Source organism: Osmerus eperlanus, chromosome 9, assembly GCF_963692335.1.
Source record: "Osmerus eperlanus chromosome 9, fOsmEpe2.1, whole genome shotgun sequence".
Lineage (NCBI taxonomy): Eukaryota > Metazoa > Chordata > Actinopteri > Osmeriformes > Osmeridae > Osmerus > Osmerus eperlanus.
Genome location: NC_085026.1, coordinates 2,433,173 through 2,566,015, shown reverse-complemented (window position 1 = coordinate 2,566,015; position 132,843 = coordinate 2,433,173). Strand labels below are relative to the sequence as shown.

General features: G+C 50.0%; 5 protein-coding genes and 1 long non-coding RNA gene across 10 annotated transcripts in view; 2 read left to right on the top strand and 4 right to left on the bottom strand.

Moving 5' to 3' along the window:
• Nucleotides 1-20,045: 20,045 nt before the first annotated feature.
• On the bottom strand, nt 20,046-30,278 carry tmem229b (transmembrane protein 229B). 2 transcript variants are annotated; one of them, XM_062469419.1, is made up of 2 exons: nt 30,036-30,278; nt 20,046-20,922 (listed from the first exon to the last, which is right to left on the bottom strand). In XM_062469419.1, coding segments are annotated over exons 1-2 (684 nt in total). In that variant the 5' UTR covers nt 30,038-30,278; the 3' UTR covers nt 20,046-20,240. The 2 variants fall into 2 exon arrangements, with proteins under 2 accessions (XP_062325403.1, XP_062325404.1); XM_062469420.1 differs by lacking the exon at nt 30,036-30,278 and adding an exon at nt 29,577-29,732.
• Nucleotides 30,279-30,760: 482 nt separating this feature from the next.
• On the bottom strand, nt 30,761-58,707 carry mta1 (metastasis associated 1). The gene is made up of 18 exons (XM_062470389.1): nt 58,410-58,707; nt 53,194-53,261; nt 51,991-52,084; nt 45,946-46,072; nt 45,411-45,474; nt 44,391-44,508; nt 43,561-43,663; nt 43,111-43,210; nt 41,738-41,926; nt 39,950-40,024; nt 39,418-39,476; nt 38,504-38,700; nt 37,509-37,660; nt 36,915-37,104; nt 36,684-36,773; nt 35,994-36,146; nt 31,546-31,692; nt 30,761-31,414 (listed from the first exon to the last, which is right to left on the bottom strand). Exons 1-17 carry the CDS (start codon nt 58,435-58,437, stop codon nt 31,580-31,582), a joined length of 1,920 nt encoding a protein of 639 aa, XP_062326373.1. The 5' UTR covers nt 58,438-58,707; the 3' UTR covers nt 30,761-31,414; nt 31,546-31,579.
• Nucleotides 37,671-38,494, bottom strand: LOC134027185 (uncharacterized). Of its 2 annotated transcripts, none has more exons than XR_009931428.1 (3): nt 38,217-38,494; nt 38,072-38,121; nt 37,671-37,971 (listed from the first exon to the last, which is right to left on the bottom strand). It is a non-coding gene; the product is annotated as an uncharacterized LOC134027185 (long non-coding RNA). The 2 variants fall into 2 exon arrangements; XR_009931427.1 differs by lacking the exon at nt 38,072-38,121 and having other exon boundaries at nt 37,675-38,021; nt 38,217-38,301; nt 38,342-38,494.
• A 10,775-nt stretch (nt 58,708-69,482) lies between the features above and the next one.
• On the top strand, nt 69,483-90,114 carry crip2 (cysteine-rich protein 2). Its single transcript, XM_062469403.1, has 8 exons — nt 69,483-69,665; nt 81,119-81,213; nt 85,365-85,422; nt 85,531-85,665; nt 86,078-86,146; nt 87,749-87,843; nt 88,154-88,211; nt 88,563-90,114. The coding sequence occupies exons 1-8, from the start codon at nt 69,623-69,625 to the stop codon at nt 88,628-88,630; spliced, it is 621 nt and encodes a 206-aa protein (XP_062325387.1). The 5' UTR covers nt 69,483-69,622; the 3' UTR covers nt 88,631-90,114.
• Nucleotides 90,115-110,321: 20,207 nt separating this feature from the next.
• crip1 (cysteine-rich protein 1) lies at nt 110,322-116,347 on the top strand. The gene is made up of 5 exons (XM_062469406.1): nt 110,322-110,482; nt 114,879-114,973; nt 115,345-115,402; nt 115,969-116,020; nt 116,191-116,347. The coding sequence occupies exons 1-4, from the start codon at nt 110,443-110,445 to the stop codon at nt 116,007-116,009; spliced, it is 234 nt and encodes a 77-aa protein (XP_062325390.1). The 5' UTR covers nt 110,322-110,442; the 3' UTR covers nt 116,010-116,020; nt 116,191-116,347.
• Nucleotides 116,348-124,777: 8,430 nt separating this feature from the next.
• The window catches only part of mideasb (mitotic deacetylase associated SANT domain protein b), a 20,811-nt gene continuing 12,745 nt past the window's right edge, over nt 124,778-132,843 (bottom strand). For 2 of the 3 annotated variants that reach the window (XM_062469850.1, XM_062469849.1), the window contains exons 6-13: nt 132,477-132,619; nt 132,096-132,199; nt 131,230-131,305; nt 130,361-130,449; nt 129,742-129,885; nt 129,433-129,558; nt 127,874-128,046; nt 124,778-126,722 (exon numbers count right to left, since the gene is read on the bottom strand). In XM_062469850.1, coding sequence (XP_062325834.1) covers nt 126,494-126,722; nt 127,874-128,046; nt 129,433-129,558; nt 129,742-129,885; nt 130,361-130,449; nt 131,230-131,305; nt 132,096-132,199; nt 132,477-132,619 — 1,084 coding nt within the window. In that variant the 3' untranslated portion in view covers nt 124,778-126,493. Of the gene's footprint in view, nt 126,723-127,873; nt 128,047-129,186; nt 129,559-129,741; nt 129,886-130,360; nt 130,450-131,229; nt 131,306-132,095; nt 132,200-132,476; nt 132,620-132,843 lie in introns of those variants that run through there. The other variant, XM_062469851.1, reaches the window with a different exon arrangement.

Here is a 132,843-nt window from a genome sequence, read left to right as displayed (position 1 = left end):
CATACACCAAGGGCCAGAGGCCAGGAAGAGGCCTATTATAACAGGGTTGCAATAAAATGTCTCATTAAAAGAGAGGAACACAAAAGCATAAACTCTCTCTCTTCCTCCTCACCTCCCCCTCATAGTCACACACTGTCTCTCTCTCCCCCTCTCTTTCTCCTCTGTCTCTCACTTTCTCCTCCTCCTCCTCCTCATTGAAGGACCCGGGGCTTCTACCAGAACACAGTGGTTTTATTATCAGGCAGTTAAACGGACACCCGAGGCAGCCTCGCCTCTGTCACACACTGGGAATTAAGGACCCAGTGCTGGACAATGACTAGCTGTCTCTCTCCGGCTCTGCTCCCAATCTCTCCTGTCGACAGAGACCTTAGGAGGGGAACGAGGAAGAGGAGGGTGGAAAGGGAAGTGCCAGAGGAAGAGGAGGAGAGTGGGCAGGGGGAAGAAGAGGGACACCCGACCACGGCATGGCCCTGAAAGAGGTGCTGTTCGGATCCAAACTCAGACGCAAGGGTCTGGATAAAGGAGGAAGAGGAGGAGAACAATGTGGAGGACTCCCTGTTTACACAGTAGAGGGCATGGAGATGAAGAGGGTATGGACGCTAGCAGATGTTTCAGTTTGGGGTTTTCGGTGGGAAGGCTCGTTTAAGAGCTTCTTTTAAAGATGCTGGCAGACGGCCTGGAGAGCTGCTTCACTGACACAGCTCCTCATTAGCCAGGAGTCTAGGACACACCCCCTGGCTCCACCCACACTGCCTGGTACAGGAAGTGCTCCCTGGAGCAGGAAGTGGAGACCAGAGTCTGATCAGGGACTCAGGAGCAAGGCCACAGCATTCAAGATTGAACTTTGTCTGTCCACATCTGCTTTCCACCAGCATCAGGTGCGTGCATGTCTGGTGTGTGTGCGTCTGGTACGAGTGTCTGTGTGTGTGCAATACAAGTGTGTGCGATACAAGTGTGTGTGTATGTCAGGTATGTCTGTGTGTGACTTTGTGTGTGTCTGGTACAAGTGTGTGTGTGTGTCTGAGTGTGTGTGCAATACAAGTGTGTGCGATACAAGTGTGTGTGTATGTCAGGTATGTCTGTGTGTGACTGTGTGTGTGTGTCTGGTACAAGTGTATGTGTGTGTGGGTGTGTGTGTGTGTGTGCGATACGAGTGTGTGTGGGTGTTTGTGTGCGCGCCAGACTGTGGTGGTAATGATTCAGGTTTTCCATGAAGCTGCAGAGGGGAGCTGGCCGGCCAGGCAACCAGCCACAGGAGGCATGTTCTGGGTTTAGAGGAGCTCGGGAGAGGGCAGAACATCCATAAACTGTGCTGAGAGCCCAATATAAAACATCCTGTAATTTACACGTCTTCTTTTCCCACCTCGTATGCATACGAAGCTTGCTGTGTTTCAAGACTGCCACGTTAATTGCCGGAGAGAGCAGAGCAGGGTCGATTTGAAGCGAGCAACATAGAGCAGAGCAGTAGATTAGAGTAGAGTAGGCCTTATTAGTAGTCTCTTTTATCCTTGAGACACACAGACAGACCAGGCCAGGCCAAAGCAGAGCAGAAGCAGACCATTTGGACTGAACTGAACTGAACCAGGCTGGGGATCCTCCATTCTCACGCCATGTAGGCCTGTCCCCAGGCCTGTCTTAGTGGGCCCTGGCACCAGCAGTTCCTGGCACAGCCCGCTCTATTGAGCTCTCATGAAAGTAGGTCACTGCAAAGCTCAAGCTGGACGTACGCAAGGAAAAGAAAAGAAACAAGGAGATGACCTGAGCTGGAAGCAGAAGATACCAGAGGCCTCCTGCCTGTCTGCCCGCCCGTCTGCCTGCCTGCCTGTCTGCCCGCCTGTCTGCCTGCCTGCCCGTCTGTCTGTCGGCCTTCTTTCTACTTGTCTGTCTGTCTGTCTGTCAGTCTGTCTGCGAGCCCTTGGCGTATGTCTACCAGATGTCTGGAGCGAGGGGGGATGGAGTCAGATGCAGGAGGCAGGAGGCAGCCAGAGGTGTCTTGTATCTGAGGAGTGATTAACCAAATGACATAACATAACTCTCCAGGAGGCTGAACCAGACATGGAGCACTCTCTTCAGGTGACCTCTGGAGCAGGGGATTGAAGAGGGGCGGGGGGAGAGGGGGGTGAAGAGGGGCAGGGGGAGAGGGGGTGAAGAGGGGCGGGGGGAGAGGGGGGTGAAGAGGGGCGGGGGTGGGGAGGGGGGTGAAGAGGGAGGTAGAGAGGGGGGTCAACTCTAGGGTCCTCCTGGGATTTGAGAGAGACAAGAGCACAGCTGTTCTATCTTCTCCAGGTAAACGGCTACTGTATTCTTACGGTTCATCCTCTCATCAAAGAACAATGCACACACACACACACTCACACACATTCACGCACATAGGGACGCATGCAAATATCGACACAAACACTCTCACACGCACATCTTCCTGGGGACCTGGGATGTTTGGGGATTTTCAGATTCTGATTATTTTATCACTTTCACAATCTTAGAAAACAATTTTTATAAAGTGAAAAATACGAGCTAAATAATTGCAGGGATCTGTCTCAAGCTAACTAGTTAGATAATTAGATAGAGTTAGTTGGGTAAAGGGTTGGCAGCACTGGTTAGCTTACCAGGTCCTTCTTCCTATTTTAACCAACAAGAAAATCAGTTCACTTGAAAAATCCCTTTGATTTGCATTCACGAAACACGAATAAAGGTTAGGCTGGTCCACTTCCACTTTTCATCAAAATACTGATCCAGAGGCTTTTTTGGGTAAACAGATACAAATAATGGTACTCTGTACACCCCTACTAGGGACAGACAACTGAAACACACACATCGGTACACACTCACACAAGATGTTGAAACACACTTTCACTTCCTCAGGCTGATGGGGTTGATAAAGAATGTGAAGAAGTTCCCCTTAATGAAAGGTTCTAAGAATATAAAGCCACCTAGAAGCGATGACCTCAGATATGTTATCTGTTGACAAGTGCTGTTGGGTTTTGTGGCAAAACATCTATATGTCACTTTCACTGTGAGTTTTGAGTCAACAGAGGCAACTGAATGTCTAAGAAGAAGACAATGTGTGTGTGAGTGTGTGTTTGTTTGTGTACCAGTGTGGACAAGCATTTTCCCAATCTGCTTTAACAGTGAGAACTTTTTTTATAGACCTTTACTTCATTGATCCAAAAAACATACACCCTCTAAACACATCTAAATTGCCTTTTTCTACATTGTTTAAAATAAATACTATTAACCAATACATTTTCCAGTAGCCTAACTTTTTAACATGGTTTTTGTGTCCAGAAAATGGAGGATAGATAAATGGATTTAGGTTAGTTTTGCAATTGTAGGCTACTATTAACTATTATGTAGCTATGATAATCATACTGGGATAATTTAGATTGAGATGTAGCATCAGCCTAAACATTTGATATCACAAACTACCATATATCCATAAGTTTAACGCAGCTATGTTTGTTACATTCTGAAATCATTGTTCATCATTGTTTAATGCATAATACGTTTTTTGTATACATTTTTAATAAATGTATATTTTGAACTGATAGTGTTAATAGTGTTAACTGATAGTGGCATCACGCCAGAAAGTCAGTGGTGAATCACCGTTTTGCCGTTGGGTCAGTGTTTCAGGAACGTCTGGTTAAGCAACAACACGTGCTAAGCCTGACAGTTAGCCTGCCCCGGACCAGGCTAGTTTCGAAGCATAAGTTGCCATAGTAACTAAATTCGAATTATGTTGAGCTGGCTTCATAGAACCGAATGAACTGGAAATTAGTCTGACTAACTGACATAAGCCTGGCTTATTCGGTAAACTCATTTTATGGAATAGGGCCCTGAACATCAACAGCCTTCCACAACAACAACAGTGTTCCTAACAACAGCCCCAACAGCCCTCCACAACAACAACAGTGTTCCTAACAACGGCCCTCCACATCAACAACAGTGTTCCTAACAACAGCCCTCCACATCAACAACCGTGTTGCCAACAACAGCCCTCCACATCAACAACCGTGTTCCTAACCACATCCCCAACAGCCCTCCACATCAACAACAGTGTTCCTAACAACAGGTCCAACAGCCCTCCACATCAACAACAGTGTTCCTAACAACAGCCCTCCACATCAACAACAGTGTTCCTAACAACAGCCCTCCACATCAACAACAGTGTTCCTAACAACAGCCCTCCACATCAACAAACGTGTTGCCAACAATAGCCCTCCACATCAACAACCGTGTTCCTAACAACAGCCCTCCACATCAACAGCAGTGTTCCTAAAAACAGCCCTCCACATCAACAACCGTGTTCCTAACCACAGCCCCAACAGCCCTCCACATCAACAGCAGTGTTCCTAAAAACAACCCCAAAAGCTCTCCTCATCAACAGGCGTCCAATACAACAGCCCTCAAATCGACAGACCTTGGACTCTGGATCTGCCTCAGAGAAGAAGTGAAAGGAGAAGTTGACTTCACAGCAGGGGAAGTTAAAGGAAGTGATAGTGCCTTTATCTGCTCCAGATCCTCTTCACTGGCAGGACCCAGGGTCAGAGCAAGGACAGTGGGGGATAAAGCCTGGAACCGGTCTCATGTAAGAATACTTCAGTCTGATAACGCAATTCGTTTTGTGCCTCACGTACAGACCAGAGTTGCCCATCCGGGTGGAGCTTGTCTCCCTTAGAGAAGGACTACTTCAAAAATATATATTTTTGTTCTTGAATTGTGTAACTTTTGGTTTTCAAGTAAATGCGTGGCAGGGCTTTAACTCGCTATTCGTTTCGGAATTTGTCAAATGTATGCATCTCAAACCTGCAACTCTCAGTGGTTACCACAACACACACATACACACACACGGGCACATACATATGAGTGCGCACATACACACACACACACAAAAAGACACACACAAACAAATTAATGTTCACAGACACACACAAAGAAACTTTCCAAAACAAAAAAATCATAATCACACACACACACACACATGTACACATACAAACACAAAGAGACATTTAGAAACAAAAACACACACACACACAAGAGAAAGGTAATAAGTGATTATGGCTCCAATCTGATTGGGCGTTGTCATCGCCAGCGCTGGAGAGAATAATAAAGAGTAGTGACACAAACCTATGTTATCTTTTCACTCATGTGAAAGACAAAACCAATGAAAAGGGACAAAGACAGAGAGAAAGAGGGAATAAAAGGAGAGAGAGGGAGAGAAAAGCCGCTTGGGATTCTCTTTAACCCAGAAAAGCATTCACACAGCTTCTCGGGGGCTCCCTCACTCCTGGCAACCAGAAGTCTCTGTGAAAGAATCCAAGAAGCCTTCAGCCACAGGCAAAGCCACTGTGATGGAGGGAGAGAGGGAGGAGGGAGAGAGGGAGGAGGGAGAGAGGGGGGAGGGGGGGACCCCTGTTGCTCCTGGCGACCAGAGCAGATTGGATTCCGTAGGTCTTGGGGCAGGTCTCCAGTGTCCATGTTGCTCTGCCTCCTGCTTTTGCTTCTCCCCTGCCTCTCCCCTGCCTGTCACCTGCCCCTGCCTCTCCCCTGCCCCTGCCTCTCCCCTGCCTGTCACCTGCCCCTGCCTCTCCCCTGCCTGTCACCTGCCCCTGCCTCTCCCCTGCCCCTGCCTGTCCCCTGCCTCTCCCCTGCCTGTCACCTGTGCCTGCCTCTCCCCTGCCCCTGCCTCTCCCCTGCCTGTCACCTGTGCCTGGCCTCTCCCCTACTCCTGCCTCTCCCCTGCCTGTCACCTGTGCCTGCCTCTCCCCTGACCCTGGTTCTCAACCTGCCTCTCAGCTGCCTCTTTATTGAGCCTGCCTCTACATCTCCCTTGCATCTGCTCTTCCTCTCCCATACCTCTTACATTTACATTTAGTCATTTAGCAGACGCTCTTCCCTGCCTCTCTTCTCTCCTGCCTCTCCCCTGCCTCTCTCTGTGTATATGTGTGTGTGTGTGTGTCTGAGAGAGAGATAGAGAAATAGTGCAGAGAGAGAAAGAGAGCTGGAGTAGAGCGAGATGAGAGAGAGGGAGGAAGAGAGAGAGAGGGTGAGGAAGAAAGAGAACGAGAGCTAAATAGAGGAAAGAGAGAGTACAGTAGGGAGACATATAAGAGAGGAAAGAGAAAGGGCGAGGGAGAGAGAGGCAGGGAGATAGAAAGAGGCGGGAAAGAAAGGAGAGAGAGAATGAGCCTATTCAGCCAATCCAATGTTCACAGACACAGATCAAGTTCATTAGCAGTCAGACTGACTCCAAGGTCTGCTGCAGTTCCACACTCTGTTTCACTCACACACACAAACACACACAAAAATGCAAGTCTGTATGTTTTATCTTTTCACACACACACACACACACACACCAATTCCCTTTGCAGTCTTTGTCTCTGTCTCATGCACACGGTCACACACAAGTATACACACACAAAAATATGCAAGTCTGCCTGTTTCTCTCTCTCATTCCTACAGACACCAAAATCCCACACACACACTGTTCCTGAAACCAAACCATGTAGAAATGTTGCTGGTTCCTCTAATGGATGGTGGAGCTTGTGATCTGTCTCTCAGTTCTCTCCCCCCATAGGCCTGGCCGGCCTCTGTGTCTATAAACACCAGAGGTTGGTCCCAAACACTTCTCTTTGGTTTGGCCCCTTCACTCCTCGTCAGGCCTCCTCTCCCTCTCCCCTCCTGCCATCCCTGCCAGAGACAAGTCCTCGCCAAAGAACCCGATAGTCGTGGAACCCTCGAAGATCTCCGCGCTGGAATGCAATTCTGCTGCGCTGCACTTTTCACCATATCCGAGGAATGATGCTCCCCCGTACTCTCCCCCCCCCCCCCCGGCACCCACCCCCTGACCCCAAACCCCTACACGATCACCTTCCCAAGTTGGTTAGACGTGCATACCTACCGCACACAGGCAAAAACTCCCAGAGATCACTACACAGACACGCAAACATGCACACACCGCCAACACACACTTTAACCACAAGTGGACTAAGCACTTTTATTCAGAAATATGACAGCTTTGGCCAGACTCATTTTTACCTCTTAAAACAGATTTTATCTTGTGTTTCTAAAAACACATTTTAACGTTCACTTGATAACCACCATCATCCCACAGACAGGTCACCCCCCACCCCCACCCCCCAAGTCCTAGACAGCATCCCAAAAACAGACCTACTTTCAGAGACATCAGTTGAAGGTTCTGGAAAGGGAGAGGACGGTTCTGGAGGTGGAGGGAGGTTGGAGACAAGGAGGGAGTTCTGCGAGGGGAGGGACATTCCGGGGGGAGAGGAGAACGTTCTGGATGGGGAGAGAGGTGCTTAAGTTGGAGGAAAAGGTTATGGAAGGAGTAAGGAAAAATTGAAAGAAAGAAGGAAGGAAAGAATGAAAGAAAGAAAATGTTGAGAATAATGGAACAGAACTACAGAAGAGATTGGAGATGACAGAGCATGTTTTGGAGTGTGTGTGATGATTTGGTCCAAAGTGAAGCTTTTGGAGTGTGTTTGTTATGGTGACACACAGTGGTGTGAGTGTGTGTGTGTGTGTGTGTGTGTGTGTGTGTGTGTGTCTGTGTGTGTGTGTGTGTCTGAGAGAAAGACAAAGAGAGAGAGACAGTGTAAGAAAAACAGTGTGACAGAGATAGAGACAGAGTGAATGAGCAACAGAGAACAGAGTGAGAAACTGACAGGGTAAAAGGCAGAAAGATGGAGAGAGACAGACAGAGACAGACAGACAGACAGAGAGAGAGAGGCAGACAGAGAGAGAGAGGCAGACAGAGAGAGGCAGGGTACCTTCGCTCACTCTGGGAGCTCCTACATTGCCCCCTGGTGGTGCACTATCCAGCAAGGAAATGAGGAACAAAAACACACTCACACAAACACACTCATGATCGCACCCAAACACCCTCTTCTGTCCGCACTCACACACATATACTGTTCCCACACACCCACACACATACTTTTGCTCTCTTCAACTCTTTCCCCAGGTTGGCTGATAATGCTACTTATTAAGATATTTTAATAAATAATAAACTTTCAAACCCGGTATTAATCAGAATGACAAGATCATTTAAAATAACATCTTAGCTAAACACCCAGAACCCTACAGAGAGAGCTGTTGAATGTGAAGAGGTCCGTGGCATGGCTGGTGTACTGGTGTGGGACACAGCTCGTCGTCTTGGTGTTGGCGGAGTGTGTGTGTGTGTCCCAGAAGACTTTCCTTTAGGCCTATTAGCAGGTTATGGACCCTGACCACAGCAGGAGAACATAATGGCCTCATTCACTCTGCAGCCAGCCAAGCAGCCAACCAACCAACCAGACATCCAACAGACTAGCCAGCTAGCAAACCAACCAGTCATCCAACCTACCAGCCAGCCAACCATCCAACCAACCAACTAGCTAGCCAGCCAGCCAGCCAGCCAGCAAACCAACCAACCAACCTATCAACCAGACATCCAGCCAACAAGCCAGCCTGCCAGAAGTGAGCCGGCTGCTCAAGCATTTAGCTGCATTGTAAAATATTTAAAGGCAGTATTTGTGTGTGTGTGTGTGTGTGTGTGTGTGTGGGAGGGAGGGTGTGTGTGCAGGGGAGGGTTGTGTGTGGGGGAGAGGGTGTGTGTGTGCGTGTTTGTGTGGGAGGGGGGATGGCTGGGGGTTCCAACTCTCCTGTCAGGACACTTTGGTACGGAACAGGGTTTATATCGGGACAGAACTTGTCCCAATACTTGCTACCCACCCCCCCAACCCCCCAGCCTCTCACCCCCAGCCCATCCAGAGAAATTGCGTTTACTGGCGGCCTTAGTGGAAAAATCTCTCACCAGTCCCAGACCCCTGCTCTCTCTCCTGGGCGTCCCAGTGGTGTGCTGGGCTCTGAGGACAGGAGGACTGGCTGACTAGAATACCTGCTGGAGCTGTGTGTGTGAGTGGGGGTTGTGGGTGGGGGGTGCTTGACACGTAACACAGAACACGATTGGAGTCTGCGCCGCAACATGTCTGGATTACAACAACTATACATCTGCTGTCATTCAACACAGTTGCAAGGAACAGAAACTATGATGAATCATACTCCTACCCACTCACACACACACACACAGCCACAACAATGACAGATAAAGAGGTAAAGGAATTTGACTTTCACAGATACTGTCTAGGTGCCCTGGCCAAACTAAAGCTAAAGTATGAGTCAAACACACACACACACACACTATTGTCCAAGATAAATAGTGACTCAGTACCCACAACCCACTGTCTGTGACAGTCATCCAGGTAGTTCTGTGGTAGTCAGACAGAGACAGGGGGAGGGAGAGAGAGAGGTGTTCTCTCTCTTCTCTCCTCCTCGCTTCCTCCTCACCTCTCCTCCTCTTAGAGCTGAGCTCTTATCAGCTGAAGCAGAGCGTTGTCCTTATCTCTGTCTTTACAGCTCCTGTACTCAACATCTGCTCCAGACACGCATAAACAAGCCCTGCTATCACCCTGCCTCCTCCTTCTCCTCCTCCTGCCTGGCTGCCTGGCTGGCTGGCTGGCTTACTGACTGGTTGGCTCCTAACCAACCAACGAGGAAACGTGCTGAACTTCTCCAAACTGAGTTTTTTTGCCCTACATTATTTCTAAAACAGATCCAGGTGAATGTGTGGGTGTGGTGTGTGTGTGTGTGTATGTGTGTGTTTGTGTGTATGTGCCGATAAAGAGATACTCCCTAGATATTATCTAACGTGAATGTACACGAGGACGTGTGCGTATGTGCTAGTGTGTGTGTTCTTGACAGTGCGTACCTTGTACTGGATTCAAGACCAAATGGCCAACATTTACAACCATTTAAACTAATACAGAGATAGTGACAGATAAACAGGGTGAGCTGTAGGAAGGAGAAACAGAGAGAGAGAGACAGAGAGAGAGAGAGAGAGAGAGAGAGAGAGAGAGAGAGAGAGAGAGAGAGAGAGAGAGAGAGAGAGAGAGAGAGAGAGAGAGAGAGAGAGAGAGAGAGAGAGAGAGAGAGAGAGAGAAAGGGAACAAGAGCTATAAAGACAGAGAGCATGAGACAGACAGAGAGAAACAGAATGAGAAAGAGACAGAGGTGTAAAGAGAGAGTTACAAAGAGACAAAGAGAGATACAAACAGTGTCACAGGAAGTCGGTGAGCTCACATTGGATGAAACCCAGACATTCACTGACAGCCATCAGTTGTACAAGGCTGGGCCCCCACACGCTGTGTACGACACACACAGTCGCACAGAGTCACACACACACTCGCACACACACACATACACATGCGCTACGTACCACACGCGCGCAGTCACAGACGTACACACGAACACACGCACTCAGTCAGTCTCACAGCGATCGTTGCAGGGTGTCCCAGTTTAAGAAGGGTCCAGATGGAGGGGGGGGGGACACACATTCCTGAGAGACCTGAGAGCTGGTAGGACGTGGCTGTGTGTTTGGGTGGTCGGCTGGCGCATCGTGTGACGGGCAGGGGGCAGAGGGGGACCAACTGTCGGCCGCGGCGAGGAGCCCACATGTGGAACCCACATGAAAGAGAAGTGGGCGGCATGAGGAAAGGCACCCGGGGTCGCAGGCTGTCCCGTCTGCAGAGGTCACACCCAGGGCCGGACCGACCCAGATCACAGCAGCTCCACCGACTCAGATCCCTCCAAACACACCCACACACGCACACACCGACACCCACACACACCGACACACACCTCCACACACACGCCGACACACAGAGATCTGTGTCAGACTCAGTCAGGCTGTGACATCTAGGCCAGAGCGGCATGGTACATCGACAGCACTGCTGGGGTTTGTGTGTGTGTGTGCGTGTGTGCATGTGTGCGTGTGTGTGCACACGTGTGTGTGTGAGTGTGGGACTGTATGTGCTTGCATGTGTGTGTGGCTGCGTGGGTGCGTGTGTGTGTGTGATCTGTAACTGGGGAAGAACAAGGTCAGGGAGGAACATGACACACCTGCTAACTCACCCTACTTTCTGCAACACCATCCAGAGCTGCAGTGACAAAGCCCTGAAAACCTGAAATACCAGTTTACGCAACCTACTTTTCTGTGTGTGTGTGTGTGTGTGTGTCTGTTTGAAAAGTTAACAGCCAAAGCAAACACAGAGAAGAAAGATATACTGTCCCACAAGGCTTTAATGATAGGGTGTTTGTCACTGTGTGTTTGTTTAACTGTGTGTGTGTGTGTGTGTGTGTGTGTGTGTGTGTGTGTGTGTGTGTGTGTGTGTCTGGTATGATTGTGTGTGTGTGTGTGTGTGTGTGTGTGTGTGTGTGTGTGTGTTTGCAAACTAAAGCCATCCGTCAGGTGAGGTAATGACTAATAGAGGTCAAGCATGGCTCAGCAGAGACAAAGATAGATGCCTTGGGTGGTGTTCCCCCTGTTACATCACACTGTCTGCCAGCCTGCAGATTGGCCTCCGGCCAATCAGAGAGCAGCCAGGACTGTCGCCAGGTAGGGTCAAAGGGAGCTATGGGAGGGGCCTGTAAGGATGATGGACGGGGATTAATAGAATGATTATGGCGGTTACCTGGAACTCCCTGGCACTGATCCTTACATCACTGACAGGGCGGATTACTGTCAAGTCTCTCTGTCACTCTTTCTCTCTCTTTCTCTCTCCACCACCCTGTTTTCACTCTTTCTTCCTCCCTCTTTCTCTATCTTTCTCTCTTACTCCCTTTCTCTCTCCCCCTTTCTCTCTCTCCCCACCACCCTGTTTTCCTTTATCTCTTCCTCTCAATTCAACATGCTTTATTGGCATGAATGCTCAGGTTAAACAATGTTGCCAAAGCAGTCCACAATGAAGGGACAACACATGTAATTATTACACAACTATTTTCTTTGTGTGTGTTTTAAGACAATATGCACAGAGGGTATAGCAGCCAGACCACTTCCACTGCCACAGTCACCTGTGAGTAATCCTTCATCTCTCCCTAACCTACTGACACACACACACACACACACACACAGAGAGACTGTTCTATAGTCTTTTGCTGGCGTGCAGAGCTGCTGCCAGTACTACTTCCTTCATGACAAGGGAGATTTGTAGAGGGGGATGGGGAGAGCAGACATGATGTAAAATAACTTAACTGCTTCATAAAAAGTGGAGGGGGGGGGATGTGGGGGTGAGGGGGGGTGCTCCCCTGGGGGCCAGCCACAAGCTGGGGGCCACTGTCGTACTACACGAACCAAACCCCAGCGAGCAGGCAGGCGAGCGGGGCGGGCGCCGTGCCAAAGTCAACAAGGCCCATGCCGGCAAATGCCGTTTCCCTCCTCTAAATGATGGTCTTCACTGATTCACCATTTGAATGGACAAACACACAGGGCCTACGTCTGGCCCCATGGTCCAGCCTCTCCTAACGCCCCGGCCTCCAATAACCCCTGTTCTCTGAGCCTCCCCCCTCCATAACCCCCACTGAGAGGAGACAAACACCGACCCGTCCAGGGGTACCTCACCCCCCCTACACCCTCCTCTCCCCCCCCCCCCCCCCCTCGAGCCTGGAGGACTGCAGCGATGCTCACGCTGCAGAGGATGAGGATGATGAAGGAGTTTCCTCCCCAAGGAACACGACCGATGACAGACTGGCAGTTCAGCGCTGGCCTCGCTCCAACTCAATAAACTGTCGGCAACTCCATTACTCTTGTTACTCCCCAACCAACAGACAAGGGTGGGGGGTGAGGAGAGAGGAGAGAGACACAGACAGGGAGACGAGGGTAGGGAGCCAGGTAACCAGAAAGTGAGAGACACAGAGGCAAATGGGGAGAGAGAGACACAGAGACAGGGAGACCGGTGGGAGAGAGAGAGAGAGAGAGAGAGAGAGAGAGAGAGAGAGAGAGAGAGAGAGAGAGAGAGAGAGAGAGAGAGAGAGAGAGAGAGAGAGAGAGAGGGGTGGGAGAGAGAGAGAGACAGGGAGAGAGGCGAAGAAAGGGAGAGAGACAGGGAGAGAGGTGTGAGAGACACACAGAGACAGAGAGAGGTGGAGGGAGAGAGACACTCAGATAGACAGAAAATGATAGGTGGAGAGGAGACAGGGAGTGAGGTGGAGAGAGAGAGACACTCCGAGTGTGGTAGAGAGAGAGATGTGTTGACCTTCCAGGTGACTGGTACTGTACACCAGCAGTGTTGAGGGAAGAGGCCACAGTCATGAGCCTCGCACGGCCGCCTGTCAGGCCTCACATCCCAGTTTCTGTAAATAAACTGGGAGGCTTACAGAGCAGGTCTCTGCTGGGAGGAAACCAGTCTGTTTTCCTTCGCTCTCAAATGAGACCTTTTATACAGACCCAAATGGCTGAACAAATAAAGAGGATGAATGTCTTGCATATTTCATGCGCAGACGTCATCTCCATGCACACCTGCATCAACAGAGGCCTGCCTCAGGGACTACAACAACCCCCCACGTCTGACTACAACTACCATCTACCCCTGGGTGTTTCCACTGCTCTCTTCATAGGATGATGGATGGATGGATGGATGGAGGAATGGAGGAAGAGAGGGATGGATGGATTTACGGATGAATGTATGGATGGATGGATGGATGGATGGATGGATGGATGAATGAATGGATGAATGGATGGACGGATGGATGGAAGGGTCTAGAGAACGAAGCAGTGTGAGGCAGAGAGAGAAAGAAATAAAGAATAGAAACAGTTGGAGGTTTAGAAAACCTGGCTGCCAGCCAGGCAGCAGTCAGTCCAAAAGTGGCCGCGGTGTTCTGATGTTCCTCACGCCGCCCCAGCCTCCCAGCTTGGACAGTCTGTGTGGAAAAGACCAACACTTACTTTAGCGGTCAGACCTTCTCACACTGTCGGAAAACATGAGTTCAACCCCCCCCCCCCCCCACCACCACCACCTCCTGAAGCAACCAATGACGACGCTTCCCAGATGCTGCTGGAAGTGGAACGTCCGATAGCTGTGAAGGACTGAGCTTACGTGTATACGTGAGTGTGTGTATGCGAGTGTGTTTGTGTGTATGCGTGAGTGTGTGCGTGCGTGCGTGTATCCAGTGGACTGTGACAAGCGCACAGTTTGGGAAAACAGGCGTGGGGGGGGGGGAGATACAGAGGGGGAAGGAAGAAAGGGGAGAGAGGGGAGAGAAGGAGGGAGAAGCAGAAGGATGATGGGAGGGAGATGCAGAAAGATGATGGGAGGGAGGGAGGGAGATGCAGAAAGATGATGGGAGGGAGGGAGATGCAGAAAGATGATGGGAGGGAGGGAGGGAGATGCAGAAAGATGATGGGAGGGAGGGAGGGAGGGAGGGAGAGGAGTGGCTGGCATGCGGCACATGTGAAGCTGCAGCAGAGAAGAGATGTACCTGAAGAGAAATGACATTCAGCAAGACCACACGCACTGACAAGCACTGACACGCACTGACACGCACTGACAAGCACTGACACGCACTGACACGCACTGACACGCACTGACACGCACTGACACGCACTGACAAGCACTGACACGCACTGACACGCACTGACAAGCACTGACACGCGCTGACACGCACTGACAAGCGCTGACACGCACTGACACGCACTGACACGCGCTGACACGCACTGACAAGCACTGACACGCGCTGACACTCACTGACACAGTCCCACACATGCTGAAACACACACACAAATGTAAAACCTCCCACACAAACCAAAACACACACACACTCGCACAAGTACACATTGACACGCACACACCAACAGAAAAAAACACCTCCTCTGGAATTGGAGAAGGGTCATTGTAGGAAGGACTGCTAGCTGGGCTGGATGCCAAACAACCACCCCCCTCCACACACACACACACACACACACATCCCACAGGAGAAGCAGCAGCCATTCTTTTTAATAACTGCTCTTATTTTCTCTCCTGCCTATAATCCACGCTCTGCCAAGTGCCTGGAGAGCAGAGCTGCAGTTAACAGTCTGGACACCTCCACTCACACACACACACACACACACACACACACACACACACACACATGGAGCACACACACAAGGAGCACACACACACACATGCAGCACACACACACAAAGGAGCACACACACATACAAACAGACACATACACGCAAAGCACACACAGAGCACACACAGAACACACACACACATACATACGCCAACACACACATAGCACACACATAGCACACACATTCACAGAGTACACACATGCACAGGCACACACAGTGTGGGTACACAACGAAAAAGAGAGAGAAAGAGGGGAGGGGAAAAGATCAAGATAAAAAGCAGATTTGCATACATGAACTTGAGGATTCAATTCGTTTTAGAGTGTGTAGTATAGTGTCAAATTAAACATTTACTGTACAAACAACTGTGACAACCAGATTTGAATATGGAAATGCTGAAAAGGAAGGGTGGGCCTTATTATTCAGCCCAGTGATTCATTAACTACAGGCTTAGATCTGTGATTATTTACAGTAACAGGACTGGGTTTACATTAAAAGAGCTGTGTTTGCTCATCCATTGTTTTGTACAGTAAATATGTACAGTACCACCCAAATGTAAATGTGTGAGAGAGCTCAGGTGTTTGTACAATAGACAGTACTGATTCATATTTCACACCCAGCGCACTACTATTACCCAACCTGGCATGAAGCTAGGCTAACGTAGCCTAGCCTATTCTAGCCTGGATACAACATCCACCAAGCATTCACCTGGCAGGAAAGAGACCCTCACCTGGCCTGGCCTGAACCACACTCTCTGGTCTGGATGTAAACCCTCCACAACTGTAGCCTAGCCTCACCTACCCAGGACATACCAGGACTACCCCCAAACCTAGCATACAGCTACTGGCCCTACAGTCTACTGGCCTACCTTGTATACAGCAACTATCCTACAGTCCACTAGCCTACCTAGTGTAGAGCTAGTAGCCCACAATCTTCTAGCCTACCTAGTGTACAGCTAGCAGCCCACAATCTTCTAGCCTACCTAGTGTACAGTTAGTAGCCTACAACTTCTAGCCTACCTCGTGTACAGTTAGTAGCCTACAACTTCTAGCCTACCTAGTGTACAGTTAGTAGCCTACAGTCTACTAGCTTGCAAAAACACAACTGGAACCCAGAGGGGGAAAGCTTTGTTGCGTCTCGTTATGCAAAGCTTGGCAGTGCGCTGAGATAAGCTGAGCCGGCGGTTTACATAACGGCAGACTGCTGCTAGAGGGCTGGGGAGCACTGCAGATGTCGACAGTTCAAACTGTCAACAGTAAACACACACACACAGATGCAGAAATACATACACCCGCACGAGCACACGGACACCTACATGCACACACGCATGCTTTCAAACACACACACACAGAGTCACATACACACACACATACACTGGAGTCAACGCACACGCCTTGTGATGTCAGCTTACAGCAAGAAGGTGCTAGGTTTGATTCCCTCTTGGGGTCCTGCTCTGCGCTTGGCTGCTCTGCGGTCGGCTGCTCTGGGCTCGGCTGCTCTGGGCTCGGCTGCTCTGGGCTCGGATGCTCTGGGCTCGGCTGCTCTGCGCTCGGCTGCTCTGCGCTCGGCTGCTCTGCGCTCATCTGGGATATCTCAAGGCCTCTCTGTGTGGAGGTTGTATGTTCTCCCCGCTCACCTTGATCTGGTCACTGCTCCTGACTGACCCTCAGGAAGGATAACAAGGTGGGAAAATCCTGACCAAAATGTTTAATGGGTGGACACTCAAGCATGTGTGTGTGTGTGTGTGTGTGTGTGTGTGTGTGTGTGTGTGTGTGTGCGTGCGTCTGTGCGTGTGTGTGCGTGTGTGTGTGTGTGCGTGTGGGCACTCACTCCAATGTTTATTCAATTGCATTTGTCATGCAATGGGAGGGGAGGGGAGGGGAGGGGAGGGGAGGGGAGGGGAGGAGAGGAGAGGAGAGGAGAGGAGAGGGGAGAGGAGAGGGGAGGGGAGGGGAGGGGAGGGGAGGGGAGAGGAGAGGAGGGGAGAGGAAAGGAAAGGAAAGGGGAGAGGAGAGGAGAGGAGAGGAGAGGGGAGGGGAGGGGAAGGGAAAGGGATATGACAGGATATGAGAGGACCAGATGAGAGTTTGGCCAGTGTAGTTAGGTATGTGATCAGAAACACCAGGCCAGTGTCGTATAAGCAGTGTACGAGCCCACAGCTCTGGAAGGCCCAGACCCAGAGAGAACAGCCAGTCAGTTCAACACAGCAGACTGGGAAAGAATGAGTCAACCACGTTCCATTTTCCAACAGACCTCTCCAGACGAGGTATCTCTCTCTCTGTCTCTCTCTCTCTCTCTCTCTCTCTCTCTCTCTCTCTCTCTCTCTCTCTCTCTCTCTCTCTCTCTCTCTCTCTCTCTCTCCCTCTCTCTCTCTCTAGGAGGCTGTGGGGGTGTGAATGTGTTCCTGTAAAGCCTCATTCATTCATTTCCACGTCAATTCAACGTTTCCTTTCAATGGATACCCTCTCTCTCTCCTTCTCTTTCTCTCGCCTATTCTCTCTCTTTCTCCTCCTCCTCTCGCCCTCTTTCTTTTTTAACCTGCAGCAGGAATGCAGATGGTACGGTCCTGCCCTCGGTTTGATGGAGCTATTCACGCCGTTACGCTCCCCCCCCCTCCTCCTCCTCCCTCCTCGCTCCATCCCTCCATCTCGCCGCTCCCCTCCCCTCTCCTCTGTCATTTGAATGCACCGTGACGCGTTCCCTCGCTTTCACCTTTCTCACCTCCAACGGAACATTCAAACGTCTGACACGTTTTCGCGAAACGTAATCCTCGCGCACACACACACCCTTCAGGCCGAGAGGAGTACAATTCCACTGCGCTTCCATTCACCTTCACCGTAAAGGTGCTCCGGGTTGTTCCCATGGTGCAGCAATACTTCCTGCTTGACAAACTGGAAACCAGCCATAGAGAACAATGAGGTCACAAATAAGACACGCACAGCACACACACACACACACACATACTTTCATCTCCATCGTTAATAATAACAGCATGAGAATCTCTCCTTATTTGGACTGCAGCGCACTGATTGGAGCACATCTGCTGGAAAGTGTCTGGGAGGCGGGGTCGGAGCAGGTAGTTATGCGTTTGTTAATGGTAAACTCCTGAACGTTTCCCTTATTGTTCCGACCTGACCTCCATGTCTGTTCTGCTAGTATCACGACCTAGGCTTGTAATGACAGGGAGAGAGAGACGTGAGGGATCATGGCTAATTACACAGCCATGAGCAGCTTGGGCAGTTAGAGTGTAATGAGGTGAGGCACTATCCACAATGGTTACTGGTCTAGAAGAGAGGTGCAGTCGTAGTCTTTCATTACAGGGCTACAACAGACATCTTCACATCATGTTGCCAGTATCTATTTGCCTGGTTTGTCGATCTTCTCCTTTTGGATTGGGATTATTTCCGATTTTGGATTTTTTTTTTTATGCAGGATTATATTTCTGTTCCTATCTGAACATCACTATATACTGTCTAAAATAGTCCGGAGTGGAACTCTGTAACCTTCGGATACTTATTCAGAACATGCATGCACAAGAAACTTTGAAGTCAAGTAAATGTATTTATTTCCAAACAATACAAACAATACACTGGACAATCAGGAGATTGAAATCAGGCTGGTCAGAAGGTGAAGCAGAGTTTAGGAGGAGTCCTTACATGCACAGACCTGTCCATTCTTCTACCAGGCGAGACCTCCATTACACATGCACATTCCCACACACACGTGTGTGTGTGTGTGTACGCACACACTCCCAACAGCAGGCCCTCGTACGCACACACAGTATGTAGGCCAACAGTCACGCCAGACATGCACACACACTCACACACACACACACACACAGTTCAACACATATTTCAGAGAACGGACCGTTTTGATTTTGTTCTCATCGTGAATCACACGATCAGAAGGGTAGTCCTTATTGTTGAATCGAGAAGACAGTTTAGCTGCATGCCAAGGTCTAGGTACATAGTTAGCACACTGGCCCTTTAGCACCTGCCGTAGACAGGGCTGCAATCGTCCCGGTCTATTGCTTCTTCTGGAGTCGATCTAGAATGCTCTGAGGAAACAAATGGGGTGACAACACAGCAGCCCTCCCTGTAGGACAACCACAGACGCCACACAGAGATGATGTTGACGATGATGCCAGGATGGCGTCCAGCTAGGGGCAGTCGGCTCATTTGTATGTATTTCGTGTTATGTAGGTGTTACATTTTGGACATTTTGGATTTTTGGTCTATTTTGTACTGTGCCTGGCAAGTACTGAAAACTCCACAGAGGTCGAGTGTCAGGGGTCAGTACAGCATCCGTCCACTAGATGGCAGCGCTGCCTTCTTCAATGAGAGGTGAGGCTTGAATGCTTGTGCTGCCATCTATTGGATCTGACAGGATGTTTCAGGGATAGACTGGATCGACACATGCACACACACACACACACTTGCACAAGCCTAGAGGACTTGGAGAGCGCTTGACTGAGAGGAGTAGCGGACACAAGAAAAGTGACTTCTCTGTCATCATTGTCATCATCATCATCAATATTTCATTTACCACTTTCCTGTTATTTTAGGCTGTGGTCAAAACCATATAAATCTATGTATATGGATCAACGTTGTAGATTACAAGAAAGTAACGGAGAATAACTCAATAGTTTTTTCAGTACATACTTCTTTTGGAAGACAGAGACTTTTACGTGTGTTCGAGCATTGGGCCTATTTAACCACCCGTAAAAAAACATTCTCCATGACATAGACTAGATGTGAGCTGCTTTGCTTTAGAGGGCAGAGCAGGATGCTTTAGTGAGACAAGAGAAGCTACATCACTACAGCACTTTCAATATTGATACCCATAGAATAAATACATTTTTTCCAAATGCAGAGGTTGAATATTGTTAGCTACCTCACGAGAACTTAAAAAGCCAATTGCATAAAGCACCATTTAAGGTTTTTAAATGGCGCTGAGTTGCTTTTTAACAGCAAATCCTCCTTTTTCCCATTAATGACAAACATTTGTGTCCCTTTCGCAGATTCTCTTTCTTAAAAGGACACAAATCATAGCAGCACCAGTCTCTCTGTCTCTCTCTCTCACTCTCTCTCTCTCTCTGTCTTACTTTCTCCCTTTGTGAATGGGCGGCCTGGGACATGTCGTTTTGCCAGCGTTCTGTCTGTCTGTCTGTCTGTCTGTCTGTCAGACAGTCGACTGTCTGTCTGTGGGTAGGTGGAGCAAAGCCTGAGGGTAGTGGGACTGTGTGTGTGTGGGGGGGGTGGGGGGGCGTCCTTCCCGATTCAGCCTTTCTTCTCGCCGGTCAGTCCACCTTCAAATACCCGTTCCCACTTCCACCTGTCCCTCCGTCTCGCTCCCTCTCTCCTCCTCCTCCACATGCTCCTCTCTCCCCACCTCCCCCCGCCCCCGCCTGGCTGCCAGGGGCGTGGTGGTAACGCAGCCGCAGCGTGTTGTGGATGACCAAGCGCTCCACGAGGACGGAGGCGCAGAACCAGGGCAGGGCGTACTCGGCCGTGATCAGGCCCAGGAAGTTGTAGCGGAACTGGGAGTAGTCCCAGGGGCAGGCGTCGAACTGGCGAAGCAGCAGCCCCGTAGCGAGCTCCCACAGGTAGGTCCACAGGGTGTAGATGAGGCAGCGCACCAGCAGGGGGCATCGCCCGCGCAGTCCCAGGTACATGCGCTCCACGATGAGGATGCACGTGCCGTAGATGAACAGCGCCCACACGCTGGTCACGCCCGGAAACTTCCAGTTGCAGTTGACCACGAACTCCCACGCGGCCGTGAACATGACCTCACAGAAGTAGCCGTGGATGGCGTACAGGTACCAGCGGGACAGCACCGTCAGGGGCACCGGGGGGCCGTCGGCGGTCGCCGTGGTGATCATTGTTTGATTTGTCCGGTTGTTCCCCTCTCTCTCTCCCTCTCCTCTCTCTCTCTCTCTCGCTCTCGCTCTTGTGATTTTTTCCTGAAGATGGCAGTCAGACCTGCAGGGAGAGAGGAGGGAAGTGCTTTAAGAGGCTGCCCTGGTGAAAATAAAGTGCATTAAATGTCTGGCTCGCTCGCTCCATCCCTCGCTCACACACTTACTCTCTCTCTCTCTCTCTCTCTCTCTCTCTCTCTCTCTCTCTCTCTCTCTCTCTCTCTCATTCACTCCATCCCTCACTCACACACTTACTCTCTCTCTCTCTCTCTCTCTCTCTCTCTCTCTCTCACTCACTCACTCACTCACTCCATCCCTCGCTCACACACTCTCTCTCTCTCTGTCTCTCTCTCTCTCTCTCACTCACTCACTCACTCATTCACTCCATCCCTCACTCACACACTTACTCTCTCTCACTCACTCACTCATTCACTCCATCCCTCACTCACACACTTACTCTCTCTCTCTCTCACTCACTCATTCACTCCATCCCTCACTCACACATTTACTCTCTCACTCACTCACTCACTCATTCACTCCATCCCTCACTCACACACTTACTCTCTCTCTCTCTCTCTCTCTCTCACTCACTCACTCACTCAGTCATTCACTCCATCCCTCACTCACACACTTACTGTCTCTCGCACTCACTCACGTTTTCCCTCCCTCCCTTCTTCTCTCTCGCCCTCCCTCCCTTCTTCTCTCTCGCCCTCCCTTCCTTCTTCTCTCTCGCCCTCCCTCCCTTCTTCTCTCTCGCCCTCCCTCCCTTCTTCTCTCTCGCCCTCCCTCCCTTCTTCTCTCTCGCCCTCCCTCCCTTCTTCTCTCCCGCCCTCCCTCCCTTCTTCTCTCCCGCCCTCCCTCCCTTCTTCTCTCTCGCCCTCCCTCTCTTCTTCTCTCTCGCCCTCCCTTCCTTCTTCCCTCACAGTAGAATTCGTCCAACCCTGAGGGGATCTGACATGCTGTTTCAGGCTCTACAGTATTGCATGCTGGGTTCCAGTAAGGTACAGTAGAACTGTGACCACAGTCCCCAGGCAGCACAACACAGAAGACAGAAGTCCCACATGTCCTGTTCTGCTTGTTTGTCATCTCCAGGTCAGGTTGCAATGCCACTGACCAGCCAGACACACACTTACATGCACGCACGCCTACACTTGAACATAACACACACACACACAACATATATATATATATATATACATACATATACATACATATACATTACACTTGCACACTACACACACGACAGACACACACAAACATACACACTACATGCATACACTACACATGTACCTTACACATACATATACACACGCACAGACTACACACATAAGCACACACACAGGCCTCGGTATCAGGTGTCTGGGGGCCTAAACAGGGATAGAATGCTGTACCCCTCACACAGCCCCCTCACACAGCCCCCCTCACACAGCCCCCTCACACAGTCCCCCCCACACAGCCCCCTCACACAGCCCCCTCACAAAGCCTCCTCACACAGCCCCCTCACAAAGCCCCCCTCACACAGCCCCCCTCACACAGCCCCCCCCACACAGCCCCCTCACACAGCCCCCCTCACACAGCCCCCCTCACACAGCCCCCTCACACAGCCCCCCTCACACAGCCCCCCTCACACAGTGGTAGCAGTGTATTAGAATAGGGGGTTATAATAAAGAAGGCTTGTCGGAGAAAGCAGACATAATCTTCAGCACAGTGGATTAATACATTTTTACCAAACAAGGAAGAAGGCTTTAAAGCAGAACCTCAAGCATGGACCCACTGACCCTCTTCCACCCCACACCCCCCTCTCTCTCCCTCCTCACCCCTCCATTATCTCTCTCCCTCCTCACCCCCCCTCTCTCCCTCTTACCTTCCACTCTCTGTCTCCTCACCTCTCCACTATCTCTCTCTCCCTCTTTTCCCCTCCATTTTCTTCTCTCCCCAATCGCCCATCTTTATCCCACACCCACTCATATTCTTCCTTCTTCATAACCCTAACCCTCCCTCCCTCCCTGAGCCACAGCAGAATTCAGAGAAGAGGGCCTCCTAATGGGAGAGCTCAGTTCAGACACACAGCATCAACCTTCCTAATGGTGTCACCGTGTAACTCTACACATGACCTGACACCCTGCAGAATGTGTGGTCTGTTCTGACCTGGATTAAGCTGAGGACACAGCTCTCTCACACACACACACATGCATGCACACGCACACACCAACACATGGACAGTAAATCAGGATCTCTAATGACGATGTTGTTGTTGTCATGCCTCACCCTCCTGCAGCCAGCGCTGTATTGATCCAGTCAGCTGAGCCAACCCACTCCACAATAGAACATCTACAGAGCCCTCCCCAGCCCTCTCCTGACCACCCCGAGTCCTCCCTCCCTCCCCAGCCCTCTCCTGACCACCCCGAGTCCTCCCTACCTCCCCAGCCCTCTCCTGACCACCCCCAGTCCTCCCTACCTCCCCAGCCCTCTCCTGACTACCCCGAGTCCTCCCTACCTCCCCAGCCCTCTCCTGACCACCCCAAGTCCTCCCTACCTCCCCAGCCCTCTCCTGACCACCCCAAGTCCTCCCTACCTCCCCAGCCCTCTCCTGACTACCCCGAGTCCTCCCTACCTCCCCAGCCCTCTCCTGACCACCCCCAGTCCTCCCTACCTCCCCAGCCCTCTCCTGACCACCCCCAGTCCTCCCTACCTCCCCAGCCCTCTCCTGACCACCCCCAGTCCTCCCTACCTCCCCAGCCCTCTCCTGACCACCCCCAGTCCTCCCTACCTCCCCAGACCTATCCTGACCACCCCCAGTCCTCCCTACCTCCCCAGACCTCTCCTGACCACCCCCAGTCCTCCCTACCTCCCCAGCCCTCTCCTGACCACCCCGAGTCCTCCCTACCTTCCCAACCTCTTCCTAGTCCTCTCCTGTCCTCCCCAGCCTTCCCCAGTGCCCCCAGTCTGCCCAGCCTTCCCCTGGCCCCCAGCCTTCCCATGACCTTCCCAGCACTCCACTATCTCACACTGGCAGAGATGGTGCACCTAAACTGGGCCAGAGCTGGAGCTCAGTCATCTTGTGGATATGCAGACAAAGAGGGATGGAGGGGTGGAGGGATGGAGAGATGTAGCCTGGATCTGCCCTCCTACGTACTTCCGCTCAATTTTATTTTTGCTTCTGTACATAGGTCTGGCCATGAGGTACGTAAGTCAGATTTTTCAGGTTGATTTTCTACCGGCGAATCAGCGAACAGAGGGAGTGGCTGAGAACGATGACGTTAATGTCGTGCGCTAGTTTGTGTTGTATTTCCGTTATGGCGGTGGAGAAAGATGCGAGCGAAGCCATTCGGTCCGTTGTGGCAACGCTGCCGAATATCCAACAGCTAAAGCCGGAGCAAGAACAAGTTTTGCTGAGTTTTGTTGGTGGCCATGATGTTGTGGCCCTCCTCCCCACGGGGTTCGGGAACAGTTAGATTTTCCAGCTACGGCAGCTAGCTCTGTTACAGTAGTGGTGAAGGAATTGGCTAAGGCGAACGCTAGCGATTGGTTATGGCAGATCAGAGTGGCTCTGGGCAGATCCAATAGTTTTAAACTTCAACAGAGTACCCGCCTACAAGGAAGTCAACGCTTGTCAATGGAGCGAGGCCAGACTCTCTGTACAAATGCAATGTACAAAAGTCTGGTTAGGACCAGGCTAGGAGAGATGGAGGGCGGGAGAGAAAGAGGGATGGAGATATGGAGGGATGGAGAGATGGAGGGATGGAGAGAAAGAGGGATGGAGAGATGGGGGGATGGAGAGGAAGAGGGATGGAGAGATGGGGGGATGGAGAGATGAAGGAATGGAGAGATGGAGAGAAAGAAGGATGGAGAGAAAGAGGGATGGAGAGAAAGAGGGATGGAGAGATGGAGGGATGGAGAGATGGAGAGATGGAGGGCAGGAGAGAAAGAGGAATGGAGAGATGGAGAGGAAGAGGGATGGAGAGATGGAGGGATGGAGAGATGGAGGGATGGAGAGGAAGAGGGATGGAGAGATGGAGGGATGGAGAGATGGAGGGATGGAGAGATGGAGGGCGGGAGAGAAAGAGGGATGGAGATATGGAGGGATGGAGAGATGGAGGGATGGAGAGGAAGAGGGATGGAGAGATGGGGGGATGGAGAGATGGAGAGAAAGAAGGATGGAGAGATGGGGGGATGGAGAGAAAGAGGGATGGAGAGATGGAGGGATGGAGGGATGGAGAGATGGAGAGATGGAGGGCAGGAGAGAAAGAGGGATGGAGATATGGAGAGATGGAGAGATGGAGGGATGGAGAGATGGACGGATGGAGAGATGGAGGGCGGGAGAGAAAGAGGGATGGAGAGATGGAGGGATGGAGAGGAAGAGGGATGGAGAGATGGAGGGATGGAGAGATGGAGGGATGGAGAGATGGAGGGCGGGAGAGAAAGAGGGATGGAGATATGGAGGGATGGAGAGATGGAGGGATGGAGAGATGGAGAGAAAGAAGGATGGAGAGAAAGAGGGATGGAGAGAAAGAGGGATGGAGAGATGGAGAGAAAGAGGGATGGAGAGAAAGAGGGATGGAGAGATGGAGAGAAAGAGGGATGGAGAGAAAAAGGGATGGAGAGAAAGAGGGATGGAGAGATGGAGGGATGGAGGGATGGAAAGATGGAGAGAAAGAGGGATGAGAGAAAGAGGGCTGGAGAGAAAGAGGGATGGAGAGATGGAGAGAAAGAGGGATGGAGAGAAAAAGGGATGAAGAGATGGAGGGATAGAGAAAGAGGGATGGAGAGATGGAGGGATGGAGAGATGTAGGGATAGAGGGATGGAGAGATGGAGGGATGCAGGGATGGAGAGATGGACTAGGACTGAAACAAAGTATGAAAAGAAGGAGTGTTTGACATAGAAGTGAGGTCATTAGTTGCCATGTCTGTGAACACAATCCACCTTTTGATGTGAGGATGTAAACAATACTTTACCTGGAACACAGACTGCAGACCCAGACTGACTATGACATCTCAATTCAAACGGAAAAAAGAAACCCTTTTAAAATAGCACATTAGGAGATACTCAATGGCCATGTTTTATTTAGTATTCAGCCAGACACACTGGTATAAGGCCAGGGCTCTTTCCAGCCTTTGTTCAGGGTTTTCCATGGTCAGAACATAGGCAGATGGCAGGCAGAGAGAGGGGGAAGCAGGGGGACAGATGAGACTCAAGCTCTGCTGGGTTTTCTAAAGGAACCACTCAGCAACTGTCATTGTCCTGACACAAGCTGCCACGGTCTTGATGACCTGGGGACAACACAGGCTCTGTGGCCATCAACACCTCAGCCATCATCATCAGACGTCCCCGCAATATCGAATTTTACAAGCTGTGGACTGTTTGACTGCTGACTGTCCCTGTTTACTGATGAATGTGTTTGTCTCGTTACTCCTTTTCAGAAGCCTGGTGGAGGGTTGGGGTGAGGGGGTCTGGTGGAGGTGAGAGGGTTGGGGTGAGGGGGTCTGGTGGAGGTGAGAGGGTTGGGGTGAGGGGGTCTGGTGGAGGTGAGAGGGTTGGGGTGAGGGGGTCTGGTGGAGGTGAGAGGGTTGGGGTGAGGGGGTCTGGTGGAGGTGAGAGGGTTGGGGTGAGGGGGTCTGGTGGAGGTGAGAGGGTTGGGGTGAGGGGGTCTGGTGGAGGTGAGAGGGTTGGGGTGAGGGGGTCTGGTGGAGGTGAGGGGGTCTGGTGGAGGTGAGAGGGTTGGGGTGAGGGGGTCGGGTGGAGGTGAGAGGGTTGGGGTGAGGGGGTGTGGTGGAGGTGAGGGGGTTGGGGTGAGGGGGTCTGGTGGAGGTGAGAGGGTTGGGGTGAGGGGGTCTGGTGGAGGTGAGAGGGTTGGGGTGAGGGGGTGTGGTGGAGGTGAGAGGGTTGGGGTGAGGGGGTCTGGTGGAGGTGAGAGGGTTGGGGTGAGGGGGTCTGGTGGAGGTGAGGGGGTCTGGTAGAGGTGAGAGGGTTGGGGTGAGGGGGTCTGGTGGAGGTGAGAGGGTTGGGGTGAGGGGGTGTGGTGGAGGTGAGGGGGTTGGGGTGAGGGGGTCTGGTGGAGGTGAGAGGGTTGGGGTGAGGGGGTGTGGTGGAGGTGAGGGGGTTGGGGTGAGGGGGTGTGGTGGAGGTGAGGGGGTCTGGTGGAGGTGAGAGGGTTGGGGTGAGGGGGTGTGGTGGAGGTGAGGGGGTTGGGGTGAGGGGGTGTGGTGGAGGTGAGGGGGTTGGGGTTAGGGGGTCTGGTCGAGGTGAGGGGGTCTGGTGGAGGTGAGAGGGTTGGGGTGAGGGGGTGTGTTGGAGGTGAGGGTTGAGGGGGTGTGGTGGAGGTGAGAGGGTTGGGGTGAGGGGGTGTGTTGGAGGTGAGGGGGTGAGGGGGTGTGGTGGAGGTGAGCGGGTCAGGGTATGGAGGCCTGGCACATGACAACATGTTACAGCAACAGGCATCAGCAACACTACATTACCATGACAACATGTGACAGTATTTAGGTATATGACATGCCTAGTCCACTGGTGTGTGAGAAGAGCAGGGTATTGCACAAGTGGAGGTGGGGGCTGTGGGGAGGCCTTGCACCAAGCTTGTCTGCTGATCTCTCAACGCTTCAGTAGGCATCTTGTTCATGTCCTCAAGGAGAAACCCTCAACACAATACACTGGCTGGCTAAGGCTTTTAATGCACTTCCCTAGTCAGGAGACACACACACACACAAACACACACAGTATTACATTTACATTACATTTAGTCATTTAGCAGACGCTCTTATCCAGAGCGACTTACAGTAAGTACAGGGACATCTCCCTGAGGCAAGTAGGGTGAAGTGCCTTGCCCAAGGACACAACGTCAGTTGGCATGACCGGGAATCGAACTGGCAACCTTCGGATTACTAGCCCGATTCCCTCACCACTCAGCCACCTGACTCCCTTATTACTGTAAGCACCGTTACAAAAGTGCCACGAATGCCAGTTGAAGACAATCAAGCACTTTTAATATTTTCTATTTAGTTAGTTGGTGACTGTCAAGACCAGGGACACGCACACACGCACACACACACACACACGCACACACACACACACAGCTCTGAGCTCTCCGAGTTTAAAGACCCTGAGATGCAGAGATAAGCACTAGCCTCAATAACATGCGGGTAATGTCCAGAGGATTAGGAATCTTGGGGCTCAACAGAGAGGAAGAGATTTGGCCCTGTGTGCCACCCAGAACCTTTTATAGACCTCTCTTAGCAGAAACACACACATGGTTGATCTCTTCTCCTGAAAATATAGTTCTGTTCTTCTCTTACAGTCAGGCCTGTGACCAGTTTTAGAGAAGTCCAACCAAAATAGCTCTGGGACTTTTTAAAATTGTTAGCAGGAATATATTTAAATCAAGAATGATGTTGTTTTTCACCGAGGTCCGAACCTTGAGTCTGAACCTCGAGTCTGAACCTTGGGTATCTCATATGTAGTTAGAGCCCTGCAAGCTTCTGTGCTTCAAACAATCCTGACCGCGCTGCTACTGGCAGAGATCACATGTGTGTTCCTGCAGGGAGCTCTTTTGTCATGTGATTATGGGGCAGGTTAAAGATCAATGTCTTCATCTTCATCTAGACTCAGCAGAGAGCTATTAGTGGCTGTCACTGCAACGTGTAGGTCAACTGACAGACTGTTTTTGGTATATAAATAGGGTGACAATCATATTATGATTTCATCCTAGTGCACCTAAGGTACTTCTGGAACACCATTTCCTTCTGAATAGAATTAAACTAGCCAGGGCCATGAGACAGGGGGAATCCCATTGTAGGAAACCCCTACTGTGCAGCTGCCCTAGATTTCTCCTCCAATAATAAGAACGGCCTCTAAATATAACAGTGAAACACAAACATACACAACACATCGATCGTCAAACCAGACTTTCTGAAAATGATGACTGAACCATTTATGAATTATGGCTCTATCGGGTGCATCATTAGCACAATTCTATTCATTGCTCAAACGATATTAGCCAATCATTTAGCAGCTAGGGCATGAACCAGGCTTGTCTAGTAATGGTCCGCAGGTCCACATGAAAAATGAGGATGGAAACTGCACGGTAGCGAGATGATGCTCGTATCCCGCTATCACAGGGCAACGGAGAAGTGAGCGCGCTCTCCCTAAACCGCAAACGGCATCTTCCTAGAAAATCCTCTAGATTACGCGGGGGCGCAGGGACCTCGCTGACGGTGACATTTCTCTAAAAAGAAATGGCATTGTCGTAAAACCGAATTTTGTTCTATATTCATATCATCCCACGGGGTTGCCTAATTGTTCTCCGCATATGAGCGGGGATTTTATTTGTGATGGACGGAGTAAATGAAAAATTATTTCCATGTTGCAACCAGCAAGGTCCATGGTTACAGCTTTACCCGTAATCGCAAAGGAAATAATTTCATTATAACCGACACATGCTTTTTGTGATTGGTAGCCTAAGAGAAGTGGGGCAGAGTTGAGAGCGAGCCGCATATAACAGGGTCACGCTGGCACAAGTGTATTCATTTTTTTCTGTGGATATTTGTTAATTTAGCAACATCTTCAACTTCAGAGAATGCATTCACCCACACAGAATCGTGATTATTTAACGTAGCAGAAATGCATCCAGGCTGCTGCAAATCCCATCTAAAAATGTAAGTGCTGTAAAGTGGAATAAAAATGATATTACGCTACATTAATCAGAATAACATTCAAACAGACGTTACCGTGGAGGTGTCGTCTGCGGTAGATTCCCAAAATAATGTATTACATTTGGTGCAATATGATAGGATACTCGTCTGGTCTGTTGACCGACTATACCGGGTTCTTCCGCCGTTCTCTGTACTCTCTGATGAAAATTGACACATTTTACTTCACTGCAGCAGCAATAGCACATGCTCAGAGACAGGACCGCCTGGCGCACGCAACACTCGCATCTTTGATTAACCCCTTCGTATCCCCTCACAGCTATAGGCTTCCAAAGAGGTGGACGTCCACGACAACAAAAAATTCATGTGTATGGAGCAGTTCAACTCAGCCAGTAGCATAGCCTAATTTGTACAAATCAAGAGTAATATTTATTAACAGCAAGCAAACTACACCAGACAGCGCCGTGGTTATTCCTTAGTTGGTTAAATCAGCCAGCATGATGCTGTGGGTTAAAGAACCTCTCACACGGTCCTCACATGTGATGAACGATGCTTACTGTGCCGTCACTATGGCTGTAGCGATGACCAGATCCAGCAGTTTAGTTTCAATATGGGGATAAACGCCTCGGTTCTGTTTAACCAACGATTTCAAAGTAGCGTATCCAACGGGAACACGTTTTTAGAGGAAAACTTAAATCTGTCTAGGTCGGTGATCTCTTCATCCATGATGCTTCTCCGTGACGGTCATGAATATTCCAGTGGAAACTCCCGCTGGGGGCCGCAATGGCGGGTATGCGCCCTGATAGAGCCTTTAACCCCCTTCTCCGGAAAAAACTGTCACGACATCATCCCCACGTAGGCTACGTGAGAGGATCCTCTTTATTGCCTCCAGCCACCCAGGGGTATAAATATTTGAGGAGTTTGCCGTGGTGTTAACTGTGGAGGCTATCGTGTTTCACAAGCCGAGGTGCCTCTTAACGCACTAATTATAGTAACTTTCTTGGATACCTGGGAGTAGTGCCCTCGTCTTATTCCAGGTGAAGCTCAGGTCTAACTGCTTCTGTTTGTTGGAATCCTTGGGAGGCAGAACATTTATGAATTAATTTTACCCATCGCAACGGACATCAATGGGAAAATATTTATACTTCCTGAAACTTATCGACAGTAATTGTTCACAGTAATCGGGATAACTTATTTTTCCCCGTCTCTGACACCAGGAAGCCTTTAGGCATATGGCATAAATTATCACAGGAGAGAAAAAAATCAATTATTTTTTTAATTACATCATTGAAGCATAGATGCATTACTTGTGAAAAAGGTAGAAAAAACAGCATGTCTTTCTCAATAAGTTAAACCTCTCTGACCAAAGAGTTAGACGGCTCACAAAACAGAAGAACCCTCTGAAGCCTTCAAAATCGCAGAACACAAACCGATGACTTTTTAACTCATATCATTGAAATCAAAAGTTCATCTCCTTGTACACTTAACTTGTTAAAAAAAATGATGCAAGTGGCTTATAGTACAATCTGCCCTTTCCACAGGGTCAGCAAGCAGTATTCACGTAGCTTCAACCCCCCCCCCCCCCCCCCCCCCCAAAGTTCCATTGTTTTATCAACAATTAACCGATGAGCTCAGAGTTATAGTTGGTAAAAAATGAAATGATAACAACAATAATAATAATTACAATGACAGTCAATACAAGAAATGTAAGTAATTAACACAGTCCTGTACAGATAGATCCGTCCATTCAATTGGCCGGTGCCAAACTCTGTTCCCAAATACAATTGGTTGGTCTTGTGACCATGTGACAGGCTCCCGCAGACAGAGGGCGTTTGACAGTTACGATGCCGTGATCGCTCCCGGCTTCCATCATCTCTGCGCATGGAAAAAATACCTTTCCCATATCATTTACCCCGCTGGAAAGAGAAAATACACACACACACACACACACACACACACACACACACAGCATGATTATCCCTTGAAGTCTGCTGTATCATATGACCCTTGTTTCCCAGAACTGAGGAGGATAGCAGCTGTCTGCTACCTTGCTGGAGGACAAAGGTCGGCCTCCTCCCGTCTCAGTCCAGCTCATGCACCTCGTCCTGCATGGGGGGTCCGGAGGCCCGGCCCGGCTCGGCCACACGCTTGCCCATGATGTCCCACTGGGGGGTCATAGTCTTGGGCTTGGTACCTGCAGGGAGACAGGGTGTTAGGATGGATGTGCCTGGGCAGATGCGCTCAAAATCTCCTACATGTACATTCACAGGTACGCACAAGCACGTACCAGTACGTACACGCACACACGCACACACACACACCTCTGCATCACTGACTATTCATTTTCTGAGCTGCTGAACCAAAAACGTAATTCTCCTGCCCTCTGTTGGTCGTATGAGGTACTGCCTGTTTTGGAAGCCGGGCTTCACGCAAAACTCCTATCCTGCCATTTGCAGAACTGGCCTGCAGGGTGAAACCCTCCACCCCATCATCCCTCCGAAGGCACATGCTCATCTCGCTCCTCCTCGGCCCCGGGCCAGATGTGGTCCAGCTGCAAGGCATTGTGGGTGACGTCCCGCGGGACTCGTTAATCTGTCTTTGGAGTTTGCCTCCCTGCCAGGTTGCCATGACAACATGAGCTGTAGCCCCAAGCTATGGAACAGAACAGCTAACCCTGACAGCTACACAGAGGGAGAGCCACGCAGAGGACAGACAGACAGAGACAGACAGACAGACAACTAAGTGGAAAAAAGGGAGGAAGGGAGGAGAGTGTAGAGAGACACACAGAGAGGAGGATAGTGTAGAAACACAGAGAGGAGGAGAGTGTAGACACATACACAGAGAGGAGGATAGTGTAGACACATACACACAGAGAGGAGGAGAGTGTAGAGACACAGAGAGGAGGAGAGTGTAGAGACACAGAGAGGAGGATAGTGTAGACACACAGAGAGGAGGAGAGTGTAGAGACACACAGAGAGGAGGAGAGTGTAGAGACACAGAGAGGAGGAGAGTGTAGAGACACAGAGAGGAGGAGAGTGTAGACACACACAGAGAGGAGGAGAGTGTAGACACACAGAGAGGAGGAGAGTGTAGACACATACACAGAGAGGAGGATAGTGTAGACACATACACACAGAGAGGAGGAGAGTGTAGAGACACAGAGAGGAGGAGAGTGTAGAGACACAGAGAGGAGGATAGTGTAGACACACAGAGAGGAGGAGAGTGTAGAGACACAGAGAGGAGGAGAGTGTAGAGACACAGAGGAGGAGAGTGTAGAGACACAGAGAGGAGGAGAGTGTAGAGACACAGAGAGGAGGAGAGTGTAGAGACACAGAGAGGAGGAGAGTGTAGACACACACAGAGAGGAGGAGAGTGTAGACACACACAGAGAGGAGTCGCCGCCATTGGCTAGTACATTTTTTATTTTACCCGCCAGACTTTTTACATGAAATGCATGAACAATGCAAGTACATTATCTGTCTGAATTATTCTGTATGTTGCATATGGATTTAATCTACCATTTTTAGCAAATGGCTTTCTCTTGCTACTTGACTTCAGCCACCTCTCTAGTGCTGACAATGGTTCATAGGCCTACTGCTGAAGCTCTGGGCCTTCTGTTGAAATAAGGATCAGGTCTGAAAGGCGTGAGGATGTGAGACTGCTGCGGACATCTGATTTTATTCTCTTTTGGGCTCTGAAGGCTCTTTCGCAGTTGGCAGAGCTGATTAGCAGAGCAAGAATAATCTGAACAAGGAACAGTAATCTCAAATTGTAGACACAATTTGAAAAAAAAAAAGCATTAATCATTTTATGCTCAGGCTGGAATTGTAGCTTTTTTGCATCCATCTCTTTGTGCATGACGAGTGCCGTAAAAATCAAGTCGATCTTTTTGTGAGACAAAGCAACAGAGGCAGTATAGCGACAAAAAAAATCTAGCGACGAGCGTCAAATCCGTTACTTTGACAATCTCCGTTTTCACCGTTGAGCAGCAGCAAAATAACTAATTGTACGTCTGTTGTCATAGCAGCCAATCATGTTAACTCGCAGTCAAGCGACGGTGCGTCATTGAAATCTGCGCTAAACTTATTATTTGCCTCTAACTCAGTCACAGGCGAATGAAATCAAACAATTTACTATCCATTGGCTAATTAAAGATCATTTTTAGTAGCCCAGCGTGAAATTTGGTCGCATATGCGAGTGATTTACTCGCATTGTAGAGGGTTGGTGCAGAGAGGAGGAGAGTGTAGACACACACAGAGAGGAGGAGAGCGTAGAGACACACACAGAGGAGAGTGTAGAGACACACACAGAGGAGAGTGTAGAGAGACACACACACAGAGAGGAGAGTGTAGACACACACACACACAGAGGAGGAGAGTGTAGACACACACTGTAGCAGAGCACTTCATGTCATGAACGTAACTTCCAATTCACGTCAATGTGGGAGTGGTTCCTGTGCATATAGGGTGCTCACAGAATCAATGGCGGGAGAGTGAGAAACAGCCACAGACGGAGAAACAGCCACGTCAGTAGCAAAGAGTCAAAGTGAGCCTGAGGGAGTTACCCAGTTCGTTGGATACGGGTCATATTGCCTACCGCCAAGAGTGCGGGAGTTCGTGTTCTGGAGAAGTCCTCCCGACGCAACACGGAAAACCACTCGTCATTGGAAAAGCCCGGATTTCTCTCACGGAGATTCAAAATTGGTCGTCAGCCTGAACCGCCAACCTGCCGTTCTATTTCCATGTGGACCGGGGAAGATCCTTGTTGTCTATCAACGTCGCTGTGAGTTCAGACGGGAGAGCGCCTTGCTCGTACCGTGCGACTCTCAAGCTGCTCCACACCACATAAACGCACCTAAACCGACACACACGCACCATCACACACACACAGACTGTTTCAACTGCATCGTTTTGTTTATTTCGTGTTTTGAGTGATACAGGCATTGAAGTTGCTAATGTTTTCTGTTGCGTTTGCCTTGACGTGGGTTAAAGGGGAGACTTATGTGATTTTTTTGATTGTGTGTTTATTGTTTGGGTTGTTTAGTAAAAGAGTACCACGTACGCTTGAATCAAACTTCTGAGCTTTTCTCCTTTATTTGCATTCGCTCTTTTCCGTTAAATTGCTGACGGTATCGCACGTTAGTTAAGTGGCAGGATTTTGGGCCTGCCTGGCGTCCGAACTTACACTACCTGGGGTTGCCACCGTTACAACACACTGAGAGGAGAGTGTAGAGACCCAGAGAGAGGAGGGGAGTGTAGAGACCCAGAGAGAGGAGGGGAGTGTAGAGACACAGAGGAGGGGAGTGTAGAGACACAGAGAGGAGGAGAGTGTAGAGACACAGAGAGGAGGAGAGTGTAGAGACACACAGAGAGGAGGAGAGTGTAGAGACACAGAGAGGAGGAGAGTGTAGAGACACAGAGAGGAGGAGAGTGTAGAGACACACAGAGAGGAGGAGAGTGTAGAGACACAGAGAGGAGGAGAGTGTAGAGACACAGAGAGGAGGAGAGTGTAGAGACACAGAGAGGAGGAGAGTGTAGAGACACAGAGAGGAGGAGAGTGTAGAGACACACAGAGAGGAGGAGAGTGTAGAGACACAGAGAGGAGGAGAGTGTAGAGACACAGAGAGGAGGAGAGTGTAGAGACACACAGAGAGGAGGAGAGTGTAGAGACACAGAGAGGAGGAGAGTGTAGAGACACAGAGAGGAGGAGAGTGTAGAGACACAGAGAGGAGGAGAGTGTAGAGACACACAGAGAGGAGGAGAGTGTAGAGACACAGAGAGGAGGAGAGTGTAGAGACACAGAGAGGAGGAGAGTGTAGAGACACAGAGAGGAGGAGAGTGTAGAGACACACAGAGAGGAGGAGAGTGTAGAGACACAGAGAGGAGGAGAGTGTAGAGACACACAGAGAGGAGGAGAGTGTAGAGACACAGGTCGCAAGGAAGACCCAGGCCATATTGGCTTGTACTGACCATCCCCTGAAGGGGGAGTTTGAGCTCTCGCCTTCAGGAAGAACGTATAGAGTTTCCAGCCACAGAACAAAAAGACTTGGGGACTCTTGTTTGTTTTGCTATTGGGAGGCTACATTTGCATAAATGAATGGCACTAAGTATTCATTGACGGAACTCATTTCTGGGTTTCAACAGGAAGTACTGTACTGTATTGTGTTGCTGTCTCTGTGTGGTGTTAGGTACGCTGTTTATGTTGTATTTATGAAGGCTTGAATGTGTTTCAATACCTGTCTACAAACAAATTTCCCCTAGTGGGATTAATAATCGACTTGACTGAGACAGAAAAGAGATCAAAAGGAAGGAAGAGAGGTTAAGAGAGAGAACGAGATAGGAAGGACATGGTTAGAGACAGGAAGTGCTCTCTCTCCTCATTCTGTGTATGATTCTGTGCTTGTGCATCTCTGTGTGTGCGCACGCGTGTGGTGTGTGTATGCATGTATCTGCATGTGTGTGTTTGTATCTGTGTGTGTGTGTGTTTGGGCCTCACCCTCCTGGCCGTTGTGCTGCTCGTAGGTGCGTTTCCCCAGGATAGTGGGGGAGCCGTTGTTCAGGATGGGGGATGACTTGATGGGCGTCAGGCTGCCTGTGGAGATGGTGGGGCCACGAGGGGGATCCGGTCTGGGGGGGCACGGGTGGGCCTCTGGGGGGGGAGAAGGGTCACAGTTTGATAGTGAAAGAGAGAGGAAAAAGGGGAGTGCAGGCAGGGTAATGGAAGAGAGAGAGTAATGGAGAGATAGAGGGCCAAGTGTGTGAGAGAAAGATGGGTAGAGAGAGGCAAAGAGAGCGAGGGAAGAGCGAGAGAGCTCCGGAACACACACCTCTCTCTCTCTCTCGCTCCGGAGCTCGCTCTCTCTCTCTCTCTCTCTCTCTCTCTCTCTCTCTCTCTCTCTCTCTCTCTCTCTCTCTCTCTCTCTCTCTCTCTCTCTCTCTCTCTCTCTCTCTCTCTCTCTCTCTCTCTCTCTCTCTCTCTCTCTCTCTCTCTCTCTCTCTCTCTCTCTCTCTCTCTCTCTCTCTCTCTCTCTCTCTCTCTCTCTCTCTCTCTCTCTCTCTCTCTCTCTCTCTCTCTCTCTCTCTCTCTCTCTCTCTCTCTCTCGCTCTCTCGCTCTCTCGCTCTCTCGCTCTCTCTCTCGCTCTCTCTCTCTCTCTCAGACTGGGTGGTGACATCAGGTCCTCTTACCCAGGTACCTGACCACGGTCTCCAGGGGCTTGCGTACCCCAGGCTTCAGAGGCACAACCTTCTTAGGCATGTCCGGCAAACGCAGAGCACCTGGGAACCACACACAGCACTGTCGGTTACACACACACTGGGGGGGGGGGGTTTGGGGGCGGTAGGTAGGAGGGGCAGGAAGGGGTGTTTGGGGGGGGGGGGCAGGTAGGGGTGGTTTAAGGTCAGGGGTCAGGGACCTACATTCAGCCTTGACGATGGCAGCGTTGAGGGGCAGGTAGGGGTGGCGGGCCAGGAAGCGAGGCCGGATGATGTCCTGGCAGAGCCGCCGGGCGGCGCGCGTCACCGCCGTGGTCTGGAGGTAGAACGCCTGCCGCGTCTTCACCGCTGACTTGGGGCTGCCGCTATGCCTCATGGGTAGACCGTGAGGGCTCTAGAACGGGGAGGGAACAGGCCAGGTCACAGGACAAGCAGGTCACGTGGCGGAGGCTGAGTCTGTGTGTGTGTGTGTCTGTGTTTGTGTTCCTCCCCTGCACATGTGCGTAAGAGAGTGCACGTCTGTGTGTGCATGTGAATGTGTGTATGTGTATATGTGCATGCAAGTGTGCGCGTTTCTGTGAGTGCGAGTGTGCGAGTGTACGCACGAGGGCGCTTCTGCGCATGTTTGTGTGTACGTGTGTACGTGCGCAAGCGCCTGCATAATGCGTGTGTCTCTGTGTGTGTGCCTTTGTGCACGTTTTTGCGAGCCTGTGTGTATGTGCATGGATGAGTGGAAGCGTGTGCCTCTGTGAGAATGTATGCGAGTGTGTGTCCCTGTGTGTGTGTGTGTGTGTGTACCATGTTGTTGCGGTTGGGTCCGGGCCTCTCTCCGTCCAGTCTGGTGGGCATCTTCAGCCCTCCGTACTTCTTCCAGTAGGTCCAGCAGGAGGCGCACAGGCGACACTGCATGTTGGGGGGGCCCCACGAGTACCACTGGTATGAGCTGGAGGCTGCGCACACACACACACAGGCACACGCGCACACACACAGGCACACGCGTACACACACACACACGCACACACACAAAGGCACACACGCGCACACACACACAAAAAAGGCATGCACGCACACACAAACAGGGAGACGCACACACACACTTTAATCATTTATGACTGAATTAATTACCACCACAAAAATAGCCCAGGAGATAGCCCACTCTTATTCCCTCTCTCTCGGGCGAGTCCCATTTGTGTTCCATGAAGAACACATGTACACCACAGTACAGTACTGTTTACTACAGCCCAGCCTGGCCGAGCCCAACCTAGTCTAGCCCAGACCAACATGGCCTAGTTTAAACGAGTTTAGCCCAACCTAGCCTAGCCCAGACCAACATGGCCCAGTTTAAACGAGTTTAGCCCAACCTAGCCTAGCCCAGACCAACATGGCCTAGTTTAAACGAGTTTAGCCCAGCCTAGCCCAGACCAACATGGCCCAGTTTAAACGAGTTTAGCCCAACTTAGTCTAGCCCAGACCAACATGGCCCAGTTTAAACGAGTTTAGCCCAACCTAGCCTAGCCCTGTCCAGCCCAACTTAGCCCAGCCCAACATAACCTAGCCCAGACTATTGAAGCCCAGCCCAGCCCAGCCTAGCCTTAACCAACATAGTCCAGTCCAGCCCAACCCAGTCCAACCCAGCCCAACCTAGCCCAACCCAGCCCAACCCAGTCCAACCTAGCCCAGTCAAGCCTAGCCCTGCCTATTCCAGTCCACTTAGATCCAGTTGAATCGATTCCAGTCTAGTCCGGTCTGGTCAGGAGCGGCCCAGTTCTGTGGCGGTGCTGTGTTCTACGTACTGTAGCAGCTCTCGCAGGCCCGGCCCAGGCCAGGCGTCTGTCCGGGGACCCCGGGGACGGCTGCAGGGGCTCCAGGGGCTGCGGGGGCTGCAGGGGCTGCGGGGGCTGCAGGCGGTACGGCAGCTGGGGGCGCAGCCCCGTTCACCAGGCCGGGCTTCACACTGCTGCCACTGAGCTGGTTGGGGTTGGGCTTGTTACTGGGGGAGAGAGGAGCCGGCTCAGAAACACACCTGTCTCACACACACACAGGAACCTGTCTCACACACAGCCATGCTTTCACACACACACACTACCCGTCTCACACACACACACTACCCGTCTCACACACACACTACCCGTCTCACACACACACTACCTGTCTCACACACACACTACCCGTCACACAACCACACACAGGAACCTGTCTCACACACACACACACACACACATCCTGTCACACACACACACACACCGGAACCTGTCTCACACACACACACACACACATCCTGTCACACACACACACCGGAACCTGTCTCACACACAGACCTGTCTCTCACACACAGGAACCTGTCTCACACACAGGAACCTGTCTCACACACACACACACATCCTGTCTCACACACACAACTACCCTAACAGACAGCAGTCTATAATCATTTGTTGATAAGTAATTCAATTGACCTTGGAAAAGCTGAAAGACTCGGGGCCGGAGATGTGCAGCACACATCTTTATCAACACTGTCAGTGCCAGAGGGGCTATTTATAAGGTGACATGAATGTTCAAGGCTGCAGTCGATGTCACCATGGTTGGTTTGTTGAAATGTAGGCTTTTGACAACTTAGTCCATAAAATCTAGACCAATTAAACTGCAGCAGGTTCCCATGGAGATGAACGGCCGGCCCCAGCCTTTAACCCCACCCCTCCCAGGTACTCACTAGTTGGGGATGTAGACCTGTTTCAGCTTGCTCTCTGCCTCCGCCGCTTTTAACCGTTTCTGGGTGAGATAGATGGGGGGGGGGGGAGAGAGAGAGGGGGAGAGAACGTGCTAAGAAGTGACAGCTGTATGGCATGCTCGCTTTGGCAACATTTGAAATATCTCCTCACTTGAAATTGAAAATGGGCAACATTTGAAATATCTCAACTCGAACATGAACTGAAAGTGATAAGAGACAGAAAGTGAGAGAGAGAGTTGGTGAGACTGTCAGAGAGAGAGAGAATGACTCAGAGGGATGGAGAGAGTATATGAGAGACAGAGAGAGAAAGCAACGTAGCGAAGGTGTGTCAGAGAGAAATGGAGAGACAGAGAGGGGCGATCGAGTTAGCAAGAGAGACAGAGATAGAATACGGAAAAGAAAGGAAGTAGTAAGCACGATAGAGAGAGAAAGTGGACAAAAACAAAATGAGTCAGGCTGAGTCTCTTGACACAGATGGTGTTGGGTAACTACGGCAACGTCAGCTCTGGTTTACCTGCTGTACATATCTGTCGGTTGTCTTCCACATGTAGTAGTACTCTATGATGCTGGTCAGCGATTTCCAGGGCAGCTGAAGACAACACAGAGAAACACTGTTTCAAAATGGCCGACGAAAAGCGAGGTCTTGCCTGCTTCATGATACTTAGGGAATCATTCGTATAAGTCTGTCATCATTCTCGTTGTTGATAAAGTTTTGGCTGTGGTGTGGTTGAATGTAAAAATAAAATAAGAGAAGAAGAAGAAAAGTTTGAAAAAGGCAAAAGGGAATTGAAGGGTTGCCAGGTTTGGCCCCACCCATAAAGACCGTTGGTTGTGCGTGTGTGAGGCTGAGAGGAGCATTCAGGGGCACCGACGACGAGCCTCCAGCAGGTGGCAGAGTGAGGCTCTCGGTTGGCCACAGCACCAGGGTGAAGCCGACTGCAGCAACACTCCTCTCACCCCGGGCATTACTGAGCTGCACCACCAGAAACGCTGAGATACACCACCAGAAACACTGAGCTACACCACCAGAAACACTGAGCTGCACCATCAGAAACACTGAGCTGCACCAGAAACATTGAGCTGCACCAGAAACACTGAGCTGCACCACCAGAAACGCTGAGCTACACCACCAGAAACACTGAGCTGCACCAGCAGAAACACTGAGCTGCACCAGCAGAAACACTGAGCTGCACCAGCAGAAACGCTGAGCTGCACCACCAGAAACGCTGAGCTACACCAGCAGAAACACTGAGCTGCACCACCAGAAATACTGAGCTGCACCACCAGAAACGCTGGGCGACACCACCAGAAACACTGAGCTGCACCACCAGGAACACTGAGCTACAGTCTCAGTCTCAGTCTCCTTGCCTTGCCTTGCCTTGCTCCAAATGAGACCTGTGTGTTTCTATCTTGGTCAGAGCCACACGCGCCCGCACACACAGGCTCTGCTCTGCAGTCTGATAAACTCACTCATGCTCCACCCATCTCTCCCTCTCTCTCGTTCTCTCACTGCATCAGTCTCTTTATCTGTCTCTATCTCTCAGGGAGGAGGGAACACCATACTCAAGGCTCGCCTCATGTTTTCTAAATCCCACCTTCTAACACCACTTGGATTCCTACCACAGGACGACTTCCAGGCCACCACTCGCAACAAGTGATTCGCAGGCGAGCGACACAGGTCGACCGACCAAAACAAAAATGTTTTGTATTGCTGTGAACAGGCCAGCACACACAGCGAGCCACTGTCCCCGTCGCTTTGCAGAAAATGGCTTCACTTCTATAAAAAATAAAAAAAAAGATGTGACTATGGCCTGTGTTGTAACGAATTATGTAGCAGGGCTGGTTATTAGTTAATTAGTTGAAAACATTTTGATGACCAGATGCAGCACGCTACACGTGCTGCATCTGGTCCAACCACATGGCAACATGATCCATTTCAAACCCTACGTTCAGTTGAAAATGTTCACTGTCGTTCATGTCTTCATTCATACTGAGCAATGTGGGTTGCCAGCAGTGAGGGTTGCTAAGCGTTTGCAGAGCAACATTCCTTGAGACGACATTGCACACCTGCCGTCTCAGGTCTTATGGACCTTCAATAACCCTCTACCTAGCCCAACTTTAACTAACCAGGCCCAACCATGCTTAGCTTCCGAGATCGGGCATGCCATGCTGGTTTGGCCGTTCACAATATTGTGACAACCATAGGCTACTTATTCATATCCAGATTTGGTATTTGACAATCCAAGGTGTGTGTGTGCTCTCTCTCTCCTCACACACACACAGCCACTCTCTCTCCACTCACAAAGTCTTGCTGGATATCGGTGAAGTCTTTGCCGTACTTCTCCAGCGCCTCCTCGAACAGGTTGGCCTCGGAGGCGCTCCACTCCTCCATCTCGTCCCGGCAGAGCACAGGCCCCCCCTGCGGCACCAGCGCCGCGATGGCCCGCGTCATGTCATAGCCCGTCTTGTGGAGTGTATCCATGGCGTGGAACTGGGGGGGGGAGCAGACAGGGAGAATGGCAGGGAGGAAGGGGGAGGTGGAAGGGGGGGGGAGTGAGACAGGGGGGTGAAGAGGGGGGGGAAGAGGAAGGGAGAGAAGAATGAGGAAAGGTGGGGGATGGGAAGAGGAGAAGGGAAGGAGCAAAGAGAGAGGGAAGGAGAGTGGGGCGAGGGAGGGAGGAGGAAGGGGGAAGAGAGAGGGAAGGAGAGTGGGGCGAGGGAGGGAGGAGGAAGGGGGAAGAGAGAGGGAAGGAGAGTGGGGCGAGGGAGGGAGGAGGAAGGGGGAAGAGAGAGGGAAGGAGAGTGGGGCGAGGGAGGGAGGAGGAAGGGGGAAGAGAGAGGGAAGGAGAGTGGGGCGAGGGAGGGAGGAGGAAGGGGGAAGAGAGAGGGAAGGAGAGTGGGGCGAGGGAGGGAGGAGGAAGGGGGAAGAGAGAGGGAAGGAGAGTGGGGCGAGGGAGGGAGGAGGAAGGGGAAAGAGAGAGGGAAGGAGAGTGGGGCGAGGGAGGGAGGAGGAAGGGGGAAGAGAGAGGGAAGGAGAGTGGGGCGAGGGAGGGAGGAGGAAGGGGGAAGAGAGAGGGAAGGAGAGTGGGGCGAGGGAGGGAGGAGGAGGAGAGAGGGCAAGGAGGCACACAAGGAGGCAGAGGGGCCAGACGGCTGGTGTTAATCCATTCACAGGTGGGTCTGTTCTCTTAGGGGTCACTTCATTGCTTTGGAACTTCAGGAGGGATCAGAGTGTGTATCCATACCCTGTGAGTGTGTGTGTGTGTAGCTGTAGGCTAGCCTGCATGGTTTAAATATGAGGAGCAGAACTGGGGCAGAACCAGTCCACATGGGGAAGATGAGGCCAGGGCCAGGAATGAGATTTGGAGATGTCAGCTTCTTAGTACCTTACACCAGGACACACACACACACACACACACACACACACACACACACACACACACACACACACACACACACACACACACACACACACACACACACACACACCCAGAGCCAACAGCACTGCTTCATGCTCACTTATATCCTGACCCTGACCTTTCCAACCTGCGTGTGTATGAGTGTGTGTGTGTGTGTGTGTATGTGTGTGTATGCGTATGCGTGTGTGTGAATGTGTATGTATGAGTGTATGCGTGTGTGTGTATGTATGAGTGTGTGTGTATGCGTGATGCTTACCAAGGTTATGTCTCTGGAGGCAGCAGCTGCACTCATATGAAGACTAGGCTGTCGAACAGAACTACTGCAGTCTAGAGCTCTGGCAAACGTACCAACAGACCTGAGACAGAGAGAGAGGGAGGGGGAGAGAGGGGGAGAAAGACCGGGAGAGATGGAGGGAGATTGAGAGAAGCAGAGAAAGGGAGATGGAGAGAGAGAGGGAGGTAGGGAGAAAGGTAGAGAGAGATAGAGAGAGGGAGATATCGGTAGAGGGAAGTAGAGAGAGGTAGATAAAGAGGCAGGTAGAAAGACAGGTAGAGCGAGAGGTACAGAGACAGAGGTACAGAAGCAGAGAGTGTGGGGGGGGAGGGAAGGAACCAAATAAGGCAGACAGACACACATAGTTGAGGTTAAACCTTTGGAGCCATGTTGTTGACTGGGGTAAGAGGGCGGGAGGGAGGTCCATCTTACCGAGCCACCACCAGGAACTGGTCTATCTGTTTCTCTGTGAGCACACTGCTGGGGTCCCATACCCTCTCCTCCAGCTTGGTCAGCTCCCTGCCATCGTCCTCCCCTACACACACACACACACACACACACTTATCTATCCTAGTGGGGCCCGATCATTCACTCCTATTCAACACAAGTTCTCTCTAACCCTTAATATCATCTAACATGGGTAAGACCAGGGTTTTTCAGGACCGATGCCGATACCGATTATTACAGATCAAGTACACCGATAACCGATATTTTGAACCGATATATATGTCTCGTGTAAAAACTAAAGTTAATGTCAAAATTAAGAATAAAAAGGGCTCTGACAAAGACTGTCTTTAAATTCTTTTAACCATATCTTTAATTCTGAGAACTGTTAATAATAACATTAATATTGATAATAATAATAACAACAACAACAACAACATAAAAGGGCAGGGAGCATCCAGCAGCATTCTGTAAACATTTTGTAAAACTTAAAGAAGTAAATTTAAAACACAAGAAGCAAAAATGACCAAATAATGAAAAGAAATAATTATAAAAAAAATCTGCAAATCGGTTTTGAAAATGACCGATACCAGTAACCATAAAAATGCTTAATAACGGCGCCGTCGACCCCTAGTAAGACCGTCCACTAATTCTAACCCTAAAACCTGTGAAAAGCTTTAGTGGTCAAGTTTCTTCATATTAAACTATACTTGTGAGGACATTTGCTCCCCACAAGGACACTTAAACAAGAGACACACCCACACACAGACACACTATGAGACAGCTTTGTGTGATCCGTGCCGGCACCGTGGTCCTACCCTCAGGGAGCAGGTCCGTGATGTCAGCCTGGTACTTGTTCCCCACGCGGATCTCCCCCTTGTCCGCCAGCAGGGTCTTCTGCTGGGGGTCGTACACCAGGGAGTAGAAGAACGCATCCTGGAGGGGGGGGGGGGGGGCAGTGAGGGAGAGAGATAGGTGGGGGGAAGGGTAGAGGGAGAGAGAGAGAAAGAGTTGGGGGGAGGCAGGGAGGGAGAGAGGTGGGGGGGGATCCCAAAGGGAGAGAGAGAGGTGGGGGGAGGGATGGAGGGGGAGAGAGAGAGGTGGGGGGGGGGGATGGAGGGGGAGAGAGAGAGGTGGGGGGAGGGATGGAGGGGGAGAGAGAGAGGTGGGGGGAGGGATGGAGGGGGAGAGAGAGAGGTGGGGGGGGGATGGAGGGGGAGAGAGAGAGGTGGGGGGAGGGATGGAGGGGGAGAGAGAGAGGTGGGGGGGATCCCAAAGGGAGAGAGATAGGGAGAGAAACAAAATGAGACTGAAGACCAGAAAGAGGGAATTGAATGAGAGTGTGTGTGTGTGGTTGCTTGTGGAGTGTGTGTGAGTTTGTTTGTGTGTGTGATAAGTGTGCATATAGTGTGTGAGAGATGATGTTTGTGCAAGTATGTTTGTGTGGGTGTGGTAAGTGTATATATGTTGTGTATGTGGTAATTGTGTATACGTTGTATATCTGTGAGTGTGTGTGTGTGTTTTGCTCCTCACTGCTAGAGGAGTCTCTAGCCTCCTCATTACTGAGTGTGAGGAGAACATTCTGGGTCAACACACTGAATAATTCAACTAAACCAAGACTTCTAAACTCTTACTCATAAACACTCACACACAATCCCTCACATACACTACCTTGCTCTCTCTTGCAAGCAGACACACACACACACACACTCCCCTTCTCTCTCACACACAAACTCTATTACATACAGTCCCTCTATCACAAACTTAGATAATCCTGATGCCTAGCTGTCACGCTGTGTCTCAGAGCTCAGACAGCCACAGGAGTCCTAGTCACCTACCTCACGATCCAGGTACGACTTCAGAGCCTCTGTCTCATTTAGCAGGGTCACGCAACACTTTCCCCTGGAATCAGCCAACCGCAGACAGGAGGAAGGTGTCGTCAGCCAATCATAGACAGAGGAAAAGCGTCACCAACCAATCACAGACAAGGGGGGGGGGAGGGGAGGTGTCGTAAGCCATTCACAGACTAGACTGGTGAACTGTAATAGCGGTTTGCAACAGCAGAGCGGAAGGCCTATAGAGATGCTCTGCTAGTAGAGCTGAGAGAGAAAGACAGGGTACAGGGGCTGAGAGACAGGCTGTGGGGGCAGTATGAGAGAGAGACAGGCTATAGGGGCAGTATGAGAGAGAGACAGGCTATAGGGGCAGTATGAGAGAGAGACAGGCTATAGGGGCAGTATGAGAGAGAGACAGGCTATAGGGGCAGTATGAGAGAGAGACAGGCTATAGGGGCAGTATGAGAGAGAGACAGGCTATAGGGGCAGTATGAGAGAGAGACAGGCTATAGGGGCAGTATGAGAGAGAAACAGGTACCTGATGTGAGTTGCAGGTAGAGACTCTAGCTGGCGAGAGAGGAACAGCTCTCTGTGTCTCAACTGGTGTTTCTGTTTCTCAGGCAGGTCCACGATCTCAGGATTCTCCATCTCCTCCTCCATCTCCCCTGACACACACACGCACACAAAGATGAACACACACCCGCACACGCACACAACGATAAACACAGACACGAGCAAAGTCAGCTGTGCAGTCAGAATCAAATGTAATTGGCGTCATCAATTCAAGTGAAGTCTTCCTACATTCACCCACGCCTAGGCTTCTCACACACCTTAACTGAATGAAGGTACCATACTAGATACTAGCACACACACACAGAAGGCCCAGCGAAGACGTACAGAGACAGACAGGATGTTCAGTGGGTGTTTATTATTCTCTATGAGTCAGGACTGGCTTGTGACCATCCAATAAGGACACACCATCACTCCGTCAGAGCTTCTATTCATCACCCCCCTCCACCCATCCCTCCCTGATAAAAGAGAATGAGAGCCGAGAGAGAGAGAGAGAGAGAGAGAGAGAGAGAGAGAGAGAGAGAGAGAGAGAGAGAGGAGTCAGTGGGCGCGTGCTCCGGTTCATTTCCAGTTTCATTAGAGGAGGAGGGAGACGGGGGGAGAGAGAGGGACGGACAAAGCAGAACAAAAGCAATCAGGGGATTTTCAGGAGAAAGGATGTGTGGCCCAAATCAATACTCCTTCACCCTCTCTCGTTCTAACACCCAGTCCCCATCACCCCATCACACACACACACACACACCAGCTCTACCTGTGAGGCAACAGAGGCTGCGAGCCAGGCTGGATCATGTGCCTACCTCCATCACATGGTCACATGCCTAATGAGAGGGGAGGAACCCAGCACGGGCTCTGAGTGAGGAAGTGCCTGAGGCAAGTGTGTGTGTGCGTGTGAGTGGGTTCAGGAAAGCGTGTTCGTGAGAGTGTGTGTGTGTTCATGAGAGAGTGTGTGTGTGTGTTCACGAGAGAGAGAGTGTGCGCGCGTTCACGAGAGAGTGTGCGCGCGTTCACGAGAGAGAGTGTGTGCGCGCGTTCACGAGAGAGAGTGTGTGTGCGCGTTCACGAGAGAGAGAGTGCGCGCGTTCACGAGAGAGAGTGTGCGCGCGTTCACGAGAGAGAGAGTGTGCGCGCGTTCACGAGAGAGAGTGTGCGCGCGTTCACGAGAGTGTGCGCGCGTTCACGAGAGAGAGTGTGCGCGCGTTCACGAGAGAGAGAGTGTGCGCGCGTTCACGAGAGAGAGTGTGCGCGCGTTCACGAGAGAGAGAGTGTGCGCGCGTTCACGAGAGAGAGAGTGTGCGCGCGTTCACGAGAGAGAGTGTGCGCGCGTTCACGAGAGAGAGAGTGTGCGCGCGTTCACGAGAGAGAGAGTGTGCGCGCGTTCACGAGAGAGAGAGTGTGCGCGCGTTCACGAGAGAGAGTGTGTGCGCGTTCACGAGAGAGTGTGTGTGCGCGTTCACGAGAGAGTGTGCGCTCATGTGAGGCTGCAGGGTTTGGACTGTGCAGCGAGCAAGGGGGTCATCATATCAACCCCTTAGTGTGTGTGTGCCCTTGAGAGGAGGAGGAGGAGGAGAGGGAGGAGCCCACCACCCCCCAGTCCTGCTGTCTCTCTCTACCCTTCTCTCTCCTCCTCCTCCTCCTCATCCACACCCAATCTCCTGGCACAGCACCATACTCCCAGCAAATTGCCTCTCCATCTCACCTGTCCCTACCAATTATCAATTATTGATGAGACGAGGGTGGGGGGGGAGGAAAGGAGACCTGAGGATAGGGGGAGAGAGCGGGAGGGAGGGAGGGGAGGGAGGGAGGAGGGGAGGGAGAGCAAAAGGGAGGGGAGGGAGGGGAGGGGAGGGGAGGGAGGGGTCAGTGCAGTAGCGTTACCTGCCTGTGTGGGATCCTACAGCTCATCACCATGAGGCCCCAGGTCTTTCTCTGCTCCTCAGACCCACTCACAGACCGTGTGCTATCATAGACATGGTAGGGGTGTGCTGTGGTTGAGGTCTTATTGTGTTTGCACTGTGCCCGGTAGCTGAGATGTGGCTGCTTTGCACTGTGCCTGGGAAACAAAGACTGTTCCTCGACTCTGACCGCCAAAATACTGACATAACTCCATACTTGTGATCCTTGATCTTCTGCTGTACTTTCCAAAAGCCCTCTTCGTATGTGGCTTTGGATACGATCGTCTGCTGAACGGATACATGTCAAATGGAAGCGTGTCGTGCTTCCGCAACTACAACCATGTCATTCACTGGAAGCTTCTGTGAGGGAGGTTATGGGTCGCGCTGTCTCCACAAAAGATCAAAACAAACAAGTCATGGAAAGTCACATGCCCAGAGGGGTTCGCTCTGGAAGGTGTCTCTCAAGGTGACTGACCAGTCAGGAGGCTGTTCTGCCTGTGGGGGGGGGGGGAGGGGCTAAGAAGAAAGGAGGGCGGAGTCCTGAGGCCCAGCGAGGGAAGGTTCTCCAACCCAGCGAGGAAAATATTTGATCTGTGACTCACTGCAGTCATGCACACATGCACGCACGCACCGCTCCCACACCCCCCCCCCTCTCTCTCCCCCCCCCCTCTCTCTCCCCCTCCCCCCCCCCCCCCCCCACACACACACACACACACACACACACTTAGACTGACACACGCCAAGACAAACAGGCACGGACACTCATACTCAAACACAGAAACACATGCAGACACAAAGACAAACACACTGTAAGACATGCAGTAAGACACACACACAAAGACAGACACGCGTGCACATTGAGGCTGTGAAGAAGAGATCCAGATCTCAACTAGAAACTGGTCCAACACGATCCACAGGGCCTGCTGCTCAACCCGCACACAGGGGAAACTCCTGTCAACTACACACACGCATTTACACACGCACACTAAATACAGCCTCGTTCACGTGGACTACATTACACACACACTACACGTCCAGTCACCAGGCCCTCTGATTTTCCCCACCTCTCCTTCTCCTTGTCCTTGGTGGCCGGGCCCAGCCAGAAACACAGACAGGATATGGCCCACACCCCTGCACTACACACCCTGCACTACACACCCCTGAGCTACACACCCCTGTACTACACACCCCTGCACTACACACCCCTGCACTACACACCCTGCACTACACACCCCTGAGCTACACACCCCTGCACTACACACCCCTGCACTACACACCCCTGCACTACACACCCCTGAGCTACACACCCCTGCACTACACACCCCTGAGCTACACACCCCTGCACTACACACCCCTGCACTACACACCCCTGCACTACACACCCTGCACTACACACCCCTGAGCTACACACCCCTGCACTACACACCCCTGCACTACACACCCCTGCACTACACACCCCTGAGCTACACACCCCTGCACTACACACCCCTGCACTACACACCCCTGCACTACACACCCCTGCACTACACACCCCTGAGCTACACACCCCTGCACTACACACCCCTGCACTACACACCCCTGCACTACACACCCCTGAGCTACACACCCCTGCACTACACACCCCTGAGCTACACACCCCTGCGCTACACACCCCTGCGCTACACACCCCTGAGCTACACACCCCTGCACTACACACCCCTGAGCTACACACCCCTGCACTACACACCCCTGCACTACACACCCCTGCACTACACACCCCTGAGCTACACACCCCTGAGCTACACACCCCTGAGCTACACACCCCTGCACTACACACCCCTGAGCTACACACCCTGCACTACACACCCCTGAGCTACACACCCCTGCACTACACACCCCTGAGCTACACACCCCTGCACTACACACCCCTGAGCTACACACCCCTGCACTACACACCCCTGCACTACACACCCCTGAGCTACACACCCCTGAGCTACACACCCCTGAGCTACACACCCCTGAGCTACACACCCCTGCGCTACACACCCCTGAGCTACACACCCCTGAGCTACACACCCCTGAGCTACACACCCCTGAGCTACACACCCCTGAGCTACACACCCCTGCACTACACACCCCTGAGCTACACACCCCTGAGCTACACACCCCTGAGCTACACACCCCTGAGCTACACACCCCTGCACTACACACCCCTGAGCTACACACCCCTGAGCTACACACCCCTGAGCTACACACCCTGCACTACACACCCCTGAGCTACACACCCTGCACTACACACCCTGCACTACACACCCCTGAGCTACACACCCCTGAGCTACACACCCCTGAGCTACACACCCTGCACTACACACCCCTGAGCTACACACCCCTGAGCTACACACCCCTGAGCTACACACCCCTTTTCACATCTCGCAAATGTCTGGATCTGCTAGCAGAGGCCCGCACTCCCTCCACACACAAACACACACAGGCATGCACAGACACAATGACTCAAAAGAAGGAGCCCCCCCAACACACACACACACAGAGTCCAAGAATACACACATCAAGAACACATACATAAGTTCTCAAAAATAAACAGTGGTTCTCTGAGACAGACCGACACACAGGAATACACACACCGTCTCTGTGTGGTCCTCCCCAGAACTAACAACCCTGCCCTACACACTGATAGAGTTCCACTCTGCCAGCCCGGTCACTGAGGGTCTCCACACACTCACACACGCTCTCACACGCTCTCACACACACACACACACTCACACACACACACACACACACACAAGGATGCTGCCAGAAAGTCTAGTTGGTTTTGCTGGCTGCCACGCTGGAAGATTTAGGCACTAACCTTTGTTCAAACCCCTCGTATCCTATCCTTTTCAACGTGCGTTCCTTAAGCGCACGTTGAAATATGGAGCACGAGCCGCTATGCAGCTATGCAGAACACGCCCCTTTTCTGCCAACACGCCAATTAAGTTGACAGCGAATCAACTCACCGACATCTTCATCACCAGCTGCATTAGCGCCATGGGCAACGCACTGGTTCTCCCACACACGCACTCTCACACACACGCACTCTCCCACACACGCACTCTCACACACACGCACTCTCACACACACGCACTCTCACACACACGCACTCTCACACACACGCACTCTCAAACACACGCACTCTCAAACACACGCACTCTCAAACACACGCACTCTCAAACACACGCACTCTCAAACACACGCACTCTCCCACACACGCACTCTCCCACACACGCACTCTCCCACACACGCACTCTCCCACACACGCACTCTCCCACACACGCACTTTCAAACACACTCACACGCTCTCAAACACAATCACACGCTCTCAAACACACACACACTCTCTCTCTCAAACACACACTCTCTCTCAAACACACACGCTCTCAAAACACACACGCTCTCAAACACACACGCTCTCAAAACACACACGCTCTCAAAACACACACGCTCTCAAACGCGACGGCTGGTGTGTGAATGGACCCAACAGACAGCTCACTCTACCAGGAGGTCAATCAGACCAGAGGAACCTGCTTCAGTGGTCATCTAGCATAGTGCTGCTGTGGAGACCCAGCCAGAGGGACATGTGGAGACAGGCAGGCAGGCAGGCAGGCAGGCAGGCATATTGCTGCAGTCTGAGGGGTGGCCACTGACAAACTTCCACTAGATTCTTTCTCTCCCTCTTCCCTCTCAATCTCTTCTTCTCTCTTCCCTCTCCCTCTCTCCCCCCCGTCTCTTTCGTGCTTCCTCACGCTCTCATTCTCTCTCACGCTCCCTCTCATTCTTTTCTCTCTCTCTCACTCTGTCTCTCTCTCTCTCTCTCTCTCTCTCTGAAGCCCTCAGCGCTCTGGCTCCACAGCTCAGCCCTCCTCTCCAAACAGTAGCTCACACTGCAGAGCCAGCTAACACACACACACACACACCCCTGCATGCTGAAGAGCAGGCTAGGGTAGGCTTGGGTAGAGTAGAGTAGGCCAGAGTGGAGTACAGCAGGCTAGAGTAGTGTAGTGTAGAGCAGAGCAAAACAGAGTAGAGTGGGCTAGTGTAGAGCGGAGTAGAATAGAGTAGAGTAGCTGCGGCGAAGTGTTACTCACTGGCGTGCTTGTCCGCCAGGGCGATGAGTGTACTGGAGATGTCCCTGCGTCGGAAGAAACACACCACTTTGGCCTCGACGTTCCCATTGGCCGTCTGCAAACAGACAAACGGGGTTACCACGGCAACAGGCCGACGACGTCACGCGACGTCTGTGGACAAGCGAGCGGAGGTTGAGGCTTGTGTGACAGCCGCACAGACAACAGCGCGGCCCTGGTCAATAGGGTTCTGCTCCCGGAGACCCTCTGACCGGGATGTGGACGAGGAGTTCGAAGAGGGATGGAGAAGGAGGGATGACGAGTGGAGGAGAGAAGAGGTGAGGATGAGGGGGGGTTCTACAATATTCCCAAAGTGAAGTGAGACCGCGTTTGAAACGGAACATCTGCCGTTTGATGACTCATCTCTCACTCCCTCTCCAGAGGTCCTGACCAACCCATGAACTTTGTGGCCTTCAGGGTGAGAGGTCATAAGAAGACTGGAGTCTACAGACGGGAGGAGGAGAGATGGAGTGAGAGGGTGGAGGAGGAGAGATGGAGTGAGAGGGTGGAGGAGGAGAGATGGAGTGAGAGGGTGGAGGAGAGATGGAGTGAGAGGGTGGAGGAGGAGAGATGGAGTGAGAGGGTGGAAGAGAGATGGAGTGAGAGGGTGGAGGAGGAGAGATGGAGTGAGAGGGTGGAGGAGGAGAGATGGAGTGAGAGGGTGGAGGAGGAGAGATGGAGTGAGAGGGTGGAAGAGAGATGGAGTGAGAGGGTGGAGGAGAGATGGAGTGAGAGGGTGGAAGAGAGATGGAGTGAGAGGGTGGAGGAGGAGAGATGGAGTGAGAGGGTGGAGGAGGAGAGATGGAGTGAGAGGGTGGAGGAGAGATGGAGTGAGAGGGTGGAGGAGGATAGATGGAGTGAGAGGGTGGAGGAGGAGAGATGGAGTGAGAGGGTGGAGGAGGAGAGATGGAGTGAGAGGGTGGAGGAGGAGAGATGGAGTGAGAGGGTGGAGGAGGAGAGATGGAGTGAGAGGGTGGAGGAGGAGAGATGGAGTGAGAGGGTGGAGGAGAGATGGAGTGAGAGGGAGGAGGAGAGATGGAGTGAGAGGGTGGAGGAGGAGAGATGGAGTGAGAGGGTGGAGGAGGAGAGATGGAGTGAGAGGGTGGAGGAGAGATGGAGTGAGAGGGAGGAGGAGAGATGGAGTGAGGGTGGAGAGGTTCCACTCACCTTGTTGAGCTCCTCTATTCTCCTGATGAGCAGTGGGTTACTGGATGAGTTCTCAAAGTACACATAATCTGAGAAGGAGAGAGAGGGGGGAGGGAGGAGAGAGAGGGGGAGGAGGGAGAGAGGGAGACATTGGGAGAGAGGAGGGAATGAGGAGAGAGGGGGAGGAGGGAGGAGAGAGAGAGGGAGGAGGGAGAGAGTGAGACATTGGGAGAGAGGAAGGAATGAGGAGAGAGCGGGAGGAGGGAGGAGAGAGAGAGGGTGGGGGAGAGAGAGGGAAGACGGGGAGAGAGGAGGGAGTGAGGGAGAGAGAGGAGGGAGTGAGGGAGGGAGAGATAGGTAGAGAGGGAGAGAGAGAGAGAAAGAGGAAACGAGAGACGGGGGGAATGGAGGGAGGGAGGAAGGAAGAGGGAGAAAAAAAAAAATGTGTCAAGTCCCTTCACTGCAGCCATTCAGAAATCAACAGTCAAAGACAGTGTTCCTGTGTTTCGTCATAAAGTCTGATCAATGAGTTCAAAACTGCTTTGAATGGAAGGCCTTGCCAGGCCTTGTAATGTTGCCAGGCGCAGTGTTTAGAATGATCTACATACAGTACACCAACAGACGTGGCTTCCAGCTTTCAGTTCACATGCACAGTGCAGTCTCCTCTGCTCTCTCCTCATTCCCCCTGTCTTCCTCCTCCTCTTCACCCTTCCTCCAACAACCCCCCCCCCCTCCTCCAATCCCCTTCCCACTACATCCCCCTCCTCCACTCCCCCCACCTCCTCCATCCTCCCATCCTCCTCCATCCATCCTTCCACCCCCACCTTCCTCCTCTCCCCCCTCCATCAGTGCCCCCCAGGCAGGGCCCCAGGGAGCAGGGCTGGCCCCTCCCCAGGACGCCCCCCTCAGGGCCCAGGTTTGGTATGGTGCCTGGTCTTAACCCTTCCCCTGGCTGCAGTCAGTTCATACCCCACACTTGGGAAGCTGCCTGGAGCAGTTCCTTCCTCTCTTCCCCCACCTCTCCTCCTCCAATACACCCCCCCCTTCCTCCCTCTCCTTTCCCCAGGGCCAATATAACCATAGCAAAGGGTTGTCTGGGCAACTACATGCACCTGCAGCATACGCACACGCACACAAAACGAGGGTACACTGATATCACGTGCACTGCACACACACACAGATTCCTCTCTCACGCACACACACACACACGCACACACACACACAGGTACACTAATATCACACACACTCCACACACCCACCAATATCCTACGCTTGCGTACCTACACCACGTGATGTATAACGATATCGAATGTTTCAAGACATTACTTCATGGTTGTTGGAGACTTAACTCCAATACAGACCCTAACCCAAGCAGCTTGCACTGTCAGAACACCCATGTCTGTATGGAACCCTAGCATTACTGGAAGTGTAAAAGCATACCATCAATGTATGACAAAGGTCATGGCTCAGTCCCCAAACAGGGCCTTAGAAGAGCGCTGGTGTTGAAACCCTGTGTTGACTAGGTATGCTATGCTGGCAGGCTGACCGACCAGAGAGACCACGGGAGACACCCAGCCCAGGGCAGCAGTCACACAGCTAAACATCCCAAGGGGGAAAAGCTGCACGCTCCAAACGTTGAAAAAGACAAACCTAGTACCAGTTTTGGAAAGTTTCCATGAGAAGGATGAACAGGGTACTGACTAGGTTCTGGGTTGGGTGATTCAAGTTCTGGTCACTGCGACCCAGGTTATTTGTTCGGAAATCCAAGATCTGGGTTCTGCGATTCAGGTTTTGGGACCCCAACATCTCTGGGTTTCTGCGATTCAGGTTCGGGTTTCTGAAAGTCTGGGTACGTGTGTTCTGTAACCCAAATCCGGGTTCCGTGAGTGCAGGTTCCACATCCCGGATTCTGGGTTCTATGACCTCATTTCTGCTCTGGACTTCCGGCGGCGGCTCCCAGTGTAGGTGAGCTTGTGCGTGGGTATCGGGTCCGCATTCAGCCGGCTCCACTCAGCCTCGGTGTTCCTGCCAGCCCTCCCGCCATCTCTGCCTGTGTGTGCCCACAGCCCCGGCTCTGCCCTCTCCCATCCCCCGCTGCCAGCCACGGCCAATCACAGGGCCTTTACGCCTGCGACGTCACAGTGCAGTCAAATTCGGTGGGAGCCAATCAAGGCATGTTGCTGAGCCCCTGAGAGAGTCGGCGGAGTGGAATCAAACCAGGCCAGAGAGAGAGAGAGACAGGCTGACAAAACAGTCAGAGAGACAGCAAGAGAGAGAAGATAGACAGAGAGACAGACTGACAGAAAGAGAGGCAGACAGACAGAAAGAGAGGCAGACAGACAGAAAGAGAGGCAGACAGACAGAAAGAGAGGCAGACAGACAGAAAGAGAGGCAGACAGACAGAAAGAGAGGCAGACAGACAGACAGACAGAAGAGACACACAAACAGTCAAACAGACATCAAGAGAGAGCAAGAAGACAGACAAGCAGACAAAAGAGTCAGACGGAGAAATGACAGACAAGATGAGACAGACAGGCAGGCAGGCAGTAACCAGATTGGCAGTAAAGTGAGTGAATGAGTGAGTGGGTGACTGAGTTTATGCATACGCAAGTGACTGATTACTGAAGAACAGAATAGATACGAACCACAGACAGAGACCGGCAGCCCAGATGTGAGCAGAGAGAGGAGAGAGAGAGGAGAGAGAGAGAAAAGAGATAAAGAAAGGAGAAGAGAGACCATGACTGTATGGGAGACACTGAAACACAGAGACAAGGACAGGAGAGAGTAGGGCAACAGAACCAAGTAGGAGAGGAAGATGGAGAACATCCTCCCACACACACACAAACACACACAGGTACACAGGTACACATGCACACACACACACACACACACACATGTTCCTGCATAGAGCAGGAACCACAGAACAGGACACAGATATGGTATGAAGGTTTCTATGGAGATGGCAGGTACCAGAACTCAACCTCCTGCTGAACCAATCACACACCTATTTTCATACTGTTGCTGTCTGCCACTGATAGACGCTCTAGCCAGGCCATCTCCCTGAGTACAGACTAGAGCTTCTCCACATCCTCATCCACACTTAGTGTGCATGGGGAGTCACGGCACTGCTGTTTCAATCCACTGGTGAGTGACTGAGGGACTGGGCGAGAGAGTCGGACTGACAAATGACAGAACTCTTCGTATTCCTCGTCCACGGCTCGGAGGACAATGCTGCTCCTGCTGGTCTCCGTGTGCCGTTTGTACGTCGCGTTGGATAAAAGTGTCCGCCAAATGAGCGAAATGTCAGATGCAGTCGCGTAACTTGACTGGAAGCAGCATCACTCCACTCCAGCCGGGATGAGAAGCGAGAAAAAAAATCAGACCGGGGCTCTGTCCCAGCTTCGCCCACACAGGAAGTCACTGGTTGTCAAGGCATTGTCGGGCTAAGCACGAGCAGGCTTTCTCCTGATGCTTCCTCAGACAGGTGAAGGTCTTGGACTGACGATGCATCAGCAGGGTTACTCGCTTTTCATCTCAAAGCCAAATGGGGTAAACCACAGGAATGTACCTATCCGCTCCTCGCGAGCGGTGTGGTGCTCGGGAATAACATTTATACTTTGCTAGCCGTGTTAGCCTAGCTAGTTTCGTTTAGACTGGCAACATACTGTTGCTCATCCACGAATGCCCTAATAAACCCATAGAATGGGGTTGGGTTCTCTTGCTAGGCTACCTGATTGCGCTGCCAGGTATCTCACACTGCCTTGCGGGGCCTGTCACTTGACTTCCACCGTCCATCCTAGGGAAACACTGAGCATACAACCCTGGTTTAAACCAACAGCCCTGGTTTAAACATGTAGCCCTGGTTTAAACGTATAACTCTGGTTTGAACCTACAGCCCTGGTTTATACCTACAGCCCTGGTGTAAACTTACAGGCCATGTTAAAACCTATAATTCTGGTTTAAACCTACAGCCCTAGTTTAAACCAATAGCCCTGCTTTAAACCTACAGCCCTGGTTTAAAACATACAACCCTGGTTTAAACCTACAGCTCTGGGTTCACTTGAGAGTGACCACAGAATGTTGGGTCGACTGGACTGCCAGACACAGCTAGAGCGTTCCGCTGAATAATAAGCATGTAATCGGGTCATAAAAGGATGCAGTATCTGGCCTGTCTTAAAAGATCAACACACACACACACACACACACGAGAGATATTAACAGGTCACACTGGCTGTTCCTTGACCATTTCACTGGAGGCAATTAGCCCCATCGCATTTAATATTATACACTTGCTTGATGGACGAGTGGGTTGTCTCCTCGACAAATGAACACCTGAAAACCCACTGAAAGCACAGTACAACTTTCTAGAACTACGGTACCAGTCCAAGGATATCAAGTTGTTATGACTGGTCACGCTGACCGTCCATCACTCCGTCTGACTGTCATTCACAATGTCACTTTCTGGTGCAGTTACGGGTCCAGCAAAACATTTTCCAACTACTAATGTTTGTCAATATTCTGCTGATGGCCTTGGTATGGGCTATACTGACAAAATCCTAACTTCTTTTCATCACAGACCAGTTCAGGTGAGACAGAAGGGAAGTTTACAAGGTTCTAACTTAGATGCCGTGTAAGTCAATGTATATCCCATAGACATAATATAACCATTATATCTGTTTATCACATTTAAATATTTTGACTGTTTTCGAAGTTTGACAAAGTTGCTTAACTTCTGAAAGTAAAGAGACGCCCATCCTGTAACACATTTGAAACGATCTCACTTTAGAGACCACAACCTGGGACTCCTAAGCATCTTTCCCGACCTTGGCTTGGCTTGTTAGCCGACCAGCTAACTAAGTTAGCTAGCTAGCAAGTCAAGCAAGCTTACTGACATAAAAGCTAAACAAACTTCACTTCAAAAAGATAGTCGTGGCTTTAGTGTGTAAGAGAGACGAGTGCGCCGTCCTGCTTCTTATTGAACTATAACAAATGTAAAGGACAATGTTCCCAAAATGGAAAAAAAAATACAGGAGAAAATACGGAGTCTCTAGCTAAACCCATACTCTTCATCGCCATCCTCCTCCTCCTCACAGTCACCATCATCATCCTCTGAAGCACACAGGCACTTTAGCTGTAGGAAATAAAAGAGGAAGGCTAGACCATGCTTAAAACCCGCGACGAACCACGTCCAGCGCGACGTAAAGCACACAGAAACAACCCAAAATAGGTTCCTTTACCTCCAACCCGGTACATGTTCGCTGCCATGACTGCCCCGGGTCCTGGCGTCTCCAGGTAGGGGTATCTCTCGCCGCCGTAGCTGTTTCCACTGCCGCCGCTGTGTGTTGGAAAATGGTGGATTGATCAATACGAAGCGGACTAGCCAAGACACCTTAAAGAGACAGTACTCATATTTTTTTCTCCGAAAGCTGCTTCAGTGGCCGTGTCGTATTAATTGACTCGGCCTTGGGTAACCCGCGTAAAATTTGGACACCGTTCGTAACAAAGCGGTTTCCCCTGGAAGTCGGCGCACGACCGAGTGGGTTGAGGCAGCAGAAGGGGGAGGGGGGCACCAGTGAGCCAACATCACTGGCCTGCCTCTCTCCCTGCCCCGCCTCCCGGTGAAAAAAAACTAAACAATGCTCAAATCCTCTGACCGAGGGGACTAAAGAAGAGGGCCCACACAACTGTTGCTGTCTAAATAAACTTTTATATCAGGCCGGTATACAATTCTTCAATCCGTTGTGATTACAGTTCTACTCTAATGTGTGTCATGTAATGTGTTATCAGGAGCAATTACTGCTCCACAAGAAAAGATTATAGAGGCAAAGCCATAGCCTTCAATAGACCGTGTATTTAACGCAGAAGAATTGTTTCGGACACGGTTTGCTGCAACCGCTTCAAACAGTAAATGTCTTTCAGCAAACTGTTTTTCACACTTTTCACCCTTACTTAGATCAGTCCAACATCACTGTAGGCCTGCTCATTCACTTTGCAAAAGCTCCATCACTTCTAACAGAGATGCAGCCTCCAAACCTGCCTTCACAGTCCCTTCCACGATCTCTCCTCTACAAATACATGGGTCTGTCGAAGAAGGTGACCTGGGAGAAGGGTTGTTTATGTCTGAGCATGGGGTCCGGTCTTTCCCCGAGGGTGGGTTCTGATCTGACACCGTACTGTGTTTGATTAGGTGGGGAGGTTTTTCTATAGACTAGCAGCCTTCCACAATGGAGGAATGCTGTGGCTAGGTTCTGATCCATACCATCTGGAAACCTCAATTACTAGTCCAGGCAGTGTGGAGACTACACCATCCGTAGTCACATGATTATTTTAAGCCAATCACAGGCCTTTTATTCAGATTACCCCAAGTGCTTATTTTTCAATGCAGTGATTCTGTGGATGCAAAGGAGGGATTCTATTGTCTCGAGTGAGGTGATGTGTATGAATGCCAGAGTGAGTGTGTGTGTGTCTGAAGACGGGGTAATCCTGACTAGGCCTTTAAAATCTCCACCTGAATCAGTCATAATGCTTAAAAAGTAGTGCTCAGTTAGTCTGTGAGTGAGTATGTGAGCGAGTTAGCATACTATTTAGCGTACTAAAAGTACACTTTTAGACCACAAATAGTGTCCAACTGTGTTTCCTTGTTCTAGGCGGAACCCAGTGTGCTGGTCTCTCTTCTTCTCCTCTCCTCCTCCTCCACTCTCCTTCTCTTCTCTTCTTTTTTTTCTCCTCTCCGCTCCGCACCTCCCCTTTCCTCCCCTCCCCTCCTTCCTCCTCTCCTTTCCTCTCCCCCCCTCCCCTCCCCCCCCCCTCTCCTCTCCTCCCCTCTCCTCCGCTCCCCTCTCCTCTCCTCTCCTCCGCTCTTCTCCATTCTCTAGTGTCTACTCTCCTCCTATGTTTGTTTTCCTGGCGGCTCACTGCTGTGAAGATCCTCTGGTTCTCTTGTTGCACAGCCAGATGTTCTGCCAGACAGACATGCAGGCCGAGATGTGTTGCTTCTCCTGTCAGACAGACAGGCAAAGAGGTGTAAGCAGGGAAGAGAGGCAGAGAGACAGGCTGAGAGGTATAAGGAGGGAAGAGAAGCAGAGAGACAGGCTGAGAGGTATAAGGAGGGAAGAGAAGCAGAGAGACAGGCTGAGAGGTATAAGGAGGGAAGAGAAGCAGAGAGACAGGCTGAGAGGTACTGTATAAGAGGTACCGTTCTCCCCATTTGATCTCCATGAGTTAGTCTGATTGGTGCAGTAACTGCATGGGACTGCATGTTACTCACAGGAGGGTTAAGGGCTTCTCATCATGCAAGTGTTGTTCGACACAATCTCAACTACATCTGCAGAAACTCCCACGGCTGACTCTGCAATGGATCCTCCCCTCTCTTCTCTTCTCCTCTCCTTTCCTCCTCGATCTGCAGCCTCCTCTCTGTGGTAAAGGAGAGAACTACAAGAGACAGGATATAAATGATGTATGTTGCAAGACACCATTACAGTTGTTTGGTTGGAAGTCCTCCATCTTTATTTTGTCATCTTTTGAGTTACGTTCAGTGCAGTGGATGGGATTTACTGCACACAGGAAAATAGTGTAAGAATGAATAAGCAATGTACTTACTCCCTAATCTAATTGTGAATGCTACTTCACACACACATGCGTACTTTAGTTGCTACCATGGTTGCTGCAAGGTCAAGAACAAGTAAACGTTTAAGCAATGAACTGAAGCTTTCAAATAACTGATTGTTTCCGCCATCTCCGACAGCATGTGATGCAAATGACCAGACAGCAGGAGGCACTGTTGTACTGCGTTCAGTAGAACTAGCCAAAACATCTCAGATCCCCACTGTTAAAAAATGAATATCCCAAGTTGCACATTTCATACTAATATAGGACATTGGTGGGGAAACGATATCAGGTACTCAAAAGTATGTTTAATCTCAAAGGTATGTTTCGATCACCCACTCAGTGCATACACTCCACCAACAAAGAGTGACTGGACCATGCTGTGTGCAGTTCCCTTTATCAACCAGTAAAGGGCGCTCTAAACCCAAGTCTCCATTGTCCTCGAGTGCTCCCTTTAGAGGAGGCGGTCACGAGCGGTAGGCAATGCAGAAAAGCCTGACAGTGGAACGGACACCACACTAACTGATTTGGTACGGGTCAGTGATGAGTCTCATGGCTACCAACACACAGTTCTGACTTGCAGACCTCAAACCCTGACATCATCGCATTCACAGTACTGCCCTGGGCATGTCCTTCCATTATCCTTTTCCTGTTTACCAAGTGTTCTTTCTGATAAGGAGGCCTGTGTGTTTGTACATCTGCACTGTATGTGTGTATGTATACGTGCGTGTGTGTATGTTCGTGTAACCGTGTTTGTAGATGGTGAACTCGGGCAGTTTGGGTGTGGAGGCCACTGTTCAGATAAGGGCAACGCAATGAAGAGCCTGGTCACACATTACCGAGTTGAAAGAGAATTCTCCAAGAGCCGCCCTTCCTCACTTGCTACAGAGCCTGGCTCGAGCTTCCAAACAGACCACAGAACTGTAGGAACGGCTGCCAGTGCAGTTCAAGAAACCATCGCTAAATCCAGTAGGATCAACCCACTTGCTCATGTTGGTCACAGATACTCAGACCAATGCCCTGGTTAGAGGCTTGGCATGCGCAGACAAGGTGTGGACACTGAGAAGGAGCCTGGCTGGAGCCTGTGCCGTCGCATGGTGAGACAGCAAACAGTGTCTGGCCCGATGGAGAAGCCCCCCCCCCCCCCCCCCCCCTCCAGCCGCCCCTCCCAGGCAGCCAAGGAACATGGTGTCCATCTGCCCCGCCCTGCTGCAGAACGCTCTCCCTGCCCAGACTGGGCAGGGAGAGCCAGGAATACCAGGAGCAGCCTGAGCTCCCAGGGACAGCTGACTGTTGCTGCTCCATGTGCAGGGCGAACAGGCAGGCAGGTGGAGAGGAGGCTGGAGAAAAACCATGGTAACCATATCCATGGAACGGAAACTGCATTCAAGAGAGTCCCAAACTGGATAGAGTTACTGTTGCCGTATACAGAACACTTGTTTTGTGATTTTTTGTATTGGTTGTCACCGACATCATTCCACCAGTCAAGACCCATTTCAAGTCACATTTGCAAAGACTACAGCTGTGAATCCATGGGATTGTCTTGACATAGTCATGCAAACATACGTTCAGTGTTGATTTTCTAGTCACCTGTTTGTCTGTATGTATGTATGTCTGTCTGTCTGTCTGTGCCTGTCTGATTAACTAACTAACTAACTATCTCTCTCTCTCTCTATTTACAGTTAGGTCCATAAATATTTGGACATTGACACAATTTTCATCATTTTGGCTCTGTATACCACCACAATGGATTTGAAATCAAACAATCAAGATGTGCTTTAAGTGCAGACTTTCAGCTTTAATTTCAGGGTATTTACATCCAAATCAGGTGAACGGTGTAGGAATTACAACACATTTTATATGTGGCCCCCCCCTTTTTAAGGGACCAAAAATAATTGGACAAACTAACATAATCATAAATCTAATTGTCACTTTTAATACTTGGTTGCAAATCCTTTGCAGTCAATGACAGCCTGAAGTCTGGAACCCATAGACATCACCAGACGCTGGGTTTCGTCCCTGGTGATGCTCTGCCAGGCCTCTACTGCAACTGTCTTCAGTTCCTGCTTGTTCTTGGGGCATTTTCCCTTCAGTTTTGTCTTTAGCAAGTGAAATGCATGCTCAATTGGATTTAGGTCAGGTGATTGACTTGGCCATTGCAGAACATTCCACTTCTTTGCCTTAAAAAACTCTTTGGTTGCTTTCGCAGTATGCTTCGGGTCATTGTCCATCTGCACTGTGAAGCGCCGTCCTATGAGTTCTGAAGCATTTGGCTGAATCTGAGCAGATGATATTGCCAGAAACACTTCAGAATTCATCCTACTGCTTTTGTCAGCAGTCACATCATCGATAAATACAAGGGAACCAGTTCCATTGGCAGCCATACATGCCCACGCCATAACACTACCTCCACCATGCTTCACTGATGAGGTGGTATGCTTTGGATCATGAGCAGTTCCTTCCCTTCTCCATACTCTTCTCTTCCCATCATTCTGGTACAAGTTGATCTTGGTCTCATCTGTCCATAGGATGTTGTTCCAGAACTGTACAGGGTCTTTTAGATGTTTTTTGGCAAACTCTAATCTGGTCTTCCTGTTTTTGAGACTCACCAATGGTTTACATCTTGTGGTGAACCCTCTGTATTTACTCTGGTGAAGTCTTCTCTTAATTTTTGACTTTGCCACAGATACGCCTACCTCCTGGAGAGTGTTCTAGATCTGGCCAACTGTTGTGAAGGGGTTTTTCTTCACCAGGGAAAGAATTCTTCTGTCATCCACCACAGTTGTTTTCCGTGGTCTTCCGGGTCTTTTGGTGTTGCTGAGCTCACCAGTGTGTTCTTTCTTTTTAATAATGTACCAAACAGTTGATTTGGCCACACCTAATGTTTTTGCTATCTCTCTGATAGGTTTGTTTTGATTTTTCAGCCTAACGATGGCTTGCTTCACTGATGGTGACAGCTCTTTGGACTTCATATTGAGAGTTGACAGCAACAGATTCCAAACACAAATACCATACTTGAAATGAACTCTAGACCTTTTATCTGCTCCTTGTCAATGAAATAACGAACTCCCATGAGGGAATAACATACACCTGGCCATGGAACAGCTGAGCAGCCAATTGTCCAATTACTTTTGGTCCCTTAAAAAGGGGGGGGCCACATATAAAATTTATTGTAATTCCTACACCGTTCACCTGATTTGGATGTAAATACCCTGAAATTAAAGCTGAAAGTCTGCACTTAAAGCACATCTTGATTGTTTAATTTCAAATCCATTGTGGTGGTATACAGAGCCAAAATGATGAAAATTGTGTCAATGTCCAAATATTTATGGACCTAACTGTATCTATCCATCTATCTTTCCTCCTGTATGTAATGATGAGTTGTGTGCAGTCACAGGCCACGCTTCATGTCCAACTAGGCGTTGTCTAAGCAGACACGGCCTCCTGCTCAGATCAGTGGGCCCCAGGATAGGAGAGATGAAAGGCAGGATGGGGGGGATCAGGTGTGCTGTGAAGTCGTGCTGAGAGGCGGGGGGGAGGGTTGCAGGCAGTCAGCGGGGCAGGCTGTTCTCCAGTAGGCCACAACGCTGGAGGTCCAGGAGAGGCCCATGAAGGGCCCCTCAGAGCTGCCAACAACAGGATGGGGCCTGCACTGCCGTCTGGGGGAGTCAGGCTTTGTTTTGCCCTCCACTCTCCCTGTAGACAGCCTGTATTTACAAATCTGAGGACACTGCACCGGGAACCCTTACGTCACGTGTAAGGAAACAGTGGAAATTGCTGAACAAAACTCGTCACTTTGCCTCGGACCCAAGGAGTAAAAGTTCCCCTTTCTCCGCAGTGTAGGAACAGACTCCTCTTTGTTCGTCTGTGTGCTAAAGCTAGTTTTCCAGAGCCTCAGTCGTTTCAGTCGGAGCTGAGCATGGATTCTCAGAGGGGCCGAGAGGTAGTCTCCAGACAGCAGATGCTGTTACTATACACTAGGAAGCGGAAGCTCCCATCAAAGATAGTGGAGCAGTAAAACAAAACAGACTCTGGGACATCTTTTCTTGTGGGCTTTGCTCTTGGGCGGAGGACCGCTGCTTTGGATGTGTGTCCTCACGTCTGTAGAGTGAGATTAGATATCTGCTGCGTATGTGAAGAAACCTTGCTGTTCGGGGGATGCATTTCATTTACATGTTGAAGGATTCCCTCACGTACACTGGAAGTTTCGACTGAATCCACTTTATTAATTATGGAAAATGTATGCATTTTCGTAACACTGCGTACACAGCAAAAAAACAGGAGTAACACGTAAAACACACAACAGCACTGAGACATCTGGATAAATAAATGAAGCAATTCAGGCTGCCAAGTAATTTAGTTGAACCACAGATAGAGCAAGGGGTGGGTGTGCTGGTGTCCGTATTGAACTCCCTCATCAGGCAGAGTGGCTGTGCAGCAACAGAAGAGCTCTCACAGCACAATCACCACCCACACCCACCCTGACTCCCGTCGTTAAGCAATGGATCGCAGACGCAGAGGTATCGACGACCGATCCGTCACGGTGAAACAATACGACGAGCGCGTAGAAAACCCCAAACAGACAGAACAGGCCGAAGCTGTTTGTTCAGCAGTAGGTTAGTGACTTGATTTTTTGGTACTTGAAAACCCAAGGGCACAGTGTTGAGACTGAACATCGCGTGGTGGTCTCTCCCAGTGGAGCTCTCTCCAACATTGTCCTGACCCAGTGTGGTACAGTCAGTCCCCCTACAACTGGAGGTTCCTCCCTCCTAGGGATGAAAGGGCGCCTTAATTGAGGAGAACCACAGAACAACTGACACGACGACCAGATTCAAGATTCAACATGAAATCTTTTCCCATTGCTCCCCTCCTCCCTCCCTCCCTCCCTCAGGCCTTATAAAAGGGAGCGTTCCGCGTGTGCACCACCAACATGTGTTTCTCCATGTCCGCTTTGTAAACACAACCTAAAGTAGAAAATGAAATGTCAGATTTGTAAATACGGCGTCTATAAATAGGCAGCTGAGATTAGAGCGAGGGGGGGGGGGGGGGGGCGAGAGAGCAGGGAGGGAGCAGGGGAACTCCCTAAAGAGGCCCCTTAGGATGTGCGCTGAGTGAAGCAATATCTCAACATCGCTGAGAATGACATTCTGTGCAAGTGAAGTGCACAGCCCCCGGTGGGCATGCGGTCTGGGGGCCGGGGGCCGGGACCGGGAGTTGAACTGGAGCAGAATCTGTAACGGTATCTGTAGATGTATGTGTAGCTAGCTGTAGCTCCGGCTGGTGTTGACGCTGAGAGGCTGAGTCTGTATCTGGGACTGGAGCTACGGCTGCAGGGTTATCTGTGGGCCGGGGATGTAGCTGTGGTTGTGGCTGTAGATTTTTCTCTTGCTGTGGTTGTAACTGTAATTGTAGTTGCAGATGTGGGCTGGGGCAGAGGCAGGAAGTTGGAGAGCTAAGACTGGACTGAGGCAGTGCCTGTGCGCAGGACTCTCAAGTTGTATCAAAGGTTTGGCGTGAGATGCCTGTGCCTATGCCTAGGGCTGGGGCTGGGGCTAGGTTAAGATGAGGCATGTGTCAGTCCTGTTGACTAGAAGTGTCCTTCACCTGACAGAACACAGAGCAGCCAGAAGGAAGCAATCTCCACGTCCTCCCTATCCAGATACCTGCCCTCTCCCTGAAGGGGAGCTCAATCCCCACCGGGCGATAAACATACTGGACAGGGTAGTCTCTGTCTACCCTAGTCCTGTTGTCTTATCAGGACTCACGCCAGGCCAGAAGGCTGTGTTCCCAACACTGTTTAAATACGGCACAACACTCAACATGCAGTTGCATGTTTCATCGGCACTGTCACACACATACCTACACACACACACGATGTTAGCACACAGTCTAATTTCCCTCAGCTGTTTGTGGTCTGTCGAGAGCCTTGCTCTTACACAGCGCCCTGAGCGCACTGTCTTACGTTAATCACTGGGAAGTGTGTCCGTTCGCTGGAGAGGGGCAGCATGCCGCTGGCCGGCCTGGTATGTGCTCTGCCGGGGTGGGTCGAGTGTCTCTGCGGACTCGCAGCTTTGGCTGGCACAACTGTCACATGGCTCACGTGGAATGTGCCTGACTTTGAATGTAGGTTAGGTGTTAGGAGGGAGTGTACAGTAGGGGAGGATACTCTGACATACTGTATGTGACGAATGCCCACCAGGATATATGTTGCATGGCCACTATAAAATGTGCAGTGATACACGGGGTGTGTGCCAGTATGGGGATGAGGGGGAAGGGGGAGGGGGGGGCTTGGTAAATTGACTGTATGCCCACTACTTTACGTGATACTGGACCACACCACTGTGTACAGTACTGTTTGTATCTTTGTGTGTAGGGTTAACGGGGGGAGATGGCGGTGGGGGGGGGGGGGGTTTGAGGACTGTGTGGGGGTGTAGTGTGTGTGTGTGCGTACGTGTGGTGGGGGGGAGTACTGTGTGAGGGCGTAGTGTGTGTGTGTGTGTACGTGTGGTGGGGAGGGGAGTACTGTGTGAGGGCGTAGTGTGTGTGTGTAGTAGGGGTGCAGGGTTAGTGTGTGCGGGGGGCATAATGTGTGAGGAGGGGGGTTGTGTCTGTGTGGCGGGAGTTAATGTGTGGGGAGGGTAGTGTGTAAGAGGGGGTAGTGTGGGGGGAGGGGTAGTGTGTGTGTTTGTGTGGGAGGGTAGTGTGTGTGTGAACGGGGTAGTGTGTGTGTGTGTGTGTGGGGGGCGGTAGTCATAGGGGTCAGGAAGGAAGCACAGACATAAACGCTGGAATGCCAGGTGCCTCCGGGGCTGTGGGGCTCAGGCACCTGTCTGCCCTCCGTCCTCCAGGGTTCAGTGCTGCCTGAGGGGCATCTGAGACAGGTGTGAACAGGAACACCCCTCCCTGGTTCACATCCCTGCTCCCCCCCCTGCTCCCCTCTGCACTGCTCTCCTCGCCTCTCCATTCCTCACACTCACCCCTGCTCCCATCTCCTCCCCTCTCTCTTGCTCCCTCTCCCCTGCTTCCCTCCTGGCTCCTCTCCCCTCCTCTCCTCTCTGGAGTGGATGAGCTAGGCCTCACAGAGGAGCAACAGAGTGACACAACTCTGAAGCAGGTCTCAGATGATCTGAAGGATGAAGCCAGTGACCTGGATCTGTCCAGGCCCCAGTCCCCACAGCCCCTAGCCCCCCAGCCCCTCATTCCCCCAGCCCCCCCTGGCCAGACCACGAGCCTCAGGGCCCAGCTCTCCCCAACTCCCCAGCCTGGTGGCAGCCTCCCTCCCATGTCCTCTCCAGCATCACCGCGTCCTTCTGGTCCTTTACAGCACATACACTGTAGTCCTACCACTGCTGTAACTGTCCCTTGTTCTCTGTCTTCCTAGACCTCTTCCACTAAGTAGAGCACGGTCAGGTTCTCGGGACCTGTCACCAGTCACCTCATCTACTGCCTGTCTATCTCTGTCACCCTCTCTTCTCTGTGTTCCTCCATTCTGCTGTGCTTTCCTCTTTCCTCCTCTCCTACCCTCTCCTCCTCTCCTGTTCTCCTCTCCTACCCTCTCCTATCTTCCCCCTTTCCTCTCCTCTCTTCCCCTCCACCCCTCTCCTACCCTCTCCTCACTTCTCTCCTTTCCTCTCCTCCTCTCCCCTCCCCCCCTCTACTCTCCTACCCTCTCCTCCTCTCCCCTACCCTCTCCTTCTCTCCTCTCCCCTACCCTCTCCTTCTCTCCTCCTCTACTCTCCACTGAGCCTGACTCTGCATTGCAGCTGAACACAAACCTGCAACCACAGCAGACTACCAGACGTGAAGGGTGACATAGTCATGCCCTCCAGAACACACACTATCACACGGACACACACGCTAAGACCAATAGACACACACAGGCCAACACACACACAGACCTTGGTGACCTGTGGGTGTCCGAGAGGCCCGACGACTCTCAGCGCACTTGGCTGACGGCTAAATGGAAAGCGTTCTTAAAACGGTGAGCTAAGAGATAAGATGGAGCGCTCACAGGAAGCTAGGCAGCCAAACGGGCTTCAAGGTGCTAATCAGCTGGGAAACTCTCACTGCTCTGGGAAGTAGCTGGAGATTGTGGTCGTTACCAGGCGCAGGACCTGCGCCATGTCAGCGCCGGTCTAGACAGCAGCCATGTGTGAATGGATGACCTAACGCTCACATGGGTTGGAAACAAGTGCTCGCATTTTTGAAGGGAGGCACTGATAAGGTCTATGGCTTATGGGTAAGCGGATATAATGTGTGACAGATCGGTGGCTTGGTTTTTTACAGCATTTAGACATGCTTTGTTGTGTGACACTGGGATATGATTGAATCATATGATAACTAGGCTATTATCAGACCCGAGCAGATCCTGTAATTACCGCATTCAAATGACGACTGATCTCTCCGTCTCCATCTCTGACGATGAGCATGCGTGATTTGTAAAACCTTCCGCCAAGTTTCGACTTTACAGCCTCGCACGGAAACATTCCTTGGCGTTCGGTGTGAAAGGGCGAATTGTATTTCAACCTAACACTGCTTCGTACCTACCGCTGCGGTTGGAAAAAACGAAGACAACGTGGGTGCCGGGTGCCCCAGTAGACATCGCTGCTTGCGACTCTCCCGCCCGGTCTTTGACTGACCGGTAAATCGACCAACGAGAAAGTGAGGCGGGCGTAGAGGGAGGGGCCATTCAAATGATGCGGTGACTGCTGTGAAAGAGATGCTCCCAGCTTCTGTGTGGACTGAACACTTGCGCTTGTGAAAGTAACAGTGCGAACGTGGACTCAATTGCTCTTTCTTCTATTGTAAACAAAGCAGACTGCTTTCATCCATTGCAACGAGCGACATGGCTTCAAAATGTCCGAAGTGCGACAAGACGGTGTATTTTGGTAAGTAGCCCAGTTACCAATTGACTTCTCTCTGTCAGCTAACCTTTAATCGATTGTAGCTAGCTAGCTGTTATCAATATTAAAGACTAACGTTAGACTATAGAGATAGGCGTTAGCTGTCACTACAGAAAACAATTAGGCCTATCGTTTTTTGTCTCAATTTTGTAAATAATTGTAGGCTATCTATCAGTAATGTAAGCAAGGCAAGGTGCCACGTCTTTCTTTTATCAAACGTTTAGTCTGTTGAATTATAATTTTATTCATTCATTGCATCACGGTAGCATGTCTAGACGTCTTGCTTGACCCTCGCAATGTTTGTACGCTAGTACACTGTTGTTCAGGATTGTATGGACCATAGTATCAATCCACGTTCACAGCATTCCAAAGATTAGGGTTACCTATTTGGGAACAAAAGTTGATGGTCACATTCCTTGTATTGTAAATAATTGACTACAGAAAAAACAGACCCGCGATCTCTGGGAAAAGGCTGAATACAAGCTCTACCAATGAGATCAATTCTAACTCCCGATCTATCGCCATAAAGTTATCGTTGAAATATGACAAATTTGATTTGCTGTGCTTGGCACGCACAACTATGCCAGTTGGCTTCGGAGTGTGTTTCCTGCGCTTCTTGCCCAGGGTGTGACAATACCATATGTTCAAAATGACCACTCCTTGGGGAGCTGTGTACTGTTCTGTGGTCAAGCTGTGTCCTAGGACCAGGCTGTTCTCAACCACATGACAGACAAACAAAGATGTACACAACCCCCCACTTCATTTAACTAGCAGTGCACATCAAAGGTAACATTATTATGCTGTCTTGATTTAGGCACAGTCACATGGGATGTGTGTGTGTGTGTGTGTGTGTGTGTGTGTGTTGCTGCCAGCGGATTGAAATAAATACATTTACCCTTCAATGGTTTCATCCTAACTACACCTCACAGCACAGGAAAGCTGTCATGGGTTCAGAAAATCTATTAGACGATGGAAGGGCTTTTGCATAACTCCAGAGGCAGAATGCTCTTTACAGCTGCTGCTCATGCAGCCAACAACTGGGTCCCTCCAGTCACTGAACTGGAATAACGTGCCCGAAATAATAATAATAATAATATGATCTCCTGAAAACAGCCATCATACACGTGTGATTAAACCACTGCTTTAGTGGTCTGTAATCCCAGCAGCACGTCTGTGAATGTGAGTCAATTCTCCTTTCTTATTCCTTTTCTTCTTTTTATGTAACTCACTGGGATCCTGCCTGTGGTTATTTTTACTATGACTGCTGGCTGAGAGAGGTGGGGTGTGTGTGTGTGTGTGTGTGTGTGTGTGTGTGTGTGTGTGTGTGTGTGTGTGTGTGTGTGTGTGTGTGTGTGTGTGTGTGTGTGTGTGTGTGTGTGTGTGTGTGTGTGTGTGTGTGTGTGTGTGTGTGTAGGAGTGTTCCTTGAGGCACTCTTGACTAGTGCAGTGTTCATGGAGGCAGGCTTCTGTGTACAGTGATCTTGCTGTGATGTTACTATGATGTGTGATGTTACTATGATGTGTGATGTTACTATGATGTGTGATGGTCTGGGCATGTTTGACAGAGAAAGACAGGATGGGAGGAGAGAGGAAACTGTAGGCTACTATTGGGGTGTAGGTGAAGACGTTGAGGTAGGAAGATGAGATCTGGGTGAGGTCTGAACCAGGGTGAGGTTGTATGATGAGGTCTGGGTGAGGTAGGAAGATGAGGTCTGGGTGAGGTCTGAACCAGGGTGAGGTTGTATGATGAGGTCTGGGTGAGGTAGGATGATGAGGTCTGGGTGAGGTCTGAACCAGGGTGAGGTAGTATAATGAGGTCTGGGTGAGGTAGGATGATGAGGTCTGGGTGAGGTCTGAACCAGGGTGAGGTTGTATGATGAGGTTGGGTGAGGTAGGATGATGAGGTCTGGGTGAGGTCTGAACCAGGGTGAGGTAGTATAATGAGGTCTGGGTGAGGTAGGATAATGATGTCTGGGTGAGGTAGGATGATGAGGTCTGGGTGAGGTCTGAACCAGGGTGAGGTATTATGATGAGGTCTGAACCAGGGTGAGGTAGGATGATGAGGTCTGGGTGAGGTCTGAACCAGGGTGAGGTAGTATGATGAGGTCTGGGTGAGGTCTGAACCAGGGTGAGGTAGGATGATGAGGTCTGAACTAGGTCCGGGCGATATAATGAATATTAGAGATAATATCACAATAATTTTGACGACAATGTAAAATGTGAAAAAGTCGTGAATATCAAATATTTCAAACTCAAGCATACTTTTAAAATACTTTTTTATATATTTTTGCAGAAATACAATCAATTATTGAGTATACAAACACACACAAGAATGCAAGGGGTACAGCACAGCACAAATCATACCAAAACATTATAAAGAGTACAGACATTAATTGGGGGCAAATGAAAATCATGTTCTTTTATTATTTAAAAGCAAATGCAAACATTTACATTTAGTCATTTAGCAGACGCTCATATCCAGAGCGACTTACAGTAAGTACAGGGACATTCCCCCGAGGCAAGTAGGGTGAAGTGCCTTGCCCAAGGACACAACGTCATTTGGCACAGCCGGTAATTGAACCAGCGACCTTCTGATTACTAGCCCGATTCCCTAACCGCTCAGCCACCTGACTCCCATATCGAGACATATATCGAATATCATAAACATTTTGACAATATCGAGATATATATATATTTTTATATATCGCCCAGCCCTAGTCTCAATGAGGGTGAGGTAGGATGATGAGGTTTGGGTGAGGTCTGAACCAGGGTGAGGTAGGATGACGAGGTCTGAACCAGGGTGAGGTAAGGATGACGAGGTCTGAACCAGAGTGAGGTAGGATGACGAGGTCTGAACCAGGGTGAGGTAAGGATGACGAGGTCTGAACCAGGGTGAGGTAGGATGATGAAGTCTGAACCAGGGTGAGGTAGGATGATGAAGTCTGAACCAGGGTGAGGTAGGATGATAAGGTCTGAACCAGGGTGAGGTAGGTGGACGAGCAGTGTTTCCCCTAGGTTTACATGACTTATGTAAATGACTAATATAATGGTAGGGGAAACACTGACGAGGTCTGAACCAGGGTGAGGTAGGAGGACGAGGTCTGAACCAGGGTGAGGTAGGATGACGAGGTCTGAACCAGGGTGAGGTAGGAGGACGAGGTCTGAACCAGGGTGAGGTAGGAGGACGAGGTCTGAACCAGGGTGAGGGAGATGTGACAAGGTCCGGGTGAGGTCTGACACTCCCGGCCTCTCACCCTCAGGGTGACGTCAGGGTGGCGATATCACAGAGGAATGCAAGACTGCTACTTTAAAAGGAGATTGTGGTTGCTTCCATCATCTAGCCTCTTTTACTCCCTGACTGCCCAGCAGAGGAGGAGAGCATGAGCTCAGGATAATATTGTCATAGGCCTGTCCACAACCTCCATAGGCAATACCTAATATAGTTAGTATGAGAATTTGCCATATAGAGGTTCTACTGTTTTTGCATTTTCTATGATTGTCTCGGGAGCTACAAAAGGCAGCGCCCTGCCTTACTGTACCACCTGGTCTTCCAGCTGGCATGTGCCATCTCTTCTCCTACCTCTTTCTCTCTCTCTCTCTCTCTCTCTCTCTCTCTCTCTCTCTCTCTTCTCTCTCTCTCTCTCTCTCTCTCTCTCTCTCTCTCTCTCTCTCTCTCTCTCTCTCTCTCTCTCTTCTCTCTCTCTCTCTCTCTCTCTCTCTTACACTCTCTTACACTCTCTCCATCTCTCTCCCTCTGTCTCTCTCTTCCTCCCCCTCTCCCTCTCTCCGTAGACACGCTTATAAAACATGTTTTATTAAACTTCTGTGGCTCTTCACTGTCTGGATGGAAACTTCCAGCTTCCAAGCAAATGTCTGATCATTTTCCGCTAGGTCTTTATTTGGAAGCTGATAGCAGATGTTGTCATAGTTGCGACTGAAAGGCATACAGGCACCCCAGCGCTCCCGCACGGCCAGACTCACGCCGCGAACCCTTTCTCTCTCCCCCTTTCACAGAAGGCTATCCGTCCTGTGTGAGAAACCGGTAGCCTATTACAGAATGTCTTCGCTCCTAATCCCCACGGGATTTCTGTGGATGAAAATCCAAATAAACTCCAAATAGAAGCGCAAGTGTAGGCAGAGGAGGAATGTGTGTGATTCCCTGAGGGCGGGCAGGTCAGGGTGACTCGTTCACTTCTCAGATGAACGGGAGGGCACGTCTGTCAGTCTGCAGATGCCTGTGCTACTGGACATTACACCGGGGACTATTGACTGGCATGTGACTGGGCCATGGACCCAGAGGGAAGTGTGTGTTTATGTGTGAGCGACTGGGGGGTGCGTGACTGGGGGTATGTGTGCTTTGTGACTAGCATGTGTGCTTTGTAGCTGTGTGCGTGTGACTTTGTGTGTGTGTGATGGCGTGATTGTGTGCGCGTGCGCGTGTCAGTGCGTATGACTGTGTGATTGCATATGACAGAGTGTGTGCTGTGTGTATGACTGTGTGTGTGATTGCATATGACTGTATATGTGTGTGTTTGCACATAACTGAGTGTGTGTGTATGTCCGATGCGTATGACTTTGTTTGTGTGCTGCTGTTGACTGAATGTGTGTTTGTGTGTGTGCGCGAGTGCACAGCGAAGCTCACTGAATCCAACTGAAGGCAGATCCGTCCTGACCTGGACTAAGACCGGTGATGTCTAGCAGCTTGTTGTGCTGCATGTCAACTAGGTTAGCGAACTAAGATGAAGTCCTATTGGTGGCCTGCCATGGGATCCTCTCTCTTTCCCTTTCACTCTCTTTTTGTCCCTTCTTTTTATCTCCCCCTGTACTTGGTGTGGCCCCAGGCTCTGGATTCCTGTTCTGAATTGAAGTAAGGCGGAGGGGGGAGAGAAGGGAGGGGACGGGACAGCTTTGCCTTCATTCAAACCGAGATACTCTCAAAGCGTCTCACGCATTATAATGGCCAACGACATCTCTATTCAGACAAGGCTGTCTCTGTCCCCGTCCGCTGGCCGAGCAGAATACCTTCCATCCTGCAGCCTCCCCTCAGCCCTCCTCTTACCTCCCCCCTCCCCTCAGCCCTCCTCTTACCTCCCCCCTCCCCTCAGCCCTCCTCTTACCCCCCCCCCCCCTCAGCCCTCCTCTTACCTCCCCCCTCCCCTCAGCCCTCCTCTTACCTCCCCCCCCTCAGCCCTCCTCTTACCTCCCCCCTCCCCTCAGCCCTCCTCTTACGTCCCCCTGCTCCTGCCTCCTCTGGAGCGTTGCGTAACCACGGGTGAAGGTGCTCAACCGGGGCCCTCTTTCCTCCACACCTCCTTTCAGCCTCCAGAATATCCTTTTTCATCCACATTTTATTTATTTGCCAGACGCCTGTAGCCGAAGCGACACACGAATAGTGCTCTCGCTCTGGTGGAGGTGACTCTGGGCCTGCTGGGTTGGTCCCTAAACAGGTTCATTACCTAGCATAGGTCTGTTGTGTAATGGAGTTATTAGGAAAGTATCCATTGAATTCGGCTACTCTGTCTCTTTCTATCGAAATAGATTCAGCCCTTTTGACTGTCCCTCTTCCAGATTGAATCATGCACTGTTCCCGCCCCCAATTCTGCCTGGGAATCCATCCATGACAACAACAAACAAGGTTGAATCTCCTTTGCTAGTGTGTTGGGGTGGGGGGGTAGTAAAAGCACGTTTCACAGCCAGTGTAGCTGAACAGTAGCAACATTGTGAGATGCAGCTGAAAGAACCGGGCAGGGCCAGTATTCAGACCAGCGCTCTGAGTGAGCTTGTGCATTTCAAACAGTAGCCCACATAACAGGATATCTAACAGTATCTTATGTAACATCTAACAGCAGCCTATATAACAGTATATCTAACAGTAGTCTAAATAACAGTAACCTATATAACAGTAACCTATATAACAGTATATCTAACAGTAGTCTAAATAACATAAACCTATATAACAGTATATCTAACAGTAGTCTAAATAACAGAAACCTATAACAGTAAATCTAAAAGTAGCCTACACAGCAGTCGCTAATAGCATCGTGGTTTGGGTGAATACTCAATTCCGATTTGTTGCAGGGTGTCCACTATTTTCAGATAATGGACACTTACTAAGTAGTTCCAGTGAAACTGGCTGTTCACCGTTCTAAATGTATGTGATTTGTTGATGAAAATCTTGATTGATTATCAGTAGCCTACACAACAGTAGCTTGATTGAGACCACTAACGGGCAGCTTGAGAGAGATGCCCGGCCCGATGGACACTGAGAACCCTGTCTAACATTGGCTAACCCAGGCTAACCCAGGCTAACCCAGGCTAACCCTGGCTAACACAGGCTAACCCAGGCTAACCCAGGCTAACACAGGCTAACCCAGGCTAGCCCAGTCTAGCCCAGTCTAACACTGTCTAGCCCAGTCTAACACAGGCTAACCCAGGCTAACACTGTCCAACCCAGTCCAACCCTGTCTAACACTGTCTAACCCAGTTCAACCCTGTCTAAAACAGCCCTGTAGAACTGTCCTTCACATAGTTAGCTGTAGCCCTACACTGACCTGTTTCCAGTGTACAGTAGCATGCATGTAGAGGAACGCCATAGTGGCAGGTCTGCTTGTGGTCGCTAGTCTAGTGCGCCATGTCCTGCCTTGTTAGGGTCGCAACGTGACCTAGTCAGGGGCCATGGTGAGGGGGAGGGAGGCAGGGAGGGGGACTGAGGCTAGCTGCAGAGAGGGTGAGGGGGAGGGAGGGATGGTGAGAGGGAGGGTGAGGGAGGGAGGGATGGTGAGAGGGAGGGTGAGGGAGGGAGGATGTGGGAGGCGACCCAGAGAGAGTTCTCCTGACCAGTGCTGCCAGACAGGATGTGAGTTAACTACAGACCACTGACGTCACCCAGCAGACCTCACGAGGGCGGCCTCTCTAGAGAGGGTGGGGGGGAGGGAACCTCGCCTTGGCTGAGGCGACACGCCACCTCCTCAGCCACGTTTTCTCTTGGGTTGCATCAGCCACACGCAGCAGTAGAGGCAGATGTACACATATCCCAGAGGCAGCAGTAGAGGCAGATATACACACATCCCAGAGGCAGCAGTAGAGGCAGATATACACACATCCCAGAGGCAGCAGTAGAGGCAGATCACACACATCCCAGAGGCAGCAGTAGTAGACAAGCCCAGAGTCCAGAGTCAGACATGCACGCAGCCTTGAGCGCAGCTGCCACATCAGTCCTACTAAACCACCAAGCACTTCAGAGACCAACTGCTTATTATTATGGGATGTTGAGCAGTGTGGCTCGAGCCCTCACTGGTGTCCTTGCTGAATGACTCTGCTGTGTCGCCGGGGTGGGGTGGCATGCCAGAGTGTGGCTTGAGGGCTGAATAGCCATTGTCTCGGGGCAGGTCAAAGGGGAGTCTGACCTTGAGGGTGGTTTGTTGTCCAGCGTAGCAGAAGGCGGAGAGGATACAGCGAGAGGAAGCCCGGGCCGCATGGCCTTCCTTCCTGCTGGGGAGGTGGAGGTGGGAGGGCGGGGACTGGGGGTCTGTGTCTCCGGTCCTTTTGTGTGTGTCCCTCTTTCTTCGTCTCTCAGTGTACCTTTCTTTGTACCTTTTGTGCCGTGCACGTGCAGCCCTAGCCCCGGCCCTAGCCTCTAGGCCCTCTGGAGGCAGGTGCAGGACAGCTAACATGCGCGCAATGCAAATGCTAGGCGGGCTGGCTGGCCACCTAGACTCGGGTGGAGTAGAGCTGGGAAAGAAAGGGAGGGTTGGACGGGGGAAGAGGAGGGGGGGAAGAGAGGGGGGATAGAGTGGAGAAAATAGGGGATGGAGGGGGGAAGAGAGGGGGTGGGGAGGAGGGGCGGATGGAGGGGGATTGGACAGGTGGAAGAAGGCAGGAGAGGATAGGGGGATAGGGGAGAATGGACAGGAATAAGGAAGGAGGAGAGGAGGTGGAGGGGTTTGGACAGGGTAGGTGGAGGGGGAGGGGGAGGGGGTTTCCAGTAGGAGGGAGCAGAACAGATGGGTCCACAGTGTGGTGGCCTTCAGCACAAATGAGCCCAACCAGGCATTACATGGAAATATTTACCCGAGTGTCTAACATCATGGCCTGATATGCACTAGGCTATATTTGGACAATTAAGAACGTTACCACATTTGAACGTTTTTTAGCCGTCTTAATGTGTCACTCAAATACACGCCCTACTGCTCCGTGTGTGTGTGTGTGTGTGTGTGTGTGTGTGTGTGTGTGTGTGTGTGTGTGTGTGTGTGTGTGTGTGTGTGTGTGGGGAAAGAATGTAGATGGAGATTGATGGGTGGATAAGCGTAACACTGGAGTCATTTATGCTGATTAAAGAGCGATGGATGATGTTGCTCATCACATTTAATGGCATAATGTGCCCTCCTCTCTCTCTCAATCTCTTTCTCGATCTCTCCCATCATCGAGTCCCTTATTGCTTGATTGATTGATTGATAGTCTTTCTTCAGCCATTTCACCACACACACACACACACTGTAATCATGTTATTGAGTGATAAGAGCACAGCACCCCCTCCCCCGGTCAGAAGTAAGACCCTGGAGGACATTCCTGCCGCACTGCATGATGGGAATTCAGCCGTGCAAATGTTTTCCAGGACGGCGTGCTTATTTATCTACCAAGCTGAAGATCATCTACTTCTCTTCATCCCTCTCTCCATCCCTTCATCTCTATCTCAATCCATCCCTCCCTCCCTCCTCACCTGCCCCCCTGGCCCCAGATGTCTGCTAGCCTGGCAGGGTTGAGCTATGCCGTCTCGTTAGTGTTTTCTAATTAAGGAGGTGTAATTATGCCTGTGGGGAGAGAGCCCATTAGAGGCCCTCTTCCCCGAACGCCCCTGCTTAAACCACTCGCTCCTTATTATCCTTCCCTAATTACACACACTGGATTGCTGCACAGCCAACCCATAAACCGGTCTCTCTCCAGTCCTCACACACACCAGACCTCCGCTCTCTCATACTGGTCTCTATCCAGTCCATCCTCCCAGTTCTAATACGAACACACAGAAGGGACTCCCACTACCCAGAAAGCATATGTCTGACTGGGAGGATCAGGTTCCAGAACCATCCTCCAGCTGATGTTTTTAGAGAGATGTCTTGTTGTGATCCAGCTCCAGTATCGGGACTCCTCACAGAGAAGGAGCGCTGAGCTTCCCTCCTCTCTGTTCCAGCTTCTCCTATTGGCCCTGGCGTGTTTAGAGCCCTCCCTCCTCTCTGTTCAAGCTTCTCCTATTGGCCTTGGCATGTTTACAGAGGGCCGTATTTCATCTTCAGCGGATACGTTTTCCTACTTATTGCTGATTCTATTAGTTGGCGTATGACTCCAATATTCAGTGGTAGAGGAGACAGGACAGGAAACTGGGCTGGGAGAGCTCTCTCTCTCTGTCTCTCTCTCTGTCTCTCTCTCTGTCTCTCTCTCTCTCTCTGTCTCTCTCTCTGTCTCTCTCTCTGTCTCTCTCTCTCTCTCTCTCCCTTTCTCCCTCCCTCCCCAGATGGACCATGACAGGGCAGGAATGACAGTGCTGTGGCCCTATTGTCAGGTGTTCATCTCTGTTTTCCTCAGAGTAGGAAAGACTTTGGGCCTACGTACTGGTGACCGGGTCAGGGTATCACCAGAGGTCAGAGTTCCTCCTCCGCTAGTTTGGAAGTCTGGCTTGGTAAAACTGCTGGGGTCAACCATGACCATTAGGTGAGCGTGAAACCACAGCGCAGCATGGGTTCTGGAGGGTTCTGGAGAGTTGCGTTAGAGAGTGCAGCGTAGTGAATCTAGCCAGGTCTGTGTTGACAGGACCGGTCTGAGCCAGATGCTGGAGGGCTTAGCTCAGGAGCTCCACAGCTAAGCAGCTTAATGCAGGTATCATATGTCTGGTGCTTTCTGGGCCCTGTCTCAATGAGGGTCCTCTTAACCATCAGCAGCAGCAGATCCCCCACAACCGATAACACGCTGCCTCATGAGTAATGACACACAGGTCACCCTGCCAATGAAGGACGGACCTGGAGGTTTGTTTGGGCCTGGCTATGGTGCCACAGGAAAGTAGGCCTGGGAGTGTAGTGAAGTGTCTGTTGGTGGAGTTGTCCCTATCTCTGGCCTCTCTGACAGCAGACATGTTGTGTGTGTGTGTGGGTATACTCTGCAAAGAGGTCCTCGTTCCTTTTTGTTTTAGTGTAATTGACAGTGAAACAGCCAGGCTGATTGGAGATAAAGCCAGCCCTGTGGGCTGTTCCGGGGGGGGGGGGGGGATGCAGGGCTGTAAAACAATCCTACTCTCCAGGCAGGAAAGGTTAACGTTAATATGGAGAAAGCGGAAGAAGAAAGGAGGGGGGGGATGAAGAGAGCATGGAGGGAGTGAGAGAGATGAGGGAGGGGGAGAGACAGATGACGGTGTGGGAGGGAGGGAGGGACATGAGGGTGTGGGAGGGAGGGAGGGATGGATGGACGGACGGGAGGGGGAGAGGGAGGGAGGGAGGGATGGATGGACGGACGGGAGGGGGAGAGGGAGGGAGGGAGGGAGGGAGGGGGAGAGAGAGATGAGGGTGTGGGAGGGAGGGAGGGAGGGAGGGAGGGGGAGAGGGAGATGAGGGTGTGGGAGGGAGGGAGGGGGAGAGACAGATGACGGTGTGGGAGGGAGGGAGGGAGGGAGGGAGGGGGAGAGACAGATGACGGTGTGGGAGGGAGGGAGGGGGAGAGAGATGAGGGAGGGAGGGAGGGAGGGAGGGGGAGAGAGAAAGACGGAGGGAGGGAGGGAGGGAGAGGGAGTGTAAAGGGACCCTGGCGTCCGGCTGACTGTGTCCTGGCGACCGTGATAAGAGAAGGTGTTTCCTCCAAGGGCTTGGCTGCCCCTGCCCCTCTACCCTGCACCATTGTTAACACTGTCGTGTGTTATGATGTATAAATGGAAGAGTATAATTAGGACCCCTCCGACCAGGTCTGGAAGACAGCTGGAGGGAGGGAGGGAGGGAGGGAGGGAGGGAGGGAGGGAGGGAGGGAGGGAGGGAGGGAGGGAGGGAGGGAGGGAGGGAGGGGGATGTACAGAGCGATGTGGATTGGCTGTGGAGACTCTGCTGTCCAGCTGGACTTATGTCTGTCTATCCCACTGGGACCAGCACAACATCCTGGTGTGTGTGTAATGTGTGTGTGAAAGTTCCTACTACAGCCTTTCAAACAGGATTTAGTCTGGCACACAGATAAATCGTCATACTGTCATTTATCAAGCTATGAATATCCCCTTTCCCCACAGTTATCCTCTGAGAGAGAAAGCTTCTTTCTAAGAGGATACAAAGACCAGAAAGCCCTAATGGATTTGAAAAAAAGAGAGAATTTGGCCCCGTTAAAGGTAGTCCCAAGTCTTCCATGAATGCTGCACTGTAATGAAATCTATTCACTAATCATCTTTTTGCCCCCCCCCATCCTGCCTCGTGTAGCTGAGAAGGTGTCATCGCTGGGGAAGGACTGGCACAAGTTCTGTCTGAAGTGTGAACGCTGCAACAAGACTCTGAACGCAGGGGGGCATGCTGAGGTACGCCACACACACACTGTACACGCACTGTACACACACACACACACACTCAAATGTGGACTCCAGCACATGCAACAAACCGTATGTAGGGTAGATGATCAGTGAGTATTGGAATGGGGAAAGGGGATTATTGCAGTGGTCGAAGTATTGATCATGTAACATTCCACTCATTCAGATGGGCTCATCAGCTCTCTCCTCTCTCTCTAATCCCATCACACTGACTACTGATGACTGGCCCACAGCACACCCACTATGTGCTAGCGTTCTGTGCTCAGGGTCTATGCTGGCATTCCCCTTTCTGGGAGCTGTGCTTAAATTGTGTGCTAGCGTTGTGCGCTAGCGTTTTGCGCTAGCAATGTGCGCTGGCATTGTGTGCTAGCAATGTGTGCTAGCAATGTGCGCTGGCATTGTGTGCTAGCAATGTGTGCTAGCAATGTGTGCTAGCATTGTGTGCTAGCATTGTGTGCTAGCAATGTGTGCTGGCATTGTGTGCTAGCAATGTGTGCTAGCAATGTGTGCTAGCAATGTGTGCTAGCAATGTGTGCTAGCATTGTGTGCTAGCATTGTGTGCTAGCGTTCCCCTTGCTGGGGGCGATCTGCAGACAGAGCCATTACTGGGATGAGGCCGGCTCATCTCCCCCCAGGCTCGGGGCTTATGTTATTGCCTGCCTGACCTCTACTAACGTCCACCTCGACTCTCTGTGACAGTGTGTGTGTGTCTCCATAGCAAGGAGAGTGTGTGCGTTCCGCCCATAGAGATACAGGACCTGCTTCCTGTCTCTACAGAGTGCTGGACACTGAAGCAATTTCCCAGCAAGCCCCAGAGGATGCCGCTCGGTCTTTTAATCCCAACATATGATTACATGTGCATGTTCTCTCGGCCTCTCTGTCGCTCTCTGTCGCTCTCTGTCGCTCTCTGTCGCTCTCTGTCGCTCTCTGTCGCTCTCTGTCGCTCTCTGTCTCTCTCTGTCGCTCTCTGTCGCTCTCTGTCTCTCTCTGTCTCTCTCTGTCTCTCTCTGTCGCTCTCTGTCGCTCTCTGTCTCTCTCTGTCTCTGTCCACTCCATGGATAGCACCCAAATACCGCCCTCCGCTGTGTGTTGCCATGACAAGAGCCTGACTGCACTCGGAAAAAGTCTGTTCCCTATCGTCATGGAAACGGACAAGGGGCTATGAGCTGGGGTTGGAGGGGGGGGAGGGGAGTGTGTGAGGGGGGGATTAAGGAATGCTTTGGCATTGCTGGATGGAGGGTTGGATAAAGAGAGCGGACGACGATATCTAATCCTAGACCCAGTATGCAGAGGTCAGAGAGCCAGCAGCCCCATAGCTGGCCTCCCGAAGGAGGCCGGCGAGGGAGGGGGTGAAGCCCAGCGCGACCTCTCGTCCGTGGGCCGAGAGAGGACCGCAGCTCCCTGGGGGGGTTCTGGCTCATGGTCGTAGGTGGGGACTTTTCTCTTAACAGTAAGATGGTGGCTGTGCCCCCCAAGGCTTCAAGGGGCGGGGTGGATGGATAAATGATTAAATAGATGATAGGTCAGATGCTCTGATTGGTGGATGAAAGGACAGATGGGTGGATGTGTGAGTGAATGAAAGGATGCATGGTTGAGTGGATGGATTGATGGATGAGCAGATGGATGGATTTTTGAATGTATGGATTCTGGATAGTTTGTTGGATCAGATGTTAGTTTATTTCCTCCAGGAACACAATGACACTTATTGAGAGACTTTCTGCACTTGTTGGTTAGTTGTAACTGCTTTAACTGCTTGTACTGTCTGTGAATTATATTACTGTTTATTGCTTTCCTCCAAGTACACTCTGGTACCACTGGTGGTACTCGTGCCCTCTTCTAGTGGTACGCGGAGGAATCTCTGAAATATTTAAATACCTTAACCATGATATCATTGAAATGTGATTAAAAATACGTTTTGCCTTCCCTATAATATTTTAGGGCATTTTATTTCGTTGTGTATAATCATTGACCTATGCACTTTTTGTAAAGCTCTCTCTTGTGAGTCGCTTTGGATAAAAGCGCTAAATGAACACATGTAAACGTAATAGTTGAATAGATTGATTGATGTGTGAGTGTATGGATGGATGGATGGATGGGCGTGGATGGATGGACGTGTGTGGGTGTGTGGATGGATAGATGAATAAGACGGATGGATGTGTGGGTGTATTGTAAAATCAAGATGTGCAAAGGGTGCTGCCAAGAAGCTTCCTGGTGGGACCAGGAAGTGGAGGACGGGACCAGGAAGTGAGTGGGTGGGGCTGGGATGGATAAGCCATCTGTATGGTCTGGATGGTGCTGCAGTAAAACAGAAGCGCAGATTGTAGATCATTGTTGTTCAAGGACTGGGCCAGGCCAGGCCAGGCCAGAGCAGACTTGGGGTGTGAATGCATCGTTGTCCTGAGAGAACCATTAGTGCTTAGTCAGCGACGTTCGCTATGCCACCGAAGGACGTGTGTGTTTCTGTGTGACGCCAGCGCTCTTTCTCACAGTCAATACACCAGAACAGAGCGGCGCTCGCTGCCCCAGTGCATTCTGGGAGAAGAAACTTGTGCGGCTCTGAGTCCGGAGATGCCACGTGTGGTGAGGTGCATTGTGGGGTAGTGTGTTTCCCTGGCATCCGTGGTGTGGGCGTGGTTCCCATGGCGCCGGTGCCACCCTTATCCTCTTCATCCTCGTCTGGACTCGCAGGCAAACACCCACACAGGCACACACACACACATGAACTCAGTCACTCACACACCCTCAGCCCCCTCTCTGTCACACACACGCCCTCTTTCGAGTGCCCCTCGCTTTTCAACTTTGTTCAAATCCCGAGGCCCGGTTTCCCCAGACATGGATCAAGCCTAGTCCTAGACTAAAACCTTTTCAATGGAGATCTTCATTCCGTGTTTCTGGACCAGACTTTAATCCATGTCTGGGGAACTGGGCTCAGAGTGGTTAAAATCATCCCTACGAAACGGGACAACCCTTCAAGACTCCGATACATCAGTAGCCCATTGATGCTGAACCTGAGCTCTATTTCAGGTGTCATATGCCATCAAAGGGAGGAGATGCGACATGGAATGATGTCCTGCACTTCTCAGCCTTAAAGCGATGTTAGAACGAGCTGTTTGAGACGTCAGCATACTAGCGATGTGTAATAGCCTTTTGCTGTTCCTTTTGCTACTACTGGTGGCGGAGCTGGTTGCTCGTTATAAAGAAAAACGCCTGGAATACATTGAAATGGCATTCAACTAAGACAATGGTTATCATATTTTTGTAAATCTTTATTCATTAAGAAAAGACTTAATCATTGCCGATGATTTCCAAGGTAGGGGCAATGGGTGTGTTGGGATTGAGCCCAACTGTATACAGACACTTCAACACAGACACCCTCACTCTCCAAATACGTTTTCCCACTGTTGGTGTTTGATGGATCAACAGTCAGTCTCCTGGATACTGTTGATGTCATTATCTGGTGGAGGAAGTGACACGCACAGCACTGTGAAATGGAAAGTGGAACGCCAGCCAGATTCCTTTTTTCACACACTATCTCACATTCTCTCCCCCCCCCCATAGATACACACGCATGCACACGCATGCACACAGACAGACACGCACACACACTCAATATTGAATTCTAACTTATTTAAAAGATGTTTGTATATTATTGTATGATCACATTATGAATTATGGCAGTCCCTTGAAGATTAAGACGGATATTGCCAAGCTGCGGTTGTCAGTTCCAGTCTCATGTCATTTATTAACTGTCCTTCTCCTCCTCCTCCTCTCTCCTCTCCTCCTCCCCTCCTCTCTCCTCTCCTCCTCCCCTCCTCTCTCCTCACCTCCTCTCCTTTCTCTCGTCTCTCTTCATCTCTCCTTTTTCGGCCTATCCCTCCTCTCAGTCAAAGTTGTCACATGCACCGAATAGCATTTTGTCATCAGGACAGTGACATTATTTTGACACTGGCAAGCAACATCTGCGCAGTGGCATCCAAAAACCAAAAAACTACTGTACATAAAAAAATACTCACAGCATCAGAAAATATACAAAGATGGAGTAGAAGCAAAATATCACAAGGAAAGATGCAAAAAAACATACAACAATGAAATGAAAAACTAGCAGCAGCTTCCCAGTTTAACGTGTCTTCTCTGTCCTCCAGCACGATGGAAGGCCCTACTGCCACAAGCCCTGCTATGCTGCCCTCTTTGGGCCAAAAGGTGCGACGCAGATCCCTGCCGACCCCACAAACGCATGCTTTATTTCAAAGCGGTAGTGTCGAGTGAGACTAAACGTTTCTGGGGTCCCTGCCTTGTGGCGTCCCGCAGGTGTGAACATCGGCGGGGCGGGCTCCTACGTTTACGAGGCTCCGGTCAACAGCCCGCCTGCCCCCACCGCCGTAGACTCCGCCCCCGACCCGGAGAAGAAGGTGACTGCTGCGCCCACCAGGGCGCTGGTGAAAGGTAAAGGCTTTTTCGCGTGCGCTACTCTGCGATCGTCTAGTACGGTCTGGTGCGTAGTCGGTGTGAACCCAAGATCACCCCTGCGGACTACAGTGCCTTTTGTGCGTGTGCGTGCGCACAAGATAGATGAGAGTATTGACTGGCGAGGGGAAAAACAGCTGAAGGGGAAATTGCGGTGAACTTCCTTCCTACTGGAAGTGCTGAGTGTTACTGGGGGGGCAGGTGCCAGGTTGTGGGCGGGGCGGGGGGGCGTTTTGCGCTGAGTCAGGGCTAGAGGACCTGCTGGGGGGGGGGGGTGTATCAACAGGAGCAGGCCACAGGGCTGCTTTCCTTTGCAGTCCTATGTTTAGATCGAGTCCGTTTGTGTCGTCACATTTTATACAGTGTATCATCTCTCCTCTCTCTCTCTCAGCTGCCAGCATCACCACCTTCTCTGGAGAGGCCAACCTGTGTCCTCGGTGCAACAAGAAGGTCTACTTTGGTGAGGGACTTTCTCCCTGCTCCACCGGCTTTATCTGCTCTACCTGCTTTATCTGCTCTACCTGCTTTATCTGCTCCACCGGCTTTATCTGCTCCACCTGCTTTATCTGCTCTACCTGCTTTATCTGCTCCACCGGCTTTATCTGCTCTACCTGCTTTATCTGCTCTACCTGCTTTATCTGCTCCACCGGCTTTATCTGCTCTACCTGCTTTATCTGCTCTACCTGCTTTATCTGCTCTACCTGATTTATCTGCTCTACCTGCTTTATCTGTTCTACCGGCTTTATCTGCTCCACCTGCTTTATCTGCTCCACCGGCTTTATCTGCTCTACCTGCTTTATCTGCTCTACCTGCTTTATCTGCTCCACCGGCTTTATCTGCTCTACCTGCTTTATCTGCTCTACCTGCTTTATCTGCTCTACCTGATTTATCTGCTCTACCTGCTTTATCTGTTCTACCGGCTTTATCTGCTCCACCTGCTTTATCTGCTCCACCGGCTTTATCTGCTCTACCTGCTTTATCTGCTCTACCTGCTTTATCTGCTCCACCGGCTTTATCTGCTCTACCTGCTTTATCTGCTCTACCTGCTTTATCTGCTCTACCTGATTTATCTGCTCTACCTGCTTTATCTGTTCTACCGGCTTTATCTGCTCCACCTGCTTTATCTGCTCCACCGGCTTTATCTGCTCTACCTGCTTTATCTGCTCTACCTGCTTTATCTGCTCCACCGGCTTTATCTGCTCTACCTGCTTTATCTGCTCTACCTGCTTTATCTGCTCTACCTGATTTATCTGCTCTACCTGCTTTATCTGTTCTACCTGCTTTATCTGCTCTACCTGCTTTATCTGCTCTACCTGCTTTATCTGTTCTACCTGCTTTATCTGCTCTACCTGCTTTATCTGCTCTACCTGCTTTATCTGCTCTACCTGCTTTATCTGTTCTACCTGCTTTATCTGCTCTACCTGCTTTATCTGCTCTACCTGCTTTATCTGCTCTACCTGCTTTATCTGTTCTACCTGCTTTATCTGTTCTACCTGCTTTATCTGCTCTACCTGCTTTATCTGCTCTACCTGCTTTATCTGCTCTACCTGCTTTATCTGCTCTACCTGCTTTATCTGCTCTACCTGCTTTATCTGCTCTACCTGCTTTATCTGCTCTACCTGCTTTACCTGCTTTATCTGCTCTACCTGCTTTATCTGCTCTACCTGCTTTATCTGTTCTACCTGCTTTATCTGCTCTACCTGCTTTATCTGTTCTACCTGCTTTATCTGTTCTACCTGCTTTATTTGTTCTACTTTCTTTATCTGCTCTACCTGCTTTATCTGTTCTACCTGCCCTCGTGGTGGAAACCTGGGAAGTGGTTTGTTTGCTTACCATACGTTTGTGTGTGTGTATCACAGCTGAGAAGGTGACATCGCTGTTCTACCTGCTTTATCTGCTCTACCTGCTTTATCTGTTCTACCTGCTTTATCTGTTCTACCTGCTTTATTTGTTCTACTTTCTTTATCTGCTCTACCTGCTTTATCTGTTCTACCTGCCCTCGTGGTGGAAACCTGGGAAGTGGTTTGTTTGCTTACCATACGTTTGTGTGTGTGTATCACAGCTGAGAAGGTGACATCGCTGGGGAAGGACTGGCATCGTCCCTGCCTGCGCTGTGAGAGATGCAGCAAGACCCTGACTGCTGGGAGCCATGCAGAGGTGAGGGAGGGAGGGAGGGAGGGAGGGAGGGAGGGAGGGAGGGAGGGAGGGAGGGAGGGAGGGAGGGGAAGAAAGCGATGGAGGTAGGAGAAAGAAAAATAAGGGGATGAAGGGAGGGGAAGTAGGTAGGTAGAAATGGAGAAAGGAATGGAGGGAGAGAGTAATATGGATGAAAGAGTGCAGAAGACTAAAACAAAGGGAGGGTTCATGGTCGGGTTAGGTAGTGAACGTAGACAGAGGTTCTGTTAAATGTGTTCAGATACATCTGTACCACGAAGCGCTCTGCGTTGTGTTTCCCCCCCCCCCGCAGCATGACGGTCAACCTTACTGCCACAAGCCGTGCTACGCTGTCCTGTTTGGGCCCAAAGGTTGGTACGCCTCCCGTCTCTAATGTGTTCTCCAAATAAACACTAGGTGGTGCTATCGTGCCATGCAGGCTCCTGCTGTTTGAATAGAACTGCGTTGGGCACAGTTACACTGAGCATGACGCATGGCTGTACTTGATCACAGTTGGCGCCCTGAGCCACGCATGGCTGTCCTTGTGCACAGGAAGTGTTACATAATGTGCGTGATTGGCACACAGTCTTCCCATGTCATGTGTGTTCATTGACAAACTGTTTCTCTGTTGCACCACACGAGGCCCAGCCCAGAAGCATTCTTTTGCAAGTTGCAATATCCGAAACGTGGTGTGCGTGTGTGTGCGTGTGCGTGTTTTCCAGGGGTGAACACAGGCGGAGTAGGAAGCTACATCTACGAGAAGGAGCCTGGTGCAGTCACTGAGCCCTGAGGAGCCTGAGCCTCGAGACGCACCATCACCACCTTCCACAGTATTAGATTATTATATATTATTATGTTTATTATTAGATATGTTTTTCTACCCCTCACCCACAGCCCCCCCCCACCCCCCCCCCCCCCCCTCAGCCTCCACCCCAGACCCCACAACCCCAGCGGCTAGCCTCTAGCCCCCAGAACCCCAGCCTCTAGGCCCTCGCCTTCCAGCACCTGTCCTCTCTGCTGGTCTCCCCAGCCCCAGTTTGCCCTCCGACCCCAAAACCAGGATCAACAGGGAGGACATTACTGGGCACTAATCACATACGCAGTGGCAGGGTATGAATAGTCTCCACTACTGCATAGTATTGTATATATACAGTACAAATGAGTACTAATATAGTAGTTGGTCGTGTTCCTGAGGTCTGATTGTCCTCCTGGATCACCTGCATGTACTGTTAGAGGCAGAGCTGGCCCAGGACTTTTATGTCAGTGCTGTGCCCCCCCCCCGCAGCCCCCCCACCCCGCAAACACTGTTACCCCCCCAACACTGAAGAGTCCTCCTTTATGGCATCGTAACGGCTTATGTCATGTTTACACATTAAATCTCACTTGTAGTGAACTGCAATCAAACCGACTTATTTTATTTTCAATATATTTCACGTTGAGAAGCCCTTTTGCTACGGTTCGATCTGAGGGACTGGGGGTGAGGGGGTGGGAGAGGTGGGAGACGTGCTCTGGGGGTGAGGGGGTGGAGCACTGACAGGAACATGCTGACAGGTTGAGGAGTCTGGCCTCTGAGACACATGCTGCAGGTGCTGTTCAGGAGCAGCTACATAACCAGGAGGGCGTTTAGGACCCACATGTATCATTTGGCTGCCCGTCAACATTCCTGATCAAAAATGACAATGGGGAAGAAAGAAAAATCTGGGGTAAAGTAAAAAAAAAAAAACGTCTGGTTATTATTTAAAGAGGATTATTTCAAGACATGGGTCTCCTGTTACAGGATGACAAGCAATGTTCTGGACCTTGAAAACTGTTATATTTGGATTTTAATTGATTTTCTTTGTTCATTTTGTCTAAAGACAAGATTTATTTATTGGTTTGTTAAGACAATACCTGGAGCATTTCATGAGGCACTGTACTGTGGGAGAAATGAAGGAATAAAAGATGAACAAATCTCCACAGTAACACGTATTATTGGAGCAAGTATTACCCTGTTGATCTTTATTTTCCCCTATGACGTTGAGTTATATGAACCATTACCTTTTGCCTGTAGAAGGTAGCTTATAGAACCATAGATCAGAACCTATGCTGACAAATCATTCTAGAAGGAAGAATGTGCTTTAGTATTCTATGACTGTTACTGTCGTCGTGGTTATTATGAACTATTCTGTATAGTGGAACCTTGTTTCAGGACTCACTGTTTGTAGGAAAAACAAGGCTGTACTCAAGTCCTGCTGCTTTGAATTTGTAATCCCTAATAAAACTTTCTATACTGTTGACCAGCTTCTTGTCATGACTTCCTGCTTGAGTTTAGTCATGAACCCATGGGTGGCTCTCAGTTAACCTAAACGACAATGACAAAGGACATGGGATGTTTAGTTGGACCAGATCATGATGTTACTAGATGTTGTTAAAATGGGTAATCAGGATCTCAAAGGTTTCTACAACAACACATGATCGCAGACCTTGACTGCAATTATTAATGATCTAATCTGCTTGTAGTTCATATCAGCACCCAACATGACTTATGCAAATTATCTCCACCACACCCTACCACCCTGTAAAACCTATAAATAATTTAACAATTTCCCTCTGAAGGATCAATAAAGTATATCTAATCTAATCTATGCGTACTTTGTAAATATAAACCGTATATATATTGTATATCCATCTTCCTGTCTCTCTACCTACCTACCTCTCTCTCCTTAGTATCATTTGTATCCATGTAAGATGAGTAGCTCCAGCTACCATGTTAACCTTCACCCTACCCAACCCTGCAGTCTGCAGCCCTCCAGCCCTGCCCACCTGTCCCCCGCCGCAGTCTGCAGCCCTCCAGCCCTGCCCACCTGTCCCCCGCCGCAGTCTGCAGCCCTCCAGCCCTGCCCACCTGTCCCCCGCCGCAGTCTGCAGCCCTCCAGCCCTGCCCACCTGTCCCCCGCCGCAGTCTGCAGCCCTCCAGCCCTGCCCACCTGTCCCCCACCGCAGTCTGCAGCCCTCCAGCCCTGCCCACCTGTCCCACGCCTCAACATGCAGCCTGTCAACATAACACCTATCCCCTCCAGTAGCTGTGTGAGTGTGTGTGTGTGTGTGTGTGTGGGAGGTACAGCAGGACAGCAGCCTTCACCGCTCCTGCCATCACAGTGGAAGGCCGTCTCCCTCTCTCCATCCCTCTTCCTGCCTCTGTGGAAACAGGAGTTAGAAAAAGCAATATTATCATTGCTTAGGGCATTTGTAATTATATGTGTGTTTCACCTGCTCAGGGAGATGAATTACCATGCATACCATGTATAGATCAAGTTCTTAACTGACTTAGTTACCTGGCCTCGACTGAGAGGTTTGGAGTTAAAGTGAAGTTAACTGTCATAGAAGAGGGATTTAGTTTCAGCTTACTTTTACAGTTGATTAATGACCCTGTTTAAAAGGTGATTTTCATTTGTGTGATTTGTAGGCATGAGGTTGACATTAATGTGTTTATGGTGACAGGGTTCACACATGCACACGCACACAGTAAGAGTGATTGACAGTTCAAGGAATGCTTTCCGCCTACTGGAGAGTTTCAGCCTGACATCACTTAGGAAAAACGTGCTGGATTTTCATTTCTCGAACAAGGAACAAGAACTGCTGCATTGCTAACCTCCGACACACACACTCAAACACTTCCATACGCACACAAACACACCAATAGACTTTCAGACAGATTGTGAAGTTGTGGTCTGTTCTGGTACAGTATATAAGCCTATAGCAACAGTACTGTTGGCCAAAGTACATAAACATATTTGGTGGGTTCCCAAAACTGTGGAAACAGGACAATTGAATCGCTGTGACCTGACTGGACCACACAGTTCTGTTCCCTCCCATGGAAACAATGTGGTAGCCTGGATACCAAACAGAAGTCCATTCAGCTAACAAGCTATGCAGCCTCACTGGGCTGCCAACAGACAACTCTTATTGTTTTAAATCAGCCTCCTTCAATTACGACAGATAGCCCTCTTGGCCACAGACCTACACACACACTCACACTGGGCCAAGAGTTTTTGAATGAAACAGTGCCATTTCAGTTTAAGGCAGATTAAGCATAGGGGTTCCGTTGGGATTCTACTCCAGAACTATCTGTGTTCCAGAAGAGCTGTGGAATGTGTGACCTCACAAAGGCCCAACCTCAACCCCCTCTCAAATTCGAACCGCCTCTAAGGAAGAAAATCCACCCATGCTTTCCAAGGACTCTCCGTTCACCAGAATAAAGAGGTAAAAAGTTTAGAAACAACCGTACTCTTCTGAGCCACAGCTTCTTCATGGCAGAGAAAATATATTTTGCCTTACATCATAAAATAATATTTCCTCCGTCTACAATAAATCCTCAAATAGAACAGTCTGTTGGGGACATAAAAGACCAAGAGATCCGATTTATCTACCAGCTGTCCTGAGCTTTCAGTACACCAGCCAACAGTCTCACTGGATGGGAAAAAGAGTATGGGTCTCTATAGCATGTGACCAGGTCCACTCTCCGGGGACCCCAACTCCACCCACGGGCCCACCCCCTCTACCCCACAATCCATCGTCCCTACTTGAAACCAGAACTCAAAAACAACAGAATTCATACAGTACTTTAGTTTTTATCCATTATAGTTAATTCATCTGTTTTATAATTGTCTCCTTTTCTCAGGTCTTGAGAAATTCGTCAATCTAACAGCCAGCCAGTCGGTCAGTTAGTCAGTCAGCCAACCAGTTATCAAGCAAGCTAGCCAGTCAGCCAGTCCGCCATGGCAACAGAGAGGAGACCTTGCCGGAGCCATCCGGGAGCGTATCCGTAGCGACAGCTGAGCCTCCCCAGCCTGCCACATCTCAGATCAGATCCGCTCCAGATTAAACCCCCAGTTGGTCTACCGGCTGCCAGCGTCACACGGATTATCCCAGCCACTTCCAGGGTCAGAGGTCACTAATGAGGCGCCTGCTGGTGATTGGATAACTGCTTCCTGGAGTGCTCCGTCCAGGCTGATTAGTAGGACTGTGTGCGACTGGAGCATTGTCCCACTGTCCCACTGGTCATCATGATTAGTGTCTTTGGCGTTGTTGTCAATTGCATGAGTGTCATTCTTTATCCTTATTGCCACCATCTCACCATCTCAATCCCACATCAGAGGGGTAACCTCTCTCTCTCTCTCTCTCTCTCTCTCTCTCTCTCTCTCTCTCTCTCTCTCTCTCTCTCTCTCTCTCTCTCTCTCTCTCTCTCTCTCTCTCTCTCTCTCTCTCTCTCTCTCTCTCCAGCCATCCTCCTCTCCATCTGTCTCTCTGTTCCTGCATCCATCTCTCCTCCTGCCTCCCTCCACTCCTCTCTCTCTCCACCCCTCCCTCCATCCCTCACTCCTTACATCTCCTTACATATTCCCTTGACGTCTCCTTCTCTAACGCTCTGCAGATGTGTGGACGTGAACCACAGATGCTCTTCAGCTGCAAACATTGCTTTCCTATTTATTTGTCTTATTTGTCTCCTCTCTGTCTGCATGAGAGGGCCTGATCAATTTGCTGACGGAGCAGATGTGGGAGTTGGATCCTAGGCCAGCCCCTCCCTCCCTCTCCCCCTCCCTCTTCCTCTCCCCCTCCCTTCCTCCCTCGCTCCACCGCCTCTCCCTTCCTCTCTCTCTCCCTCCTCCTTCCCTCCCCCCTCCATATTCTGTCCTCCCTCTCCCACAGGTTCAGCTCAGTGTGGGTCAGATGATCAGGCATTTACAACAAATGAAAGAGGCTGATGTAATGATGAAAAAGGTTGTGAAATTGACCCCAGAACCTCCTTGCTGCCCTGAGGGGCCCTGGCCACCCTGGCACCACCTCACAACCCCCCCCCCACACACACACACACACACACACACACACACACACACACACACACACACACCCTCCAGGGTAGCACATAATCATTCGGCACAGGTGGGCTGGCAGGCACACTAAGGTTTCAGATAGATGAGAGTAGCAGAGAGACAGGAGACCATGGCACCCTGCCACTGTCCAGGCTGAGAGCCAAGACCTTCAAGCCCATACCATGTGTATCCCTCTTTCCCTCCCTCTATCTCCCTCCCTCCCTCTCTCCCGCTCTTTCTCCCTCCTCCTCTGCCACTCTCTCGCTCCTTCCCTCTCATTCCCTCCTCCCTCTATTTATCTCCCTCCCTTTCTCTCTCCCTCACTCCCTCTCCTTCCCTCTATCCCCCTCTTCTTCCCTCCTGTCCCTCCCTGCCTCTACTTCTCTCTTTCCCTTCCTTTCTCTCTCTCTCCCTCTTCTTCTTCACGTCCCCTCCCCGCGGTCTCTCAGGGAGCTGTCTCCCTCATCCCAGGACACGCAGGATTTCACTGAAGGAGTCATGGGCGGCAGTCTCTAAGAGAGACCAGCTGTTTTATTGTATTGCATTGTCTCACACCTATAGCGTGTCAGGCCTGTGCTGATGAGACGTGACAGCGGTTCATGGGAGACCAGCTGGGGAGAGACAGGGAGAAGTGCTGCTGTCTCAGCTCGGGTTAACACACAACAGGAAAAGCACATTAGAGATGAGTAGCCTAGCCCTTTTTAGATAACCAATCTCTAATAGCACGTCAAAGATTGACTGACAAGCCTTCTCTCAGAAAGCACATTGGAGATGAGTTAACTAAGTCCTCTCTCCAACAACAGTTGTAAGATTGCTCCTGCAAGCTCTCCGTCTAATAACACATAATCTAACCCAACCCTCTATCAGACAGGAACTCTGCTCCCTTGGCTGTTCTCTCCAAAAGAAACACTGGATCCTTCCTCCCCTCTGTCCCTTATCTGGGCCTGGAGGTGGACCAGGGCTGGGAGAGAGATAACAGACCGCGCTCCACACAGACCAGACACAGAGATAACAGCTTCAGAATCAAGCTCAAACTACGACACACCCTGTGGGTGTGATGTGAAGGGAGCTGTTCTCTTAGACGCATCCCAAATTTGTTGTCACGATGTCAGTGCCGGTTTATTCATGTCCCTCCAAAGACAGGAAACAGCTGTTCAGCTGATCATGAGGGATCTCCTCATCACGTCCACCGCAAGCTCTTTCCCTCTTTTGTCACAGCGTTTCCTGCTGTGGAGCACACTGCAAATCTCTCACCTCTCCCGAGTCCACACATCTCTGATACCCTCCCTACCTCTACTGCGCTACCTACCACTATAGCCCTACCCTCCTCTGCTGCCCTACAGACCTCTACTGCCCTACACTCCTCTACTGCCCTATCCCCCACTATAGCTCTACAGACCTCTGCTGCCCTACCCTCTTCTGCTGCCCTACCCTCCTCTGCTGCCCTACACTCCTCTGCTGCCCTACAGACCTCTACTGCCCTACCCGCCTCTACTGCTCTACCCTCCTCTACTGCCCTACACACCTCTGCTGCCCTACCCTCCTCTACTGCCCTACAGACCTCTACTGCCCTACCCACCTCTACTAACCTACACTCCTCTACTGCCCTACCCCCCACTATAGCCCTACACACCTCTGCTGCCCTACCCACCTCTACTAACCTACACTCCTTTACTGCCCTACCCCCAAATATAGCCCTACAGACCTCTACTTCCTTCCTGGCTCTACTGGCCTACCCACCTCTACTGCCCTACCCCCCACTATATCCCTACCCACCTCTACTGCCCTACCCACCTCTACTAACCTACACTCCTCTACTGCCCTACCCCCCACTATAGCCCTACAGACCTCTGCTGCCCTACCCTCCACTATAGCCCTACATACCTGTACTGCCCTACACTCCTCTACTGCCCTACCCCCCACTATAGCCCTACAGACCTCTGCTGCCCTACCCTCCACTATAGCCCTACATACCTGTACTGCCCTACACTCCTCTACTGCCCTACCCCCCACTATAGCCCTACAGACCTCTACTGCCCTACCCGCCTTTACTGCCCTACAGACCTCTACTGCCCTACCCTCCTCAACTGCCCTACAGACCTCTGCTGCCCTACCCCCACTATAGCCCTACAGACCTCTACTGCCCTACCCTCCACTATAGCCCTACATACCTGTACTGCCCTACACTCCTCTACTGCCCTACCCCCCACTATAGCCCTACAGACCTCTGCTGCCCTACCCTCCACTATAGCCCTACATACCTGTACTGCCCTACACTCCTCTACTGCCCTACCCCCCACTATAGCCCTACAGACCTCTACTGCCCTACCCGCCTTTACTGCCCTACAGACCTCTACTGCCCTACCCTCCTCAACTGCCCTAAAGACCTCTGCTGCCCTACCCCCACTATAGCCCTACAGACCTCTACTGCCCTACACCCCACTATAGCCCTACATGCCTCTACTGCCCTACATTCCTCTACTGCCCTACCCTCCTCTGCTGCCCTACTATCATCTGCTGCCCTACCCTCATCTGCTGCCCTACCCTCATCTGCTGCCCTACCCTCCTCTGCTGCCCTACTCTCATCTGCTGCCCTACCCTCCTCTGCTGCCCTACTATCATCTGCTGCCCTACCCTCCTCTGCTGCCCTACCCTCCTCTGCTGCCCTACTATCATCTGCTGCCCTACTCTCATCTGCTGCCCTACCCTCCTCTGCTGCCCTACCCTCCTCTGCTGCCCTACTCTCATCTGCTGCCATACACTCCTTTACTGCCCTACCCCCCACTAATGCCCTACCCACCTCTACTAACCTATACTCCTTTACTGCCTTACCCCCAAATGTAGCCCTACAGACCTCTACTTTCCTTCCTGGCTCTACTGCCCTACCCACCTCTACTGCCCTACACTCCTCTACTGCCCTACCCACCACTATAGCCCTACAGACCTCTACTAACTTACCTGCCTCTACTGCCCTACCCACCACTACTTGCCCACCATGGTGAAATGAAACTGTTTGTTTGTCACACCGTAAAAGGGAACAGACAGTTCAGTCATTCAGACACCATACAAAATCTGATGTAGTATTGTAGTCCATTAACAATCCACTCTGCAGCTGTGGATGGACCATGGCTGACAGTAGGTCATAGTAACATGGTACTCTCTTCACCCTGCGCTTGATTCAAATCAACCGTTTATCTGTGGCCGTCCAGCCAGCCAGTGAGGAGAAAAGAGACCATTCTACCATCTGCCTGCAGGCTGTCCTTAGTCACAGTCTGTGACAGGGCTGACTAGGGTCCAACATGTCAGATGATTGGAGAAGATACACCCAGCCCCACCCAGTGATGTCATGGTCCAGTGATGTCACAGCCCAGTCTCCTGTGGTCTTTGTACATCCGAAAGGGGAGAGGCTTGTCTCAGTACAATGGGGCCAGTGTGAAGCCTGCCAAACTGGTATGGAACAGTGTTCAGGAGGAGCTGAACACAGGAGCCCGGAGGCGAGTTCCACTGAGACACTTACGGAGGAGAGAGTGAGAGTGAGAGTGAGAGTGAGAGAGAGAGAAAGAGAGAGAGAGAGAGAGAGAGAGAGAGAGAGAGAGAGAGAGAGAGAGAGAGAGAGAGAGAGAGACAGACAGACAGACAGACAGACAGACAGAGAGAGAGAGAGAGAGAGATTCAGATACAGACACAGACACAGACACAGACACAGAGAGACAGACAAACAGACACAGAGACAGACAGACAGACAAGTGATGAATAGAAAAACAACAGTGGTGGCTGCGGACGTTTGACAAAGACCTTTTTCAAACCCAGGCTGGCCAGTCTCAGGAAGTCATGGAGATGAGTGACTTGTCTCTGTTGTCCATCCAAGGGGCCTGTCTAGTCCTCCACACTCAGCTTCCTGTCTCCATTAACACATACCTCGTCTTACGTGTTCCATCAAGAACACACACAATCCACAAACACACCAACAAGAACACACACACACACCAGAACTAAAGATGCTTTGAGGACAAAAGGGGATGCACTCAGCCCAGTCTTGCACACCAGCCAGGGCAAGACACAGCAGCCAATCTGGGATCATTTCAGTAAATACCTCGGTGGTCAGGGAGCATTCCCACATGAGCAGGGCCCAGGAACCTTCGGTCCCAGCCTTGAGCACTTGGGAAAACATTTTCTCTGCACTCTCCCCTTCACTCTTTTTCTCTCCTAGAGAGAAACCCACGGCCTGTTTGTGTTTTGGGGAGAGTGTTGCCATAGAGACTCTGGGTTCTCAGACTCACAGCATTCCAGTATATTTCTGACCACACTTTCTTTTAATGTATCAGACCCAGTGTCCAAATGTAAATATAAAACCGCCTTTAGTATTTAGTATAAAGTTATATATAGTCTGTTTAAATATGATTTATAGGTTTTTCATCTTGGGGCGAGGAAATTTAAACGGGTGAAATTATTCTTGGAAACTTGATAGGAACATCTATTTAACAGCACGACTGATACAACAGAACTGCTAACTGGATGCAAGACCTGACCATGATGCCACCATGTGATTAGCACTTGATTATGGGTTGCCATGTTAGTCACTGAACTACAGTTTGACAGATGATAGGTGGGTAATGGGTTGCCAGATGTGTGGCTCAAAAACCCTCGACAAGAGAATCTTAGCTTGATTGGCTCAAGCAGGATTCAATTAGAAGAAACCACAGGTTCCAGCCCACACATGGCTCCTTCCAGCAGCAAAGAATGTTTTTTGGTTAAAAATACTATTCCTTAGTAACTCAAAAATAATCATCTCTTTCCAAGGCAATTCTTTCTATTAGTAGGCCTGGTTGGAGTAGTAGGCTGGATGGGTATTTTATCTGACCTTCATGAAATGTGTCTTTATCCGTGTTTCCACTGCAAGTCCCTGGAACTTGTCCCCCGAATTGTTTTCAAGGAACTAGAAGGTTCCTTCAGCACATTGTTAGTTGTGTTTGCGCCGCAGAAACTTTCCCCAGAGGATTATGCAAATGCCTGAATAGGCCTATGCATGAATAGAAAAGAATAGAACATAGAATATAATGGAAATATATACATCTTACGGCTTGAAAAAGATACAGCTCACCTAACATGCCAGTGTCACGAACCCGGCTCAGTGGTTGAGAAAGAACAAAGGGGAATACATGCGCGAGGGCTATCTGCTGTGGTCTTTTATTAAATAATACTAATGTAACATAACCAAAGGTGAAGTGTGTAAGTCAGTAAATCAGTGGTGTACATGTGTGTGCGTGACTCATGATAGTGAGCAGTGTTGGAAGGTGTATTAACAAAAGGTTGCCACAACTCAAAACAAAAGCGTGCTGCGGACATTTACATTTATGCATTTAGCAGATGCTTTTATCCAAAGCGACTTCCAGAAGAGAGTTTTACAAAAGTGCATAGGTCACTGATCATAACAACGAGATAGCCCCAAACATTGCGGGTATCCAAAACATGAAGCATACATTGTGAAAACTAAACAAGTCCCAAAGGGAAGAACCATAAGAGCATGTAGTTGAACAAGTTACAATTAAACAATTTAAACAACATGAACCTCAAAAGTGCAAGGGTGTACCTGTGGGGAAAAAGCAAGCAGCAAAAATATATTACACAGAAAGTACAATAGTTTTAAGTCAGTTACAACTAACCAACAAGAGAAACAAGACTCTCAATAAGAGTCATTGTGATCCTGAAACATCAGGTCCAGCCAATCATTCCTAAGTGCCGTTGTACTCCCTGAACAAGTGCGTCTTGAGCCTATTCTTGAAGGTGGGGAGACAGTCAGTGTTTCTGATGGACGTGGGGAGTTGATTCCACCATTGGGGGGCCAGACAGGAGAAGAGCTTGTGTTGGGACCGGGCGCTCTTGAGCAGTGGGACCACCAGACGGTTGTCAGAAGAAGACCGTAGGTGGCGGGTGGGGGTGTAAGGCTGGAGGAGAGACTTGATGTAGTCGGGTGCAGTCCCGAACGTCACACCAGAGATTTTAGATTTTAGGATCTAGTTTCCACAATTGGTGCATTAAGATGATACTTTGTTCCTAAATACAGTAAATTTAGTTCAGAAACACACTATTGCATTTCACGAGATGAGGCATTTTTCCATGAACAGCTGGCATGTGAACCCAATCCAGGATGTTTATCACACTTCAGAATTGTTGTTCCATCAAAGTGATCCACTGTGTACGTTCCAGCTGGGGAAATGCATGCCATATGTATTCCCTCCATTTGCAAGTCAAGGCTTGTCAAAGTCTGTTACATTCAGGACTCTCTTTAACAGTACCTCAGGATCTGAGCCCACAGAAGTGACTCTGTTCTGCGTCTCCTTGGGTCCTGTTGAGACGAGGCAGGGCCTAGGTTCCTCTCCCCTTGTGGGCGTAGAAACCACTGAGGAGGCCCTCTGGAAGCCATCAAGAGCCACATGACTAGGAGTAATTAAGATGTCTTGTGGAAATGTCTTTGAGACAATGATACCTTCATCCAGAGGAGATGTGGAGGGAGAGCACAGCACATGCCGCGTCTCTCTTGGCAACAGGTTGAGCCAAGCTGGTCTGCTGAGTGTCATGGCTTGCTAACTAGCTGCTGTGTGCGGACTAATAACAGGGTGGGTATTCTTCGCCAGAACGCTCAATGTGGCAAAGAGAGTTACAGTGCGCTTGCGATGCATGCTTTTCATTAGCGTGTCATAATCCCTGTGTGTATGTTTCTCGTTATTGCATCTTAATCCCACAGACCTCGAAGTATTTACTGGTCCTCTCCACAGTTCCGCCATACTTAATGGTTCGTTTTTATATGGAACAACAGCCGCTGTAAAACTTTAGGCCACAGAAGCCACCATGAACCGTGGCCCTCCTCACAGCGCCGGGAGTAAACTAGCAAACAAATGAAATGAAGTTAAATGAAGACAAATGAAGTCCACCATGACTCAAACATTTCTCCGAAACACTTACCCAGGTATTCATTAGCGCTGTAAAACTAAAGGTTGCAGAAACCACTGGAAGTTTTCATTAAGGAAGGGTGTAGTGTGTGGTGATTGAAACATGAAGAGTTCTTGGCATGGGTTATGCTTCACCTCAACTGTTTGATGAAACGTGTTGAGTTCCTCAACAGTTGAGCTTGTCCTGTCAGAATCTTCCGCTTATGAAACCTTTCCTATAATACTCAACACTCAAGGAGACTGTACCGACTGGCGCTGAGGAAGATTTAGAGATGCCTGGAAAGAAACACACAGCCCATCATTGATCGGTGAGACTGAGACATTCATTTGAAGCTGCTTTTGAAGTTGGCTTGGTGCCACTCCGAGACTCTGCGCAGAGATGATGGATTCTGCTGCCGTAATGTGTCTTGGAGGCAAAAACTATTTTGGATCTTTATTTCCACTACCTCACAGAACTATGTACAGTATTTTCCATATACAGGAGCTATATATATATATATATAACACGAGCAATCTGTCGAACCCATCAAATTGCTTGTGTTATCATACAAACCATTCTGTGTTCTGTGTTCCAGTGCATGAAGTACCTCGTAGCACTAGTATCTCTGAAGCTACTGCTCCATCTGGGATTCTCCTTCCCTCTGGCTTCCCTCTATTCTGTTCTCCTATTATGTCACATCCTGTCAGGACCACAGTCAACAAACGGTGCTCATACTTAATGGATAAAAACTAAACTAGAAATATATTTTGGTCATAGATCTATTCAGCTATACAGGTGAAGTGACATTTAATGATTAGAGTTCCTCAAAGATTAGATTTAATGTTCCTGCTGAGTGGAAAAGTCCAGGGTTGCTTGTTGCTGCAGTAGCCTGGAACCTGCTTTATGGGTTAAACGCATAATGCAGACATTTCATATCCTGTCGTTAGTGAGTCATTAGCTCAGTGATTGATTTGAAAGGGGGATTTATGTGGTGCATACGGGATCAAAATGTAACCGTTCAAAGCTTAGGTTGATGATTACTTACAGTGTCCGAGGTTTAAATACAGTTTTGGCCGAGTTTGAAACCAACCATGAGACTTTCAAAAGAAAATCACTGTGCTCTGTTAAAAGTGGTGGACGGGCTTTTTACACAGAGGGTTTCTGTGGTGGAGGTTTCTGGGCCTGGTCCACGTGGGCCATGCAGCATGTGTGTGTGATTTCTCCTCTTCACGGTCCGCCAGTGAGTTCTCCCTCACGGAGAATTTCTAATCCCTAATCAAAACCAAATAATCCTGGTTCTCCAGAGGCTGCCTTGCCTGCCAGGGAGGAAGCGTGCATTACTAAGACCGACGGGAAGTCGAGTTTGGGAGGGAGTTCTGGATACGAAGGAAGGACCTCCACAGCTGACTGATCCCTGAAGGCATGGTTCGCACAATCACAACAAAACGCCTTTCAGACTATCAAAACTCCAGCCTCTGATACATGAGTCTGATGTCATCCTTGAATGTATGAGTTTTCGTTACCATGGCGGCATGACCTGAGATACACAAGTATCTGTCTTCCCCAGAGAGTGTGGTACAGAAATATGGCCAACCTTACGGCCAACCTGATGTGTCTCCACCACAGCCAGGAGAGTCAAATCCTCCAAATGGGCGCGAAAATGATTAAATGAACTGACCTTTCGTTGCTATGGCCAAAGCAGGGATACAGTCTATTTTGTGAAAGCCTTCTTTGCCCAGACCAGAGCCTTTACATGGTGAGAATTAACTACCGACTAAAGACTTAGTGCTTGGCGTGTTATGACTTGAAGCCTGCCAAATCCACAGTGAGGTGAGACCCATTCAGTTCTTAAAAATGACAAATGGGTCTCCAACTAGGTACTATAATAGTTCTCTGTTTGTATGTGTTCCGACGAATATATGTATAGCCAGGATACAGTATATAGTCAGAGTTCTACCAGTGGTATATCTTCCCCAGGTCTTGGTATAGACCCAAACACCACATTAAATAAAACAGCATGTGCTTGCATCACAGCCACACATCCTGATTCTGAACAGATAGCTTTACATTTGCAGGCTTTTGCTGCCCAGTAGGAGACCTAGAACAATCAAGATAGTGTTAGAAGGGGTGCATCGACCAAAATGGGGTCAACATACATGTGACAGCCCTCAGCCTGAGTTTGATGCATGTCGAGGTCTTTGGGTTTCTGGAGAAAAGCGAACCTTTCGTTTCCGTGCTCATGTGTGTGACATGTCTGGGGCCAGGGAGGGGAGAGGGGATTTATTGACTGTATGAAGCATAATTCACACAGACCATGGAACAAAGGCAGGATTGTACTTTTAGATATGAGGTGGAGGAAGCAGACTTTAAAGCCAGCAGACAGACTCATTCAGATGTTCTAGCCTGTGTTGTAAATGATTAAGTTCTTCTGTTGCATCATTCATCACAGTCAACAAAGTCATGTAATATAGATGCTACTAACAGGCAGGACGAGGGTAAATATCAACACAGCTGGCTCTGATGATACTTATCCTCACAAATTGGAAGTCATGAAAGGCTGTAATTGATACTGCTCTAGATTAGTAGTAACAGGTATCTCAGAGATGACTGGATGTATGACCTAAAGGGTGTCCCAGCAACCAACACCACGTGTTTTTGAGAATGAGAATTTGAGTCAGGTTAAGTTACAAACCTGCTGACTTCTAAATCAGGACTTCCTCCTTCCTGTTGTGGGTTTCTGACAGGAAGGGCATTTTTTTTTAAATAGAGGCAGGAGTACAGCAGCTAATGTTCTTTAACGCATCACCCCTGTGTCTCCTGAAGGCCTCTTTACAGCACCATGGTGAGGCCGCATGGTGTGCTCAAACACCTCCCTACCTTGACAAGGCCTTGTGGTGTTCTAGAACACCTTTCTAACATGATAAGGCAGTGGGCTGTTCTAGAAGCCCCCCACCACACCTCTACAGCTGAGGGTGGACAGGTGATCCTCCTGCCCCAAGCAGGTGTCTGTCAGCACGGTGACCCGCTGTCCTGGTGTGTCTGCAGGGCATCACTTTAGCGTCCACACAGACAGGGTGCACACACACACACACACACACAGACAGACACACGCACACACACACACAGACATACACACGCACACACACAGACAGACACACGCACACACACACACAGACACACGCACACATGCACACACACATCCACACACAACGGAGAGCTCTGTCATCCTGGGGACTGCACACACACACGCGTACCTACATACAAACACACACACCCAGAGCTACTTGAACATCACAGGCCTGAGCCATCACAGGTGAAAGATTAGTCCTCTGTCTCACTCAGGTAACACATTCTAGACAAGCCTTGCAGGGAAGTTGGCTACAGTGCAATAAATAAGGATGGACAGCCAATTCTGGGGGTATAAATGTGACAACTCTGTGAGAGAGCAGGGCGGGGTGAGGCCAGGGCAGGGCGGGGCCAGGGCAGGGCGGGGCCAGGGCAGGGCGGGGCCAGGGCAGGGCGGGGCCAGGGCAGGGCGGGGCCAGGGCAGGGCGGGGCCAGGGCAGGGCGGGGCCAGGGCTCAATGCTACAGTGCTCACACCCGACCTTGATGACATACAGATGCTCCTGGATGAGCTCCTCTTCTGAACCACGCCTGGCCTTCTAAAACTGATACGCCGCTCTGAGGAAATGATGTCACAGAAAGTCTGACGGAAGTAATAACCCTTATCCCGATAGACTCTCGTCTTTCTATGCTGATGAAGTCCCACACAGCTGTCACATGACATGACACATCAAAGATAAATAGAAAAGACAAAACTTCCAAAATGACTTTCCTTTCTTCTTCAGTTTCACCTTGTTGAGGAGATTGTTTAAGGCTGATAAGAGTTTGATAAGCTCTCGTTTCGGTGCTGCTATTTTCCCTTCCCCAGGCAGAACTGGAAGGAAACGGCTGCAGATGATCATCAAACGCGGTCTGCCTTTTCATATCCTGTTTTTAAGAAGCTTCTGGTTGCCATGACACACGACCCAAATCCTGACAAATAATTACCGGTTGCCAAGGAAACGTCGTTTTTATTGTTTATTTGTTTGTCTTTTCTCGTCTTGTTTTTTTTTTTTTACAAATAGTTGTTAGACTGCCAACATTGTGGCTCACTTGAGACTGGTCCTAATGTTTGAGGGTAGTGGAGGCTGTTTGGTTTGGCTAATTTGAATACAGTTCACATGATTCCTTAATGAGGAGCCTCTGTTTTCATCACAGTGGTTGATTAATTGATCAGGCTTCGTTTATTTGAACAAAACATATTTTCATGCCTGTTTGCATACGTGCTCCACAATACATTGAGATGTGAAAGACAGAACTTTTACTTTGTGTCTCTTTGCTGTCCGTCTACCCAGGCATTTTAAGAGTGTGTGTGTGTGCATGCACATGTGACTGCACGTGTGTACTTTGCTATCTATGTGAGTGTGTATATATGGATGTGGATACATGTTCTGTATGTGTAAATGTGTGTGTGTGTGTGTGTGTGTGTGTGTGTGTGTGTGTGTGTGTGTGTGTGTGTGTGTGTGTGTGTGTGTGTGTGTGTGTGTGAATGTACTGTATGTGTAAATGCATGTGTGTGCTGCATGTTTGTTTTGACTGCGAGCCACGTCTTGACACAGATTCAAACCAAACACATCTTGAGCCTGTCTGCTGTCTCCTGCTTCTCACAGAAAGCCTGTGGAATGTGGGAGCTGAGGAGCTCAGCTAACAAAGGAGCAGGATTTAGACAAACTGCACAGAGACAGCATTCACAACCTCATGACAGCGCCTGCACGTGCAACTGTCACCTTTCTCAACCTCGGTGTGGCTTCTCTCCACGAGCAGGGTCACGAGGGGTGAGTTTATCTGGAGATATGCCTGAACCCTGCAATCCAGGCAGGTTCTATCTGGTTTCAGTATAGACGGGTGTGATAGCAGTGAATTACCTCACAACAATTAACGTCAACAACAAATATAACCTCATTAACATGTCAGCAATGCTATCATAATGGCATTAGGACTGTTGAAGAACATGTTTGACAGAGTTCCGTTTGCAGTGTTTCTATGGAAGGTTCCAGAAGGGTGCTTGTGGTAAAGGTGTGTCACATTCTCCACTGTGGTTTCACTCAGATATAAAAAGGTAGATAGCTCATTGGCCACTGCTGTTTGTTGCTGCTCTACATCTGCACATCTGCTATATTTGAGCCCTCAAGATCCGTTAGTAAATATATACAATGTGTACTGAGAAATTGAACATGATACTGGTAATCCTTGGAATATATATTCAGTTACTGGTTATCATGTTCAATTTATCATGTTTATGACAAACCAAATTGAATGAAAATCAGTTCTGAACTAAATGAGTTACAGTAGATGTTTTTAGAGAAGTCTGTATCTCTCAATACACATTGTATTTGCCATATGCACCTTCTGTTTACCCTATACACCTTCCTGCCATAGTAAATTCCTTGTTTGTGCAAACGTACTTGGCAAATAAAGCTGACTCTGATTCAGATTCAGATTCTGTATGTGTTTCCTAGCGGATCTCCAATATGGTAGACACACTGACACACATCAAATCACTAACGCAGTCACTACCTTTCTAGAACTATCGTTAAACTGCTCTAATCACAGCAGGCATTGTGACATCGCAGGTGTCTCTGATGTGGGAAACTACTGATCGCCCTAGCAACCAGATCAAAGCCTGGGTGTGTCTGTGCTTTCTGTTCAGATGAGATCACAGTGGAGGGTTATCTGTGCTGTGTGATGGAATGGTGAGCATCAGGATTACTCAAAGCTTCAGATCATGAACCCATGGATGAACCCATGGATGAACCCATGGATGAACCCATGGATGAACCCATGGATGAACCCATGGATGAACCCATGGATGAACCCATGGATGGCCACTGTCAGTGTGTGTGTGTTTGTGTGTGGTCTTGTTTGACCAGACGTTCGCACAAGTAAAGTAAAATAAGTTGACATTGTGGGGAATTTTTACTTACAACCTTTAGTTTGAGGGGGTTTAGGGTTAGAATTGGTGCTGTGGTTCAAGCTAAAGGTTAGGGTCAGGGGTTGGGGATGACACCATTTTAAATCAGCGTGAATTGTCGGTTCTTACAAAAATAATGTCAAACAAGCCTGTGTGTGTTTGTGTGTGAGCAACAAAAGCATGAGCGTGTGTTTGTGTGTGAGCAACAAAAGCATTTGTGTGTTTGTGTGCATGAATCACATGTTCTTCCTTGTTTGTGACTCACTGTCTTACAGTTTCATAGTAAAAAGATTATGTCTGGTTGGAATGGGAACACTGAGTTCTACAAATTCTTCACTCTCCTGGCTACAAGCCTCATTGGCCCCACACCGGTCTGAAACATGTCTCTCTCCCGCCACTGACTCTCTGTTCCTCCTGCTCACCCTCCCTCCTTCTATCTCTCCCTCCATACCTCCCTCCCTCACTCTCCCTGCCTTTCTCCTTCCCTCCCTCTCGTTGTCTGACAGATTTACAGGAGTGATGACCGACACTACCATGGATTGTTTTGTTTCCATCCCTGATTACCTAATCACGGAGCTAAAGTATGTTAGTGCTGCGCTCTCCTCTGATCCCCCCAGATACACTTCCATCCATCATTTGCAGTAACTACAGTGTTCCCAGTCTCATAAAAGAAACCCCAAATTTCCTGGTTCAAAAGGAGCAGGCAGAGCATGGATATGTAATGGATTCACAGTAATAAATGAACGCTTTCACTAACTGTGAGGGAACAGGGAACTAAGAGTTTTAAATGTCGTCCAGTTTATCAGTTTAGATGTTCTCTCCATTCAGGACAGTGTACATAAGACTTTCTGTTTACACAGAATTATCTTCTTAACTTCTCCTCTCCCTCTCCCTCTCCCTCTCCCTCTCCCTCTCCCCCTCCCTCCCTCCCTCCCTCCCTCCCTCCCTCTCCCTCCCTCCCTCCCTCCCTCCCTCCCTCTCCCTCCCTCCCTCCCTCCCTCCCTCCCTCCCTCTCCCTCCCTCCCTCCCTCCCTCCCTCCCTCCCTCCCTCCTTCCTTCCTTCCTTCCTTCCCTCCCTCCCTCCCTCCCTCCCTCCCTCCCTCCCTCCCTCCCTCCCTCTCCCTCCCTCGCTTGGTGTCTCACCCATCCACTTTCTTATCTCTGTGCCTTCCTCTATCTCTCCTTCCATCTTGTCCTATTGCTTTGTGCCTCAGATGTAATGCTTGTTTTGACCAAGACCCCATGAGGAGCCTTCCTGAGTGAAAGGAGAGGCTGGTGACCAGGGAACGAGGGAGTGTAATCGCAGGCCAGGAGGGAGTGACAAAACATGCGCCAGGCTGGGGTCACAGAGAGGAACGCCTGGAGCCCAGTCAAGACGACCCCCCACTCCCATCACCGAGGGCAGGGAGCTGAAGCAAGACCTCCCCCCACCCCCACCTGGACCTCCAGGGTGGCAGCAGGGAGACCTGGCACAGATTACCCCCCCTGATGAGGCTTCTCCTGCGGGCACTGCTGGCACGCCCACCTGATCCCATCTAACTGCTTCCAGACAGGAAACCACAGAAGAAGAGCTCATCCCAGGAACATCTCCTGAACTGCATCTCATTCTAGAAGACTGGATGCTGAATGTCCCAACACAAACAACCCACAATCTGGGACACACAACCATAACAAGAGCGGCCTTTGATATTCCAGCGGCCGTCATTTCCGACCTTGAAGCCCTTTCCCAACGCTGTGCTTGACATATTTTTCAGGGCAACTCTCTCAACTTTACTCCCAGCTGTAATTCCTGTCTAGTTCAGATGACCAGGTCAGGGACTAAAATAAACGTGCTGCCCTGCTCCTCCCCTCTTCCACCCACCCTCAACAGGCTGGGACCAAAGTCTGGGTTCTGTTCATGAATATTCCACGGCGGTGGGATGGTTCGTTGTTTGGTTGCCATGGTGAGCTCATTAAAGGGATGGTCCGAGACCTTGTTATCGTTTCGAAGTCAGCCAACAGCGTGGGAGCACACAGAGAGAGAAAGAGGCACGCAAGGTGTGTGTGTTTGTGCGTGTATGAGTGTATGCTTAAAGCTCAGTACGTGTTTACACAGTTAACACCCTCAAGCCTACTTAAACACAGACAAATTGTCTTTACCACTTTTCTGTGTCAAACATTCTCAGGTGGGTTATGACATCAGGTTAATCTTTGAACCCCCTGGTTAGGGCGTATAAGTTTGAGAGGGAGCGCCGAGAGAGTGTAAAACTGTCATTTCCTTTCTCAGGTAATGACGGGACCAATACACAACAACCAGAGGGCAGGTCCTTCTGAGCAAGCTATCAAAATATTCCCCGTGCCAAATTGAGACATTTGTGACAACACAGCACTGTGTGTGATCACATCCCAGTTACACTGCCATCGGTAACTAATACACAGAAGCTGGGACAAGGCTGGGTTCGGGCTGGATGCATGGACGCTAGCACGCATGATGTCATCATTCTCAGGGAGATCAAACCTGACCCAAGGGTGAGCCCATAAACCGCCCTACGTCAATGTCACATTCGATAATGCTCCCATATCGAGATAACTTTGCACGGTGTGCAAGGTTTCCTTGAAGCGCTGTGGTGAACAGGAGGGATGATTGACAGACAGATCCCATTTCAAACGTCTGCTTTCAGAGCAGAGCTGAACTGGGCGAGCGCCTATCAGTTTCTCGCTAAAGGGGTGTTCAGACACAGAGATCTAAGACCTTCACTACACATGAAATCCCATTCCTATCAACCATCACAACCTCCTGTTTCCACCACTGTCGCTGGGCACACTGGATGCGATATGAAGCTGCAAACAGGTTTTGAGAAATAAGGTTTGATTCAGGGTACATCTTTTCTTAATGGTATAGGGTCGATGTAGTAATAAATACGGTAGATGTGGTAATAAATTAAATTAAATGTAAAAAATAATAATATATATAAAGTTTTCTGAGGTGGAATTCTGCCATTAGACTGACTGGGGTTAAGGAGCAGATCTGTGTAGGAATGAGGCAGCTGAATTGACAACATTTCTACCGCTTGTGAGTCACAACAACTCATATCCTAGACCAGGCTCGATCAGGCATTCCCTCAGAACTCCCTACAGAAGCTCAATACTTTCTTCTTTTTTGGGGGCTAAACCTTTTTTGACCTGCCCCTGCTGTCTGTTCTCAATGTGGAACACCAGTTCTTGGGAGTAGATTGTGTTTGGCTGAAATCAACACCTGGATGCACAGCATGATGAACTTTGACACTAGGTGTTGCTCCTACATGAAAAGCATGGCCATAAATGATGTGCAAATATTTCTAAGAACCATGCAGTTAAAACAGCCTACCTAATGTCATTATGACTAAATATAGTTCTTTCAATGAACAGTATTGTGATTTAGTTACACAATTATAGCATGTCACTCTTTGACAACTTTTTGGGGACGTTTTAATCGCTTTATTATATTTGAGGGACAAGATCAATATTACATTACCTAGGTTCGGTGCAAATTCAAGGCAACTGCACATCAGAAAAAAATATTTTTGTGGCATACATACACCCTCGCTACATACACGCGCACATTCTCCTACGACGCAAGCGCGCCCACAAAGCCTCTCCCTCCCTATTCAAAAAGAAAAAGTTTCACCGAGCGCAAACTATTTCCTGAGTGGTATAAATACGCGTCCCCGCGCACATCTGGTGTTCAGAACGAGGCGTGGTTGTTAACACACACAGGTAGGCAGCAGTACAAGTTCAGGATACTTTCTCTCTTTCTCTCTTGGAGATCATCACTTAATTTTGCAAAAATGCCCAAGTGCCCAAAATGCGAAAAGGAGGTTTACTTTGGTAAGATTTTTTTAATTCTGTTAATTGACAAATTAATTGTCATGTTGAAATTGTATGTTTATTCGTTTGAGCAAAAATAATAATAATCTCAGTTTATCTGATAAGTCTTTGTTTTTGTTGCTGCAGTAGAGTTCTGCTGGTTCATGCAGTTGTACCGCAACCCTGGGTCAATCTGACGTGGATTTATCCGCTATTTCCTGTTCTGTAAAATGAAAGCATGTCTGAATATTTCACTATGTTTAAGCCGCTATTTAGATCGTTAAAATAGTACAATTTGTCCCTTGTCCCTCACGGTCGGGAAGTCTTAAGTTCATTATTTAGAAGAACAAATATTATTTTGCTCACCAACCTTTACTTTTATATCTTAAGAACATCTTAAGAATTTGGTCGAAAATGATCTCCGTTTTTGAAGTGATGATAGTAGTCAAGCTAGAAATGTTTTGCTCATAGCATCTTGCTCACAGCACTCTATGTTACTATCTCTAGACAAACAATGGCCAGTCAGTCTGATTAGCTGGCAAGCCATACACATCTATACGTTCATCTCAGGATTTGCATGTCAAATTTTACATAAACTAATTTTGCAACGCAGAGGTTATCAGTAGATGATAAGCCAGGGCCAGTGAGGCAAAGCCCTTCCCGACTCACCAGGGCAGGGCACAGTGGAGGCACAGCCTCACTCAACTGTGCCTCCACCAGGTCTACTGCTACTGGCAGGAATAAAGAGCTTCTGTGGTGTTATCTGAAACATCTGAAAAGGATTTTCCCTTCGAGAGGATGCTTTTCTTCTTCTCATGAGCGATGGCCTCCGAGAGACATGAGAAGAAGAACCCAGGGTCTAGTCAGACATGGTTGAGTCATTCTCCAGGGCATTCCATGGAAGCAGGACTGACTCCGGCATCTGGGGAAATGATGGAAGGCCTTTTTTTATGTTGTGCCATGATCCTGATTCATTCACCACGTTCGCCTGAGTTAAGTAGCCGCTTCGTCTCAGGAGGCACAGAGAGGCTCTGTGGAGGGAGCGTTCGGTTCGGACTGTCAGTCAGATGGATCGACCTCTCTGGGAGACGTCTCTTCTCCTTTCCTTTCCGCAGATTAACTTTCCCCTTTGAGCCAAAACAAGCACAGATTTGTTTCAATGGTTTCTCTTTTTTTCTTTCTTTCATGTGGTGGAAAAAACACAGTTTAGAATAGGAATCCTTAGGGCTGGAGAGAAATTGAAACAAAGCTTTGTATTCTCAACCCTGGAGCATGTGTTATCAGTTTTCTCTTCTCAAATGTTCGCTTCACATCATATTTCGAGGTGTCGGTTTGGCTCTGCAGCTGTGCTATGAGCCGTGTTGATGAACATAACTCCAGCTGCAGCTGTCAGGCTCCTAGGCCCTCATCCCCAATCTGGTCTATGCTGGTCCTCTGCTCTCCATGCAGTTGATCTCCTAGCCCCATCCTGATGGCCTGCCCCTCTCCCCCCACTAGTACTGCTAGTTTATGTACCCTTAGTATAGATAGTCCACATATTTAAATTTTAGGTATATGTTTATTGTATGCACCTTCCTGCCAAAGCAAATTCCTTGTCTGTGCAAACTTTCATGGCGAATAAATCCCATTCTGATTCTGATTCTGATTCTGTTTCCTCTGGGATCAGTCTGTGTACTCCTCTTAACTCTTGTTTGTGTTTTTCCATTTTACCCCCTCTTTTTTCTTTTCCATCCTCCTGCTATCTATTTCCATTTTTCCCTCTCGCTCTCTCTCTCTCTCTCTCTCTCTCTCTCTCTCTCCCTCACTCTCTCTCTCTCTCTTGACTAGTCTGACTATTGCTTGGGCCATCAGATGGAAGCAATCATGCTACTGCTGCTGCCGTCCTCTGAGCGATGGAGGGAAAATTCACTCTGTTTCCAGAGAGGGAAACAATAAAATCCACCCTGCCTAGAATTAGCTTCAGGATCACTGGCACATAGAGAGGGAGAGGGGGGGGGGGTAATTGTCAACAATCCTCAGTCTGTGTAGGAAATTACCCAGGAACTACAATTAGATACGAGTGTTTACTGTATCTCAGCAGTACCCAGTTCTCTCTGTGGTTTATCCACAGTTTATCTCGTTTCTCCTTTAAAAATCGCTTTTTGTGCAAAGATTTCTGCAAAGCTCAAATTCCCACGATTGTTTCATGACAGTTAAGCGTTTCTCCTCATCATCTCCTCTCATCTATGACGAGAAAAGTCTGTCCACAAGCATCCATAAAATATCTGGATGTAGAAGGAAGGAAAATGCCTTTGTCTTCACAGGACACAGTTACCCGGTCTTGTGATTAGTGTAGAGACATTGAGAAAGCTCATTGAGTAAATGGTTGAACGTTTCCCCATTTGGGTGTTTTTCCACAGAATCATGTGTGCGTGAGTGTTGGACGCCCTCCACATAGCTACGAAGTCCTCGTCCCGTGATGCAAAGAGCAGATCCGTCTATTCTTTTGTCTCTCACTACCCCTGTCACGCATCGCTTCTCTCCATGGTGCACGAACACACACACAAGAGAAACACACACAGAAACACCCGCACACACACACAGACAGAAACACTCACAAAACCTGAGGCTTGAGTGATGAGGAGTGAAGGCTTTCCTCATTCATCACAACAACCAAACGTATTTGACACAAACTTAAGAGCTTAACCTGTGGAGCTTAACACCATGCTAGTTTGGCCCGGAGGCAGAGGCAGCAGGGAGGCAGGGGGACAGAGAGGCAGAGGCAGCCGAGAGGCAGAGAGGGAGGAGAGAGGCAGGGGCACCAAGAAGGCAGGGAGGCAGGGCCCACTGTTTCTTGCTTGCTGTGACTTGTTATTGGAAGTAAAGTGCAGTCATTAGTGAAGACTTGGCCTGGATTCTGTTCCGCCTTACCCAACCAGAGTCTGCTGGAATACAGTCAAGCCACACCCACTGGCCTGAAACACACAGACACACTGGGCTGAAACACACAGACACACTGGCCTGTAACACACAGACACACTGGGCTGAAACACACAGACACACTGGGCTGAAACACACAGACACACTGGCCTGAAACACGCAGACACACTGGACTGAAACACACAGACACACTGGCCTGAAACACACAGACACACTGTACTGAAACACACAGACACACTGGACTGAAACACACAGACACACTGGGCTGAAACACACAGACACACTGGGCTGAAACACACAGACACACTGGGCTGAAACACACAGCCAAAATATAAATCCAGCAGACATATTCACTTCCATCCTTCTGATGTACACCCACATACAGCATAAGGGCTATAAGGTTATTTAGCCTGTATATCAGCTGTGAGCTCACACTGTTCCGTCATTTCAATGTAAAAACGTTTGTTTAACATCTTCTCTTGCACCAGACTTTAGCGAGCCCCTCATGCACATTTAGACCCTCAGATGGTCATAATGGGATTCTCACAACGTATTTATGGGCAGTGTTAGATAGCCTCAGTGCTCCAAAACCCCAAAACTTTTTCTTCCTCCTATCGCCGTTTCCAGACGGTATTTGCGTGGGAGGAGTGGTTGTCTCAGGGTCGTCCGGCATCGAGTTTCCTGCTCGCCGTTTGGCCGCTCCCTCCCTCGTGACGGCTGTGCTCTGCGGTCCTGAGGAGGTCCTACTCATCCCAAACGGTCGTAAAAACACCCAGAGGCACATGACCACATCTGCCCTCGCTGGTTTTACAACCGTCAACATCGCTGCTCGTTAAAGTCCTTGTCTCCGGGGCCCAACCCAACAGATCAAGACGTTCTTTTATCAGACTTTATGATGCGAGGGGAGGGGGGGTGAGGGAGGGAGAGGGGAGGGGGGATGAGGGAGGGAGAGGGGAGGGAGGATAGGGGAGGGAGGATGAGGGAGGGAGAGGGGAGGGGGGATGAGGGAGGGAGAGGGGAGGGAGGAGAGGGGAGGGAGGATGAGGGAGGGAGGATGAGGGAGGGGAGCCAAGCACCACACCCAGCCAGTCAGACAATGTTCCCACGTCTCCCTCATCTGATGTGATGGAAGAGCACAGATAATGTTCCCCTGGTTCAGACCACACCTGTAGAGCATAGACGTAACACTCTGTCCCTACTCTGGGATCATCTAGTATGGTCTGGTGCTTTGTCAGTGTAATAATAATTATTATTATTATTTGTAATTATTATATAATTTGTAATGTGCCTTTCTTGCACTCAAAGCGCCTCCTTAAATTCTAATCACAGTCTCACAACATAATATAGAATAATAATAGCGTAAACCCAAAATGACTCTATCACGCCCTCTGCAGACTACAGTGCCTTTTGTGTGTGTGTGTGTATTTCAAAGTGTGTGGGTGGAAAGATGAGTGTGACATTGATCATCCAATAATCATGTCTGCCGTTGCCTTGGCAGCGGAGCGGGTGACATCCCTGGGGAAGGACTGGCACAGGCCCTGTCTGAAGTGTGAGAAATGCAGCAAGACACTGGCAGCTGGCTCACATGCACAGGTGAGACCTCACACACACCTCAGACACACCTTACACACACCTCACACACACCTCAGACACACACCTTACACACAGCAGACATCACACCTCAGTACACTCCGAATACACACCTCAATACGCATCGGATACCTCACACACACCTCAATACATATCAGATACACACAAGTAACACACCCCACACACGCAAAGTCCTCACACACACCCCACACGCTCCGCACACACACATTCAGAACATTCTGGTCCGCCTTCATTCTGAAGCCCTGAACCCTTATGAGAAGCGACCTATAAAAGCCCAAACAAACAAAGAGTGACATCATGAGTCAAATGAAGTCATGTGTTGAAGGCTCATGCTGTACTCCTCTTCCCTCCAGCACGAGGGCAAGCCTTACTGTAACAAGCCCTGCTACGCAGCTCTCTTTGGGCCTAAAGGTATGTTGTCACCCTCTGGTTCGCTTGGTAGTCAGTTGATGGTTCAGAGTGCACGTTAATGTCACAGGAGATCCTAATAAACATATTTGTCCTTGTCTCTGGGTCACCTTGTAATATTATAGGATGTCCCCTGACCTCTGTATCCAGGGACAACCAGGGTCCAGGGTGTAGAACATTAACTACAAGACAAAGCTTTACTCACAGTATGGTGCTGTGTTCATATCAGCCCAGCAAAAAAAAACAAAAAAACAGTTTGCTTTCCAAACTGGGTTTGGAGATTTCCTGAACGAGAGGAATTGTTGGAATTCAATGCCAGAGCTGGACAGGGGTCAGGCGTCATGGTGACGGTGTTGTTGTCGGTACATCGGTTCCGTCTGACGGTTCTAGAGCAGCAGGATGCGTTGGGGTTCAGCTGCTCTTTGGTCTCCTTTTGAAACCGAACTCCGGAACATTCTACCAACATAGCGCCCTCTCCTCCTGTCATGTGATGTCATGGTTCTGTCTTTGTGTGTCTCTCACTCGCTCTCTCTCTCTCTCTCTCTCTCTCTCTCTCTCTACTTTCTCAGGATTCGGACATGGTGGAACTGAAAGCCACACATTCAATTAGACCCTAGACAGGTAGGTCTCCCTGCATCAGTTATACACTACGGAGCTCAACCCTGTGACATACGACTGCTAACAGACAAACTGAGAAAACGGACATGCACACGGGAATATAATACATGAAAATATGTTATTAATTTGATTTAATAAAGTCTAACCCATGTCTTCTCTGTTTTCTGGTCCAGTCCTCGTAGAATCGCAGAAGCATGGATGTTCATCGGAAGACGAGAAAGCTGTACAGCATCCATCCCCCCCCCCACCACCACACCTTCGACCCCCCCACCTCCCCCACCCCCACACCCCCCCCCCCAAAACCACAATAAAAAGTTGTTTTTGTGTTAATCCTTTTCTCTTTGCTTGCGTTCTGAGGAACGATGTTGTATATTCCTGCTAGTAGACCAGGAGTGTTAGAATTCCATATCTCCATTCTTGTCCTTGTTCCAGAGTTCCAAGTAAAAACTCCCAGTTTCTCCTCCGCTTATTTCTCCTCATTGGCATCTATAAGGACTCCATTCACACATTGTGTATGTACATACTAGTGCCAGCATTAATGCTAGCTAAATCCCACATGCCTCAGCATGGAAGCTGATCTCATCAGTCATTTAGTCTGTGTGAATCGTGTTTACGGTTTAATGTGTTAACTGCTTGTCCACTGGAGACAACCTAAAAAACTTGCGTGCAAAGTCCACTTTCAACACATCAGTAATACATTTTCATAATTGACCTTCATAATTGACCATGACTTGTCAATGTGTTACACGTTTCTGATTAAAGTTAGATTTTTACAACTGTCTCTGACCCAAGGCACTTAGAGGGCCTAATACGCAAACAGTCACACTTTAATGACTTAATGACATAGTGGAATAAAGCTAATAACATCATCCCATTCTGATGACTATCCAGTTCAAAGAGGATCATGCACATGGTGTAGAGTATGACAACCAGACACATCAGTGTTAGAGACAGCCTTCCACTCCCAGCCTGTCCAGAGAGCAGCTGGCTCCAGGCCTGTGAGGGGGCCAGGCCTGTGAGGGGGCCAGGCCTGTGAGGGGGCCAGGCCTGTGAGGGGGCCAGGCCTGTGAGGGGGCCAGGCCTGGGATCTCTCCCATCACCAGAGCCCTCTTCCTGACCTTGTGGCTTCCGCTGCCCCACCTCATTCTCTGGAGCCACCCTCGGGCCCCAAGGCCAGCAGAACCAACATGCCCCGCACACACACATACTCACATGCTGTGCCCACACTCACACATACTCACATGCTGTGCCCACACATGCACATAGTCACACCCGTGCACATGCACAAACATTCATGCATACGTGCACTCACACACACACACACACACACATCCACTCACACACACACATACATTCACTCACTCACTCACACACACACACACACACACACACACACACACATTGACACACACACAACTGGCAGCCGCAGCCTTCCTTCCTCCCTTCCCTCCGCCGTCACAGGGCCGCCGTTCCCATGGTAACAGACACAAACAGGACTCAACAGACACCCAACGTGGCGTGTTGCTCTACCCGTCCTTCACCCTCCCTCCCTCCCTCCCCCTGAAACAAAGATATCCAGTGTCACACAGACAGACTGGGCCACCGACAATGAGGCATGTCCTGGTAAGGGGGGGGTGAGGGCAAGGGGGGGGGGGGTGCGGAAGGGAGGGGGGACAGAACCTCCCAGCCATGATGCATGACATTCTTCTGCCAGTCTAGTCTTTCTCAAGTGGAACTGAGGACATTAAATGAATGTGCTTCTGTGACAGTTTGGACTTCTTATACTTTATCACCGAAAAATACGCGTCTACCTTGTTGTGCAATGGTCTGTAGATCCCTGAGGCCTGTCCTCTCACTGGATGTTCAGACATACTCTGTCTGGAGCTGGAGACAGAGATATCACAGAACCTCTTTCTTGTTTCCAGTTTGTCCTTGTTTGAAACAAGGTTTTCATTCTTTTTATCAACTTACCACAGAGAACAGGAAGGAATGATCTACAACTATCATTGTAGTTTCATTTTTGTGGGGAAACTTCAAGTGTGTGTGTGTGTTGGTGTGTGTGTGTGTGTGTGGGGGGGGGGGGGGTGTTTGTGTATGAATGTGTTTCAATGTATAACCCAAGATGAACCCGCAGAATCATTATAATTCTGTTGCCCTTGGCTACAGAGATGAGACATGGAAGAGAAGGTATAAATCTGTAACCGGGGGAAATCTCACAGCTCACAGCTACAATTACTCCTGCACACCTTAACAACCGATGCTGGTCCAAGTCACCATAACAACAGATCAGGTGCATAGGTTTGTTTTCAAATCTGGGGGGACAGATTTTTTAATAACTGAGGATGCGGCCGTTAAATATAATGTTCTCAATAAAAAGTCTCCCACGCACATATAATGAAACCATAGCTCCTGCAACTGATGCTGCTTCATGTCACCATAACAACCGATGCTCCTCCGTGTCACCATAACAACTGGACCAGGTCCAGAAACAAACCAAGAACCAGACTAAAACCCAGGTCTAGAACCAGGAACAGGCCTAGAAACGGGCCCAGAACCAGACCAAAACCCAGGCCCACGTGTAGAACCAGAGGGCTGAGTAGAGGGAGCAAACACCAGAACTAAAACCAGGACTGTTCGAAGCACCGCAGGGCCCTTCCTCTGCTAACTCAACTCAGCAAGATTACAATAGCAGCCAGTACGTCTTTACTACATGCTTTTTATGACAGGACATTTCTCAAGTTCCCCCTCTTTAAAAAGGGGCCAGAACTGAGAGAACGCAACGCCAGCGGAGAGAAAAGGACGTTTGGCTCAATGTTCCTTCTGCTTCACCCACAAGCCTTTCAAGTGCATCAGAGAGCCACTGAATCATGGAACTCATAAACGGAAGGTGCCAGCTTTGAGAGTCAGTAGTGAACCTAATGTGTGCCAACACGTTTAGAAATAACTGCTTGTTTGAGTGCTTCTTTTTATTACCAAGCGAGTCATTTCAAAGTAGATCCCCTTTCAAAGTTCGACTGAGAACCTTTGAATGTCATTTGGGTGTTTTAAGTTACGTTTTTTTTTTCTCCTCAAAGTTTCCAGACTGCACTGGAAGTGTTGCCTGTGCCGCTACTGGGATTTCATGCTTTCAGAAGGAGGAGGAAAACGAAAAGTTGAAAAAAGTTAACTTCCCCCTAAGAGCCAGGCTAGGAACAAAAAAAGAATGGTTGATGTTGAATTCAGGGCCCAGGGTGGAATTTCCATCCACTTGGCTGTCTTTCTGGAGGGATGCATGTGGTTTGGGAACAATTATTGAGTTACAGAATTACAGAATAGCATAATTTCCTCTCAGTGTGAAACAGCCATGGCAGCTCAGTGTTGAGGTATTCTGTGTCAGTTTGATACCTAAACTCCAATATTCACCAGCGGTCACCTTGGGAAGGATGGAGTGTGTGATGGGGAGATCTTGTTCGTTCTGTGACCGTTGTCTCTCAGAGGAATCCACCACCTCCTTCCACCAGCTCAAAGCACACAAGGGGCTCAGAAACTCTGACTGGAATTTGAGACCGTGCTGTGTGTGGACTCTCGTCTTGAGCGATGGCAACTGAGGGAGTTGTGGAGCCCCGTGATGTATTCCACATCTTTCCCCTGAAGGTCTCTCTCTAACGTATCAATCTGGAGACTGCAGGGGAGAAACCGACAGCCGAGTGTAGGAAGGGAGACACCAAGCAGTGGTTCCTGCCCAGTCAGGACCTTGATTACTCTCAAATGCAGGCCTATTAGAGGTCACCAGAAGCAGTCATAAGAAGATTGGTGATTCGGCCTTTGTCAAAGTCATTGTCATAAATATTAGGGAAGCAAACACTCTAGACATTTTTAAAAGACAGCTTAAAACCTACCTTTTTACCGAAGCATTTAAGTAATTTTATCTCAAAAGGGTTTTCCTACTTTTTAAAGTTATTTTCTCTCTTGAACAGAGATCTTATTGGGATTTTTATTTTTGTTTGAATTGTTTATCACTTGTATTATTGTTTTTATTGATTTTATGTAAAGCACCTTGAGCTACAATTCTTGTATGAAATGTGCTATATAAATAAAGTCTTACTTACTTACTTACTTACTTACTTACTTACTTACTCTCGATAATTATTAACATTAAAATTTAACATTTAGTAGACGCTCTTATCCAGAGCGACTTACAGTAAGTACAGGGACATTCCCCTGAGGCAAGTAGGGTGAAGTGCCTTGCCCAAGGACACAACGTCATTTGACACGGCCGGGAATCGAACTGGCAACCTTCAGATTACTAGCCCGACTCCCTCACCGCTCAGCCACCTGACGAATATGCAAGCCACTTACAGATATCCCCACCTTTCTAATTCCTTCACCCCCCTTCATTTTTTCCTTGCTACCTTAGTTCCATCTAGCCTGGCTCTGCCCTCCTACGTACTTCCGCTCAATTTTATTTTTGCTTCTGTACATAGGTCTGGCCATGAGGTACGTAAGTCAGATTTTTCAGGTTGATTTTCTACCGGCGAACAGAGGGAGTGGCTGAGAATGATGACGTTGATGTCGTGCGCTAGTTTGTGTTGTAGTTCCGTAATGGCGGTGGAGAAAGATGCGAGCGAAGCCATTCGGTCCGTTGTGACAACGCTGCCGAATATCCAACAGCTAAAGCCAGAGCAAGAACAAGTTTTGCTGAGTTTTGTTGGTGGCCATGATGTTGTGGCCCTCCTCCCCACGGGGTTCGGGAACAGTTTGATTTTCCAGCTACGGCAGCTAGCTCTGTTACAGTAGTGGTGAAGGAATTGGCTAAGGTGAACTCTAGCGATTGGTTATGGCAGATCAGAGTGGCTCGGGGAAGATCCAATAGTTTTAAACTTCAACAGAGTACCCGCCTACAAGGAAGTCAACGCTTGTCAATGGAGCGAGGCCAGACTCTCTGTACAAATGCAATGTACGAGAGTCTGGTTAGGACCTTCTTTCTTTGCTTCCTCCATTGCTCCTTCCTCCCTCCCTCCCTCCTCTTGTTCTCTCTAGAAGGACAGGAGAGAGGCTGCAGATGATTAGGTCTACTGGCTACATTGTGTATATACAGTGTATTCTATCCCAGTGTGTAAACCCAGTCTGGAAGTGTTGAGGCTGCTAACCAGAATGGAAGTAGATGGGGAGGGGGGGGGGGGCTGTAAAACTGTATGACTGCCCATGTCTGTTTAACCAACCACACTGAGAGGGGGTCCTTGAGTGATCCAAGCCCAGCAGAAGTGCTCGGAGCTGGGGAGGGTGACTGGGCTGCCTGGCCTCACCAGAGCAGCCTGGAGGGGACCTCTCTCCTCCATCCAGACCCCAGGAAGTTCCATTTAATGAGGACCTCCCTATGAGAGAGTATTTAAACTTTAGACTGCACAATTAACATCATCATGATTAAATACATTCACACCCCTCACTGCTGTGTAATGGATGGTTCTGTTGAGTGTGTTGTAAAGCTGGAACTCAGAACAGCACCCCTGCTCTGACTTGCCTTGGGAAAGGGGATTAGGACAAGCAGTCTCTATGGCACACACACACACACACATACCAGCACCTGGCCACAATTGTGTGTGTCTCTCCACACATGTTGTCAGTGCCTTCGGCGATTTGGAGGCAGTCTGTGATTACAGGGACTGTATGAATAATTACCCAGTTTCTCCTGCCTGATAAATTACCCAGTACACCAGTCCAATCAATTCTAAATGAGTTAAAGGAATCTCATAAAGGCGTTTTCTTCAAACAAATTTTGTCTAAGTTCTTGTATAAGATTGAGGCTCCTTGAATGGAATCCGATGCGTCTAGCCTTAATCATGTGCGGTCTCTCTCAACGCTTTAGAATAAAGCTACCTGAATGATGTCGTGATCTCTGATAGTCTACAGCTGTTTCAGAAAACACACAGATAAAGCAATGCATGTCTCATGTTCAGAATCCTCTCTGAACTCCACTTCCATCTGCCTTCAATTGTCCTCCATCTCTTCCTCCCCCTACTCCAGTTCTTCCTCCTCCTTCCCCTCTTCCTCCAGTTCTAGCAGATTGTGTGTGAGGACATATCTAAGCCTCAGACAGTTGTCGTTGTCTTTCCCAGAACTCCTGCTGCTTGTTCTGGCGCTCTGTGGAGTTGGCAGCTACTCTGATCTTTTTAACCACACCAGCCCCCTCAGTCCTCTGATTGGCCATAATCGAAACAGGCCCTCCACATCACAGTTCTCTGAATCACACACCTCTACTTTTCAGTCCGCTAGTGTTTATTTTTTAGCCTCGGAAAAACACTGGACAGAGTCCTGGTATCCCTGCTGGAGTTGGGAGAAACACCGCAGACTCCTGGTATCACTGCTGTTGGTATGAGAAACACTGCAGACTCCTGGTATCACTGCTGGTAGTTGGATAAACACCAAACTCCTGGTATCACTGCTGGTAGTAGGAGAAAAACTGCAGACTCCTGGTATCACTGCTGGTGGTATGAGAAACACCACAGACTCCTGGTATCACTGTTGGTGGTAGGAAAAACACCAAACTCCTGGTATCACTGCTGGTAGTAGGAGAAACACCAAAGTCCTGGTATCACTGCTGGTAGTAGGAGAAAAACTGCAGACTCCTGGTATCACTGCTGGTAGGCCAGTAGCCATAGGCTCTAATCCAAAAAGTTATAACTGCTAACTGTCAATATGATCAAAACAAAACAGTGTCCTCTTCGTCTCATGTCCCTGTGACTGATGAAAATCATTGCCAATATTGCCCTCTGGTGTATGTTAGAGGAACAGCAGCTAATTGCACTACACTATCATTTTCTGAACATGAATCACATTGATTACTATAGCCCTTCTACAAGCAATGTGAAAGAGTGCTTCACATACGCAAATAGAACTGCACCTAAAGCAGAGAAAATGCTCAGGGAAGACAAGGATAAACTACCTGTAAAACTAATGGAGGAAAAACAATGGCAGGAACCTTGAGTGTTCAGTGAGGGTTCCTCTCCTCCAGAGATGCCCGGTGACACAGAGAGGTGCAGGCCATAGGCTAAACATAGTCAAGCATTAAGAGAAGTACTTTAATAATCCACGATTATAAAGTAGTAGTTTATTGATCCCAGGGGGGATATTGAACCATGTTTACGTGAATGTGTTGGAAAAAAACTAAACACACTCTAATTGTAAATCTTTTTATTTTTTTTATTTTATTAACAGTGCCTTTCCATATTTAATTACAAAAAAACACAGGTGGTAAAAATCAAAACAAATAATTTATATCGTAGTAAAAAGCATGAGATTCCGTTCCATAGTCAACAATAGTTTGAACCTCATAGGAAAATAGCACAGAAAGTATGCATCCATAGAATTTCATTCATTTATATATATTCTATTCTCTAGCTAAATAAACCTTTTATCTTTAATTCCCTTGACATATTGGATGAAAGCAAAGAAAGTTTACAGCTTGGTGCTCGTGCCCTCCATTTCATCCACAGTTCTGTTTAACAGTAGGAAAACCATTTCTAAACAAATGCCCCAGGAGGGAAAAGGAACGAGTCATTTAAGGAGACATAAATTAAGATAGTAAAAGTGAACAGTCAGGAAAACTTCTTTATATCAAATGGCTGATTTTCAGAGTGATATTTCACCTCAAAAGCACTCTTGCAAACACACACACACACACACACCCGTGTCAGACACACACACACACACTTGTATCAGACACACACACACGGCTGTATCTGACACACACACACACACACACACATGCCTGTATCTGACACATACACACTCTCACACAAACACACACCTGTATCGCACACACACACACACTGTGCATAGACCCAGATTGAGCAGGGGGGTCTGTGGAGACGTTCCCCCTTAAGCAGTTCCCAAGCTCCCCATCATAGCTGACAGTCTTGGGCCTGCCTGTTGCCATGGCGACATAGCAGGGCATTCGGCCAGGGGGTTAAAGAGAGATATGCAAAGATAAAGGCTGTCAGAACAGCTCCCCCCCAGTATCAACAGACAGTCTCAATGTTGCCATCCCATATTTAGCAGGAGAGAAATCTTAGAGACACTGAGGAGGCGTATGGCTTTAGGGTAGCGTCGGCGTGGGGGGCAGTAGGGGGCAGTAGGGACCAGGGTGTTTTAGGTTGGGGTGGGGGTCAGAAGGGGGCAGTAGGGACCAGGGTGTTCTATACTGGGGATTAGGGGGGGCAGTAGGGACCAGGGTGTCCTATCCTGGGGATTAGGGGGGGCAGTAGGGACCAGGGTGTCCTATCCTGGGGATTAGGGGGGGCAGTAGGGACCAGGGTGTTCTAGGTTGGGGTGGGGGGCAGTAGGGACCAGGGTGTTCTATACTGGGGATTAGGGGGGGCAGTAGGAACCAGGGTGTTCTAGGTTGGGGTGGGGGGCAGTAGGGACCAGGGTGTTCTATCCTGGGGATTAGGGGGGGCAGTATGAACCAGGGTGTTCTAGGTTGGGGATTAGGGGGGGCAGTATGAACCAGGGTGTTCTATCCTGGGGATTAGGGGGGGCAGTATGAACCAGGGTGTTCTATGCTGGGGTGGGGGTCAGAAGGGGGCAGTAGGGACCAGGGTGTTCTATTGCACATACGTTACTGTCAAATTCCGTCTTTTTTTTCGTTCTTACGGCAGTTTTCATGGAGCAAGTTCTAGAACCTCACAGTTTAAACACAGGCAGCGAGGGTCCGGCGTGTTCCGCCTAGTGACGCCCACAGACGAATAAAAACAGAGCTCAACAACAAATCAGCGCCACAAATGATAATAAAATAACTGTAATAATAATAATGTGTTGTACAAGTAACAACAGCACATCCCGATATCCTTAATAATAATAATAACAACAACAACAACAACAACAACAACAACAACAGCAATATTCACAATACAACAATGACTATTTGATAGATACAGGCAAAATGTAACAATGTAATAAGCAATTTCTTGAATATAAAAAAAATACCTTTGTAAAATTGATTGTCATTTAAAGATAGCATGGTAACACCGAAGGCAGCGACAGTGAGAACAGGAGAGCCAGAGATCCGGAGAGGGGGAGCAGGGATTCACGAGGATCGAACCCAAAGTACGGAACTTTCTGTTTGGTAGACGTGTCACAGAGCAAGCTTCTGGTAGCCTTGCATGATAAAGGGACAACAGGCAGAGGAAAGTGTTCACACACACGAACCACACCATAGTGGGCTCTCTGTGTGTTTCTCTACAGGTACCAAGGAAACCAAGACAGTAGCATCAGCAGTAGACTGTAGGACAGTTTGTTCATGGGTGTGAATGACTGTGGCTGGATGCACTGTGTCTCACTGGAGGAATCCCAGACAGTCTAACACGACCTGATGAGCTGAGCGGCTGATAGTGCTGAGGGGGAGGAGCTCAAGCTGAAGTGGGAGGGGCCTGTCTGTGTGGGAGGGGCCGGGTTGGGGCAGGCAGGAGAAGTAGGAGGAGCCAGTGTGTGTGGAGGAGGCCCTTGTATCAGAGCAGTGTCATGGCTGTTGTAGCACATAGCCCTGTGTCTGTGAGACAGACATATCCCCTGATAGCTTCACAAGCAAATTAGGAGAACGTAATAGAAACACACACACCCAGATCAGCATACAACACTCCTCTCACACATACACAGGAGTAAACCGGTCCCTGAATGCGTGCAGGGGACGTCCTGTTACACAGAAAATGTTAAGCAGTTTTACAAACAGACTCAGGTTCAGTCCACTGTGTTGTCGAGGAAGAGCCTCGCTGTTGACTTCCTGGATACCGGTGGTGTACCAGGAAGTCTCGGTGAACCTGAGTGTCAGAGAGACCAGAGTTGCACCTGGCAAAAACAGGAGTCAACTTTTTGCGGTTTTTCAGAATAAAAAAAAAAAAAATCCTTTCATTCGATATTGGCCAATCACATAACTCTGTGGATGTTTCTTGGAGGTGTGTGCCTTTGTTCGCCCAACGTTCTCAGCGCGAAAGTGACAACGTCCCCGATGAACCAAGACGCTAGCTAGCTAGCTATCCTTCCGTAATGTCCAGGACCTCCATGCAGGATCAACTCCCAATGCCATTGCCTGTTGATGAGTGATATGTGTCTGGAGAGAGGATTCCCAGAAAGACCTTCAGCTCGATCTAGAACTTTCTGTTCCGCCCTCTACTGAACAGCTGAGTTCCGGGTGTGCAGCTAGGGCTAGGTGAGCAGCTACACAGCCTGGCTGCAGCAGGTGCAAGGCAGTGGGCAGCCGGGCCGACGGGAGGAGGGCTGGGGGTCACTGTGGAGGATTTGTAGGTGCGGACAGAAATGAACCAGCGGCCATGCTGACTGAGTTTATCCTGGCACCAGTAAAGGTCAACGCAGGCCAACTCGTATAGATAGCACTGCTATCCTAGAAGTGGCTGTCCATGCCAATCAAGGACACCGCGAGGCGACAGGTCCGCAGGGGGTGCCAGGAGAGGGCGCTAGCCTCCCCCCCCCCCCCCCGTGTTCTCAGTGCCAGTCCGCGTCGTTCCTGTCCTCGTCGTCCTCGGATGAGTCGTCGTTGGTGCTGTCACCCGCGGCCCCCGGTAGCGCGCCGTTGTGCCGCGCGGCCAGCAGGGCCGCCGCCTCGGCCGCCGCCCGCTCCTCGGCCTCCTTCTGGCGCAGCGCGGCCGCCTTCTTCTCCTGCTCCGCGTGGCTCTTCATGTGGGCGCTGCGGCTCTTCACCTTGAAGAACACTCTGGAAGGGGGGGGTGGGGTGGGGGAGGGGAGAGGTCAGAGGTCACACAGGGTCGCACGGCCCCAGGGTCGTTGACTGTTTCTGCTGGGATTAACGGAGGGTAGTTGGGTAAAGGTCAGAGGTCAGGCAGGGTCGCACGGTGGTCGTTCACTGTTGTTTCTTGTCACTGCTGGAATTAACGGGAGGATAATTGGTTCTGTGATAACACTAATTTCAGGGTCATAAGGTGTCATTGCACCCCTCTGGGATGGTGGAGAGGCGTGCTTGTATTATGTACACAGTCACTGGGCACGGCACTGCATGGCATGTGTGCACTCTCAGTTGCTAGGAGACAGTTGATAAAAACAGGACTGCTGTTGCCATGGGTGAGCTACTCAGTCAGTCAGCTGGAGCTTGACAAGAGCTGCTGGATACCTTCCTGTTCCAATACCACAGAACACACTTCACACCATCTATATCGACTTTACACACACACACACACACACACTCACGTTAAACCCTCTTGCTGTCGTAGATCTGTGCATTGCTAAAGTCAACTGAGAACCAATATCGTCAAAACAAAATATACACACCCATTTAGAATTACATTTAGAACTATTATGCAAAACCCCTTCAAATGAAGGTCAGAATTTGCACCATCCTCGTCGTCACGTTGACACAAACAAATATCAACGATTTAATATTATGTGTAAACCAGGATGTAAGATATGAGGAAAACAAAAGCCTGAGTCTGCCTGTGTGCAGGGGTGAAGAGACTCAGAGGTGTGGAGAGACTAGGAGAGACTCAGAGGTGTAGAGAGGAGAGACTCAGAGGTGTGGAGAGACTAGGAGAGACTCAGAGGTGTGGAGAGACTAGGAGACTCAGAGGTGTGGAGAGACTAGGAGACTCAGAGGTGTGGAGAGACTAGGAGACTCAGAGGTGTGGAGAGACTAGGAGAGACTCAGAGGTGTGGAGAGACTAGGAGAGACTCAGAGGTGTGGAGAGACTAGGAGAGACTCAGAGGTGTGGAGAGACTAGGAGACTCAGAGGTGTGGAGAGACTAGGAGACTCAGAGGTGTGGAGAGACTAGGAGACTAGGAGGCGTGGAGAGACTAGGAGACTAGGAGGCGTGGAGAGACTAGAAGGTGTGGAAGGACCAAGAGAGACCAACCTGCCACACTTCTTGCAGGGGAACTCCCCCTCCTGGCCCGTGGGGTTGGGCGGGGGCTTGGCTGCAGCAGCGGCCCGCGGTTTGGAGGGAGGAGGATGAGGATGGCCGGCACGAGACGAAGGCTGATCCCTCCTCACGTCCTCCTGGCCCTTCAGCACCAGCACTGCGCCGGCCTGCACCCACACACACACACACACACATCGATAAACACATGCATATATACGCACATGCACGCACGCATACACACACACACACACAGGCAAATACACACAAAAGGATAAAAACACACACACCTCTGATTAGATTAATTCAGACACACTATCATCAGTAAAACATCAGAAAGTTCAAAGTCAAAGGGATTATATTAATAAGTAAGAGCAGAGAGACAGGAAGACTAGACACCCCACTCTGGAGAGCCTCGCCCTCCAGCTCCCATGTGAAGAACATGGAACCAGGCCACAGGTCTTCTGAGTCATTGTTTGCTGACACTACCCTGAAGTTACGCAACCACCGCTAACGCAAGTGGGCCAGAAGCCACTAGGGGGCAGCAGAGCTGAGACGCTTCCCGCTTCTCCTGCAGAGAGCTGAGCTACCACAGCTGGTCTGACAAGGCTTGTGTTTTCAACTAGGGCCGGCATGGCTGACTTTCTAAGAACAGAAGTGCCACATTCACGTCGACATATTGTCTCTATTTTACAGTCTAGCACAGGGGTGTCAAACTCAGATACACAGTGGGCCAAAATTCAAAACTGGGACAAAGTCGCGGGCCAGATTTCATATTTATTGAAGTAAAGGGTCAGGCTCATTTAGCGATCTCTGCAGCTGCCACAATAAAGCTAGCCTTTACAGCAGCTTCACTTCTTGATGTGGCCTTTGTGGACATAGTCTGTCGTGAAACCAAACTTATTTTTATCTCCGCTACCTTCCGGCGCTTTTGCTTCATGTCCAGGTCCTTGTACTTGTCGTGGTGTTTCGTTTCATAGTGTTTTCTTATGTTATATTCTTTCGTTACAGCCACGCTGGCTCCGCACACAAGACAAACAGGTCTGTCCTTTACGGTCGTGAACAGATATTCTGTCTCCCGCCTGTCTAGAAAGCTCCTGTTTCCACCTTCCATTAGGCCGTTTTTTGGGAGGGGTGTCTGACATCTGCCCGAGGTGACTGGTAGCATGAGGTTGCGAATGAATGAAAACAGAGGAGGAGATGTTTGCGGGTCTCGACGCACCAAGGCACTAGCAGAGCATTCTGGGATTTGTAGTATTAGCGGTGCATGCGTTACCGCAGTGGCGGGCCGTGCATTTGAAAAAATATAGATTAAAACATAAGTCAGTGATTCTGATAGTGTTTAGGCCAGCAGAGAAGGCCTTGCTGGGCCTGACACCACTGCGTTACCGGCGGGTCAGCTCAAATAGAAATGTGATATTATCTCGCGGGCCAAATATAATCACACCAGATTTGGCCCACGGGCCAGAGTTTGACACCCCTGGTCTAGCAGATGCCGTCAGACACGGAACACTACTACTTCCTATCGTCGCACACCCTCATCGTGTCTAACTTACGTTGTCACTGGCCTGCAAGGTCTGTGTTATCCTCCCTGGGCTGCTGCCGCATGGCTTCCTGTCAGCTGACCCCTCCCACTTCCTGTTGTCCTCTTCCTCCTTCCGAGAGTCCAGTCTGTGAGAGCTCTGTTGGTGGAGCGAAGCCGATTACTCTCCGGAAGCCAGCCAATGCTGCCCAGCGCGTGTGTGAGTGTGAGCGCACATAGGTGCGTGTGTGCGTGTGTAGGCGTGCGTGTGCGTTCTGTGGGTGATTTAGCAGGGTGAACGAGATCCCCACCCCTGGAGGGTGGGGTCATGACCCCAGCTCACCTTGTGGTCCATCTCCTCGTCGATGGTCCTGGTCTCCGGAGGTTCTGCCTCTCCGTACAGCAGGACTCCGTTACGGCCCATCTTCACATGCTTCTTGTAGGTGTAGTAGAATTCCACACACTGGGCCACTGTCTTGGTGCTCACCTGGGGAGATACACACACACACACACACACACACATGAGAACACACGCACATACGAGAGCACATGCGCACAGACACATATATGAGAGCAAACATACAGAGGAACGCATGGACGCAGATACACACGCACAGCCAAGATACACACAAGAACACACAGACACACACACCAGGGTTTCCCGCAGCACTTTGCAGTTAAGGCGGCCGCCTGCCTAAGCAACACACGCCCGCCGTCATAACTAGGTAGTAAAAAAATTAAACAAATATAACGGCCTGTTTTCTCCCTTCCATTCCAAACCGTGACCAACGCCAGTCTCCCTTCTCTACCCCCCCCCCCCCTCCCCCCAACCCCACCCTACCACCTTAACTAACAATTTTTGGGGCGGGAAACCCTGCACACACACACAAAACGCGTCATGGGTTTCCGGTTGCGTAGAGGCCAGGAAGCCTGTCCACCCATGGCAGGACATGCACACGTACCAGCTTCTGCACCATGAAGAAGTCCTTCTTGTAGGCCGCGATGCCTTTGTTAAAGCAGCGCCTCTCTGCAGCAGTCCAGCTGTCTGACCCTGAGGGGGAGGAGGAGGGGGGGGGGGGGAGGGAGGGGGAGAGAGAGAGGGGGGGAGAGGTACAGACAGGGAGACGGAAGAGGGGACGAGGGTTAAAAGGCAGTCGCTAGAGGATGACTGCGAATGTCTGCTTCTCTGCGGGTGGACAACTGATCCACCGTGGACTTGCTCCCCCTACTATGCTCACGCACGCACGCGCACGCACACACACGCACGCACACACACGCACGCACACACACACGCTGCAGACAGCTAGGACCCACATGCGGCTGGGTAAACAATGGCTCTCCTGTCTTCTGGGATTAACCACACGTTACTAGCCCCTTGCCCCCTGCCCCCTCCCTCCCTCTCCCTTCACCCCCCACAGCAGACCCTACAAACACACAGTCAGCCCTCTGCAGCTACGCCACACTCACTGAATCACACACACACACACATTCACTGGCTGGCCTCCGCCTCCTCCACCACCCTCCTAACTCCCACTACAGCTGGCACTGTGTAGGACTGAGAAGGGATCTGTAACTAGGCATGGACAGAGAGAGAGAGAGAGAGAGAGAGAGAGAGAGAGAGAGAGAGAGAGAGAGAGAGAGAGAGAGAGAGAGAGAGAGAGAGAGAGAGAGAGAGAGAGAGAGAGATTGACCAGAGAAAGACAGACGAGATCAATAGAAAGAGAAACCAGGGAGAGGGAGAGAAATAGAAAGAGAGAAAAATCGAGAAAGAGAGATATATAGAAAGAGAAAGGGAGCGAGAGAGAGAGATGTAGATAGAGAGCGTTCCTACCAGAGTAGTGATAACCAGCTAGGCGGTGAGCCTTGGGGAAGACTGGGTTCTTCAGCAGCAGTAAAGCCAGCGCTCCCTGTAGGAGCAGAAACACAGTCTGTATCAAAACGGATATTCACCTGTGATGGAAATCCAATCAACCGAGAAACATCCAATATTCCGACGCATTAAAAATCGAAAGGATTGAAAGCAATTTAACTACTCGATTAAATAAAAGAGACTGCGCAACAGTATCTCAGCATATTGGAAATCCCAGGGTTGAATCCTGCAGGGAGCGGCAGAGCGGTGAGGCTCAGCTCTGCACAGAGTGGGCACGCTGACAGGCCCTCTCCGTCTCCTTGACAACATGAACAAGCGCTGGTCGCTAGGGCCTGAAACAGTCTCCATATAGCCCTCCGTGGGAGCTCTGGATCTGGCCTGCGGGCCCTCACTGGATCTGTCCTCTGCCAACAGGACGTCTGAGCAGATCTACTGAACAACAACACAGAGACAAGATGGCCCCGCTAGGAAGCTAACTGCCCAAGGCCGGCAGGAAGCTAACAGCCCAAGGCAGGCAGGAAGCCGTCTCAGGAGGGCCTAATGCCTGGTTACAGCCGTCGGCTCTGCTGAGTAGCATCACTCAAATCAAGCCCTGGTTCTTTGACAGGCTCCGGTGTGTGCGTGTGTGTGTCTTTAAATATGACAGATGGCCCTCTTAACAGGCACCATTGGTGTGGATGTGTGTGTGGTTGTGGTTGTCCGGTCATGACATGTAACGTCAGTCACCATGGCCTCAGTGTCTGCTGGTCATATTAAAGGGTCATGGATCACACCTACCCCCTCCCCCCTCCCCTGTTCCACCTGAACACCCAGCCTGCCTTGCTCACCATGATGTCACCCTTGCACTCGTACAGGCAGTGCAGTGCCAGCTCCTGATTGGTTCCCCCTCCACACAGGGCACTAGAGCAGGCTAGATGCATGAGGTCATCCACTAGAGAGAGAGGGGGGGAGGGGAAGGGGGGGGGGAGAGGAGAGGAGAGGGAAAGGGGGGAAGAGAGACAAAAGAAAGGATGGGATGATGAGAGAGTGAACAAGAATAATGACTAACCTTTCATGGGTAATGGATTACTCACTTAAAGGTATTCCTGTATTGTGCCCAAACACATACAGGGTGTGGTTGGCAGTGTGTGTGTGTGTGTCCGTATGTGCATTTGTCTCACTGGGTGTGTGCACACGTGTGTGTGCGTGTGTGTGCTGGTGCCTGGTACCTTTCTCCTGGAAGGCGGGCCTGGCCAGGGCCTCTCCCAGCGGGGCCCAGAGCAGCTCTGCCAGGTGGGGGTCGTGCTGGGCCCCCTGCCCCTGCCGCAGCTCCGGCACCTCCGCCTGGTAGCGCACGCCGATGTTGATACGCCTGGGGACCCAAACAAGATGGCCGCCGCTCAACAACTGCACACTCGATGAAGGCGCTGGCTAAATAACTTCAACTGAATTGTTTAAAGTAATTAAAAAAATATATTTATCTATATCCGGGCTTTATGGTGTTTTTGTTAGAGGACGGGGAGGTGGGAAAAGTGACACTGAGGCACCTTCCTGGGAGATTTCTGGGGCAGCTGAATGCGTCCGGAAATTAAAAAC

Bases quoted from the DNA above. Each gene is read 5' to 3' on its own strand.
- crip2 (XM_062469403.1), top strand. From the start codon at position 69,623: ATGGCTTCAAAATGTCCGAAGTGCGACAAGACGGTGTATTTTG. The intron at 85,666-86,077 runs GTAAAGGCTTTT...TCTCTCTCTCAG, and splicing joins CACCAGGGCGCTGGTGAAAG to CTGCCAGCATCACCACCTTC. The intron at 88,212-88,562 runs GTTGGTACGCCT...CGTGTTTTCCAG, and splicing joins TGTCCTGTTTGGGCCCAAAG to GGGTGAACACAGGCGGAGTA.
- crip1 (XM_062469406.1), top strand. From the start codon at position 110,443: ATGCCCAAGTGCCCAAAATGCGAAAAGGAGGTTTACTTTG. The intron at 114,974-115,344 runs GTGAGACCTCAC...TCTTCCCTCCAG, and splicing joins CAGCTGGCTCACATGCACAG to CACGAGGGCAAGCCTTACTG. The intron at 115,403-115,968 runs GTATGTTGTCAC...CTACTTTCTCAG, and splicing joins AGCTCTCTTTGGGCCTAAAG to GATTCGGACATGGTGGAACT.
- mta1 (XM_062470389.1), bottom strand. From the start codon at position 58,437: ATGGCAGCGAACATGTACCGGGTTGGAG. The intron at 43,211-43,560 runs GTAAGATGGACC...TCTCTGTCTCAG, and splicing joins CAGTTCCTGGTGGTGGCTCG to GTCTGTTGGTACGTTTGCCA. The intron at 41,927-43,110 runs GTAAGCATCACG...TCCCCCCCCCAG, and splicing joins CCTCCAGAGACATAACCTTG to TTCCACGCCATGGATACACT.